Source organism: Pseudophryne corroboree, chromosome 4, assembly GCF_028390025.1.
Source record: "Pseudophryne corroboree isolate aPseCor3 chromosome 4, aPseCor3.hap2, whole genome shotgun sequence".
Taxonomy (NCBI): Eukaryota; Metazoa; Chordata; class Amphibia; order Anura; family Myobatrachidae; genus Pseudophryne; species Pseudophryne corroboree.
In genome coordinates this window covers 217,942,103-218,086,281 of record NC_086447.1, presented here as the reverse complement: position 1 = coordinate 218,086,281, position 144,179 = coordinate 217,942,103, and the positions used below count along the sequence as shown (strand labels likewise).

Below are 144,179 nucleotides of genomic sequence, written 5' to 3'. Positions count from 1 at the left end.
CTGCCAGCGCAGCCGCTCTGCAGTTGACTTTAAATTGATGCATTCGTAATTAAATTGAGGTTGCATTCTGGGGTGGCTCCAAACACGCTGGATGGCCCCCACCATGTGCATAGATGGATGCAGATTGTGCTGTGGGAAGCAAGATCTGCTTCCATCTCTGAATAACCCTTAAAGATTGCAGACCATGTTACAGCAATAGCTCCCCCTGCAGGTGTGCTGCTAAAGTTACCACAACAGGTATATCAGAGATCATGGATGACGCATGGAAGACTTCCAGCAGTGGATTGTACAAAGTGGGAAAATCCCACGGCAGTGGATTTCCATGTGACCCGTTTGGTAAAAAAGCTCTACCTTACCCATCTCTACTGTATCCTCACTGAAGGAGACGACAGGTGGATGTATGTCTCAAATCAAACTCCTGGCTGCTCAGCTTCATCTTCAGGGGATTATACCCCCTTATCTGAATGACCTGATTCTGGCACACTATCTGGAGGTCCTCAGCTGCCATCTTCAGGTAACCATAACAGAGACATGGCTAATTATCTGGACAAAGTCTTCCGTAATCCCCTCTCAGGGGTTGGTACAGCTGGGAGCTCTTCTGGATACTCACGTACAGAGAATATTCCTTCCTACATACAGACAAGATCGCAGCACTGCACATACGGGTGCGCAGGGTGTCCATTTACTCCGCTATGCAAACCTTGGGGATCCATGGTATCCACCTTTCGACGTGGAGTACGCTAATTTCCACTCAGTCCTCAGCAGCATCTGAATCCTATCCAGGTGAAATGGCCAACCCAAGCAGATTAAATCACAGATGATGATCAGCTCTCCAGAATTTCAGAGGTTCTTCTCCTGGTGGTTGCAAACCTCCCACCTGGACAAGAGTTGTCCATTCTGGGTTCCGATTGGGTCCTTCTTACCACAGACGCCAGTCTCCGCAGTTGGCGAGTAGTCACTGGAAGTCTCGCCTTTCAAAGCTATTGGACTCCTGTCGTAAAGGGGCTTACCAATCAACTTTCTGGAGCTGCAAGCTGTTTACAGGGCTCTCTGGCTCAGGACATTCTTCGAGATTGTCCAAGTCAAGTCAGACAACGCCACAGCAATGACCTGTCTCAATCACCAGGGAGGCACTAGCAGTGTCTTGGCAATGACGGAAGTTGCACAAATTCTCACATGGGCAGAATGCCATCTCTGCGGTCTTCATACCGAGAGTCCTCAACTGGGAAGCAGACTTCCTCAGTTGCCAAAATGTGGTCTCTACATCCAGAAGTCTTCCAGCTTCTGGTGGACAAATGGGGTCTTCTGGAAGTAGACCTCATGGCCTCATGAAAGAACTATAAGCTGCCCCCTATACAGATCCAGGACAAGGGATCCAGACGCAGCCTTCAAGGACACATTGGCAGTCTAATGGCCTTTCCATCTACTGTACCTCTTCCCTCCAGTCTCCCTCCTTCCTAGGGTGCTTCAGAAATTCAAGCAGGAAGGCGGCACCATGATCTTGAAAGCTCCAGTTTGGTCCAGGTGCCATTGTACGGATGGTATAATAGTTAGCATTACTGCCTCACAGCACTGAGGTCATGAGTTTAATTCCCACCATGGCTCTAACTGTGTGGAGTTTGTATATTCTCCCTGTACTTGTGTGGTGTTCCCCCATGTACTCTAATATACTGGTAGGTTAATTAGATCCAAACAAAAAGTAACCCTAGTGTGAATGTTTGTGTGTGTGTGTGTACATGTAGTAGGGAATATATACATTGTAAGCTTCATTGGGGGCAGGGACTGATGTGAATAGCCAAATATTCTTTCTGTAAAGCGCTGCGGAATATGAGTGCGCTATATAAATAAATTGGTGTTCGGATTTCCACAGTCTATCCATAGACGGACATTCCCTTTTGACTTCCTCTACTACCAGACTTCTTGTCTCAGGGTCCCTACACTCAGACCTAGCTTGCCTGTTTTTGCCTGGTTGGCTCTTGAGTCATCCCTCCTTAAGGTCTAAAGGTTTCTCCCGTTCTGTTGTTCAGGCAATGCTTCGGCCCGGAAGCTTGCTTCAGCCTGTATCAACTGGCGAGTGAGGTATACTTCCAGTTGTGTGCTCACTATGGTCCTCTGGTTTTTTTTAGATTTCTAGGATACTTTCTTTATGTGGGTTTCGATCTCTGACTCTGCCTTGCTTCTTTTAACCGAAGTAAGCTCTGTCCGTTTGGTTCAAGAAGTGGGTTACACTGCTGCCGCATGTGCGTACCTTTCTTCAGGGGGTACTGTGGAGTTAACCTCCCTTTTGTCTTTCCGGTGGCTCTGTGGGATTGGTTTCTGGTCATCTGTGCTTTACTAAAAGTCACCATTTGAGCCACTGGACTCTGGACCCTAAATGGTTAATGGCAAAGACTTTCTTTTGGCTATTGCTTCAGCAAGAAGGGTATCCGATTTGGGAGCGCTGTCCTGTTGCTCCCCATTCTTGATTTTTCATCCGGACAGCATGGCTACGAATCACACGGGTGTCATTTGATATACCGGCTGTCGCGATTCCGGCACTCAGGATACCGCCGCCGGAATCCCGACAACTATTTTTCCCTCTTGGGGTGTCCACAACACACCTGGAGGGAGAATAAATAGCTTGCTGCGCCACCATGCCCGCAGCGAGCCCGCAAGGGTCTCTTTTGCGCTCGTTCCGTTTTCGGTTTACTGGCAGTTAGGATCCCCGTGCCGGTATGCTGGATCTTGTAGTACACCAGACCACACGGTTACCTACCCAAGGTGGTGTCCAGCTACCATCTTAATACAGACATAGTAGTTCCGGCCTTCCAATCCCCTGATTTCTCTGTGGGTGAGGTTTCCTTGGATGTGATCCGTGCTCTTTGAATCGACGTGAACCATACTAGATCCATCAGGAAAACGGATTACCTATTTGTCCTATATGGATTCCACAAGCGGGGCTGGCCAGCTAACAAACGGACTCTGGCAAGATGGCTTTTGCATGACTATCTCACAGGCCTACACGCAAGCTGACTTTCCGGTGCTGGATACTGTCTCTGCTTACTCTCTCTCTCTGTAGGACATTCGTGAGCAATCCGCCGTGGCCCGTCTGCTGAACAACTATGCAAGGTAGCCATGTGGTCTTCTGTCCACACGTTTCTATGCCTTTGATACTTTTGCCTCTCAAGATGCTTCATTTAGCTGTAACGTTCTCCTCTCAGCTTAGGAGCGTTCTCTCCCTGGTACAACTGCTTTGGGACATCTCCAAGGTCATCCCTGTGGATGCCTATGGAACCTGAAGAAGAAAATATCAGTTATGGTAAGACTTAAAGGTAACTCTATCATCGAGGTCCATAAGCTCCACAGAGCACCCACCCTGACGTACCTAGCTTTAATGGGTTACTCTTTCTGGTCACTTGTTTCCGTCTCCTTAGTGTGTTTCGTGTGTGTACTGTTCTACCTTCTTTCCCCTCCAGCTCCTGCCTTGTGCTTGTTAACAAAAAACTGAGGAGTCTGAACTGTGGCCGGGGTATGAGGGAGAAGGACCGATGCATCTTGGGAGCAAAAAGCTTAGCTGTTTGGTGCCTATTCGTGGTCTCCACCTTCATACCCCAAAGTCACCTGTGGATCCTATGGACCTTGAAAAAAAAGATGATAAAGGTATGTTTTACCTTAACTCTTCTTAATTCTTCTTCAGGGTCTATAGGCATCCTCAGGGATGACAGTGGGGTTTAGGTGGTAGGATAGGACTGGGTACCAAACAGTTAAGCTTTTGATATCCAAAGATCCATCCTCAGGGTTCTAGAAGGACAATTACTGACCTTAAAAGCTACAGGATCCCTATTGGCACGGGCCAATTGCACCACATCCGTTACCTCGTGTTCTGCAGCCTGGAACATCAATTACAGTTTATATGACTATCTCATCAGTACATAGAAACTTCTCATCAGTACATAGAAACTTTACAAAGATACTGGAAATCCTGATGGTGGACCTCTAGTACCAAAGTGCTGGCTGGCCTTATCTGGATAGTTCTCTAGTAAACTGATAGACACTTTGGGGTATATGCAATTGCGGTCGAATTCGCGGCAATTATCGCCGTTTTTTAATTCGACCAAATTCGCCAGGTGAATCCCGGCAGGTGCCTGCCGGGATTCACCATATTCAATGAAAAACGGATTCGCCAGAATCGCGGGCGAAAATCGGCCGATTTGGCGGATTTTGCCGCGATTTTAAAAAACGGGATAAAAACGTGAAAAACCCGGAAAAAAATGGCGTGGGGTCCCCCCTCCAAAGCATAACCAGCCTCGGGCTCTTTGAGCTGGTCCTGGTTCTAAAAATGCAGGGGAAAAATTGGCCAGGGATCCCCCGTATTTTTAAAACCAGCACCGGGCTCTGCGCCTGATGCTGGTGCCAAAAATACGGGGGACAAAAAGAGTAGGGGTCCCCCGTATTTTTAACACCAGCATCGGGCTCCACTAGCTGGACAGATAATGCCACAGCCGGGGGTCACTTTTATGCCGTGCCCTGCGGCCGTGGCATCAAATATCCAACTAGTCACCCCTGGCCGGGGTACCCTGGGGGAGTGGGGACCCCTTCAATCAAGGGGTCCCCCCCCCAGCCACCCAAGGGCCAGGGGTGAAGCCCGAGGCTGTCCCCCCCCCATCCAATGGGCTGCGGATGGGGGGGGCTGATAGCCTTTGTGATAATAAAAAGATATTGTTTTTTCCATTAGTACTACAAGTCCCAGCAAGCCTCCCCCGCAAGCTGGTACTTGGAGAACCACAAGTACCAGCATGCGGGAGAAAAACGGGCCCGCTGGTACCTGTAGTACTACTGGAAAAAAAATACCCAAATAAAAACAGGACACAGACACCGTGACTTGTACAACTTTATTACATACTGCCGACACACACATACTTACCTATGTTGACACGCCGACTGCCACGGTCGCCGACGATCCGAGGGTACCTGTGAAAAAATTATACTCACCTTCCAGCGTCCAGAGGTACATCCACGTCCAGAGGTAAATCCACGTTCTTGGCAAAAAAACAAACCGAACACCGATCCATACCGGACTAGAAAGGGGTCCAATGTTTTCACATCAGACCCCTTTCTCCCGAATGCCGGGACATCACGTGACTCCTGTCACTGACGTCCCTTCAGCCAATCAGGAAGCGCTACTTCCGTGGCGCTCACCTGATTGGCTGTCTGTACTGTGACAGCGCATCGCAAAGCCGCTCCATTACTTTCAATGGTGGGAACTTTGCGGGTAGCGGTGGGGTCACCCGCCGGTCAGCCGCTGACCGGCGGGTGACCTCACCGCTAGCCGCTAAGTTCCCACCATTGAATATAATGGAGGGAGCTGTGCGATGCGCTGTCACAGTGCAGACAGCGCTCAGCCAATCAGGTGAGCGCAACGAAGTTGCGCTTCCTGATTGGCTTAGAGACCTGTCAGTGACAGCTGTCACTGACAGGTCTCATTCGTGGAAAGGTGTCCCATGTGTCAGCATGGGACCCCTTTCAGTCCGTTTTTGGTGCGGGTATTTGCGTTTTCTTATTTTGCCAAGTCCGTGGATTTATCTCTGGACCATGGTTGAGGTGAGTATTTTGAACTTTTCTTTACAGGTATCCGTGGATTCTACATGGAGAAGAGGACCGATGTCGGCGTGTGAACATAGGTAAGTATGTGTGTGTCGACGTATGAAATAAAGTTTTACTGTCGACGGTGTGTGTGTCCTGTTTTTATTTGGGTATTTTTTCCCCAGTAGTACTACAGGTACGAGCGGGCCCGTTTTTCTCCCGCATGCTGGTACTTGTGGTTCTCCAAGTACCAGCTTGCGGGGGAGGCTTGCTGGGACTTGTAGTACTATTGGAAAAAACAATATCTTTTTATTATCACAAAGGCTATCAGCCCCCCCATCCGCAGCCCATTGGATGGGGGGGGACAGCCTCGGGCTTCACCCCTGGCCCTTGGGTGGCTGGGGGGGGGGGACCCCTTGATTGAAGGGGTCCCCACTCCCCCAGGGTACCCCGGCCAGGGGTGACTAGTTGGATATTTGATGCCACGGCCGCAGGGCACGGCATAAAAGTGACCCCCGGCTGTGGCATTATCTGTCCAGCTAGTGGAGCCCGATGCTGGTGTTAAAAATACGGGGGACCCCTACTCTTTTTGTCCCCCGTATTTTTGGCACCAGCACCAGGCGCAGAGCCCGGTGCTGGTTTTAAAAATACGGGGGATCCCCTGTCAATTTTTTCCCCGCATTTTTAGAACCAGGACCAGCTCAATGAGCCCGAGGCTGGTTATGCTTTGGAGGGGGGACCCCACGCCATTTTTTTTTATGATTCTACCCTTCCAGCATAAAAAAAAAAAAAAATAATATTTTAAAAAATATATAAATAATATTTGTGCCTCCCAAAAAAAAAAAAAAGTACCTAATCCCTTCTAATATAAATAGATCTGCTATTCCCAAAAAAAAAAACACCAAAAAAAACATGTTTAAAATTTTTTTATTTGTTTTCACCCTCCAAAGTGTGGCGGATTGAAAATGACGAATTTGCTGTCTAAAAGCACTGCTGTCGAATTTCAAAACTTGAATTGAATATGCTTTGGTCGAATTGCAGCACTTGTATCATTGCAGAAAAGTCGAATTTGCAAAAATTCGAATTTCAAAAAGTCGAATTTTGAAAGTCCGTTTTTTGGTCGGAAAGCACTGGATTGCATAGGGGAATTTTTTTTTTTGGTCGAAAATGACCCGAAATTCGACAATTTCGGGAATTCGACCACAATTGCATATACCCCTTTGTCTCTACCTGGGTCTATGTCTTAAGATAGGATACAAAAGATTCAGAACAGTCTTAACAGATCAAATCTTGGGCAAGTTGGCATATGAAATCTGCAACTATAGGTATGCAAAAAAATGGAGTTACAATCCAGAATCTCAAGCAAATCCTAAAATCGATGCAGAACACCCGAAAGTGTCTGTCTGAATTGGTGTCAAGATCAAACATTAGCAGAAAGGGGTGTACCCTTATGAAAACTAATGGACTGCTAACAGATTTAGCGCTATATTTACGAAGCTGCAGCTTGGAGCTGAAAATTTAAAGCGGCACTTACAATTTGTGTGAAGCACACAATGCGATTGCTGACTTAAAGTTTCTGCTCCAACCTGCTGAGAAACGGTGTCTTCTAAAATATGTCCCCTTATCTCCCAACAGTTGGAGTGCTCATCTGCATAACAAAGTAATACATGGAGGTATATGTGATAGGGTCCAAGTTTGCCGGCAATGCGAAATGTTGGCGAGAAAGGCACTTTTTTTTAAAGCGTCAATCATTTACAAGACAAAACCAACCTGGTACGTCTTAAAGATTATCCAAGGTGTCCTTTATAAAATATTTGGGTGAGGAGCATCGTTTGCCTTTTACTTCTATAGGATATCTTGGTTAAACGCCTTTATTTATTACTACAAGCAAGGAAGATTTTTTCAAAACTGCTCAAAAGTATGTGGAAACCATGTTGATAAAGATGTCTGATGCTATCTCAATTACTAGACTTCTAGAAAGGCTGCAGCCTTTTAGTATATTGAATGTTTAAGCACTGAGTATTTTATTGGATACAAAATTATTTTAAAATAATCCAATGTAGACACTACTGGGAATATGTCTTATGGTCTAAGTTGCCTTCATTTGGACTGTATAACTTATTTTGTGTAGCTCCAGCACTTAAGAAATTGCATATTTTTGTAATACTTTAAGAAATAACTAGTAATGAGTTTTCCATGAGTTTCTTTTTTTTAAATCCTTGATCTGTGTAATTTATTTTGTGGACTGGTTACTTCAAGAACAAGAGTCAAGGTTAAGTGTATGTCTGGTAAAGTGACCTAAATGGGTCTTAAACAAAAATTTTCTGAAAGATAAAAATGATCTAATTTTCCACCAATTTCCTGGAATCCAATTAGTAAATTGGTTTGGTAACCTTGGGGATACTGATGTAAGATCAATGTAATGCATTTTATAGATTAGATTGTATTGTCCAGTGAGTGTGCATCTTATGTCTGACTTATCACTGCTTCAAAAGCATCTGCATTTCAGAGCTGCCACCTGTTTGCGTTGTTGATGCCATGCTTCGCTACTGCATGCTATTTGGGGCTAACTCCACAAATTTGATCCATATGCTTCAACATTTCCTGTTCCATAGAACGATTCCTGTGATCTGATGCTCCAAACCGGACCCATTTATTATAAGAATCACTGATCCTTATTTCCGCACTGCCTGGGCACCCAACAGAAGCTCCTGTTGCCATGCCCTTCTAACATGCACCAGTGTCAACTTTTTACTTTTGTTGCAAACTAATGACTTGATTCAGAGGTAGGCGCAAATGCCGCTGCGTCCTGCAGCTCTGCAAATATTCCAGGAGGCATTGTGTAAAAAGACATCCAGTGATTCTGGTCGGTTGTCTCTGTCTGAAGATGGAGCATTGGAACAACTTTGTGACCAGCAGCCACAGCATTCGACCTCGGTGCAACCCTAGCGTTACTCAGAATGGCTGACAACTATGCTGCCAAGGCTCTGAAAATGGAGTTGACACTTTAACATCTTTCAACTATTTTCCCCTCATCACTCTCACACATGCAGCCTGTCAGTCAGGCTGTGGCAAACAAGGCACTGCAGCTGGAGCCACAACTCATGCACGTGTGTAGTCCCAAAATAATCGGTCAATAGCAATCAATCTGGGATCAGGGCTGATTCAGAGCCTTAATCTGCTGCATCATTAACGACTTCTACTTTAATGAGGAACCCCCTTCTAACCAGGCTCTGTAACCTGCATCATCATCATCATTATGAGCTTATAGTTCTGTTGCTGCTCATTTTATTAACTTTTGCTATAATCCTTAAGGCCTTTCTTCTGCTTTGTACCAGTCCTTAGCAAGTACCTGAGAGCTCTCTGCCGCATATCTTCATTATCACTTTCTACTTACCCCTTCTAGAACTTCTTTTCTGCTTTCTCCTTATTGCCTTCTTCTACCATTCTGCTGGTTCAGCTACCTCAATCAAACCCCATCATTATTCTCCCCCATCACCCTCCATACTGCAAACTATACTGGCTTACCTCTACCTCCCGTCTCCAACCTCTTCCATCTGTATTTCACTTGCCCAAATCTGCTTCCCTCACCATGACTGCCAAGCCTATGCTATAATCCCCATCCACTCTGTGTGCTCCACCTTTGTCCTTTCTGCAATAAGGGTACACTGGTGTTCCACAGGGAATAACATCAGGGTGTAGAGTTGGATCTTGAGCTGAGGCACCAACAGGCTAAAAGCTTTGACTGTTCCCAAGATGCACAGTGCCGCCTCCTCTATAACCCCGCCTCCGTGCACAGGAGCTCAAAGTGTAAGTTAGTGTCCTGCAGGCAGGACACTAACAGGCTGAAAAGAGCTTTTATAAGAAGATAGAAGACTTCAAGGGCTGCAGCATAGGCACTCCTAGTGCTAGATATCATTTTGACATCTCATGCTGCAGCTCCATCACCTCCCCCGGTGGCGCTGTATACTCCCGCACCCTGGTTGCCGGGTACTTACAGTGGAGGGCTCCAGTTTTTCTCCTCAGGCACACACACTCACCGCAGCTCTCTGGGATTGCGTGGCCGCATCAAGGGAGGAGGTAAGAGGGTCCCCCAGGCGGGACCTGCTGCAAATCGCGATCCGGCACGGCCATTAGGAGATGGGCCACGCTCTCTGGTATGGACAAGTGTTGGTACAGGGACCCTAGTAGACCACCAGGGCAGGGGCACAGGTCGGATTCTCCTATAATCCATTTTGAGGCCCGCAGTACCCGGTGGTGACGTCTAGCAAGGGGATAAGGCTCTGACCTGTAGCCCCTTCCCCAGCCCCTGTGCTCCATTTACAGTAAATGCTCCCACCCTGGAGCTACATCTGTCTCCCTCACTCCCTGTCAGCGTTTGGCGCCATCACAACATGCTGAGCTGATTCTGGGGCTGCTGAGCAATGTCTCCTCTGTAAAGCCGCCTGCATCATCAGCGCTGTGCATTAACAGGACACTTAAGTATTCTACATGTCATTTAGACAGTGTTAAGAACAAGTGCATTACTACAGGGATCTTTAGTACAAGTACCCTGTGATATACATCCAGTCTTTACTATGCATTGTTATATCTATATAGCTTTACTTGGTGGTACAGTTGTACTTAGTATTGCTAGTCCAGTGCAGTTTTATTGTTGGTAATAATTTCTGTATTGTATATGCGAGTGTGTGCCAATAGTGCTGTGTGATCTCTATTTTGTGTATCCCACACATATTGCAATCCCTGTATTCTGTACCCTGAGGGGGCTAAGTGCGTCGGGGTCCTCATAGAGATAGTGTTTCACAGGAAATACTACTTTGGTATTTTTCTCTGTGTGTTTCAGTCACCATATACCTCTTAAATCCTCTGTTTGTGTTCTGCTTGTAGTCACACTATACAGGGGGGTTTTGTCAGTTAATTTGTCTGCTTATATTGTACTATTACACCCTAAGGTTACGCTTACATATAATGTCGGCTAAACAGGGTGGTCGATCTATAAAAAACACAAATGAGATTTCTGCGCACTGATCGAGGGTACAAGGCACTTAAAAATTAATAAAATAAATAACCCTTCCGGGTATTGACGTTTAAAATAAATCTGGTGAACAAAAGAGTCTCAATAAAGTCAATTGTCAAAAAATACTGTGGTTAGTCTTTGTGCTGATCTCTCTTAATGATAGTAGATCAGACCAAAAATTAGAAATAATGTCCCAATAAGATGATTTTTCCAACAAAGTCAGACATAAAGTCTTTTATCTGGTCTCGTTCTTGGTCCTCCAGTTATTTAAAAACTTGAACGTGATAAAACTTGGATTCAGTCAGCCCCACCGTTATTCAATTCTTTGTCTCTGTCCTCAAGCAATGGTACATGAAAGACAAATAACGGGGGATCATAGTGCAGACTTATAAAAAGTTTATTTAAACACGTATACAATTAAAAAAGACTTAGCATGCGTACCCTCAGTGACCTTCGGTGGAAGGCACAATTTTAGGCGTACAGGGGTAATAAAGAAGCTTCCCCTATTAAGCTTTACCTTCACCGAGTCCTGGGCCGCAGGAAACACCTCGATCTATGGCTGATCCTGCACCATGCAGTGCAGATGCCACGGATTACACGGAGGAAAACATAGCAGCTGAGGGTTTAGGTACTGGGGGTTCTATACCCCCTGGTCAGTCTGCAGCAACGGGGGCAAATCAAGACCCACCTTGGGCTGCTTTCTCTAATTTACTGACTACGCTAGTAACTAGACTTGCGCCCCCTATGGGACCTCCTGTGCCATTACAGCCACATATTATCCCTGCAGTTAATCCGCCATGGGCAGATACTCTGTCTTCTCAGTTACAGCAATTAAATCAGTCTCTGGCTAAGCAAAATCCCGACTCTCGCCCATCTAAGACCAAGGGGTCATCTAAACGGGCCATTACTTCCTCACTTCCTTACTTTGTCCTTGATTCTTCAAAGACGAAGAGCCTCCAGCTACCTCTAAGAAACCAGATAAGTTTAGATGTCAGAAGGTTACTAAATTAGTTTTACCTCATTCTGACCGCTTGGTTGACATTTGTCAGCAATCCAGGAAAGAAATTTGCTCTGTCTAAAAAGATGCAAAGTTACTTAACTTTGCAGCGTTATCCCCTCACTGCAAAGTTAAGTAAAAATTGGGAAACGCCTCCGCCGGTGGATTCACAAGTCGCATGTCTGGTGGTGTCCTCTGCACTGCCTGTCACTACCGTCACCTCGCTAAAGGAACAGATGGATAAGCATGTGGAGGGTTGCTTGAATCCATTTACACTTTTGCTGGAGCTGTACATAGGACCACTATTGCGGCCTCCTGGGCTGCTAAGGCTATAGCGGCCTGGGTTCAGAAAGTGGAAGCGGAACTAGTGTCTGATTTTCCTGATAATGCCAGACAGTGTCTTTCATACATTATTACAGCCTCTCATTATATGCAGGAGGCGGCATCTGATGCTAGTATCCTGGCGGCCAAAGGGTCTACTACGTCTATTCTGGCTCGCCGGATCCTCTGGTTGCGGTCCTGGTCCATAGATCTAGACCAGGGCTGGCCAAACCGGTCCTTGAGATCTATCAACAGTTCATGTTTTCCAGGCCTCCTGCAGATCTGTAGAATTGTCAGTTAGGAATGAATGCATCACATCTTAATTAGTAATGACTACACCTGTGCACCAGCTAGGTGGTCTGGAAAATGTGAACTGTTGGTAGATCTCGAGGACTGGTTTGGCCAGCCCTGATCTAGACTCTAAAAAGACCTTGGAGGTGGTCCCTTTTATGGGAAACATTCTTTTTGGGGAAGAGCTCAACAAGATTGTTACTGACTTAGCTTCAGCTAAGACGGCATGTCTGCCTAGTACTTCTCCTTCGGCTCAGAAGCCTAAGAGTACTTCCTTTCGTTCCTTTCGACCTCCAGGTAAAGCAAAGGGTCAGGCGTACCCGAAACAGGCTCGCACTTCCAAAACCTCTAAGCCCAAACCTAAACATGCCTGGGCTGCCCGTCAGCCTGCTTCCAAAACAGACAAGCCTGCTGCATGACTGGGCAGGCCTCCCCCTGGGGGATTCCAAGGCAGGAGGCCGACTTCTACGGTTTGCTCAGGCATGGTTACAGACCACTTTGGATGCCTGGGTAAGGGCAGTCCTCACTCACGGATATGCAATCTTTCAATAAACATCCCCCTCGCCAGTTTTGCTCACCAAACATCCCTTTGGATCAGGTAAAAGCAAACTCCATTTGGTGGTGCAATCTCACCTGGATACAGGAGTGATAGTACCGGTGCCTCTGGCTCAGAGAGGCAGGGGGGCACTATTCCATGCTGTTCCTAGTCCCAAAATCGAATGGGTCCTCTCTGCCTATTCTCAATCTCAAGCCTTTGAACAAATATGTGAAAGTTTCCAAATTCCGTATGGAAATGCTTCGCTCTATTGATCTGGCTTTGGAGCCCAAGGACTATATGATATCCCTGGACATACAGGATGCTTACCTGCATATTCCTATTGTAGTGTCGCATCAGCAATACCTGCGGTTTGCTATTTGCAACCTACATTTTCAATTCCAGGCCTTACCTTTTGGTCTGACTCCGCCGTCAGGGTATCAGGATACCGCCGTATCTGCACGACTTGTTGATCCTGGCGAACTCTCAAGAGGTTCTCCTATGTCATCTGTAACTGACAAGCCACCCGTGGGCTTGCAGGAATTGGACTGTCAACTGGAAGAAATCTTCCCTGGTCCCTGCTCAGAGCATGGTGCACCTGGGAGCACTTTTGGACACCCACAACCAGCGGGTGTTTTTGTCCCCGGAAAAGATCCTGAAACTTCAGGAAAAGATTTGATGCTTCCTCTCTCGCCCAAGTGTGTCGATACATTCGGCAATGCAAGTACTAGGCCTCATGGTGTCGACTTTCGACATGGTAGAGTACGCTCAATTTCATTATCGCCCCCTGCAGAGTTCGATACTCTCCAAGTGGTACGGCCTGCTTCACCGGATCAGGACCCACATGATCTCCTTGTCTCCAGAGGTCTGCTTGTCACTGAGCTGCTGGCTATAGGACCACCAACTGAGCAGGGGTCGTCCCTTCTGGATCTCCAACTGGGTACTTCTGACGAAAGATGCCAGTCTGCGGAACTGGGGTGCGGTGTTGGAGCAACACTCTCCTTAGAGTCGGTGGAACAGGGAGGAATCTCTCCTCCCAATAAACATTCTGGAATTGTTGGCAGTGTTCAATGCGTTGACACTAGCCCTGCATCTAGTACAGAACCGTAGAAGCCTGTTCAAGTACATTCAGACAACGCCACCATGGGGGCGTACATAAATCATCAAGGCGGCACTCGAAGCCGCATGGCAATGAAGGAAGTATCAAAAATCCTTTGTTGGGTGGAACGCCATCTGCCAGCCATATCGGCAGTGTTCATTCTGGGGATCCTCAACTGGGAAGCGGACTTCTTCAGTCGCCAGGACGTACACGCCGGAGAATGGAGTCTTCATCCGGTAGTCTTCCAACTCCTAGTGGACAAGTGGGGCCTACCAGACGTAGACCTGATGGCATCTCGACACAATCGCAAGGTTCCGGTCGTCGGAGCAAGGACAAGGGATCCTCAAGCAGCGTTTGTGGACGCACTGGCAATTCCATGGAACTTTCGGATGCCATAGGTGTTCTCTCCGGTGTCACTTCTATCCAGGGTGATAAGGAAGTTCAAGCAAGAAGGAGGAATACTACTTCTGATCGCTCCAGCGTGGCCCAGACGGCATTGGTTCTCAGACCTGCAGGGTCTCTCGATAGAGCGTCCTCTTCTACTTCTACAACGCCCAGACCTCCTCGTTCAGGGTCCTTGTGTATACCATGATTTGGCCCGGCTGGCTTTGACAGCGTGGCTCTTGAAGCTTCAGTTCTGAGGGCCAAAGGATTATCGGAGGCGGTCATTCAAACTATGTTGAAGACCCGTAAACCGACCTCGGCTATATTATAGGGTCTGGAATTCTTATTTCGCCTGGTGTGCGACTAACCATTATGACGCATATAAGTTCAGTACTGCCAAGCTTTTGGCTTTCCTGCAACAGGGCCTGGACAGGCCTTCGTCTGGCCTCCCTCGAGGTTCATATTTCTGCCTTGTCGATTTGGTTTCAGAGGAAAATTGCGGCTCTGCCTGATGTTCATACATTCACTCAGGGTGTTTTACGGATTCAACCCACCTGTGGCTCCTATGGTTTTTTTAGTTTGTTCTGGACGTCTTACAAGAGTCTCCATTTGAACCTCTTGAGTCTGTGGACCTTAAGTGGCTTACTCTTAAGGTCCCATTCTTGCTGGCTATTGCCTCTGCTAGACTGGTTTCAGACTTTGGTGCCTTGTTCTGTCGGTCACCCTTTCTGATTTTTCATTGTGACCGGGCGGTTCTTTGAACTTGCCCTGGTTATCTAAGGTGGTGTCATCTTTCCACCTTAACCAAGAGATTGTGGTTCCGGCCTTTACCTCTCCTGGTTTATCCTCCAAAGAGCGGTCTTTGGATGTGGTACGGGCTCTCTGTATTTATGTAAAGAGAAAAGCCTCTCTTAGGAGATCTGATTCCCTCTTTGTCCTTTTTGGTTCTCACTAACGTGGCTGGCCTGCTAATACGCAGACCTTGGCCAGATGGATTAGAATGGTGACTGCACATGCTTATGTACAGGCTGGTCTTCCAGCTCCTGCTACCATCAAAGCCCATTCTACTCGGTCTGTTGGACCTTCTTGGGCAGCCCGACGTGGTGCAACCCGTGAACAATTATGCAAGGTGGCTACGTGGTCCTCAGTGAACACGTTCATAAGGTTCTATGCCTTCGATACTTCCGCCTCCCAGGAGGCCTCCTTTGGACGCCGGATTCTTGTGCCCGCTACAGTGCGTCCCCTCCCATAAGGAACTGCTGTAGGACCCCCCCCCCCCCCCGTGCTATTCCCTGTGGAACCCCAGTGTACACCGCTGCAGAAAAGTAGATTTATGGTAAGAACTTACCTCTTGTTAAATCTTTCTGCCAGGGTACACTCGGTTACACAGAGCTCCCACCCTGACGCATTAAGCTTCTTTGTGTTTGTATGGCATTAGCCGCTGGTACCTTCTCCTGTCGTGCGAATGTGGTATGTGGCTACTAATGAATGTCGTCTATTTTACCTGCTACTGCATTGGACTGGTTAACAAAACTGAGCTCCTGTGCACGGAGACGGGGTTATAGAGGAGGTGGTGGTGCTGTGCATCTTGGGAACAGTCAAAGCTTTTAGCCTGTTGGTGCCTCGCATCAAGATCCAACTCTACACCCTGATGTTATTCCCTGTGGAACCCCAGTGTACCTCGCAGAAAGAGATTTAACAAAGGTAAGTTCTTACCATAAATCTCCTTTGCTCTTCTCCCACTGGTGCCATATTCCTCACCTCTGGTTCTCCTTGGTAAACCCTATCAAAGCTAAATATTTATCTTATTAAAAACACGTTAAAGGTTAAAGAACACAGTACGCAATTGGCGCAAAAAGTACCGCAAGGGTACTCCCTTAACTATACCTTAAGGAATGTACTTATACTGTAAACCTCTGTGTAGTGGTAGAGTGTAAATGCAACACAGTATAACCTTATTACCTTTAAAGCTGTTCTAGCGTCACCGACGCTCTGAGAATACTTAACACTATAAGAAATACACAGATACCGTGCTCAGGGTCCAACGCCTAATATATATATTATGAATGATATACTTGCAAAAGAATTAATACAAATACAAATCATACACTACAATATAACATAGATTACCTAACCAGATAACTACACAGGAAATATAATACAATTACTATTTAAGAGAAAATAAGAGAGAAAGAGGAGAAGAGAGAGAGAGAGAGATTGGCTCACAATAACAAGAAGATCAATATGGTTGCAGTGAAGCTTACACATGTGAGGAACAATCGCTGCGCAGTTATTCAATGCTGAGAATCTTTGTGGAGAAAATACTTGACCTTACCCATACTGGCAGTCCCTAACCCTACAATACCGCATGGGACAGAAGCTAGACTCCATTTTATTAAAGCTCCCATGATTCCAAAGACTGCACCACATGGTTGAAAGGGGGAGGGGAAAATACCCGGCAACAGCCATCCTAGATTTGCAAAACACATGGCACTCTCTGCTACCCCACAATCACATAGCAGAAGACACAAGACTCCATTTTATTCCAAACTGTCCAAGCCTCAGAACAATGCATATGTTCTGATTTTACAATTCCAAACCATCTAAATCACCTTTCACAATTTCAATCCAACTTCCTAGAGCCATCTTATTCACTTTCACATTCCAAACAACTTCAGTATCTCAATAACCAGAGCATATTCATCACAAGACCAGATCACAATGTAACCACACATCTCAGCCTGCCATTGCTACCAGCACATGTTCAAACGTAACTGCATGGTGGTATTTATGATTAACAAGATATATTATAACTAACCAGCACAATCTATTTTAAATCACCATAGGCAAACAAATACCACAAATGCTATGCTACAGGTTGTCTAATGTCCCAGCTACCATCACAGATTCCCAGATCTATCACACAAACACCCAACAATCACACAACCAAGTTACAATATCCTATTTAAACCAGAAAGCAATCTGTCTATATTTCCTTATCTAGCCATGTGAATTCAATACTTAGCCTTTGGTGCCTGGTGATGATCCAGCCATGCTTCTGGGAGCTTTGTTCTGAGTGTAGCTTCATTACATCTGTTCTCTGAGGCCACCTGCAAAAACTGACCCCCAACCCCCCCAGACAGGAACTATCCTCCTGTGTGTCTGTTCCTAGGGGAGGGGTCTCTCTCTCTCCTTTTGTATATGTTAATCAGGTTCAGCCCTGAAAATCTTAGTAAAAGGTTGGCTTGATCATCCATTGTTCTCAACAAAGTGATCTCAGCTTTTATACATATAATCCTATCTATCCGCTGCAATGTCCCACAACTTCACAACCAACATCAAACTAACCCACACATCATTCTGCTTGCTTCAATACCAAACATGATGGGCGCATCTGGTTCTGTTCAGATAATACATATTCATGACATCAATTCATCAGCCAATTCTAAATCTCCATGATGTCTGGTGCTTGACATTATTATAACCATGTACTGTATGAAACAAGCGCCGAATCCATCTCCGTGCCATGTCCGAGCAAATGCGTGTGTTTCCATATATTGCTGTGCTCGCTGCGCATATTTGCAAGTATATCGACTTAAATGTGTGTGTGGTTTGTATGTTCTCTCTATGTAATATTTTTGACTTTGACAGTCCACCCTTTGGCAGTCACCAATAACTGCCACTTCCTAAAACATTTCAAAAAGAGAAAAATATATGTCAGGGGTTAATACATTTACATGGTTGGGTAGGGGAGGAGAGGAGAAGGTAGAAAAAGGGTATGACCTAGTGAGATAGCAGAAGCATGTGTGTATGAATCCGTGCTTGGGGGTCATGTATCATCGTGCCGTACGTGTTTTAAATCAAGCTTCGAGGTATTGCGAAGTATACATTTGAATTCCTTCTTATCCCGTGGTACGGGTCTGTGGATGGGCTGTCAAACTTTACCGAGCTCTTTTCGGCTTTGGTTGTAACAAAATGGGGGAGCACATTTTAGTTGATGATACATGAATGGGGGTGATATGTGATTGCTGATATCTGTGCCTGTATTCCCTATCGACTATGTGTGTCATTACCTGAGGGTTGTAGAAATGAAGAAAAGACATAATTACGGTAAATGCGGTGGTATTCTATGTCAGGTAAATGAACATTCGTCGATTGAGGTCTTGTTTGGTGTCTGTTGAATGCAGTCTTCTTTGTGCTTTTGCCCATAAGGTGCGAGCAAAAGCTGTCAATGTCCATAGATTTACAAAAGTGTTGGGCTAGCGTAATTTTAAAATTTCTAGGGAAACTGGGGATCCATGGCATAGTTCATCAAAAATCTGTGTATCAGGTTGTCAAAACTTCTTCTTTAATCCATCTGTTGTCTGTATATCGGCTCATCAAACTCCTCGTCCAAGTGGGTCTTTTTACCTTGGAGAAAACGGAAAAACAGGTGAAAGAAACGGACCGTAGAAATCGCATTTTCATCACATCATTGTTTCTACCGTTGGGTCATAAATCAAGTCCATTGGAATTACAGTTTCCTCACTCCTTAGACTCATTACCTCAGGTAGTACTTTTCCAATATAACACAATCCTTCAGAGTTTGGAGCAAGCCGCTCATACGCCTTTCTCCCGCATATGAAATATGCATCATCGGGGAGAACATATGGGACGGAGTAGGACATAACCATATTACACACCTTCCATGTGAAATCTCCTAACCCTAATTCTTCCATCTGCTTAGTACACGTATCAGGTTGTACGATATGTGCACAGTATCCTGGTGATACCTCTCCAACTCTCGTAATCCTATTTCCTAAGGTATACCTATACCGGAAAGATTTTCCTCTACTGGCTATGTGGCGTACAAGCTCTGTATCTGTCGGCATTCTATCTGCTCTATATGAAAAGGTCATGGTTTGGTTACTCCATGACACTTCCCAATTTCCCGGCTTTCGGGGATTGGAGATGTTAAAACATAATAGGGACCTATCCACATGATATTGGTGGAGCTTCAAACTAGGAGGACTAGAGATATTAAACCTCCTGTCCACCGGTCTCCCACCCTTTAGCTCAAGTACCTCCCCTACCGTTAAAGGAAATGGTACTAGCCCTGATTTGCTATGACCTTGAGGTACTTGAGAGCATACCCAACAATCTGTCTTATTTAACACACTACCCACTAAGGAGTGATAGTCACTCAATGGATGCCGGTCCATGTGGATATTAAAACTGGATTGGCATTTCTTAATGCACCCATCCTCAACTACATTGTTACAGAGCCTACAGATACAGTTTTCTTTTCAGCTAACAATGTTTACAAATAACATGGCTGTTAGATCGTTTCCGGTACTCGCCTTTGCTCGGTGCTTGTGTTGCTATTGGAAATTTACACCTCCGTCTTAGTCATTGGAACCTTTCTGGATCCTTTCTCGACCTCACTGGTACTCTCACCGAAACAGACTGCTCGGGTCAACGTCATGGTCAACAGGAAAATCCATATCACAGTCTCTCGGGGCAAGTCCATCTTACAGGAGGAGAAAAGAAGAAATTTGTAATGGGGTACAGAAAATCAGTTTGAGGGGGGAGAGAAACTTGTTACGATAATTAGTTCTCTCGTCTTGTTGTTCTTCGTGTTCTGCTGTCTTCTCAAAGGTGCTGTCTCTCAGTCTTCCAAACGAACATTCTGGTGATGCAATATTCCCTCCAAACCAGCGATCTTTCTGTAAGGAGCAAAAATCTTGCATTACCATTTGTCTAACTGATGGGTGACATACCATCTTTAAAACATGAAAGCATGAGTGAGAAGAGAGAGAAAACAACAACAGCAAAAAAAAACAAAGAGAGAGAACAATTTATATGCATGTGTATATTACTTAAATCAACAATAGCCATCAATAGGAAAAGAGAAAAAAAACATTTTTCAAACATTTTAAAACATTGTCAGATCATCAGGCTGTCATATCTACATGTCTAATGGTTTCCTTGCGCAGTCCCTCCCCCCCAGCACTTCCATATTCCATTGTCTGTATCTGGCCAGAATACATTGATGCGGATTGGTCATGCTGGGGTTTGGTAGACTTCTGCAAAGACCAAGTATATATGCAATGTTTGAATCCTACCAATATTCGTCAGAGATGGGGAGAGAGAAAAAGAAACATTTCACAGATACATTTACAACGTTTCACCTGGTCATTCCTGTGTCTTCAGGGAATGACCTCCCAATTTATTAACCGTTACCTCAGGCTTACCATCAGTTCTAATGATCACCTTTCCTGACCACATATCATGGGTGTGGCCCAAAATTCTTCCTATATGGTCCCTGTTTATAATTGTGTGTGTTTTAATTTTGCTCATTTCTGGGTCTAGGGGGTCTGACTTTATGTGGGTTATTACAGCTGCTGGCATAATGCCCTTCTCCTTTACAAAGATAACAAACCCGGGGCTTCTTCCAAGTGTCAGTGACCTGAGGTTTTGGTTGATTTGCTGCCTCCTCAAACGCTCGGGTGCTCATCACCATCAACCGCTTTCCCTGTACCTCCCTGATTCCTTGGATACCATGATTATGTCGTTGTCTAGGGCGTTGATATACCTTCTGTGAATCTTTGATCATACACTTAGATCTTTCCTAGGATCTGGGAAATCAGACATGATTGATCTCAATTCTGTCCGGGACCAGGGATGGCGCATTGCACTGTCCTTGACGGGAATGATTCCCTGATCGTCAGTCTTCCCATTGGGGACTGTGATCACCCTGACAGGACTAAACTCAATTACATCACCTTGTTTTGGTCTTACAATATGGGGTACATTTGTTTGTGCGTGATATAAAACTTTGTACGTACCTGTGGACACGACCTCACCTGACCCTCCGTTAGGGGGTTTGATTATTGCCTTTACCAATTTGGTCGCGTCCACCTGGATGTCTTGTAGGATGGCTGCTGGAAGTGGTGCCGACATCGTGTTGAGTTCACTTTCTTGCTCGTATTCCTGAGGGAAGTTTGACATGGGGTGCAACTTGCACGGGTTAATAGTTGTACATTTAACAGCATTACAATTATCATTGTTATGTTTATTACACTTATTCTTATCATCTATACTACAGTTGCTAAGTGCGTTTTTATTGTTCAACATTGTGCCTTTTCTCTGCAACCATAATCCTCTCCATTGCCATGTCTCTCCTCTCAAGATGAAAGTTAGGTATGTAAGTTACATTTCTTTGCATTTCACTTTCCTGTTGCCATAACTGCAAACAATCATAATGCTTGATTCGTCTCTTTGCTGATTTAATGAGACATATCCTTCTCCTTAAATTCGTTAACACTTCTGTGCTGAAGCTACCTACTCTTGGGAATTTCTCCCCGTCATGTACTGTCATTCTCTCCCATTCATCACATAAATCTTCTGTGTGACTTCCGTATTTCTCACACATTACATACCTTGCCGACCCGACTGGTCGGTTCACTGAATCAACCCGAACCGAGGTTGATCGCCCCCTACCTGAACAAGTGGCCCCCATAGTTCGAAGGTGTTGCTTTATTCAGCCAACCCTTACGCAAACCAAAATGTTCAAAATAGGCTGACGGTGGCGGTTTACCGAGTACCCCACTCACTCGCCCACGCCGACCAATACGACCTGATCACACCGATATGGTGCTGGCGTACTCGACCCAGGGCCCCTGCAACCTGAACCTCTATTTACTGGAACCTGTGAGGGTGATCCGAAGAACACTTACTCTTTCCAGTAACTATTGGTTGTTGGATAGTTCCTGAGTGAGCAGCGAACCTCCCTTAAAATAAAAAAAATTACACAAATCATGTTAGAATGTACAAATAGCGTTTATGACCTTCGTACACAAATAGTACCGGTCAGGTTTACTAATGTACACAATTACGTGCGGTCCAATCGTTCAGCACATAAGCAACTAATCTTATGTACGGAGCGACCAGTGGAATCGAAAATTACGGCTGCGAATTCCTTCAGCCAGAGCTTGTATGGCCTATATGGGTGTTGCACCAAGCCTTTCTTGGTGTTGTGCCTGTGGACTGTATAGCGGACTTCCTTGTCTGCTGTACCTAAACCTGCTGGTCTGCTATGACCTCCTGGTCTGTTACAGTATGACCTCCTGGTCTGCTACACTCTAATGCTCAAATTGTATGTTTTAACCAGGGATGCCTCCCTAGCCACCATGTACGTCACTTACACGCATGTACCTCACGAGAACTCGACTTTTCTTGTGGTTCAACCTCAAAAATTGTAAAAACAAACACTCACTCACCACATATACACTTTTGTTTCTATTTCTATTTCTGCGCAGAAATTTCTCTTTAGACCAGATGTGTTACCAATTAGGAGAAGGATCTGTTAATTTAAATTTCGAATGTTAGAATAGATTTGCGCGATTTATCGCCTTGCGTTATTTACCGCGTTGCGCTATTTATCGCGTTGAAAAAAATTAACACTTGTGATTTGAGTTACGTGGGCGTACCCGTACGCTCCGTTGCGTAATATACGCTGCGTGCGTCGGCCTTTGTGTTGCGTTCGCGAGTCTCAGTCTTTTGTTAGAGACACGTGTACACTGGCCACAAAAATACAATTAGCACGTTTATCAATGTAGATGATCTTTAACTGTAATCATCTACCAAGCACCACACAGGTCTTTCCTTGTATCTCAGGTAAAGCTGTGCGTGTGTCTTACAATTTACCCCTTAATGTATTACTTTTACACTTTAACTATTTAAATAGCGACAAATCTCTCTTAGCACGTTTATCAATTCAAATGGCAAACAGGAAGGTGAGATATGTGAAAGTACACAGATGAAAATGCAATTCTAAATTTAATCTAATAACATACATTGATGTAAGCACACGCATATAGATTTTACATATAAGTACCAATCACTATTACTTATGATTGACTATGATATAGATTAAATAAATGCATTAAAAAACTCATTAAATGATGATTTCTTTTTGACAATGGATGGCTGATTATTTCCTGAGTCAACTGAAAATCAGCCGTTCAAAAAAAATTAAAAATAAAAATTTGACCTTCCCAAAATGGCCGCTGCTCCTCCCCCTTCCACCTCCATGAGGGTCACACAAAATGGTGGACAGACCATGCGGCCTCTCCTGCCATAAAGAAAATCACCATGCTAGCTCCCAAAGTAACTTTTAAATGTACTTTTAAACCTACTTAAACAGATAAACAATCTAATCTTAATCAAACACGATATGATCCATTTGAACCTGGTTTTGCGACAATAAAAATACATTTTAGCATCTTAAATATTATGAGAAACGCCTTGTCCCTTAAAATTTCCTATCAGCGTCTTACTGATACCACAATACATTAACGTGGATGTTTTTTTTTTTCTTTCAGCATTTTGCGAGATGTCCATCATTAGCCGGTCAATTACAGCCGCGTTTGTAATGTACAGTGCATCATTAAGATCGTGATATCCCGGACCAGAGCCCCCATCTATCAAAGCTAAATATTTATCTTATTAAAAACACGTTAAAGGTTAAAGAACACAGTACGCAATTGGCGCAAAAAGTACCGCAAGGGTACTCCCTTAACTATACCTTAAGGAATGTACTTATACTGTAAACCTCTGTGTAGTGGTAGAGTGTAAATGCAACACAGTATAACCTTATTACCTTTAAAGCTGTTCTAGCGTCACCGACGCTCTGAGAATACTTAACACTATAAGAAATACACAGATACCGTGCTCAGGGTCCAACGCCTAATATATATATTATGAATGATATACTTGCAAAAGAATTAATACAAATACAAATCATACACTACAATATAACATAGACTACCTAACCAGATAACTACACAGGAAATATAATACAATTACTATTTAAGAGAAAATAAGAGAGAAAGAGGAGAAGAGAGAGAGAGAGAGATTGGCTCACAATAACAAGAAGATCAATATGGTTGCAGTGAAGCTTACACATGTGAGGAACAATCGCTGCGCAGTTATTCAATGCTGAGAATCTTTGTGGAGAAAATACTTGACCTTACCCATACTGGCAGTCCCTAACCCTACAATACCGCATGGGACAGAAGCTAGACTCCATTTTATTAAAGCTCCCATGATTCCAAAGACTGCACCACATGGTTGAAAGGGGGAGGGGAAAATACCCGGCAGCAGCCATCCTAGATTTGCAGGTCCAAACACATGGCACTCTCTGCTACCCCACAATCACATAGCAGAAGACACAAGACTCCATTTTATTCCAAACTGTCCAAGCCTCAGAACAATGCATATGTTCTGATTTTACAATTCCAAACCATCTAAATCACCTTTCACAATTTCAATCCAACTTCCTAGAACCATCTTATTCACTTTCACATTCCAAACAACTTCAGTATCTCAATAACCAGAGCATATTCATCACAAGACCAGATCACAATGTAACCACACATCTCAGCCTGCCATTGCTACCAGCACATGTTCAAACGTAACTGCATGGTGGTATTTATGATTAACAAGATATATTATAACTAACCAGCACAATCTATTTTAAATCACCATAGGCAAACAAATACCACAAATGCTATGCTACAGGTTGTCTAATGTCCCAGCTACCATCACAGATTCCCAGATCTATCACACAAACACCCAACAATCACACAACCAAGTTACAATATCCTATTTAAACCAGAAAGCAATCTGTCTATATGTCCTTATCTAGCCATGTGAATTCAATACTTAGCCTTTGGTGCCTGGTGATGATCCAGCCATGCTTCTGGGAGCTTTGTTCTGAGTGTAGCTTCATTACATCTGTTCTCTGAGGCCACCTGCAAAAACTGACCCCCAACCCCCCCAGACAGGAACTATCCTCCTGTGTGTCTGTTCCTAGGGGAGGGGTCTCTCTCTCTCCTTTGTATATGTTAATCAGGTTCAGCCCTGAAAATCTTAGTAAAAGGTTGGCTTGATCATCCATTGTTCTCAACAAAGTGATCTCAGCTTTTATACATATAATCATATCTATCCGCTGCAATGTCCCACAACTTCACAACCAGCATCAAACTAACCCACACATCATTCTGCTTGCTTCAATACCAAACATGATGGGCGCATCTGGTTCTGTTCAGATAATACATATTCATGACATCAATTCATCAGCCAATTCTAAATCTCCATGATGTCTGGTGCTTGACATTATTATAACCATGTACTGTATGAAACAAGCGCCGAATCCATCTCCGTGCCATGTCCGAGCAAATGCGTGTGTTTCCATATATTGCTGTGCTCGCTGCGCATATTTGCAAGTATATCGACTTAAATGTGTGTGTGGTTTGTATGTTCTCTCTATGTAATATTTTTGACTTTGACAACCCCTGTGTTCCACTTTCTATATATACAGATGTGTCCACATCCACCTATTCTCAAATAGCCCCGTTTAATGTGACACAGACTTAGCGGCACCATGTGACTTTATTAAAATATGCATAATGATCTGTTGCTTTATACTGATTCTTTTACTGCATAAATACTAGTCCTACGTATTTAGTATACTGTTGGCGAATAAAGACTCAAAACTCAAGAAAAAGTATACTACCTGGGTAAACAAAAACAATATAGAGTTCTGATATGAGTGACTTGTGCCATGCTTAATCTGCTACTTTCTACCAAGTACTAATACTAAATATTTAGTACACCATTAGGGAATTAAGATGCAAAATTTAAGAAAAAGTACACAAGCACTGGAATCTCCAACAGTAGCGGAGCACCTAAATAGCTACATTTGTCTTGCTCCGTCTGGTGCAAAAAGGATAGGTGTATGCGGGTACATCTGAGTGTTTCGGTCTCAACGTGTAGCTATCTGTGCGCACACTTTTATTTTTGACCAGTCATTCACTAGGGAGATACTGCAGGCTTTTTTATTTTTTTTCTCCTTTCACCTCGAGAGTAAAGCTTTGCTCACACTAAACAAATATTGGGGCAATTTGACAACAATTGGGTGATTGGCCTGTGTTATTGTGTAGTCATGATCGTTTTGGCTATAAAACAATAGCCCACTGTAACCACACCTAGCAGTCACAGGAATTTTTTGGGGTAGTTGGCTGTCACAAGCCATGACCAGATACAAGTTCTGTGTACAGGTATGCTCAGGTGCTTGGTGATGATCTAGTCCAGTGGTTCTCAATCTGGGTCTTAAATGAGCACAAACTGTCCAGGTTTTAAGTATATCCATGCTTGGCCACAGTTCACTTAATTAGTGTCTCAGTCTATGATTTAACCATCTGTGCTGATCCATGCATATACTTAAAACCTGGACTGTTAGTGCTCCTTGAGGACGGTGCAAAATTACTTTGCGATTTTGACTATACAGTATAGTCGAAGTTGCAAGGAAAGTTAGTACAAATCGCAAGGTGTTAGCCACCTTGTGATCCCGATGAGCTGTCCCACGGGGTCGGTATCGCAAGGTTAGATAGAATGCAGGAAAGTCCATTTTAACTAGTACTAAAGTATAGTCAAAACTGGCACTTAGTCAAAATCGCACATAGCCAATAATGCAAGCACGCAAGTCCATATCGCATAGTCAAAATTGAAGATAGCCACAATCTCACCGTGTGTATGCACCTTAAGTTTGGGAACCACTGGTCTAGCAGGTCTATTACTCTTTGTGTGTGTGTGTGTGTGTGTGTGTGTGTATATATGTGTATGTATATATATTTCTCTTACGTCCTAGAGGATGCAGGGGACTCCATGGAGTATAGACGGATCCGCAGGAGCTTGGGCACACTATAAAGACTTAAACTGGGTGTGAACTGGCTCCTCCCTCTATGCCCCTCCTCCAGACCTCAGTTAGACTTTGTGCCCAGGAGTGAAGGGACACACACTAGGGGAGCTCTCCTGAGTTTCTCTAAAAGACTTTGTTAGGTTTTTTATTTTCAGGGAGACCTGCTGGCTACAGGCTCCCTGCAATCTGGGACTGAGGGGAGAGAAGTCAGACCTACTTCTTCTTAGTTTAAGGGCTCTGCTTCTCAGGCTACTGGACACCATTAGCTCCAGAGGGTTCGATCACTTGGTGCGCCTAGCTGCTTGTTCCCGGAGCCGCGCCGTCACCGCCCTCACAGAAGACAGAAGCCGGGTGCGTATTAGAAGAACAGAAGACTTCAGTGACGGCAGAAGACTTCAGTAACGGAGGTAACATACGGAGGTCGTGCTACGCTCCATGCTCCCACACACTAACGCACTCACGGTGCAGGGCGCTGGGGGGGAAGGGGGGCAGGGGAGCGCCCTGGGCAGCAATGTTACTGAGGCTCTTTTTTTACACATAATACGCTGGCTTGTCTTGATATTTGGGGCCCGGGCACCGTGGCCGCTACCCCCGCCAGCATGACGCAGCGGTCCCGCTGCGCGCCGATGCTCCCACACACCAACGGCTGGTATCGGTTGCAGGGTGCAGGGGAGGAGCGCCCTGGGCAGAATGTTTACATTGATTCACAATCCCAGGGAACATATACAGTGGGTAGCCACTGTATATGGTCCCCTACCTGCATAAAATGTTTTTAACATAGTGGGCTACCGCGCGCCGATAAGGGGCGGGGCTTAGCCCTCAGCAAGAGACAGCGCCATTTTCTGCAATGTCCCCGCCAAAATCTGTGTATAGCACAAACAAGGGGGGGCACATTTTGTTAGTGTTGTGTAGGAAGGTATAACACTATTTAATTGGAAATGGGCATGTACTCAGGGTTGTGTTTACTCTCGGTGTCCTCCATGTCAGATATACACTTGTGTCGACATGTGTGAATGTTCTGTCACTAACGCCTCTGGGGCTCATTGTCGGCATCGCCGACGCCTGTTTGGTACTTGATACAGAGTCAACAGGTCAGTTGTGTTATACTTGTTCATGGTAACACGGTATGGGAGACACAGTAGTAGGTGGGTGACCCTGTCGGCACCACCTGTTATTACCGGGTGTAAATTGACATGCTGTAACTGACTTATACCTGAAAATAAATTCATATGTATTTATATGGTTCGGTGCAGGGAGTCTGGGGCTCGAGCACAGACATGTTTCTATTTGTGGGGGAATGTTTTAAAAATTATTTATGTATAACTCCCTCGGACCCCTCGGGGTCACAAGTATGTTATTTTGCCTGGTTACTGCTCCCTGCTGTAGACGATTACTAAGTTTTCTGTCAACTATATTGTTTCCTGGTAGAGCCACAACTGCGGATTCAGTACATGGTCATACATATTCAGAACACATTAATGTCACTTGGGTCCCGAAGGTGCCGGCCAATCCGCATATATATATATATATATATATATATATATATATAAATAAACTGGAGGGTATAGGCGGCACTCAGAGTCTGACACACAGAGTTTAAAGACAAGCCATGTGTGTTTAATATCGAAGTTTCGGGGGTCGAACCCCCTTCTTCAGGACACAGCAAACAAGTGAATAAAACAAATAAAACAACTTAAATACCTTACCAGCCTGGGCCCCGTCATCCCCCGCCTCGTCCGCGTTGTCCGGCACCTGGAGTTCGCGCTTCCGGTCACGTGTAGCGCCCGTCTGCCGGAAGTCACGTCATCCCGCGACACGGACCCGCTTCTGACGTGGCTGTGGACAGCAGGGAGCAGGTTGCCATGGGAACGGCACGTAACCACGGCTGTACGCCGTGCTCCGTCACCTGGCAACAATAAACAAATGTATAATGACAAAAAACCTCTATTGCCCAGTGTTATAAAAGCACAAACATTTAAGACACACTAGAAATATAGTGTGATAAACTTCTAAGTGAATCTAAAAATCATGTGTTAAAATTTCACATACAAGTTAAACCTTACAACCTAGTGAACAGTGCAATCAATACAAAGCATACATCGACTCTCGCCTAATGTGTTAAAAGATCATTATTAATCAATGATATAAATCATTATTGTGATTTATTATACTTATATTGGGAGGGCCATATGTCAATGAAATTTTTTTTCTAAATATCCTATATTTATGGCTGATGCAGCCCTAATGCTGGGTCATAGAATTGAAATCTCAATGAATATGTATGCCCAGGTATTAGATATAGCTAGCTTTGGGGATCATACTTAGACCAATATTATCTACTTAGTGAGAGTGATGGGTACATGGACCTCTGTTCCTGTGTTGAATTTACAAAAAACATTGTAAGTTTAGCTGTTCATTTAGGCCTCTGGGATGGATAGTATCTAGTTTATAAATCCATCTAGCCTCTAATTGTAATAATCTGGATGCTCGATCTCCTCCTCTAGGTGTTTCCTGGATTTGATCGACTATTTTGTACCTAACCGATGCCAAACTGTGTTTTTTTTGCACGAAGTGTCGTGCAACTGGTTGGTCACTTTTACCAGTGTTCAGGGCAGCCCGGATTGCTGATCTATGCTGGGCCATCCTTTCCTTAAAATGACATTGGGTCTTACCTACATAATATAGGCTACATGGGCAGATTAACACATAGATGACAAAAGAAGAACTACAGGTAAGGGGCCATGCGATCTTGATTTTTTTACCTGTGTGTGGGTGCGTGATGAACTCTCCTGTAAGCATATAACTACAGGTGGTGCACCCTAAACATTTAAAGCATCCGGCTCTGCGACTCAAAAAATGGGTAGCCACCGGTCTGGTGTTAAAGCTAGTGACATCATTTTTGACGACAAGGTCCTTAATATTAGCGCTTCGTGTATAGCACGGCATAATACTGCTAAGTTTAAGGGAAGGCAAATTAGGGTCAGTGGTGATGATAGGCCACATTTGTTTAATGCGTTTGCTGTTTTTTTCACTGGTGGTGTTAAATTCATTAACCCATGTGACCTTCTCTTTTGTGGGTTTAATCCTGTCGTTAAAGAGTAATTAAGATCTGTCTAAGGCCATGAGTGTTGCGGTCCGTTGGTTTGCTATATAGCGAGGTTTGTATCTCACCCTGTTGGAAATTAATCTTAATATCTAAGAAACAGATTTCATGAGGATGTACAGTGAGGGTGAGCTTAACAGGGCTGTCTGTGTGGTTGTGTTCTTCAATAAGGGTAATGAGAGCCTGGGGTTCATGGGTCCAGAACAACAATAGATCGTCTATATAACGATAATATAGCAGAATGTGTTCTGTAATGGATACTTTTGTAAAAAATAAATTCCGTTCAATCTCCCACATATAGGCATTAGCTAATGATGGAGCTACAGCCGACCCCATCGCACACCCTGTTCTTTGGTTAAAAAACCGGCCATTAAACAAAAAATAATTGTGCGTTAACGTGAATTCCAATAATGATATAAACAAATCAATATCTGGTCCTGTGTATAATGTGTTATGCGTGATGAGACGCCTAACGGCAACTAAACCAGCTTGGTGCGGGATACAGGTATATAAGCTGGCTACATCTAGTGTAGCCAACGAGGTACCCTCTGGTACAGACCGCATTGACATTAATTTTTTTATTAGCATATTGGAATCTTTAAGATGCGTAAACGTGGCCTGTATACAAGGCTGAAGGTAGACATCTAAAAAGATGGCCACTGCTTCACACAGCGAGCCTCTGGCAGAAATTATAGGCCTGCCCGGAGGTTGTTGTGCGTTTTTGTGTAACTTAGGTGTAATGTAAAAAATAGGTATGACTGGATGTGTGCATGTGAGCTTCTGGTATATTTCTTGTGTGATGAGCCCATCTAGGTGTGCTGTGCTCAAAATCTCATCCAATTCAGCCTTGTATTCCATGGTGGGGTCAGACTTCAGCAGACTATATGTGTCAGTGTCTGACAAAAGCCGATCGCATTCTACTATATATTTGTCAGTGTCCATGACCACAATCCCTCCCCCTTTGTCCGCTCCCCTGATGATTATGTCCTGTCGTTTCTGTAGAGATTTGAGCGCTGTCACTTCATCAGTGGTGAGATTTTTATGGACCGGGGGGGGGGGGGCGGATCATCTTGCAATTTATCCATCATACGTGTAAAGGTTTTGATAGATGGGTTTGCTGATATTGGGTCAAATTTGGAAGAGGTACCCAACTTGCGGATCTGAGGTGGTAAACTCGTGCTGGCTGCTGACGGAAGAGGTTTATGAAAGTGTTCTCTGAGCTTTAATGTTCTATTAAATTTGTAAGTCTCCACTTTCCATTTAAATTTGTCCGGGGTTTTGGTAGGGACATAGGATAGTCCTTTAGATAGCACTGCCATTTCTGCTGTAGTTAATGTGGCAGTTGATAAATTGAATATTAGGTCCGAGTCGATTTGGGGGGTCTGCCGCCCCGTTTGCCGCCTCGACTGGCCGCCCCTGCGGGTTGGTGTTTTTTTCGTCCGGACGTGATTGCCCGGGTCATGGCCCCTAAAGGGACTCCTTGTGTTGAACTCTTATTAATTGAAGCTGTGGTTTCTTCCGTCTCGCTAGCTGACGTGCTGTATTGGATGGTCTGTGTCCGCTGTCGGCGTGGCACCATCGTTCTCCTTTGTGGAGTGGCCTGTGTTTGGTTGGACAACCATGTATATACGCGGTGTTGTTCGTAATCCGCTTGAACTTTCTTGAGCTTATCTTTTTTTAAATTTGATGAGTTCAATTCTATAGGCCTCTGTTTGGTTTTTCAACTTATCCAGCCAATTTGTTGAGGTATCTCCAGAGAGGGTGTTGAGATGTTGTTCCTCAAAAGATTTTAGTTTATCCCTCGTGACATTTACTTCCCGGGTGGACTCCTCGATGACTAGAAGCATCAAATCCATCGCACACTTGTTAAGGACCGAAATCCATCGTTTACAAAAATTAGTATTGTGGCGTCCGATGGTGGGGGAATTTTGTACACGAAACCCCCTAGGGATTTGTTTGTTTCTGTAGTAGTCAGAAAGAGTCCGGCCGTGGTAGGTGAAATCTATTTCTCTTTTTTTCAATTTGTACAATTCTCTGTATAATTCTTCATTAGTGGAGCCTGGCCCATCTTCAAAAGCAGGTTCTTTAAGCAAAATATTTTCAGCCTCTAAGTCAGAAAAGCTTAGGGTCTCATATGTATCGCATTGTAAAACATAGGACAAAGCGTCTCCTGGATCAACATCCGTTGTAGACATGATGGAGGGAGTATATTGTGTGCTGGCCCCCACTGGTTGGAGCCGAGGTACGTATGCAAAACAACTTACTGGTGCTGTCAGGGAAAGTGCCAGTGCTCAACTGTGCTTCAGTGTAAAGTGCAGTTAGTGCAAAAAAGTGCAAAGGTTCCCCGCTGTGCTCAGGAAATAGCTGAAGTCCTGGATGGACAAGGTAAATGTTGCAGGTGCCTTGGATGAGAATGGGTCCACTGGCTTCAACTTGGGACCCACTGTATAGATTCCATGGATGCAACCCGGCACTCTGCTATCCCCGTTGGGGTATTCGCTGCGGTGCCCTCCTCGGGGTGTGCAGCCCCAATACAAACTGGAGGGTATAGGCGGCACTCAGAGTCTGACACACAGAGTTTAAAGACAAGCCATGTGTGTTTAATATCGACGTTTCGGGGGTCGAACCCCCTTCTTCAGGACACAGCAAACAAGTGAATAAAACAACTTAAATACCTTACCAGCCTGGGCCCCGTCATCCCCCGCCTCGTCCGCGTTGTCCGGCACCTGGAGTTCGCGCTTCCGGTCACGTGTAGCGCCCGTCTGCCGGAAGTCACGTCATCCCGCGACACGGACCCGCTTCTGACGTGGCTGTGGACAGCAGGGAGCAGGTTGCCATGGGAACGGCACCTAACCACGGCTGTACGCCGTGCTCCGTCACCTGGCAACAATAAACAAATGTATAATGACAAAAAACCTCTATTGCCCAGTGTTATAAAAGCACAAACATTTAAGACACACTAGAAATATAGTGTGATAAACTTCTAAGTGAATCTAAAAATCTAAAAATCATGTGTTAAAATTTCACATACAAGTTAAACCTTACAACCTAGTGAACAGTGCAATCAATACAAAGCATACATCGACTCTCGCCTAATGTGTTAAAAGATCATTATTAATCAATGATATAAATCATTATTGTGATTTATTATACTTATATTGGGAGGGCCATATGTCAATGGAATGTGTGAAGCAGTGGCCATCTTTTTAGATGTCTACCTTCAGCCTTGTATACAGGCCACGTTTACGCATCTTAAAGATTCCAATATGCTAATAAAAAAATTAATGTCAATGCGGTCTGTACCAGAGGGTACCTCGTTGGCTACACTAGATGTAGCCAGCTTATATACCTGTATCCCGCACCAAGCTGGTTTAGTTGCCGTTAGGCGTCTCATCACGCATAACACATTATACACAGGACCAGATATTGATTTGTTTATATCATTATTGGAATTCACGTTAACGCACAATTATTTTTTGTTTAATGGCCGGTTTTTTAACCAAAGAACAGGGTGTGCGATGGGGTCGGCTGTAGCTCCATCATTAGCTAATGCCTATATGTGGGAGATTGAACGGAATTTATTTTTTACAAAAGTATCCATTACAGAACACATTCTGCTATATTATCGTTATATAGACGATCTATTGTTGTTCTGGACCCATGAACCCCAGGCTCTCATTACCCTTATTGAAGAACACAACCACACAGACAGCCCTGTTAAGCTCACCCTCACTGCACATCCTCATGAAATCTGTTTCTTAGATATTAAGATTAATTTCCAACAGGGTGAGATACAAACCTCGCTATATAGCAAACCAACGGACCGCAACACTCTGTTGCGGTACGACAGCTTTCACCCTAAATCTCTGGTTAGAGGTCTCCCATTCTCCCAATTTCTTCGGGTGCGGAGAATTACCAGCGACCCCAGTGACTTGATTGGTCAGTTAGATAAAATGTCAGAAAAGTTCTCCCAGAGGGGATATCCCAAGAATATTCTGCAACAGGCCCGTGATAAGGTCATGGCCTTAGACAGAACTGAATTACTCTTTAACGACAGGATTAAACCCACAAAAGAGAAGGTCACATGGGTTAATGAATTTAACACCACCAGTGAAAAAAACAGCAAACGCATTAAACAAATGTGGCCTATCATCACCACTGACCCTAATTTGCCTTCCCTTAAACTTAGCAGTATTATGCCGTGCTATACACGAAGCGCTAATATTAAGGACCTTGTCGTCAAAAATGATGTCACTAGCTTTAACACCAGACCGGTGGCTACCCATTTTTTGAGTCGCAGAGCCGGATGCTTTAAATGTTTAGGGTGCACCACCTGTAGTTATATGCTTACAGGAGAGTTCATCACGCACCCACACACAGGTAATAAAATCAAGATCGCATGGCCCCTTACCTGTAGTTCTTCTTTTGTCATCTATGTGTTAATCTGCCCATGTAGTCTATATTATGTAGGTAAGACCCAATGTCATTTTAAGGAAAGGATGGCCCAGCATAGATCAGCAATCCGGGCTGCCCTGAACACTGGTAAAAGTGACCAACCAGTTGCACGACACTTCGTGCAAAAAAAACACAGTTTGGCATCGGTTAGGTACAAAATAGTCGATCAAATCCAGGAAACACCTAGAGGAGGAGATCGAGCATCCAGATTATTACAATTAGAGGCTAGATGGATTTATAAACTAGATACTATCCATCCCAGAGGCCTAAATGAACAGCTAAACTTACAATGTTTTTTGTAAATTCAACACAGGAACAGAGGTCCATGTACCCATCACTCTCACTAAGTAGATAATATTGGTCTAAGTATGATCCCCAAAGCTAGCTATATCTAATACCTGGGCATACATATTCATTGAGATTTCAATTCTATGACCCAGCATTAGGGCTGCATCAGCCATAAATATAGGATATTTAGAAAAAAAATTTCATTGACATATGGCCCTCCCAATATAAGTATAATAAATCACAATAATGATTTATATCATTGATTAATAATGATCTTTTAACACATTAGGCGAGAGTCGATGTATGCTTTGTATTGATTGCACTGTTCACTAGGTTGTAAGGTTTAACTTGTATGTGAAATTTTAACACATGATTTTTAGATTTTTAGATTCACTTAGAAGTTTATCACACTATATTTCTAGTGTGTCTTAAATGTTTGTGCTTTTATAACACTGGGCAATAGAGGTTTTTTGTCATTATACATTTGTTTATTGTTGCCAGGTGACGGAGCACGGCGTACAGCCGTGGTTAGGTGCCGTTCCCATGGCAACCTGCTCCCTGCTGTCCACAGCCACGTCAGAAGCGGGTCCGTGTCGCGGGATGACGTGACTTCCGGCAGACGGGCGCTACACGTGACCGGAAGCGCGAACTCCAGGTGCCGGACAACGCGGACGAGGCGGGGGATGACGGGGCCCAGGCTGGTAAGGTATTTAAGTTGTTTTATTCACTTGTTTGCTGTGTCCTGAAGAAGGGGGTTCGACCCCCGAAACGTCGATATTAAACACACATGGCTTGTCTTTAAACTCTGTGTGTCAGACTCTGAGTGCCGCCTATACCCTCCAGTTTGTATTGGGGCTGCACACCCCGAGGAGGGCACCGCAGCGAATACCCCAACGGGGATAGCAGAGTGCCGGGTTGCATCCATGGAATATATATATATATATATATATATAATATATATATATATATATATATTGGTAGGACATGTGTGTTTGTGTATTGCAATATGTATATTCATCTTATGATTATAATAAATGCTAAAGTAATAGTGTTCTTTCTCATGTGCTGGTCGCTCTGTTGATAAAGCTCTAGGTCGGCCGTGACGAGTGGGTCTCCCGCCCTCTCAAGGAGTCCGAATGTTTATTCTTTTCCTGCGGCGGAGAAGATACTGTGAAAGTCAACGCCTGGTCGACACGGCGTCCTGTCATAAAGGATCGAATACAGGAAGCTAAGTGATATTTTCATTCTATTCTTTGGATTTATTTGCATTACATGCACATGAGGGAGTGTTTATATCCGGAAGGACAGCCGATGAAATTATCCTGCAGAGATAGGGGGTTTTCCTTATGTTGGGTTGTCTCTATATATCGCGGCAGGCTACAGTGCGTATACAGGAGGTAGCCGGGGAAATACTGTGGCTGACTCCGAGTGATACTGGAGTTTTCTCTGACGTCCTAAGTGGATGCTGGGACTCCGTAAGGACCATGGGAATAGCGGCTCCGCAGGAAACTGGGCACAACTATAAAGAAAGCTTTAGACTACTGGTGTGCACTGGCTCCTCCCACTATGACCCTCCTCCAGACTTCAGTTAGAATCTTGTGCCCGGCTGAGCTGGATGCACACTAGGGGCTCTCCTGAACTCCTAGAAAGAAAGTATATTTAGGTTTTTTATTTTACAGTGAGATCTGCTGGCAACAGACTCACTGCAGCGAGGGACTAAGGGGAGAAGAAGCGAACCTACCCAACAGGTGGTAGTTTGGGCTTCTTAGGCTACTGGACACCATTAGCTTCAGAGGGATCGACCGCAGGACCCGACCTTGGTGTTCGTTCCCGGAGCCGCGCCGCCGGCCCCCTTACAGAGCCAGAAGCAAGAAGTGTTCCGGAAAATCGGCGGCAGAAGACTTCAGTCTTCAACAAGGTAGCGCACAGCACTGCAGCTGTGCGCCATTGCTCCTCATGCACACCTCACACTCCGGTCACTGATGGGTGCAGGGCGCTGGGGGGGGGCGCCCTGAGGGCAATATAAGACACCTTGGCTGGCAAATCTACATCATATATAGTCCTAGAGGCTATATAGATGTAAAAATACCCCTGCCAGTATTCCAGAAAAAGCGGGACAAGTCAGCCGGAAAAGGGGCGGGGCCATCTCCCACAGCACACTGGTGCCATTTTTCCCTCACAGCTCCGCTGGAAGGAAGCTCCCTGGCTCTCCCCTGCAGTCTGCAAGCTACAGAAGGGTAAAAAAGAGAGGGGGGGCACTAAATTTAGGCGCAGTATGTGTATATATATATATATATATGTATATATATAAAAAGCAGCTATAAGGGAAAACACTCATTTATAGTGGGATCCCTGTGTTATATAGCGCTCTGGTGTGTGCTGGCATACTCTCTCTCTGTCTCCCCAAAGGGCTTTGTGGGGTCCTGTCCTCTGTCAGAGCATTCCCTGTGTGTATGCGGTGTGTCGGTACGGCTGTGTCGACATGTTTTAATGAGGAGGCTTATGTGGAGGCGGAGCAGATGCCTGTAAATGTGATGTCACCCCCTGCGGGGTCGACACCTGAGTGGATGGTGCTGTGGAAGGAATTACGCGACAGTGTCGACTCCTTGCATAAAAGGTTTGACGACATACCAAATGTGGGACAGCCGGCTTCTCAGCCTGTGCCTGCCCAGGCATCTCAAAAGCCATCAGGGGCTCTAAAACGCCCGCTACCTCAGATGGCAGACACAGATGTCGACACGGATACTGACTCCAGTGTCGACGACGATGAGACTAATGTAACTTCCAGTAGGGCCACACGTTACATGATTGAGGCAATGAAAAATGTGTTGCACATTTCTGATGTTACCCCCGGTACCACAAAAAAGGGTATTATGTTTGGAGAGAAAAAACTACCAGTAGCTTTTCCTCCATCTGAGGAGTTAAATGAAGTGTGTGAAGAAGCGTGGGCTTCCCCTGATAAGAAACTGGTAATTTCTCTAACGTCCTAAGTGGATGCTGGGGACTCCGTAAGGACCATGGGGATTAGCGGCTCCGCAGGAGACTGGGCACAACTATAAAGAAAGCTTTTAGACTACTGGTGTGCACTGGCTCCTCCCACTAAGACCCTCCTCCAGACTTCAGTTAGATTTCTGTGCCCGGCCGAGCTGGATGCACACTAGGGGCTCTCCTAAACTCCTAGAAATAAAGTTTATTTTAGGTTTTTTATTTTACAGTGAGACCTGCTGGCAACAGGCTCACTGCATCAAGGGACTAAGGGGAGAAGAAGCGAACCTACCTGCTTGCAGCTAGCTTGGGCTTCTTAGGCTACTGGACACCATTAGCACCAGAGGGATCGACCGCATGGAACTGGCCTTGGTGTTCGTTCCCGGAGCCGCGCCGCCGTCCCCCTTACAGAGCCAAAAGCAAGATATGGTCCGGAAAATCGGCGGCAGAAGACATCAGTCTTCACCAAGGTAGCGCACAGCACTGCAGCTGTGCGCCATTGCTCCTCATACACACTTCACACTCCGGTCACTGAGGGTGCAGGGCGCTGGGGGGGGGGGCGCCCTGAGCAGCAATAAAAACACCTTGGCTGGCAAATATATCACAATATATAGCCCCAGAGGCTATATATGTGATAAATACCCCTGCCAGAATCCATAAAAAAGCGGGAGAAAAGTCTGCGAAAAAGGGGCGGAGCTATCTCCCTCAGCACACTGGCGCCATTTTCTCTTCACAGTGCAGCTGGAAGACAGCTCCCCAGGCTCTCCCCTGTAGTTTGCAGGCTCAAAGGGTTAAAAAGAGAGGGGGAGCACTAAATTTAGGCGCAATATTGTATATACAAGCAACTATTGGGAAAAATTCACTCAATATAGTGTTAATCCCTAAATTATATAGCGCTCTGGTGTGTGCTGGCATACTCTCTCTCTGTCTCCCCAAAGGGCTGTGTGGGGTCCTGTCCTCAGTCAGAGCATTCCCTGTGTGTGTGCGGTGTGTCGGTACGGCTGTGTCGACACGTTTGATGAGGAGGCTTATGTGGTGGCAGAGCAGATGCCGATAAATGTGATGTCGCCCCCTGTGGGGCCGACACCAGAGTGGATGGATAGGTGGAAGGTATAAACCGACAGTGTCAACTCCTTACATAAAAGGCTGGATGACGTAACAGCTGTGGGACAGCCGGCTTCTCAGCCGCACCTGCCCAGGCGTCTCAAAGGCCATCAGGGGCTCAAAAACGCCCGCTCCCTCAGATGGCAGACACAGATGTCGACACGGAGTCTGACTCCAGTGTCGACGAGGTTGAGACATATACACAATCCACTAGGAACATCCGTTACATGATCCCGGCAATAAAAAATGTGTTACACATTTCTGACATTAACCCAAGTACCACTAAAAAAAGGGTTTTATGTGTGGGGAGAAAAAGCAGGCAGTGTTTTGTTCCCCCATCAAATGAATGAATGAAGTGTGAAAAAGCGTGGGTTCCCCCGATAAGAAACTGGTAATTTCTAAAAAGTTACTGATGGCGTACCCTTTCCCGCCAGAGGATAAGTTACACTGGGAGATATCCCCTAGGCTGGATAAGGCGCTCACACGTTTGTCAAAAAAGGTGGCACTGCCGTCTTAGGATACGGCCACTTTGAAGGTACCTGCTGATAAAAAGCAGGAGGCTATCCTGAAGTCTGTATTTACACACTCAGGTACTAGACTGAGACCTGCAGATAGTGCTGCTGCAGCGTGGTCTGTGACCCTGTCAAACAGGGATACTATTTTGCGAACATAAGAGCATACGTCGTCTTATATATGAGGGATGCACAGAGGGATATTTTGCCGGCTGGCATCCAGAATTAATGCAATGTCCATTCAGTCAGGAGGGTATTAGAGACCCGACACTGGACAGGTGATGCTGACTTTAAAAGGCATAGAGCCTTATAAGGGTGAGGAATTGTTTGGGGATGGTCTCTGGGACCTCGTATCCACAGCAACAGCTGGGAAGAAAATTTTTTACCTCCGGTTTCCTCACAGCTTAAGAAAGCACTGTATTATCAGGTACGGTCCTTTCGGCTTCAGAAAAGCAAGCGGGTCAAAGGCGCTTCCTTTCTGCACAGAGACGAGGGAAGAGGGAAAAAGCTGCACCAGTCAGCCAGTTCCCAGAATCAAAATTCTTCCCCCGCTTCCTCTGAGTCCACCGCATGACGCGGGGGCTCCACAGGCGTAGCCAGTTACGGTGGGGGGCCGCCTCAAAAATTTCAGCGATCAGTGGGCTCGCTCACAGGTGGATCCCTGGATCCTTCAAGTAGTATCTCAGGGGTACAAGCTGGAATTTGAGGCGTCTCCCCCCCGCCGTTTCCTCAAATCTGCCTTGCCGACAACTCCCTCAGGCAGGGAGGCTGTGCTAGAGGCAATTCACAAGCTGTATTCCCAGCAGGTGATAGTCAAGGTGCCTCTACTTCAACAAGGACGGGGTTACTATTCCACACTGTTTGTGGTACCGAAACCGGACGGTTCGGTGAGACCCATGTTAAATTTGAAATCCTTGAACATATACATAAAAAAATTCAAGTTCAAGATGGAATCGCTCAGGGCGGTTATTGCAAGCCTGGAGGAGGGGGGATTACATGGTATCCCTGGACATCAAGGATGATTACCTACATGTCCCCATTTACCATCCTCACCAGGAGTACCTCAGATTTGTGGTACAGGATTGCCATTACCAATTCCAAACACTGCCGTTTGGACTGTCCACGGCACCGAGGGTCTTTACCAAGGTAATGGCAGAAATGATGATACTCCTTCGGAAAAAGGGAGTTTTAATTATCCCGTACTTGGACGATCTTCTTATAAAGGCGAGGTCCAAGGAGCAGTTGTTGGTCGGAGTAGCACTATCTCGGGAAGTGCTACAACAGCACGGATGGATTCTATACATTCCAAAGTCACAGCTGGTTCCTACCACACGCCTACTGTTCCTGGGGATGGTTCTGGACACAGAACAGAAAAAAGTATTTCTCCCGCAGGAGAAAGCCAAGGAGCTGTCATCTCTAGTCAGGGACCTCCTGAAACCAAAACAGGTATCGGTGCATCACTGCACACGAGTCTTGGGAAAAATGATAGCTTCTTACGAAGCAGAATTCCATTCGGCAGGTTCCATGCAAGAACCTTTCAGTGGGACCTCTTGGACAAGTGGTCGGGATCGCATCTTCAGATGCATCGGCTGATAACCCTGTCTCCAAGGACCAGGGTATCTCTACTGTGGTGGCTGCAGAGTGCTCATCTTCAAGAGGGCCGCAGATTCGGCATACAGGACTGGGTCCTGGTAACCACGGATGCCAGCCTTCGAGGCTGGGGGGCAGTCACACAGGGAAGAAATTTCCAAGGACTTTGGTCAAGTCAGGAGTCGTCCTTACACATAAATATTCTGGAACTGAGGGCCATTTACAATGCCCTAAGTCTGGCAAGGCCTCTGCTTCAAAACCAGCCGGTACTGATCCAATCAGACAACATCACGGCAGTCGCCCATGTAAACTGACAGGGCGGCACAAGAAGCAGGATGGCGATGGCAGAAGCCACAAGGATTCTCCGATGGGCGGAAAATCACGTCTTAGCACTGTCAGCAGTGTTCATTCCGGGAGTGGTCAACTGGGAAGCAGACTAACTCAGCAGACACGACCTGCACCCGGGAGAGTGGGGACTTCATCCAGAAGTCTTCCAACTGTTGGTAAACTGTTGGGAAAGACCACAGGTGGACATGATGGCGTCCCGCCTAAACAAAAAACTAGATATTGCGCCAGGTCAAGGGACCCTCAGGCGATAGCTGTGGACGCTCTAGTGACACCGTGGGTGTACCAGTCGGTTTATGTATTCCCTCCTCTGCCTCTCATACCAAAGGTACTGAGAATAATAAGAAGACGAGGAGTAAGAACGATACTCGTGGTTCCGGATGGGCCAAGAAGAGCTTGGTACCCAGAACTTCAAGAAATGATATCAGAGGACCCATGGCCTCTACCGCTCAGACAAGACCTGCTGCAGCAGGGGCCCTGTCTGTTCCAAGACTTACCGCGGCTGCGTTTGACGGCATGGCGGTTGAACACCGGATCCTGAAGGAAAAGGGCATTCCGGAGGAAGTCATTCCTACGCTGATTAAAGCTAGGAAAGAAGTAACCGCAAACCATTATCACCGCATATGGCGAAAATATGTTGCGTGGTGTGAGGCCAGGAAGGCCCCAACGGAGGAATTTCAGCTGGGCCGTTTCCTGCACTTCCTACAGTCAGGGGTGACTATGGGCCTTAAATTGGGTTCCATTAAGGTCCAGATTTCGGCTCTATCGATTTTCTTCCAGAGAGAACTGGCTTCACTACCTGAAGTTCAGACTTTTGTTAAGGGAGTGCTGCATATTCAGCCCCCTTTTGTGCCTCCAGTGGCACCTTGGGATCTCAACGTGGTGTTGGATTTCCTAAAGTGACATTGGTTTGAGCCACTGAAAACCGTGGATTTGAAATATCTCACGTGGAAAGTGGTCATGTTGTTGGCCTTGGCTTCGGCTAGGCGTGTATCAGAATTGGCGGCTTTGTCATGTAAAAGCCCTTATCTGATTTTCCATATGGATAGGGCAGAATTGAGGACTCGTCCCCAGTTTCTCCCAAAAGTGGTATCAGCTTTTCATCTGAACCAACCTATCGTGGTGCCTGCGGCTACAAATGACTTGGAGGCTTCCAAGTTGTTGGATGTAGTCAGGGCCCTAAAAATCTATGTTTCCAGGACAGCTGGAGTCAGAAAGACTGACTCGCTCTTTATCCTGTATGCGCCCAACAAGTTGGGTGCACCTGCTTCAAAGCAGACTATTGCTCGCTGGATCTGTAGTACGATTCAGCTTGCACATTCTGCGGCTGGACTGCCGCATCCTAAATCAGTAAAAGCCCATTCCACGAGGAAGGTGGGCTCTTCTTGGGCGGCTGCCCGAGGGGTCTCGGCTCTTCAACTTTGCCGAGCAGCTACTTGGTCGGGGTCAAACACGTTTGCTAAATTCTACAAGTTTGACACCCTGGCTGAGGAGGACCTTGAGTTTGCTCATTCGGTGCTGCAGAGTCATCCGCACTCTCCCGCCCGTTTGGGAGCTTTGGTATAATCCCCATGGTCCTTACGGAGTCCCCAGCATCCACTAGGACGTCAGAGAAAATAAGAATTTACTCACCGGTAATTCTATTTCTCATAGTCTGTAGTGGATGCTGGGCGCCCATCCCAAGTGCGGATTGTCTGCAATACTTGTATATAGTTATTGCTTAACTAAAGGGTTATTGTTGAGCCATCTGTTGAGAGGCTCAGTTGTTATCATACTGTTAACTGGGTATTGTATCACGAGTTATACGGTGTGATTGGTGTGGCTGGTATGAGTCTTACCCGGGATTCAAAATCCTTCCTTATTGTGTCAGCTCTTCCGGGCACAGTATCCTAACTGAAGTCTGGAGGAGGGTCTTAGTGGGAGGAGCCAGTGCACACCAGTAGTCTAAAAGCTTTCTTTATAGTTGTGCCCAGTCTCCTGCGGAGCCGCTAATCCCCATGGTCCTTACGGAGTCCCCAGCATCCACTACGGACTATGAGAAATAGAATTACCGGTGAGTAAATTCTTATTTTCTAAGCGGTTACTAATGGCGTACCCTTTCCCGCCAGAGGATAGGGCACTTTGGGAAACATCCCCTAGAGTGGATAAAGCGTTCACACGCTTGTCAAAGAAGGTGGCACTACCGTCTCCGGATACGGCCGCCCTGAAGGAATCTGCTGATAGAAAGCAGGAGGCTATCCTGAAGTCTATATATACACACACAGGTGTTATACTGAGACCAGCTATTGCTTCAGCATGGATGTGCAGTGCTGCAGCTGCATGGTCAGATTCCCTGTCAGAAAATATTGATACCCTAGACAGGGACACTATATTGCTAATCGTAGAGCATATTAAAGACGCACTTTTATACATGAGGGATGCACAGAGGGATATTTGCCGGCTGGCATCCAAAATTAGTGCAATGTCCATTTCTCCCAGGAGAGGGTTATGGACTCGGCAGTGGACAGGAGATGCAGATTCCAAAAGGCACATGGAAGTTCTGCCTTATAAGGGTGAGGAGTTGTTCGGGGATGGTCTCTCGGACCTCGTTTCCACAGCAACAGCTGGGAAGTCTACATTTTTACCCCATGTTCCCTCACAGCCAAAGAAAGCACCGTATTATCAGGTACAGTCCTTTCGACCCAATAGGGGCAAGCGGGTTAAGGGCGCGTCCTTTCTGCCCAGAGGCAGAGGTAGGGGAAAAAAGCTGCACCATACAGCCAGTTCCCAGGAGCAAAAGTCCTCCCCCGCTTCCTCTAAGTCCACAGCATGACGCTGGGGCTCCACAGGCGGAGCCAGGTACGGTGGGTGCCCGTCTCAAATATTTCAGCAATCAGTGGGCTCGCTCACGGGTGGATCCCTGGATCTTTCAAATAGTATCTCAGGGGTACAAGCTGGAATTCGAGACGTCTCCCCCCCCGCCGTTTCCTCAAATCTGCCTTACCAACCACTCCCTCAGGCAGGGAGGCAGTGTTACAGGCAATTCACAAGCTGTATTCACAACAGGTGATAGTAAAGGTACCCCTACTTCAACAAGGATGGGGTTACTATTCCACAATATTTGTGGTACCGAAACCAGACGGTTCGGTGAGACCCATTTTAAATTTGAAATCCTTAAACACATATATAAAAAAATTCAAGTTCAAGATGGAATCGCTCAGGGCGGTTATTGCAAGCCTGGACGAGGGGGATTACATGGTATCACTGGACATCAAGGATGCTTACCTGCATGTCCCCATTTACCATCCTCACCAGGAGTACCTCAGATTTGTGGTACAGGATTGTCATTACCAATTCCAGACGTTGCCGTTCGGTCTATCCACGGCTCCGAGGGTCTTTACCAAGGTAATGGCCGAAATGATGATACTCCTTCGAAAGAAGGGAGTTTTAGTTATCCCGTACTTGGACGATCTCCTGATAAAGGCGAGGTCCAGGGAGCAGTTGTTGGTCGGGGTAGCACTATCTCGGGAGGTGCTACAACAGCACGGCTGGATTCTAAACATTCCAAAGTCACAGCTGGTCCCTACGACACATCTACTGTTCCTGGGGATGGTTCTGGACACAGAACAGAAAAAAGTGTTTCTCCCGGAGGAGAAGGCCAAGGAGCTGTCAGCTCTAGTCAGAGGCCTTCTAAAACCAAAACAGGTATCGGTGCATCACTGCACGCGGATCCTGGGAAAGATGATAGCTTCCTACGAAGCAATTCCATTCGGCAGGTTTCATGCAAAAACCTTTCAGTGGGACCTGTTGGACAAGTGGTCCGGATCGCATCTTCAGATGCATCGGCTGATAACCCTGTCTCCAAGGACAAGGGTGTCTCTGCTGTGGTGGCTGCAGAGTGCTCATCTTCAAGAGGGCCGCAGATTCGGCATACAGGACTGGGTCCTGGTGACCACGGATGCCAGCCTTCGAGGCTGGGGGGCAGTCACACAGGGAAGAAACTTCCAAGGACTATGGTCAAGTCAGGAGACTTCCCTGCACATAAATATTCTGGAACTAAGGGCCATTTACAATGCCCTAAGTCAGGCAAAACCCCTGCTTCAAAACCAGCCGGTACTGATCCAGTCAGACAACATCACGGCGGTCGCCCATGTAAACCGACAGGGCGGCACGAGAAGCAGGACGGCAATGGCAGAAGCCACAAGGATTCTCTGATGGGCGGAAAATCACGTGTTAGCACTGTCAGCAGTGTTCATTCCGGGAGTGGACAACTGGGAAGCAGACTTCCTCAGCAGGCACGACCTCCACCCGGGAGAGTGGGGACTTCATCCAGAAGTCTTTCAAATGATTGTAAACCGTTGGGAAAGGCCACAGGTGGACATGATGTCGTCCCGCCTCAACAAAAAGCTAGAAAAGTATTGCGCCAGGTCAAGAGACCCGCAGGCGATAGCTGTGGACGCTCTAGTGACACCGTGGGTGTACCGGTCGGTTTATGTGTTCCCTCCTCTTCCTCTCATACCATAGGTACTGAGGATAATAAGGAGAAGAGGAGTAAGAACTATACTCATTGTTCCGGATTGGCCAAGAAGAGCTTGGTACCCGGAACTTCAAGAAATGATCTCAGAGGACCCATGGCCTCTACCGCTCAGACAAGACCTGCTGCAGCAGGGGCCCTGTCTGTTCCAAGACTTACCGTGGCTGCGTTTGACGGCATGGCGGTTGAACACCGGATCCTGAAGGAAAAGGGCATTCCGGAGGAAGTCATTCCTACGCTGATTAAAGCTAGGAAAGAAGTAACCGCAAACCATTATCACCGCATATGGCGAAAATATGTTGCGTGGTGTGAGGCCAGGAAGGCCCCAACGGAGGAATTTCAGCTGGGCCGTTTCCTGCACTTCCTACAGTCAGGGGTGACTATGGACCTTTAATTGGGTTCCATTAAGGTCCAGATTTCGGCTCTATCGATTTTCTTCCAGAGAGAACTGGCTTCACTACCTGAAGTTCAGACTTTTGTTAAGGGAGTGCTGCATATTCAGCCCCCTTTTGTGCCTCCAGTGGCACCTTGGGATCTCAACGTGGTGGTGGATTTCCTAAAGTCACATTAGTTTGAGCCACTGAAAAGCGTGGATTTGAAATATCTCACGTGGAAAGTGGTCATGTTGTTGGCCTTGGCTTCGGCCAGGCGTGTATCAGAATTGGCGGCTTTGTCATGTAAAAGCCTTTATCTGATTTTCCATATGGATAGGGCAGAATTGAGGACTCGTCCCCAGTTTCTCCCTAAAGTGGTATCAGCTTTTCATCTGAACCAACCTATCGTGGTGCCTGCGGCTACAAAAGACTTGGAGGCTTCCAAGTTGTTGGACGTAGTCAGGGCCCTGAAAATCTATGTTTCCAGGACAGCTGGAGTCAGAAAGACTGACTCGCTATTTATCCTCTATGCGCCCAACAAGTTGGTTGCACCTGCTTCAAAGCAGACTATTGCTCGCTGGATCTGTAGTACGATTCAGCTTGCACATTCTGCGGCTGGACTGCCGCATCCTAAAGCAGTGAAAGCCCATTCCACGAGGAAAGTGGGCTCTTCTTGGGCGGCTGCCCGAGGGGTCTCGGCTCTTCAACTTTGCCGAGCAGCTACTTGGTCGGGGTCAAACACGTTTGCTAAATTCTACAAGTTTGACACCCTGGCTGAGGAGGACCTAGAGTTTGCCCATTCGGTGCTGCAGAGTCATCCGCACTCTCCCGCCCGTTTGGGAGCTTTGATATAATCCCCATGGTCCTTACGGAGTCCCAGGATCCACTTAGGACGTCAGAGAAAATAAGAATTTACTCACCGGTAATTCTATTTCTCGTAGTCCGTAGTGGATGCTGGGCGCCCATCCCAAGTGCGGATTGTCTGCAATACTTGTATATAGTTATTGCCTAACTAAAGGGTTATTGTTGAGCCATCTGTTGAGAGGCTCAGTTGTTATCATACTGTTAACTGGGTATTGTATCACGAGTTATATGGTGTGATTGGTGTGGCTGGTATGAGTCTTACCCGGGATTCAAAATCCTTCCTTATTGTGTCAGCTCTTCCGGGCACAGTATCCTAACTGAAGTCTGGAGGAGGGTCATAGTGGGAGGAGCCAGTGCACACCAGTAGTCTAAAGCTTTCTTTATAGTTGTGCCCAGTCTCCTGCGGAGCCGCTATTCCCATGGTCCTTACGGAGTCCCAGCATCCACTACGGACTACGAGAAATAGAATTACCGGTGAGTAAATTCTTATTTTTTCCCTGGGCCGGTGTACCGCTGTTTGGGGATGCCTTACTTCAGTCAATCTCAGCGAATGCTGCTAATAAATCTAACTTGGTGGGTTAGATTCCCTCACAACGGTTGGTGACGCATTCTTTTGTGGGATGCAGTCGATTTAACTAGTTTGATGCCGTTCTTTTTTCCTTTCTGTGCAGATGGAGTGTGAAAAGGTAAGTATTCTGCAGCCTTGTTAGGTTCGCAGAAGCGGAGGTCGTTTTCTGTTTCTCACACATCCACCACATGGTGCTGAGTCTATCTGCCTGGACCCCACTCCGGTGGGGACTAGTCTACCACCTTTCAGTTGGTCCGGGAATAGACCAGGACCCGTGAGTTAATTGTAGAATCCAGAGGGGGAATGTCTGGAGTTAGATGTTTCCTAATGGATCTTACCGTTTCCCCTCTGGAAGGGGAGGTAATACGCGATGCCATATCAGAGGTGCGTCAGGTTTACGTGCGTTGTTTTACGCATTCAGATTACCTGGAGGGATAGCCAGAATGGTCTTTGCCATTTCACTGGAGTGATGGTAGTATGATGGTTTTCTTTCAATAGTAAGAGCCATTGTTATTCTGTAATGAAAGGTTCGCCTGATTGAGGCGAAGTCAAGAAACAAGTGGTACAAATCGTTTTCTTTCTCTGACTGTTCTTCAACACAGGTAAGGGCTGTTGTTCCCGACGACGCAGATGTCGGAGCTGGTATCAGGGTAGATACTGAACGGTTGAGGTTCTGTGTTTTCCTGTGGAAAGAGGTCTGAGGATCCTGAGTCGGATCAGATTTGCAGAGCCAATCCCTCTATATGTTCCGTTGATGAAGAAGTTGAGTGCGGCCTAAGAAGCCTTTTCAGTGCGCAGGTCAAAGGCCAGAAGTGGTTTTCATGGGACCTGTTGGGAATGTGGTCCGGGTCTCACCGGCACATACACCGGAGATATCGCTCCTGTGGCGTCTGCTCAGTTCTCGCCTCCTAGAGGGACGAAGGTTTGGGATCCAGGATTAGATCCTGGTGTCCATGTATGCGGATCTCCGAGGCTGGGGAGCAGTCCTTGCATGGGAAGTATTTCCAGAGGAAAAGGTCAAGCTGCGAAGCTGGTCTACAATGAGCTTTCTTGAAGTAAGAGCTATTTTCAACGAACATATTCTTCGTGATCTGCCTGGTTTCTTTCTGTCGGACGACTTGACAGCAGTGGCGGAAGTACGCCGCTAGGGCGGAACAAGGAGCAAAGCGGCAATGGCAGAAGCGGAAATTGTTTTTCGCTAGGTGGAAAGACTGGTAAACGTTATATTAGCAGTCTTAGTTACGGACGTAAACGACGGAGAAATAGATTTCCTCTGCAGACCAGATCTCCATCCGGGAGAAATACTGTCGTCATCGAGAAGTTTTACAGAAGTGACAAGTCTTTGAGGAGTGCCTCAATTGGGCATGTTGGCATCTCGCCTCAACGAGAGACCTTAGGAATATGGTTCCAGGTCAAGGGACACTCAAACTATAGCAGTGGACACCCTCGTGACACCTTGGGAGTTTTCAGTCGGTCTATGTGTCCCCTCCCCTTTCACTCTGCTGAAGGTGATAAACGTAAGGAGAACAGAGGTTCTGGCGATCCTCATTGTTCCTGTTTAACCAAGGAGGGCTTGGTATCCAGTTCTTCAAGATTTATTCATCGAAGATCCCTGGCCTCTTCCTCTACGGGAGGAACTGTTACAGCAAGATCCGGACGTGTATCAGGACTTACCGCGGCTGCATTTGACGGCGTGGCGGTTGAACGCCATATCCTAGTCCGATCGGGTATTCCCAGTAAGCTCATTTCCGCACTTTTTCAGGCTAAAAAAAAATGAAGTAACGGAGAAGCCTTAACACCGTATTTGGTGTAAATATGTGTCTTGGTGAAAATCTAAGATGCTTTCTACGGAGGATTTTCAGCTGAGTCGATCTTCTCCATTCTTGTAAAGAAGGTGTGGATGCAGGCCTACAGTTGGGCTCTGTTTCAGGGCAATTTTGGCCTTGTACATTTTCCCCAAAAAATAAAAAAATAAATGAAGAGTTTGCCACCTTTCCGGAAGTTCAGGCTTTCGTGAAAGGAGTAATGCACATCCAACCTCCATTTGTGCCCCATTGGCATAGTGGGCTCTTGACGTGGTGTTGCGTTTTTTTGTGTCTCACTGATTGGGACCTTTATTAAAGGTTGGGTTAAGATTTCTCTCTTGGAGAGTGGTCATGCTTTTGCTTTTTGGGCAACCGCAATGCGGTTGTCGGAAGTAGCGGCTTTGTTTCACAAGAGCCCCTGTTTGATCTTCCAAGTGGATAGAACTGAGAACTCGGTTAGTAGTTCTGACGAAACGGGTTTTCGGGGTTTGATGCCTGTGGTAACTTCAGCATTGGCTGATTCAATGTTTCTCGAGGTAGTCAGGGCTTTGAAGATTTATGTCGCCAATTGGGCTCAGTTTGGGAAAACAGGGGTTCTGTTTGTCCGGTATGCTCTCAGCGTGCTTGGGGCGCCTGCGTCTCTGTAGTCTGTTACACGCTGGATCTGGGATACGATTCGGTGTGCTAGTGCTACGGCTGGATTGCAGTTGCCGGAGTAGGGGGAGACCCATTCTACTAGGAAGATGGGTTCTTCTTGGGCGGATGCCCGAGGTGTCTCGGCGGGTTAACTTTGCCGAGCGGCTACTTGGTCGGGTTTCAAACTCTTCTGCTAAGCTCTACAAGTTTGATACTCTGGATGATGGGGACCTCATGTTTGCTCAATCGGTGCTGCAGAGTCGTCCGCACTCTCCCGCCCGTTCTGGAGCTTTGGTATAGACCCCATGGTCGTTTTGGAGTCCCCAGCATCCTCTAGGACGTAAGAGAAAATAGGATTTTAGTACCTACCGGTAAATCCTTTTCTTCTAGTCCGTAGAGGATGCTGGGCGCCCGTCCCAGTGCGTACTGTGTCAGCAGTTATTGATTTTGGTTGCACTTTGTGGGGGGGGGGTTTCTGTCAGGTTATCGCTGACGTTGTTCAGGCCATGGCATGTGGTTTTTTTATTGTTGGTAGGCTGACACACAGGTTGTTACATATTCTCTCAGCATATGGCTGTATGGTTTTCAGACCGTGGGCTGGTTTTCTGTAGAAGGCCATGTCTTGCGGTATGTTTGTGGTGTGAGCTGGTATAACACTCACTGTGTTTAAATTATAAATTCTTTCCTCGAAATGTCCGTCTCTCCTGGGCACGGTTTTCTAACTGAGGTCTGGAGGAGGGGCATAGAGGGAGGAGCCAGTTCACACCCACTTTAAGTCTTTATAGTGTGCCCAAGCTCCTGCGGATTCGACTATACCCCATGGTCCTTTTGGAGTCACTAGCATCCTCTACGGACTAGGAGAAAAGGATTTACCAGTAGGTACTAAAATCCTATTTTCGCTTATGTCCGAGAGGATGCTTGGGTCCACATTAGTACCATGGGGTATAGACTGGTCCACTAGGAGCCCTTGGCACTTTAAGAGTTTGAAAGTGTGGGCTGGCTCCTCCCTCTATGCCCCTCCTACCAGACTCAGTTTAGAAAATGTGACTGGAGGAGCCGGTCACAGCTCGGGGAGTTCTACAGAGCTTTTTTAGTAAAAGTTTATTTTAGAGTTTATTATTTTTTCCAGGGAGGCTGCTGGCAACAGCCTACCTGCATCGTGGGACTAAGGGGGGGAAGGGGGGGGGGGGGCGGAGGGAGGAGGAGAGTCCACCCTGTGGGGACTGAGCCACTATCTCCACTGACTGGACACTGAGCTCCTGAGGGGATAGTGCGTTCCCCCCCACAGGGGATTGAGCACCCCGACAGCCACCATGCAGCCACCCCCTCACAGAGCCAGAAGATCAGTGGCGAGTGAGTCACCGGCCCCACTAGCAAGCGGGGAGCCTGTATGAAGATGGCAGCAACAGAGTATGGAGCGCAGCACTAACTGCGCTCTGGGGCTCAGCGGTACATAATGCGGTGCTGTAAGGGGCACCCTGAGCCAGCGCCTGCACCCTACACTTACCTCTAAAGCCTGTCAGGGTCCCGGGATCGCTGCCAGCATGAATCCTCAGGCCAGTATAATCTTCTGAAGAGCGGGAAGATAGTGCCATTATGGGGCGGAGCTTCTCAGCGGACCCAGCAGCGTTCAGCGCCATTTTCCTGCCTGCAGAAACGCTGTCAGTGAAGAGCAGCACCTCCAGAGCAACTCGGTACCAGGGGGTTGTAGAAGGGGGGGGGCTGTGTAAAGACTGTGTAACCTATTAAGGCGCACAGTCAGCGCTGGTTGGGGTCTCCCTATACCTTGAAAGCGCTGCTTGTGGGTTGGCTCAAATCTGTGTCTGTCTTCCTATTCTTGGGGGTGAAACACTCTATCCTCGTGTGTGTGTGTGTGTGTGTGTGTGTGTGTGTGTGTGTGTAGTGTTTGGGGTCTCCTTTTAGCTATGTCCAGGGTCTCTGTGTCATATGCTGCAGAGGATATGTCCTCTCAGGATGATCTCATTCCATGTAATCAGGATTGCACTGTCTTAGTCAGTGCCGAAACTAGGGAGGGGCTAGGGGGGCATGTGACCCAGGCGCTGGATTGGATAGGGCGCTGGGATCAGCTGCATCTTACACAGCAGAAAAGGTAGTGTAGAAAAATGGGATTTGTAGTCATGTGTGCTACTGCTTAAACGTTATGCAGTAACATAGAGACTACAAATCCCATGATGCATTGCACCGCTGCTGTAGCTGCAGTAATAAGGACAGCGTGTGTAGCTTCCCTTCCGCAGTAGGGATGGACATCGAAAGCAAACCATCATATGATGGCAATGTTCCACCATTGAAACTTTCGATGCAATGGTTACTAACCATCACATCAAAAGTATTCGATGGTGAAAACTATTTATATGACTAGTTCATGCGCAAAAGCCTGCATTTTCGTTTACAATGTGGGAATTGGGATCGGGGGCAGGGCCAGACTCTGAGCAACATATTACTTTATCACTGGACATTGTGTGTATAAATAAGAATTTACTTACCGATAATTCTATTTCTCGGAGTCCGTAGTGGATGCTGGGGTTCCTGAAAGGACCATGGGGAATAGCGGCTCCGCAGGAGACAGGGCACAAAAAAGTAAAGCTTTACTAGGTCAGGTGGTGTGCACTGGCTCCTCCCCCTATGACCCTCCTCCAGACTCCAGTTAGGTACTGTGCCCGGACGAGCATACACAATAAGGGAGGCATTTTGAATCCCGGGTAAGACTCATACCAGCCACACCAATCACACCGTACAACTTGTGATCTAAACCCAGTTAACAGTATGACAACAGAAAGGGCCTCTTAAAGATGGCTCCTTAACAATAACCCGAATTAGTTAACAATAACTATGTACAAGTATTGCAGATAATCCGCACTTGGGATGGGCGCCCAGCATCCACTACGGACTCCGAGAAATAGAATTATCGGTAAGTAAATTCTTATTTTCTCTATCGTCCTAAGTGGATGCTGGGGTTCCTGAAAGGACCATGGGGATTATACCAAAGCTCCCAAACGGGCGGGAGAGTGCGGATGACTCTGCAGCACCGAATGAGAGAACTCCAGGTCCTCCTTTGCCAGGGTATCAAATTTGTAAAATTTTACAAACGTGTTCTCCCCCGACCACGTAGCTGCTCGGCAGAGTTGTAATGCCGAGACCCCTCGGGCAGCCGCCCAAGATGAGCCCACCTTCCTTGTGGAGTGGGCTTTTACAGTTTTAGGCTGTGGCAGGCCTGCCACAGAATGTGCAAGTTGAATTGTGTTACAAATCCAACGAGCAATCGACTGCTTAGAAGCAGGTGCGCCCAACTTGTTGGGTGCATACAATATAAACAGCGAGTCAGATTTTCTGACTCCAGCCGTCCTTGCAATGTATATTTTTAAGGCTCTGACAACGTCCAACAACTTGGAGTCCTCCAAGTCGCTAGTGGCCGCAGGCACCACAATAGGTTGGTTCAGATGAAATGCTGATACCACTTTAGGGAGAAAATGCGGACGAGTCCGCAGTTCTGCCCTATCCGAATGGAAGATTAGATAAGGACTTTTATAAGATAAAGCCGCCAATTCAGATACTCTCCTGGCAGAGGCCAGGGCTAGTAACATAGTCACTTTCAATGTGAGATATTTCAAATCCACCTTTTTCAATGGTTCAAACCAATGGGATTTGAGGAAATCTAAAACTACATTTAGATCCCACGGTGCCACCGGAGGCACCACAGGAGGCTGTATATGCAGTACTCCCTTGACAAAAGTCTGGACCTCAGGGACAGAGGCCAATTCTTTTTGGAAGAATATTGACAGGGCCGAAATTTGAACCTTAATGGATCCCAATTTGAGACCCATAGATAATCCTGATTGCAGGAAATGTAGGAAACGACCCAGTTGGAATTCCTCCGTCGGAACCCTCCGATCCTCGCACCACGCTACATATTTTCGCCAAATGCGGTGATAATGTTTCACGGTGACTTCCTTCCGTGCCTTAATCAAGGTAGGAATGACTTCTTCTGGAATGCCTTTCCCTTTTAGGATCTGGCGTTCAACCGCCATGCCGTCAAACGCAGCCGCGGTAAGTCTTGAAAAAGACAGGGACCCTGCTGTAGCAGGTCCCTTCTCAGAGGTAGAGGCCACGGTTCGTCCGTGAGCATCTCTTGAAGTTCCGGATACCAAGTCCTTCTCGGCCAATCCGGAACCACTAGTATTGTTCTTACTCTTCTTTGCCGTATGATCTTCAATACCTTTGGTATGAGCGGCAGAGGAGGAAACACATACACTGACTGGTACACCCAAGGAGTTACCAGTGCGTCCACAGCTATTGCCTGTGGATCTCTTGACCTGGCGCAATATTTGTCCAGTTTCTTGTTGAGGCGAGACGCCATCATGTCTACAATTGGTCTTTCCCAACGGTCTATTAACATGTTGAAGACTTCTGGATGTAGACCCCACTCTCCCGGATGAAGATCGTGTCTGCTGAGGAAGTCTGCTTCCCAGTTGTCCACGCCCGGGATGAACACTGCTGACAGTGCTATCACGTGATTCTCCGCCCAGCGAAGAATCTTGGCAGCTTCTGCCATTGCACTCCTGCTTCTTGTGCCGCCCTGCCTGTTTACATGGGCGACCGCCGTGATGTTGTCCGACTGAATCAACACCGGCTTTCCTTGCAGGAGAAGTTCCGCCTGGCTTAGAGCATTGTAGATTGCTCTTAGTTCCAGAATGTTTATGTGAAGAGACTTTTCCAGACTCGTCCATACTCCCTGGAAGTTTCTTCCTTGTGTGACTGCTCCCCAGCCTCTCAGGCTGGCGTCCGTGGTCACCAGGATCCAATCCTGAATGCCGAATCTGCGGCCTTCTAATAGGTGAGCCTTCTGCAACCACCACAGAAGTGACACCCTTGTCTTTGGTGACAGGGTTATTCGCAGGTGCATCTGCAGATGCGACCCTGACCATTTGTCCAACAGATCCCTTTGGAATATTCTTGTACTGACACTTTTCCTGGTTTTAGGAGGTTCCTGACCAGATCGGATAACTCCTTGGCTCTTTCCTCTGGAAGGAAAACCTTTTTCTGAACCGTGTCCAGAATCATTCCTAGGAACAGCAGACGAGTTGTCGGGATTAAATGGGATTTTGGAATATTCAGAATCCACCCGTGTTGTCTTAGCACCTCTTGAGATAGTGCTAAAGCTGTCTCCAGCTGTTCTCTGGACCTTGCCCTTATTAGGAGATCGTCCAAGTATGGGATAACTAATACGCCTTTTCTCCGAAGAAGAATCATCATCTCGGCCATTACCTTGGTAAAGACCCGAGGCGCCGTGGACAATCCGAACGGCAGCGTCTGAAACTGATAGTGACAGTTTTGAACAATGAACCTGAGGTACCCCTGGTGTGCGGGGTAAATCGGAACGTGTAGATACGCATCCTTGATGTCCAAGGATACCATAAAGTCCCCTTCTTCCAGGTTCGCTATCACTGCTCTGAGTGACTCCATCTTGAACTTGAACTTTTTTATGTAGAGGTTCAAGGACTTCAGATTTAGAATAGGCCTTACCGAGCCATCCGGCTTCGGTACCACAAATAGAGTGGAATAATACCCCTTTCCTTGTTGTAATAGGGGTACTTTGACTATCACCTGCTGAGCGTACAGCTTGTGAATGGCTTCCAACACCCTCTCCCTTTCGGAAGAGACGGTTGGTAAGGCAGACTTCAGGAAACGATGAGGAGGATCCGTCTCTAATTCCAACCTGTACCCCTGAGATATTATCTGCAGGATCCAGGGGTCTACCTGCGAGTGAGCCCACTGCGCGCTGTAATTTTTGAGACGGCCCCCCACTGTCCCCGAGTCCGCTTGAGAGGCCCCAGCGTCATGCTGAGGTTTTTGCAGGAGCCGGGGAGGGCTTCTGTTCCTGGGAAGGAGCTGCCTGTTGGTGTCTCTTCCCTCTTCCTCTGCCTCGTGGCAGGTACGACAAGCCCTTTGCTCTCTTATTTTTGTAGGAGCGAAAAGGCTGCGGTTGAAAGGTCGGTGCCTTTCTCTGTTGGGGAGTGACTTGAGGTAAAAAAGTGGATTTCCCGGCAGTAGCCGTGGCCACCAAGTCTGATAGACCAACTCCAAATAACTCCTCCCCTTTATACGGCAAAACCTCCATGTGACGTTTTGAATCCGCATCGCCTGTCCACTGTCGTGTCCATAAGGCTCTTCTGGCTGAAATGGACATAGCACTCACCCGAGATGCCAGTGTGCAAATATCCCTCTGTGCATCACGCATATAGATAAATGCATCCTTTATTTGTTCTAACGACAGTAAAACATTGTCCCTATCTAGGGTATCAATATTTTCAATCAGGGATTCTGACCAAACTACTCCAGCACTGCACATCCAGGCAGTTGCTATAGCTGGTCGTAGTATAACACCTGCATGTGTTTTGAATAACTTCCATCTTTCTATCTGATGGATCCTTAAGTGCGGCCGTCTCAGGAGAGGGTAACGCCACTTGTTTGGATAAGCGTGTGAGCGCCTTGTCCACCTTAGGGGGTGTTTCCCAGCGCGCCCTAACCTCTGGCGGGAAAGGGTATAATGCCAATAACTTTTTTGAAATTATCAACTTTTTATCAGGAGCAACCCACGCTTCATCACACACGTCATTTAATTCTTCTGATTCAGGAAAAACTGTTTGTAGTTTTTTCACACCATACATAATACCCTGTTTTACGGTATCTGTAGTATCAGCTAAATGTAACGTCTCCTTCATTGCCAAAATCATATAACGTGTGGCCCTACTGGAAAATACGTTTGAATTTCTACCGTCGTCACTGGAATCAGTGCCCGTGTCTGGGTCTGTGTCGACCGACTGAGGCAAAGGGCGTTTTACAGCCCCTGACGGTGTTTGAGGCGCCTGGACAGGCATTAATTGATTGTCCGGCCGCCTCATGTCCTCAACTGACTGTTTAAGGGAAGATAAACCATCACGTAATTCCACAAATAAAGGCATCCATTCTGGTGTCGACCCCCTGGGGGGTGACATCTGCATATTTGGCAATTGCTCCGCCTCCACACCAATATCGTCCTCATACATGTCGACACCACGTACCGACACACACCGCAAACTCACAGGGAATGCTCTAATGAAGACAGGACCCACTAGCCCTTTTGGGGAGACAGAGGGAGAGTCTGCCAGCACACACCACAAAGCGCTATATATACAAGGGATATCCTTATATTAAGTGCTCCCTTATAGCTGCTTTAATATATATATATATATAGCCATTAATGTGCCCCCCCTCTCTGTTTTACCCTGTTTCTGTAGTGCAGTGCAGGGGAGAGACCTGGGAGCCGTTCTGACCAGCGGAGCTGTGACAGAAAATGGCGCCGTGTGCTGAGGAGATAGGCCCCGCCCCTTTTTCGGCGGGTTCTTCTCCCGCTATTTTTCCAGTCAGGCAGGGGTTAAATATCTCCATATAGCCCCTATGGGCTATATGTGAGGTATTTTTAGCCTTGTATAAGGTTTATATTTGCCTCTCAGAGCGCCCCCCCCCAGCGCTCTGCACCCTCAGTGACTGCCCAGTGAAGTGTGCTGAGAGGAAAATGGCGCACAGCTGCAGTGCTGTGCGCTACCTTATGAAGACTGAGGAGTCTTCAGCCGCCGGTTTCCGGACCTCTTCACGCTTCAGCATCTGCAAGGGGGTCGGCGGCGCGGCTCCGGGACCGGACTCCACGGCTGGGCCTGTGTTCGATCCCTCTGGAGCTAATGGTGTCCAGTAGCCAAGCAGCAAATCCACTCTGCATGCAGGTGAGTTTACTACTTTCCCCCTAAGTCCCACGTTGCAGTGATCCTGTTGCCAGCAGGACTCACTGTAAAGAAAAAAACCTAAACTAAACTTTCTCTAAGCAGCTCTTTAGGAGAGCCACCTAGATTGCACCCTTCTCGTTCGGGCACAAAATCTAACTGGAGTCTGGAGGAGGGTCATAGGGGGAGGAGCCAGTGCACACCACCTGACCTAGTAAAGCTTTACTTTTTTGTGCCCTGTCTCCTGCGGAGCCGCTATTCCCCATGGTCCTTTCAGGAACCCCAGCATCCACTTAGGACGATAGAGAAATATACATATATAATATACATACACAATGCCCAATGATGAAGTAACATTGCCCCCTCAGTGCCAAATATACAATGCTCCCACTGTGCCAGATATACAATGCCCCCACAGTGCCAGAGATGCATTGCCCCCACTGTGCCAGATATGCAATGCCCCCACTGTGCCAGATATACATTGCCCCCACTGTGCCAGATATACAATGCCCCCACAGTGCCAGATATACAATGCCCCCACAGTGCCAGATATACAATGCCCCCAAAGTGCCAGCTATACAATGCCCCCACAGTGCCAGATATACAATGCCCCCACAGTGCCAGATATACAATGCCCCCACAGTGCCAGATATACAATGCCCCCACAGTGCCAGATATACAATGCCCCCACTGTGCCAGATATACAATGCTCCCCTGTGGCAGATATACATTGTCCCACTGTGCGCTCATTGCCCCCCACCCCTTACCGCTGGCTCTGTTTCTTCTATGTGAGGGGAGGAGAGCGTAGCATAGCGTCTCTCTTGCCCCTCAATTCTCTTTGATGCCCGGTCTCACTCTCCAACGGCGGCGGGGTCAATCTGAAATGATGCGCCGGTTCGTTAGCCAATCAGAGCTCGCGGACCGGCAGCCAATCAGGAGCCGCGGCTGCCGGTCCATGAGCTCTGATTGGCTAGTAAACCGGTGCCTTATTCAGATTGACCGCGCCGCCGCCGATGGAGAGTGAGACTGGGCATCCAAGAGAATTGAGGGGCAGGAGAGGCACTGCGCTGCGCTGTCCTCCCCTCACACAGAACGAAGCCAGCGGAATGCAGTATTGTGGACGACCGGGCGGTACGGCGTACTGGCTGGGAATTTCTTACAATAATGTGGATGGCAACTTGCTCAGTGCACGGTTTGCTTTGCTGTCTCACATGGGACCAATTCCGATGATTATGGTGTGGAGTTTGTATGTTCTTTCCATGGTGTTTGTGTTTTCTCTTGGGTTTTTCCCACAGTCCAATAAGCAAAGACTTTGTCCATAGCCCTCCTAAATGATTCCCCCTGATCAGTGGTGGTGTATAGCTGGAGTGATATAAATATCAGTGAGGCCACTCTGTCTCCTCTGAATCCTCCTGAGCTCCGAGTGTCTGTGGCTTCTGCTGCTGCAGGGTAAGGTCTGGGATCTGATTGGCTCTCTGAGTCAGTGAGAGCCAATCAGAGTTTGCAGTGGGCCCTGTTGCCTAGCAGCAGCCTAGAGAGGGGAGGGGGTGAGGGGACTGGCTGAGCACTGGCTCATGTCTGAAACAGACAGCCTCCAACGGACTTAAGAAGTTTCCCTGATAGACACAGCAGCAAGGGGAGGCATAGCTATTTGGAATTAGAAAAAAACAAGCCACCATCGGAAGACCATCGAATGACTATCATTCGATGGTGAAAAACATCGGGAGGGCACCATTAAATGCTAAAAACACTACCATCGAAACGAAAACATCGATGGTTAGGAAACATCGACCATCGATGTCCATCCCTATTCCGCAGTGGCAAGCCGAAAAAGTATACCTGCCGCCCGCCCTAGCTATAAATGTGTTCATGCTGCTGACCTTTCTCTGGCCCCACACAGAGCTGCAGTGTATTCAGCGCTGAGTCGCTGACAGCACAGTGATGGATGTAAGGAGGACGGCAGCCTTCACCTCCACGTTAGTAAAGAGAGAGAGGACTGGAGGTAAAGCACTCTCTCTCTCACTGTGACTGGTGTTAAAACTACAGTATAAATGAACTGCAGGGGTTCTTAAGTTTATATGCAGTATATTGACCTAAGCTTTAATGCTGAGACTGCCTATTTTCACCACAGTGACAGCTACAGATTATATATATATATATATATATATATGTGTGTGTGTGTGTATGTATGTATGTATGTGTATATATATATATATGTATATATGTATATATATATGTATGTGTGTGTATATATATATATATATATATATATATGTGTGTGTGTATATATATATATATAACCATGTGTGTATTACCGGGGACTGCTGGTCTGAGGGATATCTGTTTTGAATATTGTTGTTCGTTGCTTACTTAATTTTTTTTTTATATATTTTATTTTTCTATGTAATTTTTTTTAAATTTAATATATTTCCTTTTTTTTTTTTTTTTTTTTTTTTTTGGAGGGTGGGTGAGGGCGCTAAATTACTGTCTTGCCCCGGGTGCCGTTAGTCCTAGTTTCGGCCCTGTTTTAGTGCTGATACCAGCAAGGGAGCCAGAATGGTGATCCTCTATCAAATCTATGATTTCTCAGATTTCTACTAGGGTTGCACAAAATGAGTCTGCAACTCAGGTTTTACAGACCTCTATGGTAGTTTGGTCTGGTTCTGTTACCTCAGGGCTCCCCTCTCTAGGTTCCCACAAACGTGCGCTTGCCAAAATTATGCAAGATGACACGGATACCGTTTCTGACACGGCAGACGGTGATGGGGATGTGCTCAGGGGGGCTGCATCTCTTGCTAAAGAGGTGCAATTGATGATAGAGGCTATCAGGAATGTGTTGAATATTGCTGATACAACACCTAAGCAGGTTGAGGAGGCTTACTTCACTGATAATAAGAAAGCCTCGCTAACCTTCCCTGCGTCCAAAGAATTAAATGCTATTTTTGAAAAAGCATGGGAAACCCAGAGAAAAAAATTCCAGATCCCTAGAAGAGTTCTGGTTGCTTTCTCCTTCCCTGAGGAGGATAGAAATAAATGGGCAAACCCATCCATAGTGGACGCGTCTGTATCCAGACTCTTGAAAAAGTTGGTTTTACCTGTCCCAGGGTCTACCACTTTAAAGGAGCCGGCTGATCGCAAAATTGATACTACGCTTAAATCCATATACGCGGCTTCAGGGGCTATACTACGTCCTACTATTGCCTGTGCATGGATTTCCAAAGCTATAGTAAAGTGGTCAGGCACATTGGATACAATGGATAAAAGTGACGTTGAACTGTTTTTACGCAACATTCAAGATTCTACAGATTTATGGTGGAATCCATGAAAGACCTGGGTTCAATGGCTGCAGGAATATCTTCCATGTCTGTCTCAGCTCACCAAGGCTTATGGCTGCGCCAGTGGTCTGCCGACACGGAATTCAGGAGAGGTGTGGAGACCCTACCCTACACAGGTCAGGCTCTCTTTGGGGAAGCGTTGGATGCATGGATCTCCACGGCTACAGCGGCTAAGTCACCTTTTCTCCCCTCAGCTGCACCTGCTACGAATAAACCACCTTCTTCGGCTACATCAGTCCTTTCGGGTTGCTAAAACAAGAAAGGCCAAACCGTCCAACACCTTCTTTAGAGGAGGTCGACCAAAATCCAAGAAACATGCTGCTGCATGTCTCCAGGAACAGACGCCTGCTTCAGGTACGCCAAAGACCTCAGCATGACAGGGAAACCACGCGCGCGTGGAGGTAGGGCCGGTGGAGGCGAGACTCAGACATTTCAGTCACGTCTGGGTCTCGTCCGGCCTGGATCCCTGGGTTCAAGATATTGTGTCCCGGGGTACCGGCTGGAGTTTCAAGATCTCCCTCCTCACCAGTTCTTCAAATCAGGCTTGATAGCATTGCCGGCAGACAAGGCTACCCTACAGGGTGCCATTCAGAAGTTGGTGGAGGCACAGGTTATTGTACCAGTTCCTTCCCAGATGCAAAACAAGGATTACTATTCAAACCTTTTCGTAGTACCGAAACCGGATGGTTCGGTCAGGCCCATTCTGAACTTAAAATCGCTAATCCCCTTTCTGAGTGAGTTCAAGTTCAAAATTGAGTCTCTAAGGGTGGTGATATCAGGTCTGGAGGAGGGGGAATTTCTGGTATCCCTGGATATCGAGGATGCGTACCTCCACATTCCGATTTGGCTGCTGCATCAAGCTTACCTCCGATTTGCACTGGTGGACTGTCATTTTCAATTCCAGGCCCTGCCATTTGGCCTCTCCACAGCACCGAGGGTATTCAACAAGGTGATGGCGGAAATGATGGTTCTACTCCGCAGACAGGGGGTGAACCTAATTCCATATCTGGACGATCTGCTGATAAAGGCATCGTCCAAGGAGAAGCTGTTACAGGCCATAGCTCTCACGACCCAGCTTCTAAGGGAACATGGTTGGATCCTGATTCTTCCAAAATCACATTTGGAACATACCAGGAGGTTGTTATTTCTGGGAATGATCCTCGACACGGAAGTGCAGAGGGTGTTTCTTCCAGAGGAAAAAGCATTGGTGATACAAACAATGGTCCAGGATGTCCTGAAGCCAGCCCGAGTGTCTTTTCATCAGTGCATTCACCTTCTGAGAAAGATGGTGGCCTCGGGATTCAGGACTGGATCCTTCTAACCATGGATGCAAGTCTCTGGGGCAGGGGCACAGTCACTCAATGAGAATCCTGCCAAGGAAGGTGGTCAAGTCTGGAAGCCGGCCTGCCGATAAACATTCTGGAACTAAGAGCCGTCTACAACAGTCTTCTCCAAGCGGCCCATCTTCTGAGAAATTGGGCCATTCAAGTGCAGTCGGACAATGTAACAACAGTGGCTTACGTAAACTGACAGGGCGAAACGAAGAGCAGAGCTGCAATGTCAGAGGTAACAAAGATCATCCTCTGGGCAGAAAAACACGCGTTGGCGCTATCAGCAATCTTCATTCTGGGAGTAGACAACTGGGAAGCGGAATTCCTCAGCAGACACGTTCTCCATCCAGGGGAGTGGGGACTCCATCCGGAGGTGTTCATGGAGGTAACAGATCTTTGGGGTGTTCTTCAAATAGACATGATGATTTCTCGTCTCAACAAGAAGCTTTGGCGGTATTATTCCAGGTCGACGGACCCACAAGCCGTGACTGTGGACGCCCTAGTGACTCTGTGGGTGTTCCAGTTGGTGTACATGTTTCCTCCACTTCCACTCATTCCAAGAGTACTAAAACTCATAAGGAGAACAAAAGTTCAGGCAATCCTCATTGCTCCGGACTGGCCAAGAAGGACTTGGTACGCGGATCTTCGGTATCTACTGCTAGAAGAGCCGAGGCCTTTTCCTCTTCGGGAGGGCCTGCTGCAGCAGGGGCCGTTCGCAATATCAAGACTTAGCATGGTTACGTTTGACGGCATGGAGGTTGACCGCCAGATACTAGCTCAGAAGGGCATTCCGAACAAAGTCATTCCTACCCTGATACAGGCTAGGAAAGGAGTAATGTCTAAACATTACCATCGCATTCGGAAAAAATGTGTCTTGGTGTGAATCCAAGAGGTTTCCTACGGTGGAGTTTCAACTTGGGCGGTTTTTCATCTTCCTCCAAGCAGGTGTGGATATGGGCCTGAGATTAGGTTCCGTATAGGCCCAGATTTCGTCACATTCCATTTTCTTCCAGAAACAGTTGGCTGCCCTCCCTGAGGTTCAGTCCTTTTTGAAGGGAGTTCTGCACATCCAGCCTGCCTTCGTGCCGCCTACGGCGCCCTGGGATCTTAACGTGGTGTTGCAGTTCCTCCAGTCGGACTGGTTTGAACCTCTACAGGCGGTTGAGGTCAAGTTTCTCACGTGGAAGGCTGTCACTTTGTTGGCCTTGGCTTCTGCTAGACATGTGTCAAAGTTGGGGGCTTTGTCATATAAAAGCCCATACTTGATCTTCCATGAAGATCAGTGGCGTGCGGTGAGGTCATTGGCTGGTGAGGCACTGCAACCATAATGATCTGCAAAGTCCAGCGATGAACCTTACCGCCACTTGTGATGTCATGGAAGTAGGCTGACAGTGCCTGCCTACTTCTATTTTTTTATTTAAACATTTATTTATTTTTTTGAAAATGTGTTTTAGGTAGCCCTTGAGTTGAAATAGTTGGGGCATTGGGATCAGAGGTACCCCTTTTTTACACATTACGGCCGACAGCGTCCCCTTTTTTACACATTACAGCAGACAGCGTCCCCCTTTGTTACACATTACGGCAGACAGTCCCCCTTTTTTACACATTACGGCAGAGAGCGACCCCCTTTTTTACACATTACAGCAGACAGCGTCCCCCTTTGTTACACGCTACGGCAGACAGCGTCCCCCTTTGTTACACGCTACGGCAGACAGCGTCCCCCTTTGTTACACGCTACGGCAGACAGCGTCCCCTTTGTTACACGCTACGGCAGACAGTGTCCCCTTTGTTACACGCTACGGCAGAAAGCGTCCCCTTTGTTACACGCTACGGCAGAAAGCGTCCCCTTTGTTACACGCTACGGCAGACAGCGTCCCCTTTGTTACACATTACGGCAGACAGCGTCCCCTTTGTTACACATTACGGCAGACAACGACCCTTTGTTACACGTTACGGCAGAAAGTGTCCCCTTTGTTACACATTACGGCAGACAGCGTCCCCTTTGTTACACATTACGGCAGACAACGTCCCCTTTGTTACACGTTACGGCAGAAAGTGTCCCCTTTGTTACACATTGTGGCAGACAGCGTCCCCTTTTTTATTTTTTTTACACAATACATCAGCAGACGAGAGAAAGAGAGAGTGAGAGTGAGTGTGTGAGTGTGTTGTTGGTACTCGCCTTGGGGAAGGGGAGGGTCACGATCCACCATCCACAGACACTCTCCTCGGGTCCTGGCAGCTGCGGCGACGCTCCGGACCAGACAGCCGGCGGCAGCAGGAAGCAGGCCTCAGGGGCTGTGTTAGGGACGGCGGCGGCGGGACTCAGGTACGACGGCGGCGGTGGGACAAGGCAAGGGGAAGGCGCGCTGCACAGTCATAACGGCAGCAGGACAGAGACTTGGGCAGAGACCGGGACTCGCAGCTCCCCTCCTACTCTGCGGATTCCGGCCTGACAGAGGCAGCCGGCAAGTTCCCGCTCCACCGCTGCTGCTGTTGTGGTCAGTCTTAGCGACAGGGGCGTGCTATGGGTTTAAAGCATGCCCCTGTCACTCCCCTGTCAAAGCGGCACATCCACTAAGTGCTGCTTCAGCTTCATTTTTTAATGGGCTTTTACTGCCCAATTCTTGGTCCTGCCTCCCCGCCCTCTGCACTGACAGCGGGAGGCACCGACAGCGGTGCCTCCTAACCTCACTTAAACAAGTATTTTACACACTAGGAATCATTAAAATAATATAAAGTCTAACGCACATACTTATGACACAGAATATGTGTCATAAGTATTTTCTTTATATTATTTTAATGATTATGATAGGGGAGGTACTGCCTCCCCTGACTGCACGTCCCTGATGAAGATAGAGCTGAGCTCAGCACACGGCCGCAGTTCATTCCGAAGGTTGTGTCTGCATTTCATATCAACCAATCTATTGTGGTGCCAGTTGCTACTGACTCCTCAATTTCATCAAAGTCCTTGAATGTTGTATGGGCTCTGAAAATCTATGTGAAGAGGACTGCTCGTCACAGAAAATCGGACTCTCTGTTTGTCCTGTATGATACCAAGAAAATTGGGTGTCCTGCTTCTAAGCAGACGATCTCTCGCTGGATCAGGTTCACTATCCAGCATGCATATTCTACTGCAGGCCTGCTGTGTCCTACGTCTGTTAAGGCTCACTCTACTCGTAAGGTGGGGTCTTCCTGGGCGGCTGCCCGGGGTGTCTCGGCTTTAGAACTACGCCGAGCGGCTACTTCGTCGGGGTCGAACACGTTTGTAAGGTTCTACAAGTTCAATACTTTGACCAAACTTCAGGTCCTCAGAGGACAATCCGTTCTGCAGGAGCCTCCGCGCTCTCCCTCCCGTTCTGGGAGTTTTGGTGCATCCCCATGGTACTAATGTGAACCCCAGCATCCTCTAGGACGTAAGAGAAAATAGGATTTTAATTACCTACCGGTAAATCCTTTTCTTGTAGTCCATACAGGATGCTGGGTGCCTGCCCATCGCTTCGTGATCCTGCAGTGGTTACTTAGTTCAGTACTGCTTTGTTCTTGGTAAGTACTGTTTCGTTACTTGGTAAGTAATATTGTTCAACTGTTGCTGATGTTTCAAGCTAGTTAGCTTGGTTTGCCTTGTGTGTGAGCTGGTGTGAATCTCGCCACTATCTGTGTAAAATCCTTCTCTCGAAGATGTCCGTCTCCTCGGGTACAGTTTCTAGACTGAGTCTGGTAGGAGGGGCATAGAGGGAGGAGTCAGCCCACACTCTCAAACTCTTAAAGTGCGCTCTGTGCGCCCCGGGCGGCAATAGGGGGTGTGGCTTCATACAGGGGGCGTGGTTATTTACGCCCCCTGTACGGACTGAAATGATGTGCGGTGCGCGATGACATCATCGCGCACCGCACAGCAAAGGTCCTCTCCACGAAGAGAAACTAGACGCGTACGCGTCTAGTTTCCCTTCACAGGGGCAGCGGCCAGCGGCAGCGGGGGGCACACAGCAGCAGCAGATCTTGCCCTGGTGCGGCGCCCTCCGGGCAAAAGTCCTGCTTGCCCGTGGCAAGATCCGCTACTGGTACTAATGTGGATCCCAACATCCTCTACGGAGTACGAGAAAAGGATTTGCCGGTAGGTAATTAAAATCCTAAAATATATATACTGCTCAAAAAAATAAAGGGAACATTTAAACTACACATCCTAGATTTGAATGAATGAAATATTCTTATTAAATACTTTGTTCTTTACATAGTTGAATGTGCTGACAACAAAATCACACAAAAATTATCAATGGAAATCAAATTTATTAACCCATGGAGATCTGGATTTGGAGTCACACTCAAAATTAAAGTGGAAAAACACACTACAGGCTGATCCAACTTTGATGTAATGTCCTTAAAACAAGTCAAAATGAGGCTCAGTAGCGTGTGGCCTCCACGTGCCTGTATGACCTCCCTACAACGCCTGGGCATGCTCCTGATGAGGTGGCCGATGGTCTCCTGAGGTATCTCCTCCCAGACCTGGACTAAAGCATCTGCCAACTCCTGGACAGTCTGTGGTGCAATGTGGTGTTGGTGGATAGAGCGAGACATGATGTCCCAGATGTGCTCAATTGGATTCAGGTCTGGGGAACTGGCGGGCCAGTCCATAGCATCAATGCCTTCGTCTTGCAGGAACTGCTGACACACTCCAGCCACATGAGGTCTAGCATTGTCTTGCATTAGGAGGAACCCAAGGCCAACCGCACCAGCATATGGTCTCAGAAGGGGTCTTAGGATCTCATCTCGGTACCTAATGGCAGTCAGGCTACCTCTGGTGAGCACATGGAGGGCTGTGCGGCCCCCCAAAGAAATGCCACCCCACACCATTACTGACCCACTGCCAAACCGGTCATGCTGGAGGATGTTGCAGGCAGCAGAACGTTCTCCTTGGCGTCTCCGGACTCTGTCACGTCTGTCACGTGCTCAGTGAGAACCAGCTTTCATCTGTGAAGAGCACAGGGCGCCAGTGGCGAATTTGCCAATCTTGGCGTTCTCTGGCAAATGCCAAACATCCTGTACGGTGTTGGGCTGTAAGCACAACCCCCACCTGTGGACGTCGGGCCCTCATACCACCCTCATGGAGTCTGTTTCTGATCGTTTGAGTAGACACATGCACATTTGTGGCTTGCTGGAGGTCATTTTGCAGGGCTCTGGCAGTGCTCCTCCTGTTCCTCCTTGCACAAAGGCAGAGGTGATTGACTTGGAGTTACATTGTGTTGTTTAAGTGTTCCCTTTATTTTTTTGAGCAGTATATATATATTTCTCTGGCTGGGTCCACAGGATTATCCACAGGATAACATTGGGATATTGTCGAGCGACAGCCAAAATGGCACCAACACGGTCACGAGCTTTCTGGCCTCCCAGGATGCATTGGGGCCTCCACTATATAGTCCCGCCCACTGACTCAGTCAGATCAGTTTTTTGCTTGGTGCGGCAGGAAGCCGCATGGTCACAGGGCTGCTGTGAAAGCAGCCTCAAGTTTTCATTACTTTATTTTTATAGACTTACTATATTTTCAGAGCAACTTCTCTTAACAGCGTCTTAAACGCATATTAGAAAGAGTCACTCCAACAACTCCCCACCGGGTCGCAACAACGCTTACCTCCGCGGTACAGTGCTGTCTCGACGGGCGTCTGTGTCGGACTCGGATGTTCTAGCAGGTCCAGCAGACGTTGCCAGGCTGTGGCCGGAGCATGGGGAGACGGTGAGTCTATGGACTTCCTCTTACTAGAGGGGTCAGGACACAGCTACACTGATTTGGTGGAGACTACAAACAGTGTGTTGATGCGCCGAACATCCCGGTGTGACAGTGCTACGCTCTGGGGATCATAGGCGCCAGGACTAGGTGAGGCCGCGATCCTGGGAGTTTAAGTCAACAGGGGGTTTCAGACGCTCTCCTGGCCGTCCCTCCTCCGAGTTCATGGCCAGTTCCCGCGTGTCTCTCGTTTCATGAACTGAATGGCCTCACTTCCGGCTCAGACGCTACCACGAGGGTACTCGGTCGCAGCTTAGACGCTGCGGTTGTGTACACTGGATATAAACCCACCCAGACCGAGTCGCAGGCCTTTAGCGTCTGTTTGCACGTGGAGTCGCTCAGCGTCCGTGTCCGTTGGTGAGCGTCCGTGTCTGATATCAGTTACCAAGAGCGGTAGTGTACACCAGTAGCGTCTGAATCCACTCAGCGTCTTATGAGCGTCTTTGCTTGGATATGGAAGTGTGGTGAGTCTCCCTGTATCCCGCTCTCTCGAGGCAGGGTATACAGTACTAAAAATTCCTTTCTACTCCTTAGTATGCATTGTTAATTTTTAGTACCTATTGCATATGAGACCTGTATATTACTGTGTTTTCTGCATGTTATGTTGAAAAAAAGAACCAGTTTAACAGAAGTACAATTTTCCTACTTATGTTTAAGTTATTATGGAGGTTGTATTCTCATATGACAATGTCTAATGCTTTAACATGTGACTGACTGCTAGTATGCGTGCTGACTTTTCTGTGTAATGTCAGTCCTGTTCTGACCCTCAAATCAGGTGCACTGTGGTCAGATTGATTTCACCTCTATATACTGATTATAGGGTGTTTTTCAGTCACAAAATTGTGTAGTCAATATCAGATAAAATGTCTGTGAGCGGCAAAAGTGATGAGGAGAATTTGTCAAGCACTCCCATAGCCCTAACATGCTTATCTTGTAAGTCAGGGGTAATTGATATAAATCAATTGGTCACTTTTGAGGGTTTGTGTGCAAACTGTTTCGCTTTTCAGCGAAGTAAAAAACAGGAGTTAGTTCAGCCTCCAGTAGAGCCACCATGGAATATGTTCGCAAAGACTCTGTCTTCAATAGCGGACAGGTTAGCTCCGGTAGCACCACCTCAAGGGTTAGGTTACACTATGAACCCATACATGCAGCTCCCTTCCTATGGTTTCGTTCCAGTAGCTTTTACAAGCAACCAAGGGGCAGGTAAGACTAAGACAGATACGTCTGTATGGCAGACTACACAAGATGATACATCGGATGATGATGCGGAAACAATAGAGTCAACTCCGTATGATGATCAGTTGCAGAGCTTTAGTTCAGATGATGTAGCTGAACTCATTAATGCAGTGAAGGCTGTGCTTTCTCTGGAAGAACCAGCCAAGACAGCGTTAAAAGCAAAAGCACCTGTATTCAAATGAACAAAGTCAGTGAAGGCTGAATTTCCAGCGTCAGATGAGTTGACGGAAATGATGGATGAGTCTTGGGCAGCGCCCAGTAAAAAGTATAAGATTCCTAAGAGATGGGATTCTTATTATCCATTTCCTGCTGGAGATTGTTCGAAGAGAGAAGTTCCTCCAAAAGTAGATGCACATGTTCTGCGACTCGTGCATAAATCTGCTTTACCACTGTCATCTACCTCTTTGAATGATGTCACAGACAGAAGGGTAGAGAGCCTATTGAAAAATATTTTTTCTCTTGTAGGTGCAGTGGTAAGACCTGCTATGGCTTCGGCCTGGGTAGCAAAGGCAATGGGCGAATGGATAGAGGAACTAGAGAATGACATCCCCTCTCCTACTAGGGAGCAAAAGGATCGTCTTTGCCGTTTAAGACAATCTGCCCAGTATTTAGAAGAAGCAGCTATTGATGTTGGCACTGTTGCTTCTAAAGCTTCAGCCCTGGCAGTAGTCGCTCGCAGAGCAGTTTGGCTACGGACCTGGAAGGCAGATGCGGAGTCCAAGAAAGAATCGGAAGCATTGCCGTTCGTGGGTAATATATTATTTGGAAAACCCTTATCGGATATCCTAGAGTCAGAGGCTGAATCAAAAAAGGTCAGATTTCCGGCTACCTATAACCCTAAGTCCAAGGGTTTAAAATTTCGCTCATTTCGCTGGCAAAGCAAAGCGAAAGCTAAAGAGGAGCCTAAACAACCCCAGTTTAAATCCAGGGGTAGGAAGCAGTGGGCTAGCAAAAAGCCAGCTTCCAAACCTGAACAGAAACCCTCAGCCTGAAGAGACGGGCCTCCTCCTGGAGGATTCCAGGGTTGGGGGCCGACTCCTGCAATTTGCACACATATGGCAACAGTCAACAACAGATGCCTGGGTGCAGAAGGTAGTATCTCAGAGGTATGGGTTCCCATTCAGGAGGCAGCCTCCTCAAAGATTTTTTTTGCACCAGCCCGTCGCGTATAGCGTCGAAGGCCAATGCCCTGCAAGAAGCAGTCCAAAAATTACTGCAGTCAGGGGTGATTGTCCCAGTACCTCCATCACAAAAGGGACAGGGGTATTACACCAATCTGTTTCTAATCCAGAAACCAAATGGGTCATATCGACCAATTCTAAATCTGAAGATGTTGAACAACTACATATGGATCCCGAAGTTCCACATGGAGACGTTACGCTCCATAATGTTGGCTATGGAACCGGGGGACTATATGGTATCTCTGGATGTACGGGATGCTTACCTGCATGTACCTATAGCACTATCACATCAGTGTTACCTCAGGTTTGCCATCCTCAAGGAACACCTCCAGTTCCAAGCTCTGCCCTTCGGGCTAGCTACAGCACCCAGGGTGTTTACCAAGATCATGGTGGTTATGGCAGCTTGTCTGCGCAAGCAAGGGATACGAATATTCCCATACCTAGACGACCTATTAATCTTAGCACAGTCGCAAGATTTACTGTTGAGCCATCTCCAACAGACGATAGTTTGTTTACAGAGACACGGGTGGCTCATAAATTGGGAGAAGTCGTCCCTGAATCTGTCACAGCGGATGGTTCATTTGGGAGCCATATTGGATTCAGACCTACAGAGAGTTCTCTTACCAGAGAGAAAAATAGTCAAGGTGCAGGTCATGGCTCAGGAAGCGTTGCAAGCCCAGACAATGTCAGTCCATGCAGCAATGCGACTGTTGGGTCTGATGGTATCAACGTTCGACATGGTGGAATATGCGCAATTCCACTCCAGACCGTTGCAGCATCTCATTTTGATTAAATGGAACGGAAATCATCAAACGATAAAAAAGCAGATGATAAAGATTCCAGTAAATGTAAAAAGGTCTCTAGCATGGTGGCTACAGACAGACCATTTAAACAAGGGGAGACCCTTTTGGATAAAAGAGTGGCAAGTCCTGACGACAGATGCCAGCCTGCAAGGCTGGGGGGCGGTACTCGGAAGCCTATGGTTCCAGGGAAAATGGACCGTAAGGGAAAATCGCCTGCCGATAAATCTGTTAGAAATAAGAGCCATTTACTTGGCCCTAGTTCAGGCAAAGGACAATCTACAAGGAAGACCTGTCCAGATCCGCTCAGACAATGCGACGGCAGTAGCATACCTCAATCATCAAGGAGGAACTCACAGCAAGAGTCTGATGGAGGAAGTAACTCCCATTCTAAAATGGTCGGAACTCCATCTCCCGGCATTGTCAGCAGTGTTTGTCCCAGGTGTACTAAATTGGGAAGCGGATTTTCTCAGTCGGCACATCATTCAGGAAACCGAATGGGCACTATACCCAGGAGTGTTTCAGACACTGGTGAACAGATGGGGTCTACCGGAGATAGACCTTATGGCGTCTCGTCTAAACAACAAAGTTCCGAGGTACGGATCAAGAACAAGGGACCCAGGAGCGGTCCTGGTAGACGCACTGTCAGTAAAATGGAGGTTTCAGCTGGCATATCTGTTCCCTCCAATATCTCTGTTACCCAGAGTAGTGAGAAAGATAAAACAGACAAAGGGAGCAATCATTCTAATAGCTCCAGCTTGGCCAAGAAGGCATTGGTACACAGATCTGTTGAGCATGTCCGTGGAAGCACCAATACTGCTCCCTCAACGTCCGGATCTGTTAATGCAGGGTCCTTGTTGTCACAGTCATCTGGATCGCCTGTCTTTGACGGCGTGGCTGTTGAAACCTCTATCTTAGAGGCTAAAGGATTTTCAAAGCAAGTAATCCAAACCATGCTTAGAGCAAGAAAGCCTTCTTCGGCCCGTGTGTATCATAGAATATGGCAAGCCTATATTCATTGGTGTTCTGGGAAAAATTACAATCCGAGATCCTTTAAAGTAGCTAAAATTTTGGATTTCCTGCAGGCAGGATTGGATAAAGGGTTGAAGGTTGCTTCCTTGAGGGTGCAAGTCTCAGCATTGACTGTATGGTTTCAGCAGAAGATTGCTGACCTACAGGATGTACGTACGTTTTTCCAAGGAGTAGTACATATTCAACCTCCATTTGTTCCTCCTGCAGCTCCCTGGGATTTAAATTTAGGGGGTCATTCCGAGTTGTTCGCTCGTTATTTTTTTTCTCGCAACGGGGCGATTAGTCGCTAATGCGCATGCGCAATGTCCGCAGTGCGACTGCGCCAAGTAAATTTGTTATGCAGTTAGGTTTTTTACTCACGGCATTACAAGGTTTTTTCTTCGTTCTGGTGATCGTAATGTGATTGACAGGAAGTGGGTGTTTCTGGGTGGAAACTGGCCGTTTTATGGGTGTGTGTGAAAAAACGCTACCGTTTCTGGGAAAAACGCGGGAGTGGCTGGAGAAACGGAGGAGTGTCTGGGCGAACGCTGGGTGTGTTTGTGACGTCAAACCAGGAACGACAAGCACTGAACTGATCGCAGATGCCGAGTAAGTGTGGAGCTACTCAGAAACTGCTAAGAAGTGTCTATTCGCAATTCTGCTAATCTTTCGTTCGCAATTTTGATAAGCTAAGATTCACTCCCAGTAGGCGGCGGCTTAGCGTGTGCAAAGCTGCTAAAAGCAGCTTGCGAGCGAACAACTCGGAATGACCCCCTTAGTTCTTAAATTTCTCCAGGGTCCTTTGTTTGAACCACTTGAGAGAGCAGATCTTAAATGGTTAACGGTTAAAGTTCTTTTTTTACTGTCAATGGCGTCAGCCAGAAGAGTGTCAGATTTGGGAGCATTATCCCAAATCTGACACTCTTCTGGCTGACGCCATTGACAGTAAAAAAAGAACTTTAACCGTTAACCACTTAAGATCTGTAAGTCTCCTTTCCGAAGTTTTTTTCCAGACAGAGCAGTTCTCAGAACGAGATCTAGCTATCTTCCAAAGGTGGTATCAAAATTTCACCTGAATGAAGAGATTATAGTCTCCGCTTTTCAGATATCGGGACTATCTAAGGGAGAAGCGTCGCTGGACTTGGTCCGGGCTTTAAAAATCTACATAGATCGTACTAGTGCCATCAAGAAAACAGATTCCCTCTTCATCCTCTACGGATTCCATAGAAGAGGATGGCCTGCTAGTAAACAGACACTGGCGAGATGGCTCCAAATGGTAATATCAGAAGCTTATTCTCATGCAGATCTCCCTATTCCGGCTAATGTCTCTGCACACTCTACACGTAAGGTAGGTCCTTCTTGGGCAGCACAACAGGGTGCATCAGCAGAACAGATATGTAGGGCAGACACATGGTCTTCCATAAACACATTCATCAGACATTATGCCTTGGATACTTTTGCCTCTCATGACGCAGACTTCGGGCGAAAGGTCCTCCTGTGCAATCAGGAGTGTGCCCACCACTAAAATGGCTTTGGGAATCCCAATGTTATCCTGTGGATAATCCTGTGGACCCAGCCAGAGAAATGAACGTTATGGTAAGAACTTACCGTTGATAACGTGATTTCTCTTATGTCCACAGGTATCCACAGGGATCCCACCCTGACGCATCTGATTTGAGGATCTAGACAATCACTAAACCTCTTCCCTCTTGTATGGAAGGGTGTGCATGTGTGTTCTTATCGCCTGTACAGGTCTCTACCTAATGTTCCTGCCTAAAATCGCTGTGGAAAGAACTGATCTGACTGAGTCAGTGGGCGGGACTATATAGTGGAGGCCCCAATGCATCCTGGGAGGCCAGAAAGCTCGTGACCGTGTTGGTGCCATTTTCGCTGTCGCTCGACAATATCCCAATGTTATCCTGTGGATACCTGTGGACATAAGAGAAATCACGTTATCAACGGTAAGTTCTTACCATAACGTCCATATATATATATTTAGAGATGTGCACCGGAAATTTTTCGGGTTTTGGATTCAGTTCCGCGGTCGAGTTTTGGATTCAGACGCGTTTTGGCAAAACCTCCCTGAAATTTTTTTGTCGGATTCGGGTGTGTTTTAGATTCGGGTGTTTTTTTTTCAAAAACAGCTTAAATCATAGAATTTGGTGGTAATTTTGATCCTTTAGTATTAGTTACCTCAATAGCCACAATTTCCACTCATTTCCAGTCTATTCTGAACACCTCACAATACTATTTTTAGTCCTAAAATTTGCACCGATGTTGCTGGATGACTAAGCTAAGCGACCCAAGAGGGCGGCACAAACACCTGGCCCATCTAGGAGTGGCACTGCAGTGTCAGACAGGATGGCTCTTAAAAAAATTGGCCCCAAACAGCACATGATGCAAAGAAAAGAGAAAAAGAGGTGCACTGTGGTCGCTGGACGGCTAAGCTACGCGACACAAACACCTCAACATCACAGGAATTATTAGTTCTAATCAATGGTATTATTGGTCCAAATCACTGGAAGAAAATGACAAAATCACTGTAATTATTCGTTATAATCAATGGTATTATTGATCCAAATCACTGGAAAAAAATGACAAAATCACTGGAATTATTTGGCAAGATCGCTGTAATTAATAGTTATAAATCACTGATATTGGTAAAATCTCGCTTTCGCCTGCCTAGTGCAGTGGAATCTAGATGGGATTTTGTACCGGGGGCACAATAACTTCATCAATTGTCTAAATCCCACTGCACTAATGGCGGAAAACGGGCACACGTTTAACAGCGCACTGATTATACTGAGAACTGATTATACTGATCACTGATGATACTACGGAGAACTGACACTGAGCAGCGAGAACAGCACTGGACTATTGTACTGTAGTATACTGGTCACCACAATGCAGCACTGACACTGAGCACAGATATTAAGCACTGATCAGGATACTAGAAGTGACACAGCGCTGCAAGATACAGCAATGGCCTACTATACTGTACTATATGTATACTGCTGGTCACCAAAATGCTGCACTGTCCTACTATATACTGCTCACAATAATGCAGCACAGAGATAGTATACTTGACACAGAGCTGCAAGATACAGCAATGGCCTACTGTACTGTACTACTATAATTATATACTGGTGGTCCCCAGTCACCACAATGCAGCACACTGAGCACAGATATGGAGCGTTTTCAGGCAGAGAACATAGATATTTTCAGCACACTGAGCACAGATATTTGCAGCACACTGAGCACAGATTACGGAGCTGTTCATGGAGAGAACGCAGCTACGTCCTCTCCGTTCAATCTCCAATGCACAAGTGAAAATGGCGGCAACGCGCGGCTCTTCATATAGAATACGAATCTCGCGAGAATCAGACAGCGGGATGATGACGTTTGGGCGCGTTCGGGTTAACCGAGTAAGGCGGGAAGATCCGAGGCTGCCTCGGAACCGTGTAAAATAGGTGAAGTTCGGGGGGGTTCGGATTTCGGAGAACCGAACCCGCTCATCTCTAAAATTTATATATATATATATATATATATATATATATACTGTGGTTATTCCGGCGGCACTCAAGCAGTCTGGACAAATAGATGAATGCTGAGATCTTTATTAGACCATCCAACGGCGTTTCGGGGTATTACCCCGTCGTCAGGGACAAAGTGTTCACAATAAGCACAATACAAAATACACTTATATACACAAACCAACATCTGAAACAAATTACAATTGAAATCAACATATAGCGGAGCTCACCTGTCCGACGCATGCAGCGTCAGCCGCCTCCGTGCACACCAAACGAGGGGCGCTTGAAGGTGATGTTGGCAAGCATCGCCAGTCACGTGAGGCCCGCAGCAAGAGCTTGTTGCTAAGTGAACATAAACAAATCACGTACCACTACTATAAAACGGACATATTATAGTCACCACTGTTGAACAATAAACATTTAACGTAACAAGCCCATATCACAATACACAAGTTACTTTAAAATGCGGGCCACTAAACTTAACCTGATCATATAAATTTGCTGATAACTGGAATACATATTAATAACATCTTATATTAGTGTCATCAAATAATGTAATACTTTCCCATGAGGAGTAATGTATTAGTCGACTGAACTTCTGAAGCATTATATACTCATATTTAACCTGTCAATGTAATCACCAATATCACAGGAAGGATTGTAATCCAAGATGCTATGGTATTCAGTGTGAATATCCACCTACTTTCTCTTTGTAGTAGTGTCTTCCCTCTATTACCCCCTCTGTGGGAGGGCGGCACATGATCTATGATGATGGCTCGAATACTAGCTACATTACCAGCACGAGTGATTCTGATACAGGCACACAATCAGCTGCCTCAGTTAGTGGCACGGCCCCTTTAGGGGTACAAACCATATCAGCCCGACGCCCAGGACCCGGTCGAGGACGCGGAGGGCGGGGCAAAACCAAAGAGGCCAGCAGCAACAAAAAGCCACCGCGCCGTTGAATGATATTGTCTTTAACCTGTCATCGGCTCCATTGACATCTGATGAAATCCAGGTTCTCTCTAAAGGGTTATCATTTGTACCAACTACCCGGCCTGACCCTTTTCAATGGAAGACCGATGTCTTTAAATTGCACAGGACACTGAAGTTAAAAGAACACTTTGGTTCCCATCAAGCTACACCCACAGCTGATAAGGTTCCCCCACAATTAAGAAAAGTCATGCCCCGTTCACGCTTTGACCCTGTGTCGTATAACACCTCTATAAAGACATTTACCCGTCTGTTGGAAGGATCGGTACCTGCTAGTGATGGGGGTAGGACATATTCCAATTTGACTAGAACTGAATGGGAAGCTCTTAATGATCTGGCACAAAAAACTGATTTGGTGATCCGCAATGCGGATAAAGGGGGAGCAGTTGTCGTACAAGATCTTAATGATTATCTCCTTGAATGTAATCGACAATTAGCTGATGTTGATACTTATGAATTATTAACCTTTGATCCCACAGCTAAATTTAAGACTGAATTGGATGATGTATTGCACCATGCTCTTAATACTGGTATTATAACAACTGATATTTTGAATGCACTGCTGGTTGAGTTTCCCCGGGTACCGTTGTTTTATACGGTCCCTAAAATTCACAAATCAACAGTGAATCCCCCCGGGGAGACCCATAGTATCAGCTAGGGATTCACTCTATCACCCTATTGCTATTTATTTGGATTCTTACTTAAATCCCTGCATACAGGGTACATTGTCCTATTTAAAAGACACTACTACTTTACTAATAGAGTTACAACAATTGGGCACTGTACCAGAGAATCTTGTGATGTGTGGTGCAGACGTCACCAGTTTGTACACCTGCATACCGCACTCTGCAGGCGTATAGGCGGTGAGAGCATTGATTTCTGATAATCCACTTTATAGGGGTCCTCCCATTTCGTTTTTTCTGCAGATTTTGTATTTGGTACTAACTCACAATTATTTTTCCTTTAATGGTAAAATATACTTACAGAGAGCGGGTTGTGCGATGGGGTCCCCAGTGGCCCCATCGTACGCAAACGCTTCCATGCTTCAAATAGAAAATGATCTCTTTCTTAACAATCAGCAGATCAATTCTAGATTATTGTATTACAGGCGCTATATTGACCTGCTTATTTTTTGGCTTGACTCTGGAGATATGTTACAGTGTTTGTTGGATACACATAATGACACGGATAGTGTCATTAAATTCACTTATGAAATGAGCAAAGTATCCGTTCATTTTCTGGATGTAGTGATTTCGATACAGGATGGCACCATTAAGACATCAAGCCTACGGATAGAAATTCGTTACTCAGCCATGATAGCTTTCATCCTTTAGCTTTACGCAAAGGTCTCCCATATTCCCAGTTTTTAAGGGTCAGACGTATCACGTCTGATCCGGTTGAGTGTGAACAGGCCATAGACTCCATGATGACCAAGTTTATTGACAGAGGATACTCTAGAAAAGATCTGCTTACTCTTAGGCAAAAGGTCCTTAATATGCCTAGAGAGCATACACTAAGGGACCGAACGGTGACAGCATCACACTATGATAAGGATAATAGGGCAGTGATCCCTTGAGTTAACAAGTACACAGTAGACTCTGTGTGTACCACCTAAAAAGCCAAAGCAATTTGGCTTATAATTAATACAAATAAAGATTTGCCAGCTTTGTACAATAGTCGCTTGTTACCTAGTTACAAAAGAGGTACTAACTTAGCAGATAAAGTAGTGAAGCTTGATATTTTCCCCCTAACAAAGAAGCGACAGTCTCACTTTCTTAGACCAAAATTAGGTTGCTTTAAGTGCCTGGGGTGCTCAACATGTAACACCCTATTCACTGGTTCTACCTTTCAGCATCCCACATCTGGGAAAACCTTTAAAATTAATCATAGCGTTACATGCACTACCACGCATGTTGTTTATATGCTTAAGTGCCCCTGCGGACTGGCATATGTGGTTAAAACACAGCGTCCGTTTCGTGAACGCATGGCTGGTCATCGGAGCTCCATAAAACAAGCATTAGAGATAGGGTCCAGTGACCAGCCGGTGGCACGACATTGCCTACAAGCTCGTCATAATGTAGCTAGTATTTGAGCCATTATCATAGATCATGTGCCGCCCTCCCACAGAGGGGGCAATAGAGGGAAGACACTACTACAAAGAGAAAGTAGGTGGATATTCACACTGAATACCATAGCACCGGGGGGTCTTAATGAACATCTTGGATTACAATCCTTCCTGTGATATTGGTGATTACATTGACAGGTTAAATATGAGTATATAATGCTTCAGAAGTTCAGTCGACTAATACATTACTCCTCATGGGAACGTATTACATTATTTGATGACACTAATATAAGATGTTATTAATATGTATTCCAGTTATCAGCAAATTTATATGATCAGGTTAAGTTTAGTGGCCCGCATTTTAAAGTAACTTGTGTATTGTGATATGGGCTTGTTACGTTAAATGTTTATTGTTCCACAGTGGTGACTATAATATGTCCGTTTTATAGTAGTGGTACGTGATTTGTTTATGTTCACTTAGCAACAAGCTCTTGCTGCGGGCCTCACGTGACAGGCGATGCTTGCCGACGTCACCTTCAAGCGCCCCTCGTTTGGTGTGCACGGAGGCGGCTGACGCTGCATGCGTCGGACAGGTGAGCTCCGCTATATGTTGATTTTAATTGTAATTTGTTTCAGATGTTGGTTTGTGTATATAAGTGTATTTTGTATTGTGCTTATTGTGAACACTTTGTCCCTGACGACGGGGTAATACCCCGAAACGCCGTTGGATGGTCTAATAAAGATCTCGGCATTCATCTATTTGTCCAGACTGCTTGAGTGCCGCCGGAATAACCACAGCATATTGAGTGGCTGCAATTACCACTCATGGAGGGCACCGCAGCAATTACAACTTATTATCCTCACTGGAGTGCCGGGTGAACAGCTCTGTATATATGTGTGTATGTATATATATATATATATATATATATATATGTATATATGTATATATATATATATATATATATATATATATATATATATATATATATATATATATATATATATATACACACACACACACACACACACACACACACACACACACACACACTATAATATCCCTTTAAACTGGGACAGCCATGAATTACACAGGTTCTGTGGCTGATTAAAACCAAGTGAAATAGGCTTGAATTCAGCCAGGCGCAGAACCTGTGTAATTCATGAGTGTCCCGGTTTAAAGGAATAGTATGGTAGGCTTAGATATATGTAGAGTATAGCCTCCATTGCTCTGTCATCATAGGCTGATGCAACGCAACTGCTGTGGGCTTAATTTTGTTTGGATGGTGGGTCATTTTCTATACACCTGAGGCTATTGTTATAGGTGAAAACTTCTGGCCCGTGGGGTCTTCTTTGGCTACCATGTTGCTTTTAAATTAACTATTATGTCAATTTTCACTTTGACATTGTGATATGGTTGCATATGTCGCACGATAGTACTGTCTGTACATATGATCGTCTGTTGACATTGCGCAATCATTCTACATAAGAAGGACAGGAGTAAATTATGACTTGGCTTCTGCTTATCATTGCTGAGGGATCATTATCTCCTATGGGCTGTAGGGAAAATAAATACTGTATAAATTCTTCCACATATTTACATCACTACTTAGCTTTGTCTTATAAACAGTTCTCTACAAATATTCATACAGTCTTATTATTTACTCTGTTGTTCTTACTATGTAATTTTGGGATTCCCATGACCTTTGAGTACATCATTCTGTACTAGGGACTTATATATCCAGACTTTTAGCTGTACCTGGAACCAGCGAGCAGCATGAGTAGCTCTCAGAGCTGTGTTGCCAAGCAGTGTGATGTCACTCTCTCTCTCTCTCTCTCTCTCTCTCTCTCTCTCTCTCTCTCTGCTCTGTGTTACATTATACACTAGTCTGACCCACACATGTAAGGAAGGAGGAAAGTACAGTACATCACATCAGGCAGCAAGTGTGCTTGGAACAAGGCAAACGGGATGCAAACATACTGTGACAAGGTAAAGTGCTACCAATCTGTAAATGTGCTATATTCCATAAAGCAGTGTATAATGCATAGAATATTAATTATATCAACATGAGTCTGTGGGGCACATTCAATGGCTCTGGTGCACGCAGTAGCGCAGCTGTTCCTAACCTGTGAATATTTATTAGGGATGAACATGTATCTGTATCAAGGGTCCAATCTTGGTCCGATTTTCAGTCTATTCAGCCCGTGTAATATATCAGCCAAACCTATACTATGCATTACTGGATCCATAGGTGTTCTGCAGTGTTCTGTGTATGAAGAGGGTCTCCAGTGTGCATGTATGAATTGGCTATTTGCTAAAGATTTATTGTCTGCCATCAACAATTATGCAGTATCAATTCACAAGATCAATACACAAGATATATAGACAAAATCACAAGAATACATTGCACCGTGTGTATGTACCTTAAGAGTCAGTGCCTCAGTAAAGAAGTCATCCTCATTATGATGCCACTGGGTTTCCACAGCAGCTCCAAGGTGGACCCAGCGCCCTTCTTCTGCACTCTGTGGGCAGATTTTGAGAAGGGAGATGGGTGCATCCTAGCTAAATTGCAATATTAAAGTGGTGCAAATATGTCTGTGCTACATGCAGGGCCGTAACTAGGTGTGTGCTGATGGTGCCTTGCCCACAGCGCAAGTGCAGTGAATGCGCACCATCTGGCAGCACACCCCTACCTACGACTGTTTTAGTCAGTGATGGAGTAGTGAAATTTCCGCTGTCCGCCGGCGCCTGCATCTGTAAGGGACGGGGAGCGCGCCATTTGGTGTTACCCGTCGTGCGGTAATTCTGGTTGTGAGCTCCGCCACCACCTCTGAAGTGGAGAGGGAGCGCTCCTTCAGCCATCTGGTCCCGTATGGGAGCCGCCGCTGCCTCTATTGATGCCGCCAGGGAGACCCGCCACCTCTGAAGTGGAGAGAGTGCTCTCCTTCAGCAGCCTGGTCCCGTATAGGAGCAGCCGCTGCCTCTACTGTAACACCCGCCGCAGCCTGAGCACTGGAGAGGGGACTGTGGGCGCCAGCAAATGAGTGTCTGCGCCTGGTAGTCCTGGATGCCGCATCGCCCTAACAGGTGACTTGAGACACATACACACACTCACTCACTCTCTCTGTTGCTGTGATATGTAACAAAGGGTGATTCTGCTGCTACAATGTGTAAAACGGGACTCTGCTGCTGTAATGTGTAAAACGGGACTCTGCTGCTGTAATGTGTAAAATGGAATTCTACGTGCTGTACTGTGTAAAATACTTGCCTAATGTGCAAAAGGGGACTCTACCTGCTGTACTGTGTAAAAGGGAGCTATGTGGACATGCCCCCTTCCCCATAAAGCCGCGCGCATTGGCCCAGTTTTATATTTATGGGGAGGGGGCGCCAATGCTGTTTTATGCACACAGCGCTAAAATGTCTAGTTACGATACTGGCTACATGCAAAAGCAGGCAGTATTGGGGGTAATTCACAGTTGATCGCAGCATCAAATTTGTTAGCAGTTGGGCAAAACCATGGGCACTGCAGGTGTGGCAGATATAACATTTGCCGAGAGTTAGATTTGGGTGGGTTATTTTGTTTCTGTGCAGGGTAAATACTGGCCGCTTTATTTTTACACTGCAATTTAGATTTCAATTTGAACACACCACACCCAAATCTTACTCTCTCTGCACATGTTATATCTACCCCCCTGCAGTGCACATGGTTTTGCCCAATTGCTAACAAATTTGCTGCTGTGATCAACTCTGAATTAGGCCCATTGTCCCTGCATGCAACAAAAAATGCATTGGCATTCCTCACATCACGTTTCACTGGGTGCAAATTTGAACTCCGACTAGCTTTGTGCCTATTTGTTGTCCAGTCAGCTGCCTTGTAGTACTTTGGCTTTAGGGGGTATTTAATTAGGGCCGGCACTTTTTGCTATTTTTAAGTGCGAATGGGGATTCACCCTTTTCAATAGCAGGAGCGTTTTTTTCGCCCAGGCGGAAAACATTTGGTAGGAGTGAAAAACTTGTGGATCAGTGAATTCATAATGGGTGTGTGGAGATGTGTCCGGTCCCCCGAGACACATCCCATCAGCAGCACGCAGGGGATCTGTGTCCCCTGCGGAAGTGTGTGCGGGGCAGCGCTGGGGCAGTTGGTCTGCCCCCAGCGTTTGTCCGCGGGCAGGAGCGGCGGGTGTCCGGTGCAGGGGTTACCCTCTTCCCTGCACCGGACCGGAGGCTGCGGGGTAGCTTAAATGTTGGCGCCCTCCGGGAGCCAATCGCGGCTCCCGGAGCGGCAGCCAATCAGAGAGGGACGCGGTGAGCCAATCGGCGCTCGCCGCGTCATAGGCCCCGCCCCCGGCGTCTGACGTCAGACGCCGGGCGGGAGCCTGAAGACAGGACGGCGCGCAGGAGCGCGAGGAGAAGATACGCCGGGCGGGAGCCGAAGACAGCGCACGCGCGGAAGAGCGCGAAGAAGAGGAAAGCGGTCGGGCTCCTGAAGGAAGATGTTCAGCGGCGGCTGGACGCGGAGCAGCGGAGGCGACGCCGCTGGCCAGGACGGGTCAGCGGCAGAAGAGGACGCTGGAGTTCCCTGGAGCAGGTGAGGCCTCGGTGAGGCAACATTCACCCCCTCCCCTTTTCCTCCCTCGACCACCAGGGACGGGCACTAGGCACGGGGCACAATTCAGGCACTAGGCCTGTTGCGCAGATAGGAGTTTGGGGGTCACCATTGGAGTAGGTGGTTTGGGCATTAGGCCCAAGCCACCACAAAGCGGCACAGTTAGGCGGGCGTTAGGCCCGGGGGCATATCAGGCAATAGGCCTGCGGGGCATTAGAGGGCGTTAGGCCCTAGTGTATTTTGGCCAATTAGGGAATATTAAGGTGACCCTGGGCACAAGGCCCAGGTCACCCAACGGGCAACAAGTTAGGCGGGCGCTAGGCCCGTGGGTGAAGTCAGGCCTCCGGCCTGTGTGCAGCTAGGGGGCGCTAGGCCCAGTGAATAAGACCCCCGAGGTGAATAAAGGTGGCACTGGGCACTAGGCCCAGGCCACCCTGAGGTGTTAGGTAGGCAGGCCCGCTCAGCCTGAGCCCCCAAGAAGAGAGTACGGTAGGTGGGTGAGCTGTGCGGCCCCCACCACTGGGTGTTCTGAGTCGGGTAACTAAAGGGACCGTACCGTCGCTTGCATTGTGTATCGTGATGTATGTTACCGTGCGGGGCAAAGTGTGAGCTCGTTAAGTGTGTTTAGTTTTGTTGCACCACACCCACAGAGCTAGTTCGAGGGCTCTGTCGTTGTAGTTAGTATAGGGTGTGACACTAGGTTAGAGTTAGGCCCTGCACGGCTGTTTGCTCGTTTGTTTACCTCCTTACAGGGACCTGTAAGAGAAGAAGACGTTCGCAGTGCGAAACTGACGGTGAGTAACATCTGTGTGCGTTTGTCCCTTGTCTGTCCCTGAGCGCCGGAATCGGGATTGCTCACGGACGTGAGAATCCTTTTCATCACACTACGTGCGAGAGCGCGAGTGTGTGAAATCTGGGTGGCTGAGGCTTTGTGCCGGTGATGACCTTTCACCCAACCGGTGAAGGTCGCGGTCACCCCTGGGGTATCCCCTGTTCCAGTGGAAGAAGGGTCGATACCCCCTTTAAGGTAACCTATTCTTTCCTCAGCTCGGTCGCCGGGCAGCTCCGAGAGGGAATCGCCGTGTCCGGATCCGATTGAAGATTTCCAGGTCCGTTGAGGGTTCCGGTACCTGAAGGTGGGAGAGAGCGGCGCCTGGTGAGTACCGAGTCTACACCTGCACGGCAGCAGGCACCACACGCACCGCAGTCGCACCTCTCACACTTGGCGTAGTCGGCAGGATCAGAGAGACCGGATCACGGACACGATGTGGAATGCCACCAAGAAGACCTCCCTGCGGATGGCTCCGGAACAGACTCACCCACGGACGCGTGCGGACCAGAGCGACTGGGTGACGGTGTCTGGGGCAGACCTCCTGAAGATAGTGCAGCGGTCGGTCCAGCGTGGAAAAGAAGAGCGCCGGGAGAAGGGGCGCAAGAAGGCCGCTGTGACGCCCTGCAAGAGATGTCGGCAAACAGGGCACTTTGCCGACGAGTGTACGTGGCGAGAGACGTCCCCAAAGAAGGTGGTCCAGGAAGCGGACCGAAGACGTCAGCAGGGCCAAGTGAAGAAGGAGTCCTGGTGTTTGGTCTGCGGAAACTACGGGCATGAGCACAACCGTTGTCCCTGGGACGAAGAGTTGAGCGAAGACGAGGTTGATCCCCGGTGTGAAAGCTGTGGAGATCCCCGACATCGGCTCCTGGAATGCCCATGGACGGAAGACAGGACGGACTACGAGGCCACGGTGAAGCAGCTGACGGAGTCTCGTCAGCAACTTTGGGACCGGATGGCTGCAGAGCCTGTATGTGCGCTCTGCGAGGCGAGAGGACATGCGCTTCCCGATTGTCCGTGGAATGAAGACCGGATGATTGCGGATGGTCGTGCCCAGAGATGGGAGGAGGAAACCAGGGAAATGGAGCGGAAGACCCTGCTTGAAGTTAGTTCGCAGGTGCCCATTTCCTCTGAGCCGGAACCAACGGGTGGAGATTCCTCAGCGAAGGAGGTGGACCAGGAACCCGTCTTGGTGGCAGTGGCCCTCCCTTGTTGGAAGTGTCGGCGACCAGGACATGCGGCCAGTGAGTGCCCCTGGGAAGATGCCGCGGACCTACTCTGTCCCAAGAAAGTGACCCCAGTAAGGCAGAATCCTTTCCCGCATCAGACGGAGGTGGACGACTGGGAGGTGAAGAGATCACGCTGCGAAGAAAAGCGTGAAGACCCAGTGACGGAGATGTCCGGAATCTCCCCGTGATGGAACCGTCCACGACCAGGACGTGTGGAACAGGAGTGTCCTGGGTACCAAGAGATGCCAGCGGAAACTAAGGAGTACGCTGAGGAAGTAAAGAATCCAGCGGAAGCGAAGGAGTACGCTGAGGAAACAGAGGTGCCAGCGGAAAGGACTAAGTACGCTGAGGAGGAAAATAGTCCCCTAGTCCAGGTATCGGTGGAGGAGGACTCGGACTACGGTGAGCTGTCCGCCGACGAATCCCTCCCAGAACAGATGGAGGACGACTCTGGCATCGGAAGCGCCGACGAGAGTAACTGGCAGGATCGGGTGGAGTCATGCTCCCAGTTGAATGCCCTCCGTGAAGAGGAGGAGATAGTCCTGGAGCAAGAGTACCTGCCGGGAGTGCCGAAATGGACGGACGTACGGGGACAGGATCGTGATGCCGTGGGAGGACCCGTTCCAGAGGAAGACACAGGACCTTTGGAGATGCCCCACGAGGAAATTCGACATATGATGGCTGTTGCCCGGGAGGAAATGGATGCCCCGGAGGATTCCGCTGTTGGGTGGTGGTCGGTACCACGCCCTGAAGACAGGGACGATGTCCCAGACGATCTGGAAGGCCAAGAGTGGGGGACTGCTGTCCCCGTGGAGGAAGATTCCCCTTGGTGGCCCACGTTGAGCGACCGTGGGGAGATGCCACTTCCCCAGAGGATCCACCGATGGAGGTCAGGAGGAACGAAGAAGAGGAACCCGGAGCTGGAGGTGGAAGGATGTGGGGTCACAGCCTGTCCGGGCTGGACCCTTGAACACAACCTCGCCGGAGGGACCTCGGAATTCCCTGACCCGCGGACAATGGACGGCGTGGAGATCTTTGTAGGGACTACAAAGGAAAAAGGGGGGGGAAATGTGGAGATGTGTCCGATCCCCCGAGACACATCCCATCAGCAGCACGCAGGGGATCTGTGACCCCTGCGGAAGTGTGTGCGGGGCAGCGCTGGGGCAGTTGGTCTGCCCCCAGCGTTTGTCCGTGGGCAGGAGCGGCGGGTGTCCGGTGCAGGGGTTACCCTCTTCCCTGCACCGGACCGGAGGCTGCGGGGTAGCTTAAATGTTGGCGCCCTCCGGGAGCCAATCGCGGCTCCCGGAGCGGCAGCCAATCAGAGAGGGACGCGGCGAGCCAATCGGCGCTCGCCGCGTCATAGGCCCCGCCCCCGGCATCTGACGTCAGACGCCGGGCAGGAGCCTGAAGACAGGACGGCGCGCAGGAGCGCGAGGAGAAGATACGCCGGGCGGGAGCCGAAGACAGCGCACGCGCGGAAGAGCGCGAAGAAGAGGAAAGCGGTCGGGCTCCTGAAGGAAGATGTTCAGCGGCGGCTGGACGCGGAGCTGCGGAGGCGACGCCGCTGGCCAGGACGGGACAGCGGCAGAAGAGGACGATGGAGTTCCCTGGAGCAGGTGAGGCCTCGGTGAGGCAACATTCACCTCCTCCCCTTTTCCTCCCTCGACCACCAGGGACGGGCACTAGGCCCGGGGCACAATTCAGGCACTAGGCCTGTTGCGCAGATAGGAGTTTGGGGGTCACCATTGGAGTAGGTGGTTTGGGCATTAGGCCCAAGCCACCACAAAGCGGCACAGTTAGGCGGGCGTTAGGCCCGGGGGCATATCAGGCACTAGGCCTGCGGGGCATTAGAGGGCGTTAGGCCCTAGTGTATTTTGGCCAATTAGGGAATATTAAGGTGACCCTGGGCACAAGGCCCAGGTCACCCAACGGGCAACAAGTTAGGCGGGCGCTAGGCCCGTGGGTGAAGTCAGGCCTCCGGCCTGTGTGCAGCTAGGGGGCGCTAGGCCCAGTGAATAAGACCCCCGAGGTGAATAAAGGTGGCACTGGACACTAGGCCCAGGCCACCCTGAGGTGTTAGGTAGGCAGGCCCGCTCAGCCTGAGCCCCCAAGAAGAGAGTACGGTAGGTGGGTGAGCTGTGCGGCCCCCACTACTGGGTGTTCTGAGTCGGGTAACTAAAGGGACCGTACCGTCGCTTGCATTGTGTATCGTGATGTCTGTTACCGTGCGGGGCAAAGTGTGAGCTCGTTAAGTGTGTTTAGTTTTGTTGCACCACACCCACAGAGCTAGTTCGAGGGCTCTGTCGTTGTAGTTAGTATAGGGTGTGACACTAGGTTAGAGTTAGGCCCTGCACGGCTGTTTGCTTGTTTGTTTACCTCCTTACAGGGACCTGTAAGAGAAGAAGACGTTCGCAGTGCGAAACTGACGGTGAGTAACATCTGTGTGCGTTTGTCCCTTGTCTGTCCCCGAGTGCCGGAATCGGGATTGCTCACGGACGTGAGAATCCTTTTCATCACACTACGTGCGAGAGCGCGAGTGTGTGAAATCTGGGTGGCTGAGGCTTTGTGCCGGTGATGACCTTTCACCCAACCGGTGAAGGTCGCGGTCACCCCTGGGGTATCCCCTGTTCCAGTGGAAGAAGGGTCGGTACCCCCTTTAAGGTAACCTATTCTTTCCTCAGCTCGGTCGCCGGTCAGCTCCGAGAGGGAATCGCCGTGTCCGGATCCGATTGAAGATTTCCAGGTCCGTTGAGGGTTCCGGTACCTGAAGGTGAGAGAGAGCGGCGCCTGGTGAGTACCGAGTCTACACCTGCACGGCAGCAGGCACCACACGCACCGCAGTCGCACCTCTCACAGGTGGAGGGTGTGCTGTGCATTTAGTATACTCCCCTTGCCAGAGTCCCACATACGCAGTAGACTGGCACAGCGGTAAAGTCTACGTGTTACCGAAAAGAGAGGAGGAGGCTGCCCGGAGGCTGTACACGAGCCCCCTCCTCTCTTATACTGCCCCTGATCTGCACAACTCGCATAGAAAACAGTTACTAGGGGGGGTCATTCTAACCGAATTGCACGCTGCAGTTCGCAGCAGTGCGATCGGGTCAGAACTGCGCTGGCGCATGGCAGACTGCCAGAGGCCGTTGTTGCCTAGCAATCACCTCCGCCTGATTGACGGGCAGAGGCAGTCGCTGGGCGGGAGGGGGCGGCACGGCAGCGTTTGGCCACCATTTTAGGGGCACGGTCTGCCCAACGTAGGCGTGGCTGGACCCGTACGGGGAGCGGGCCGCAGCAGCTGTGTGACGTGACACGCAGCCGCTGCGACGAGTAACTCCCACCCAGCCTCAGGAGCTGCGCTGGCTGGGAGTCACTCTACAAGTACAAAAGCATCGCCGCTGTGCGATGCTTTTGTACTTGTACTTGTGCGGGAGGCGGGGCGGACTAGCCCTGTGCTGGGCATCCCCTCCGCATGTCAGTGTAAGTGATCGTAGCTGTGCTACATTTAGCACAGCTACGATCAGGTTGGAATGACCCCCTAGGTCCGATGTTCTCCAACCAGAGAGTATGGCTGTAAGCAGATGCAGCCAACATGAATGCTTCCCCATAAAGGCAATGTATCAGCTATTCATATAAGGTGAACACTGGGGATTCATAATGTCCACACCAGAATGTCACATGATTTAAATGTCGATATATGCATTAGGCTTAGGGTTACCGTTAGGGTTAGAGTCTGCTTTACGAACATTAAAAACAGTGTTGACATGCTATGTATCGACATAATGGCTGTGTTGACATTATGACTGTCTACAAAATATACAGAATCTCTACACTGAGAATCTTGAACAAGAAGCAAATACCTTGAACCAATGAAACAATTGTTGCTAAATCAAAAATATTGTTTTCACCATATGACATCAATCTTACAGATTTCTTATAGAGGTTTATTATGATGATGATGATGATGATGATGATGATGTCTGGCCTGTTTTTACATCTTACATCTCCTGTCTGCAATATGCATGTCCTGTTTATTTAAATGTGTATCTGGCTTTGTGATTGACAGCCGAATGGAAAGATCCAAAACTAATTATAATTTATAAGCGTTTATCTATATTAGTCTCTCCAATTACAACTCAAAGTACACCGGCATCTGTGTAAGGAAACATAATCTATTCTTAAGTGCCATGGCACCCACAGCCGGCGATGTGCTGTGATATACTGTATGTGACTCAGATCGTGTTTCTTGCCAGGTAATTCACTTGTACTGTAAATGTTTCTACAGAAAGAGAAACTAGCCAGTATACCGGGTCACGCTCTTGCCTCTGAATGGGGTTGTATACAGAGATGTGTTTGCATGAAATTGGCATCTTGTGCTGGTAACCCTGTTACACTGAAATTGTTTTTGGTGTACACAGCTTGCGATACCGATGCGCAGCCCAGCGGGATCGGGATCGCAAGAAAAAATAGACTGTGCAGGCAAGGCGATTTTGACTATATTGTGTACGATCTAGTACAAAGTATAGTAAAAAAAAAACGTCCTTAGCCAAAATCGCACCATGTGTATGGACCATATCGGTGCTTCTGGGCTCCGGGGGAGTTCAGGGGAAATTGCATAGTCAAAATTGGGCATAGACAATATCTCACCGTGTGTATGCACCTTTAGTCACAAGATACAGTATGCTCTGTATAAATATATGGTAATGTGTGTTTTATGTATCACTGGCATTGTGGATCATTCACTCACAGGCTACCTCTGTTTGCCTTAGACGCACCAATCTGAGAAGAGAAAAACAGGTGCCCTCAGCGGGGGATTGGGACGCCGGACCAGATTCCGTTTGGCTGGTCCGGGCGTCCCTTCAGTGGCCGCCGTCACCCCCCACGCTGGCCGGCAGCCGCGATCGGAGCTTGGCTCCGATCGCAGCAACGTTAGCCCAGCAGCACAGCTCCCTCTCTAGCAGCCGTGGAGGCAGCGGCGGATCCCTCCCCTTCTTTCCTCCCAGCCCCTACCCCCTGCCGCGATGTCCTGTAGCTCAGCTTACCGTCCCTCCCTCCGTGTCCTGTCACTCAGCCAGCACACAGCCAGTCACTGTGCCTCCCACAGGCTCCGCCCCACCCACTCTCCCTCCCATGGACCTCCGTTCCGCCCACTCTCCATAGGCCACAGCCCGTACTCTCTCTCTAATTGTCCGTAGCACAGTCGTCGTTGTCGTCACCCCCCGTCACTGTATACATCATTATCTTCTGCTCACACAGACTAAGCCAACATTGCGGCGCCCATAGGGAGCCAGCAACATGGCGCCTGTCCCATCCTGATGCCGTCCTGTGTTTGAGGTGTGTACAGGGGCAGGAGGTGCTGATGTGGGGGGAGGGGAAGTAATAATATGATTGTGCTAATGCCCAGTGACAAGGGAGGAGGACAAGGGTAACAGTGATCTCCTCACCTGGGTACATGCCCCTCACCTCACTGCCTGCTAGGGATGGCCATCGCTGCATTACCTGTGTAATTCCCCCACCCTGTCTCCCCCCTCTCACAGCCCACCTGGGTACGTGCCCCTCACTCACTAGGGATGGCTATCGCTGCATTACCTGCGTAATGTCCCCGCTCTGTCTCCCTGGCTCTACCTGGTGCAATGTGTATAATGTGCTTTACCTGGTGCAATGTGCATAATGTGCTCTGCCTGGCGCAAAGTGTATAACGTGCTTTACCTGATGCAATATGTAAAAAAAGTGCTTTAGCTGGTGCAATGTGTATAATAAGCTCTGCCTGGCGCAAAGTGTATAATGTGCTTTACCTGGTGCAATGTGCATAATGTGCTCTGCCTGGCGCAAAGTGTACAACGTGCTTTACCTGGTGCAATATGTAAAAAAAGTGCTTTACCTGGTGCAATGTGTATAATGTGCTCTGCCTGGCGCAAAGTGTATAATGTGCTTTACCTGGTGCAATGTGTATAATGTGCTCTGCCTGGCGCAAAGTGTATAATGTGCTTTACCTGGTACAATGTGTATAATGTGCTCTGCCTGGCGCAAAGTGTATACCGTGCTCTACCTGCCACAAGGTGTAGAACGTGCTCTATCTGGCGCAATATGTATAATATGCTCTACCTGGCGCATTGTGTATAGGAGATTTTACCTGGTGCAATGTGTATAAGCGGCACTACTGTGTGGTGTAATGTGAATTGGCACTATTATGTGGCCACGCCCCTTCCCCACTAAGCCACACCCCTAAAATATTGCTGCGTGCCTGTGGCGCACACTTTGCTTCCGTACTTATGGTCACGTGTGCTCAGGCCTTCTGAGCAGTAATCCAGCCCACTTGACAGACTCCACCCCCTCAACAGACCCCTCCTCCTATTAGTTCTTCTTCCATAAATTTCCCCGCCTGTTTTTCGATCCCAATCCGCCCCTGGGTGCCCTGACCCATGTAGGGTTAACAATTTGGGTGAATTCTCTGGGGTGTGAGGCTCCCTGTACCTGCCGTGGCTGGGTGTCCCTGGGGCATCGCAATTTAACACTATTTTATCACTCCATGGCACTTATAGTTTGTTTTATATATATGTAACACCTTCACATAATTTCCTTTACTCCTCACATTATTCACACATGCAGCAACAGCTGCTCCTACCTCTTTAACCCTATATTTTTATCACTCCTGCGATGCCCTGGGGTTGTCTGGCTGGGTGGCTCTGGGGTGTCCTGCCCCCCGGACCTGAACCCCTATAGTTAGTGTTAGGGACTTACCCAATGAGAGGCTACCTTGATGCGGTGGGTAAGCTCATAGCCCTGGCCAGGAATATGCTAAGTGCCTCTGGTTACTACAGGTTGAGCTAGTGTGAGACAGTGCACCTGCTACCTTTTCCCTCTGTACACTTTACTAAGTCTCAAGCAGAGTAGCACCTCACTACCTAATTAAGGTGTGCAAATTAGGGCCCTTTTCCCTCTGTAACTGATGTATTCATACATTTTTGAAGGTAGGAGACACCTTCACCCTAATTTAGCACCCTGCCCCACCCACCCCTCTGATTTTAAATAGTCCAACACTCTAGCCTTTACATTTGGAATGAGCACACTGAGGTAAGACTCCTACATTTTGTTTAATATGGCAGTCCATAATGGGGGGAATTCTCTGGGGTGCGGGGCTCCCTGTGCCTGCCGTGGCTGGGTGTCCCTGGGGCATCGCAATTTAACACTATTTTATCACTCCATGGCACTTATAGTTTGTTTTATATATATGTAACACCTTCACATAATTTCCTTTACTCCTCACATTATTCACACATGCAGCAACAGCTGCTCCTACCTCTTTAACCCTATATTTGTATCACTCCTGCGATGCCCTGGGGTTGTCTGGCTGGGTGGCTCTGGGGTGTCCTGTCCCCCGGACCTGAACCCCTATAGTTAGTGTTAGGGACTTACCCAATGAGAGGCTACCTTGATGCGGTGGGTAAGCTCATAGCCCTGGCCAGGAATATGCTAAGTACCTCTGGTTACTACAGGTTGAGCTAGTGTGAGATAGTGCACCTGCTACCTTTTCCCTCTGTAGGGTTAACAAGTTAGATGATGAGCAATGACATGACTGGTAGTGCAGCACGAAACACTGTTGTTACAGGGTATTGGCACCAGACCATTTCTTTTGATCATAATAATAAAACGACTGATCGGATCACAGATTACATGTTGGCTCTCCTTCTTTGTTACATTCACCCCTTGATTTCTAATGTTTATGCTGCCAGTCTGGCAGCTTTTCCAGCAGCCACTCTCCGGTATATCAGGGCAGGCTCCATTCACAACAATCTCCTTCAGGCTTACTCTGGCATTGCTTACTAGTCTGGCCTGGTCTCTTATATTGATCTCTCATGCCCTTAGCATTTCTCATGCTCTTCATACGGGGGATGTGGTTACATTGCCGGCAGCCCAGTAGCATTCACTATGTTTCGGAGATTCCCTCTTGGAGCGCAGAATCACTTTACATTGGGCTTTCTGCTAACATGGTAACAAGTAGCCTCGCTGCCAGAGAATCGGATTTTGCAGCATCTTAATACTCTGGTAGAGTCATAGCCAGGGCAATATGTAAGTGCATTCCAACTAATAACTAGCACCCTGACTTGCATTACTAATGGGCATTAAGCCAGGTTTGTTGTTGTTGTTGTTGTTTTGTTTTTGTTTTGTTACCCCTCAAATTTATCCACACTGTATGTCGTGTCTTTGAGACTGGTACATCCCATCAGGACAACACACAGCCACATGCAATGCTGAAGCTGGTACAAGTTTCGATGGTGCGACCTATGGTTGCCTCTAATGATGCTAAAAGTGGGCGTCTCAGTCCTTGCAGTCAGACACATGCTTGCACACCAGGGGGAAGGGCTGATACTAGAATTGGTATAATGTCACAGCCGCAACTATACCAAAAGGTGCTAGAGCTGTCTTAGCGGCATCCCACTCAGAAACAGGCCCACACTTTCCCCACCCTCTCTCTCCTCATACCGCCCTCTCTCTGCCTCACCCCCTCTCTCACCCATCCCCTTCCTCACCCTCTCTCTCTGCTCTTTCCCATTCTTTCCCCCATCCCCTCTCCCTTGTAATCACCTTTTCTGCTGGTCAGAGGAGAAGGCAGAATTACTACCTATGCTGTCCTCTAATAAATGTAAAATAGTGTCATCTATTTTCAAGATAGCATCTAGTACACGGTGCGTTTTGTCTAGATGATGTCAAACTAGTATGTGGCTTTATTTCCTTGAATCTTAGACCCAGGCTTTATGCCTACACTTATTATACCAGGCATTCCCAACTTCGGTCCTCAAGGCACACTAACATTGAAGGTTTTAGTGACTTCCAGGCTACAGCACAGATGGTTAAATAAAAAAACTGAGGTATTAATTGTCACCTGTGCACAACCATGGATATTGCTAGAACCTGGACTGTTGTTGAGCTTTGAGAACCGAGGTTGGGAATGCCTTATACGGCAGCAGGCAAAACATAATTTTCTGCGTTCTGTGAAAAGGTTGCACTGACGAAATGCTCATTGCCAGTGTCTAAATGGCTACAATTAAATATCAAGTGACTGCTATTTGTTGGTTTCTTCCTTTTCTCATATCTGCGTTCAGGCTTCCTCTATTTGGCGAGACCAGCACTTCTGCGCATGCGTGCACACCGGTGCGCGCATGTGCATGGTTCTAAACTGCGATCACAAGCAATCGAAGTCTAAAACCTGGAAGAGGGCGGGAACGGGGCGTCAACTCTCCCTTTTAAGAGGAAATGATCCGGACAACGCAGGCGTGTCCAGACCATTTGCGGGGCAGGCCGTGTCACACGCAGCCGCTGCAAACCAAAAGATGGCTGGTTGCCGTCTGCCTTAGCAGCTACACTGTATAGGCAGGCATAGGGCTACCCTAAACATGCGAAAGCATCGCCGTCGTTCAATACATTTGCATGTGTGCGAGGGGAGGGACGGACCTGTGCTGGGCTTCCCCCCACATGTCAGTGTAATGGATTGTAGATGTGCAATTTTTCACACATCTATGATCCATGCTGAATTAGTCCCTCAGTTGTATATTCATCTCAGGATCAGCCCCTAAGTACACACAATTTGCCTGCATACAAAAATGATGGAAAACAAGCTAAAAAAAAAACAAGTTTCATTGCACCAGGTTACCTTTGCTGCATGCAGATGCAGTGTATTTATTTTAGTTGATGAAATGTAAATCTGTATAAAATTTTAATGAAAAATTTATTCATAGATAATCCTGCATCAGTGATGTTATAAAGAAGTAAATACCATAAATCTACAAATAGCCGGCAAGTAATGTCAAACCATCCAGCAGAGAGGACTTTCCTTATTGCATTAGGAATTCCAGGAATGCAACCTCCTAGTGAGGTTCAAATTAAAAAGAAACTCAATTACATCTCCAAGTCAATGTATTATTTTGACATACAAACTTTTTTGATTTTTTTAAGTACATTTAAATTCTTCCAAAAGTAGGCCCAGTTAGGGTTGTATTTGTTCCCATATGACAGTCACAGAATTCATACTTGCCAACTCTCCCGGATTCTGTGAGAGACACCCATTTTCTCGGGTAGTCCCCCGCTGCCCTGGAAGAGTGGGCACCCCTCCAGCATTCTCCCCACTTGCTAGTGAAGTGGGCAGAACAGGGAGATATATACAGAGAAACTGTGGTCTCTGTGGAGGGGGAGGGGTTTAATTATGAGATTATATGCTAAAAGTAGATTTATGGTAACGTACCTTTGTTAAATCTCTTTCTGCGAGGTACACTGGGTTCCACAGGGATAACATCGGGGTGTAGAGTAGGATCTAGATCCGAGGCACCAACAGGCTAAAAGCTTTGAACGTTCCCAAGATGCTCAGTGCTGCCTCCTCTATAACCCTGCCTCTGTGCACAGGAGCTCAGTTTTGTTAAACAGCCCAATGCAGTAGCAGGTAAAAGAGACGACAACCGTTAGTAGCCACATACACCACATTCTCACGACAGGAGAAGGTACCAGCGGCTAATGCCATACAAACCCAAAGAAGCTAAGTGTGACAGGGTGGGTGCCCTATGGAATCCAGTGTACCTCGCAGAAAGAGATTTAACAAAGGTAAGTTCTTACCATAAATCTAATTTTCTGCAGCGGGGTACATTGGGTTCCACAGGGATAACATTGGGGATGTTCTAAAGCAGTTCCTCATGGGAGGGGATGCACTGTAGCGGGCACAAGAACCTGGCGTCCAAATGAGGCATCCTGGGAGGCAGAAGTATCGAAGGCATAGAACCTTATGAACGTGTTCACTGAGGACCACGTAGCCGCATTGCACAATTGTTCAAGGGTCGCACCACGGCGGGCCGCCCAAGAAGGTCCACCCGACCGAGTAGAATGGGCTTTGATGGTAGCAGGAGCTGGAAGACCAGCCTGTACATAAGCTTGTGCAATCACCATTCTAATCCATCTGGCCAGGGTCTGCTTATTCGCAGGCCAGCCTTGTTTGTGAAAACCAAAAAGTATGAAAAGGGAATCAGACTTCCTAATGGAGGCTGTCCTCTTCACATAGATACGGAGAGCCTGTACCACATCCAAAGACCGCTCTTTGGAGGACAATTCAGGAGAGAGAAGGGCTAGAACCACAATCTATTGGTTAAGGTGGAAAGAAGACACCACCTTAGGTAGATAACCAAGGCGTGTCCGAAGAACCACACAGTCACGGTGAAAAATCAGAAAAGGTGACCGACAGGATAAGGCACCCAAGTCTGAAACCCGTATAGTAAGGGCAATAGCCAGCAGAAACAAGACCTTAAGAGTAAGCCACTTAAGGTCTACAGATTCAAGAGATTCAAACGGAGACTCTTGCAAGGCCTCCAGAACCACCGACAAATCCCAAGGAGCCACGGGCGGGACATAGGGAGGTTGAATCCATAAAACATCCTGAGTGAATGCATGAACATCAGGCAGAGTTGCAATTTTTCTCTGAAACCATACCGACAAGGTAGATATATGAACCTTGAGGGAGGCCAGCGAAGGCCTAAGTCCAGGCCCTGTTGAAGGAAAGCCAAAAGTTTGGCCGTACTAAACTTGTAAGCGTCATGATTGTTAGATGCGCACCAAGCAAAATAAGAATTCCAGACCCTGTGATAAATCTGAGCCGAAGCCGGCTTACGGGCCTTCAACATAGTTTGAATGACTGCCTCAGAAAATCCTTTGGCCCTCAGAACTGAAGCTTCAAGAGCCACACCGTCAAAGCCAGCCAGGCCAAATCCTGGTATACACAAGGGCTCTGGACGAGGAGGTCTGGGCTTTGCAGAAGTAGAAGAGGACGCTCTAATGAGAGACCCTTGAGGTCTGAGAACCAATGCCGTCTGGGCCACGCTGGAGTGAACAGAAGTAGGATTCCTCCTTCTTGTTTGAACTTCCTTATTACTCTGGGCAGGAGTGATACTGGAGGGAACACGTACAACATATGAAAGTTCCACGGAATTGCCAGTGCGTCCACGAACACCGCTTAAGGATCCCTTGTCCTTGCTCGGAAGACTGGAACCTTGTGATTGTGTCGAGACGCTATCAGGTCTACGTCTGGTAGGCCCCACTTGTCCACTTGGAGTTGAAATACTTCTGGATGGAGGCTCCACTCTCCGACGCATATGTCCTGACGACTGAGGAAGTCCGCTTGCCAGTTGAGGACCCCCAGAATGAACACCGCCGATATGGCTGGCAGATGGCGTTCCGCCCACTGAAGAATCCTTGACACTTCCATCATTGCCATCCAGCTTCGAGTGCCGCCTTGATGATTTATGTACGCCACCATGGTAGCGTTGTCCGACTGTACTTGAACAGGCCTGTTCTGTATCAGATGCTGGGCCAGGTTCAGAGCATTGAACACCGCCCGCAATAACAGAATGTTTATCGGGAGGAGAGACTCCTCCCTGGTCCACCGACTCTGAAGAGAGTGTTGCTCCAACACCACGCCCCAACCCTGCAGACTGGCATCCATTGTCAGGAGGACCCAGTTGGAGATTCAGAAGAGACGACAGCTGCTCAATTGTAAGTCATGTAGCAACCAGCTCATTGACAGACGAACCCCCGGAGACGAGGAGATCATGTGAGACCTGATACGGTGAAGCAGGCCGTCCCACTTGGCAAGAATCATCTTCTGCAGAGGGCGGGAATGAAATTGAGCGTACTCTACCATGTCGAAAGCCAACATCATGAGGCCTAGTACTTACATTGCCGAGTGTATCGACACTCGAGGGCGAGCGAGCAAGCATCGAATCTTGTCCTGAAGGTTCAGGACCTTCTCCTGTGACAAGAACAACCACTGGTTGTGAGTGTCCAACAATGCTCCTAGGTGCACCATGCTCTGAGCAGGGACCAGCGAAGATTTTTTTCCAGTTGATAAGCCACCCGTGGGCTTGCAGAAAATGGACTGTCAGATCCATATGACAGAGGAGAACTTATAGTGAATTCGCCAGGACTAGCAAGTCGTCCAGATTCAGTAGGATCCTGACACCCTGACGGTGGAGCAGGGCCATCATCACCGCCATGACCTTGTTGAAGACTGGCGGAGCTGTGGTCAATCCAAAAGGTAAGGCCTGGAATTGATAATGGAGGTTGCCAATAGCAAACCGCAGATATTGCTGATGCAACATGGCAATAGGAATATGGAGGTAAGCATCTGTATGTCCATGGACACTATATAGTTCCCGGGCTCCAAAGCCCGAACAATAGAGCAAAGAGTTTCCATACGTAACTTGGAGACCCTCACAAATTTGTTCAGACTTGAGGTTGAGAATAGGCCGGGAGGAACCATTCGGTTTCGAAACTAGGAACAGCGGCGAATAGTACCCCTTGCCTCTCTGAGCCAGAGGCACCGGCACTACCACTCCTGTGTCCAGGAGGGACTGTACCACGAAATGAAGAGATTTTGCCTTCACCTGATCCGAAGGGATGTTTGTCAGGCAAAATTGATGAGGGGGACGTTTCTTGAAGGATATGGCATATCCGTGAGTGACGACTTCCCTTACCCAGGCCTCCCACCCTGGGATCCCCCAGGGGGAGGCCCGCCCCATCATGCAGTAGGCTTGTCTGATTTGGAAGCAGGCTGACGGGCAGCCCAGGCACGTTTAGGTTTGGGCTTAGTGGTTTTGGAAGTGCGAGCCTGTTTCGGGTACGCCTGACCCTTTGCTTTACCTGGAGGTCAAAAGGAACGAAAGGAAGTACTCTTAACCTTCGGAGCCGAAGGAGCAGTACTAGGTAGGCATGCCATCTTAGCGGAAGCTAAGTCAGCAACAATCTTGTTGAGATCCTCACCAAAAAGGATGTTCCTCTTAAAAGGGAGCACCTCCAGGGTTTTCATAGAGTCCAGATCCACAGACCAGGACCGCAACCAGAGAATCCGGCGAGCCAGAATGGATATAGTAGAGGCCTTGGTCGCCAGAACACTGGCATCAGAAGCCGCCTCCTTAATGTAATGAGGGGCTGTGACAATATACGAAAGACTTTGTCTAGCATTATCAGGAAAATTGGACGGCAGCTCTGCTTCCATCTCCTGAGCCCACGCTTCAATAGCTTCTGCAGCCCAAGAAGCCGCATTAGTGGGCCGATGCACAGCTCTCGCAAGGGTATAAATAGACTTTAAGCAACCCTCCACACGCTTATCCGTCGGTTCCTTCAGAGAGGTGACAGTAGTGACAGGCAGAGCAGAGGACGCCACCACCCAAGCGACTTGCAAGTCCACCGGCGGTGGCATTTCCCAATTTTTACTTAACTTCGTAGCGAGGGGGTAGCGAGCTAGCATCTTCTTGTGAGGTGTGAATTCCTTTCCTGGATTCTCCCAGGATTCCTGACGTATATCAACTAAGTGGTCAGAATGAGGCAAAATTAATTTGGTAACCTTCTGACGTTTGAATCTATCAGGTTTCTTAGAGGCAACAACAGGTTCTGGGTCATCATCAATTTGAAGAATCAGCCTGATAGCCTCTAGTAGGTCAGGAACATCCACCTCTGAAACAGACTCCCCATCAGAGGCATCTGGATCAGTGTCTGAGTGGTCAGTATACACTCCATCCTCATCGGACGAAGTATCTGAAACATGAGTGGATTGTGAGGAAGTAATGGCCTGCTTAGAGGACCCCTTGGTCTTAGGCGGGCGAGGGTTAGGTTTCTGTTTAGTCAGTGAATGAGTCAATTGCTGTAACTGAGTGGACAGGAGATCTGCCCATGGCGGTTTAACTGCAGGGACGATATGTGGCTGTGAAGGCACATGAGGTCCCATAGGGGGCGTAAGTCTAGTTACCACCATAGTCCGTAAATTAGAGAAAGTAGCCCAAGGCGGGTCCTGATGTGCCCCCGTCGCTACAGACTGGCTGGGGGGTAGGAACCCCCAGAACCTGAACCCTCCGCTGCTATGTTTTCCTCAGATGCATCTGCAGCATCACCACCGTGTATTGCGGGATCAGCCACAGAACTATCAGCCCTTGTAGCTGACATGATATGAAAGCGTAAACCACGGGCGACACAGTACAATATCAGCAGATATAATACCTAACCAAGAACCCCCTGTGCAATGTGACAGCTCAAACAGAGGATTCAGGAGGTATATGGTGACTGAAAATCACAGAGAAAAATACAAAATAAGTATATCCTGTGAAATACCTATATCAAATAATAACCCTGATGCATTTAGCCCCCCTCAGGGTACAGAATATAGGGATAGCAGTATGAGTGAGATACACGAAGTAGATATCACACAGCAGCTATATGCACACACACACAGTCACATGTACAATGCAGAAATTATGACAAACCATAAAATTGCACTGGACTAGCAATACTAAGTAGTACTTAAGTAAAGCTATATAGACTTATAGATATATCAATGCACAGTAAAGACTGGATGTATATCACAGGGTACTTGTACTAAATAGCCCTGTAGTAATGCACTGTTTCTTAAGTATTCTACATGTCTTTTGACAGTGTTAGTTAAGTGTCCTGTAAAATTCACAGCGCTGATGATGCAGGCGGCTTTACAGAGGAGACTTTGCCCATGCAGTCCCAAAATCAGCTCAGCATGTAGTGATGGCGCCAAACGCTGACAGGGAGTGAGGGAGAGAGAGAGATGCAGCTCCAGGGCGGGAACATTTACTGTAAATGTTGCCATGGGGCTGGGGGAGGGACTACAGGTCAGAGCCTTATCCCCTTACTGGACTTCACCGCCGGGTACTGTAGGCCTTAGACAAACGGATTATAGGAGAATCCGACCTGCCCCCTGCCCTGGTGGTACAGGAACCCCACTAGACCAACACAGTGTCCATGCCAGCGCGCGCGGCCCATCTCCTAATGGCCGTGCCGGATCGCAATTTGCAGCGGGTCCCGCCTGGGGGACCCTCTTACCTCCTCCCTTGATGGGCCACGTGATCCTGGAGAGCTGCAGCGAGTGTGTGTGCCTGATGAGAGACCGGAGCCCTCCGCTGTAAGTACCCGGCAACCAGGGCGCAGGAGTATACAGGCCGCCAGGGGAGGTAATGGAGCTGCAGCATGAGATATCATATTGTCATATTGTCAAAATGATATCTAGCACTAAGAGTGCCTAGGCTGCAGCCCTTGAAGTCTTCTATCTTCTTTTAAAAGCTATTTTCAGGGCTACCTACCTGTTAGTGTCCTGCACTGCAGGCACCAACTTACAAACTGAGCTCCTGTGCACGGAGGCGGAGTTATAGATGAGGCGGCGCTGAGCATCTTGGGAACAGTCAAAGCTTTTAGCCTGATGGTGCCTCGGATCAAGATCCTACTCTACACCCCGATGTTATCCCTGTGGAACCCAGTGTACCCCGCTGCAGAAATCGCATTGTTTTAGCCCCTCCCCTATGCAAATACAAACCAATCGCAACATTCTCCCCACGAGGGGGTGGGGCCTAATGACATGTTAAACCCTGTCCCGTCCGACACTCACCTGCTTCTCCTCTTTGGGCATTGGCCCTCATTCCGAGTTGTTCGCTCGCAAGCTGCTTTTAGCAGCATTGCACACGCTAAGCCGCCGCCTACTGGGAGTGAATCTTAGCTTAGCAAAATTGCGAACGAAAGATTCTCAAAATTGCGATTAGAAATTTCTAAGCAGTTTCTGAGTAGCTCGACACTTACTCTGCCACTGCGATCAGTTCAGTCAGTTTCGTTCCTGGTTTGACGTCACAAACACACCCAGCGTTCGCCCAGGCACTCCCTCGTTTCTCCAGCCACTCCCGCGTTTTTCCCAGAAACGGCAGCGTTTTTTTTTCACACACTCCCATAAAACGTCAAGTTTCCGCCCAGAAACACCCACTTCCTGTCAATCACATTACGATCACCAGAACGAAGAAAAAACCTCGTAATGCCGTGAGTAAAATACCAAACTTCTTAGCAAATTGACTTGGCGCAGTCGCAGTGTGAACATTACGCATGCGCAATTAGCGGAAAATCGCTGCGATGCGAAGAAAATTACCGAGTGAACAACTCGGAATGAGGGCCATTATCCGGTAAGGAGATTATTTTAGAGATGAGCGCCTGAAATTTTTCGGGTTTTGTGTTTTGGTTTTGGGTTCGGTTCCGCGGCCGTGTTTTGGGTTCGACCGCGTTTTGGCAAAACCTCACCGAATTTTTTTTGTCGGATTCGGGTGTGTTTTGGATTCGGGTGTTTTTTTCAAAAAACCCTAAAAAACAGCTTAAATCATAGAATTTGGGGGTAATTTTGATCCCAAAGTATTATTAACCTCAAAAAACATAATTTACACTCATTTTCAGCCTATTCTGAACACATCACACCTCACAATATTATTTTTAGTCCTAAAATTTGCACCGAGGTCGCTGTGTGAGTAAGATAAGCGACCCTAGTGGCCGACACAAACACCGGGCCCATCTAGGAGTGGCACTGCAGTGTCACGCAGGATGTCCCTTCCAAAAAACCCTCCCCAAACAGCACATGACGCAAAGAAAAAAAGAGGCGCAATGAGGTAGCTGACTGTGTGAGAAAGATAAGCGACCCTAGTGGCCGACACAAACACCGGGCCCATCTAGGAGTGGCACTGCAGTGTCACGCAGGATGTCCCTTCCAAAAAACCCTCCCCAATCAGCACATGATGCAAAGAAAAAGAAAAGAAAAAAGAGGTGCAAGATGGAATTATCCTTGGGCCCTCCCACCCACCCTTATGTTGTATAAACAAAACAGGACATGCACACTTTAACCAACCCATCATTTCAGTGACAGGGTCTGCCACACGACTGTGACTGATATGACGGGTTGGTTTGGACCCCCCCCAAAAAAGAAGCAATTAATCTCTCCTTGCACAAACTGGCTCTACAGAGGCAAGATGTCCACCTCATCTTCACCCTCCGATATATCACCGTGTACATCCCCCTCCTCACAGATTATCAATTCGTCCCCACTGGAATCCACCATCTCAGCTCCCTGTGTACTTTGTGGAGGCAATTGCTGCTGGTCAATGTCTCCGCGGAGGAATTGATTATAATTCATTTTAATGAACATCATCTTCTCCACATTTTCTGGATGTAACCTCGTACGCCGATTGCTGACAAGGTGAGCGGCGGCACTAAACACTCTTTCGGAGTACACACTTGTGGGAGGGCAACTTAGGTAGAATAAAGCCAGTTTGTGCAAGGGCCTCCAAATTGCCTCTTTTTCCTGCCAGTATAAGTACGGACTGTGTGACGTGCCTACTTGGATGCGGTCACTCATATAATCCTCCACCATTCTATCAATGTTGAGAGAATCATATGCAGTGACAGTAGACGACATGTCCGTAATCGTTGTCAGGTCCTTCAGTCCGGACCAGATGTCAGCATCAGCAGTCGCTCCAGACTGCCCTGCATCACCGCCAGCGGGTGGGCTCGGAATTCTGAGCCTTTTCCTCGCACCCCCAGTTGCGGGAGAATGTGAAGGAGGAGATGTTGACAGGTCGCGTTCCGCTTGACTTGACAATTTTGTCACCAGCAGGTCTTTCAACCCCAGCAGACCTGTGTCTGCCGGAAAGAGAGATCCAAGGTAGGCTTTAAATCTAGGATCGAGCACGGTGGCCAAAATGTAGTGCTCTGATTTCAACAGATTGACCACCCGTGAATCCTTGTTAAGCGAATTAAGGGCTGCATCCACAAGTCCCACATGCCTAGCGGAATCGCTCCGTGTTAGCTCCTTCTTCAATGCCTCCAGCTTCTTCTGCAAAAGCCTGATGAGGGGAATGACCTGACTCAGGCTGGCAGTGTCTGAACTGACTTCACGTGTGGCAAGTTCAAAGGGCATCAGAACCTTGCACAACGTTGAAATCATTCTCCACTGCACTTGAGACAGGTGCATTCCATCTCCTATATCGTGCTCAATTGTATAGGCTTGAATGGCCTTTTGCTGCTCCTCCAACCTCTGAAGCATATAGAGGGTTGAATTCCACCTCGTTACCACTTCTTGCTTCAGATGATGGCAGGGCAGGTTCAGTAGTTTTTGGTGGTGCTCCAGTCTTCTGTACGTGGTGCCTGTACGCCGAAAGTGTCCCGCAATTTTTCTGGCCACCGACAGCATCTCTTGCACGCCCCTGTCGTTTTTTAAAAAATTCTGCACCACCAAATTCAAGGTATGTGCAAAACATGGGACGTGCTGGAATTTGCCCATATTTAATGCACACACAATATTGCTGGCGTTGTCCGATGCCACAAATCCACAGGAGAGTCCAATTGGGGTAAGCCATTCCGCGATGATCTTCCTCAGTTGCCGTAAGAGGTTTTCAGCTGTGTGCGTATTCTGGAAAGCGGTGATACAAAGCGTAGCCTGCCTAGGAAAGAGTTGGCGTTTGCGAGATGCTGCTACTGGTGCCGCCGCTGCTGTTCTTGCGGCGGGAGTCCATACATCTACCCAGTGGGCTGTCACAGTCATATAGTCCTGACCCTGCCCTGCTCCACTTGTCCACATGTCCGTGGTTAAGTGGACATTGGGTACAACTGCATTTTTTAGGACACTGGTGAGTCTTTTTCTGACGTCCGTGTACATTCTCGGTATCGCCTGCCTAGAGAAGTGGAACCTAGATGGTATTTGGTAACGGGGGCACACTGCCTCAATAAATTGTCTAGTTCCCTGTGAACTAACGGCGGATACCGGACGCACGTCTAACACCAACATAGTTGTCAAGGACTCAGTTATCCGCTTTGCAGTAGGATGACTGCTGTGATATTTCATCTTCCTCGCAAAGGACTGTTGAACAGTCAATTGCTTACTGGAAGTAGTACAAGTGGGCTTACGACTTCCCCTCTGGGATGACCATCGACTCCCAGCGGCAACAACAGCAGCGCCAGCAGCAGTAGGCGTTACACGCAAGGATGCATCGGAGGAATCACAGGCAGGAGAGGACTCGTCAGACTTGCCAGTGACATGGCCTGCAGGACTATTGGCATTCCTGGGGAAGGAGGAAATTGACACTGAGGGAGTTGGTGGGGTGGTTTGCGTGAGCTTGGTTACAAGAGGAAGGGATTTACTGGTCAGTGGACTGCTTCCGCTGTCACCCAAAGTTTTTGAACTTGTCACTGACTTATTATGAATGCGCTGCAGGTGACGTATAAGGGAGGATGTTCCGAGGTGGTTAACGTCCTTACCCCTACTTATTACAGCTTGACAAAGGGAACACACGGCTTGACACCTGTTGTCCGCATTTCTGGTGAAATACCTCCACACCGAAGAGCTGATTTTTTTGGTATTTTCACCTGGCATGTCAACGGCCATATTCCTCCCACGGACAACAGGTGTCTCCCCGGGTGCCTGACTTAAACAAACCACCTCACCATCAGAATCCTCCTGGTCAATTTCCTCCCCAGCGCCAGCAACACCCATATCCTCCTCATCCTGGTGTACTTCAACACTGACATCTTCAATCTGACTATCAGGAACTGGACTGCGGGTGCTCCTTCCAGCACTTGCAGGGGGCATGCAAATAGTGGAAGGCGCATGCTCTTCACGTCCAGTGTTGGGAAGGTCAGGCATCGCAAACGACACAATTGGACTCTCCTTGTGGATTTGGGATTTCAAAGAACGCACAGTTCTTTGCGGTGCTTTTGCCAGCTTGAGTCTTTTCAGTTTTCTAGCGAGAGGCTGAGTGCTTCCATCCTCATGTGAAGCTGAACCACTAGCCATGAACATAGGCCAGGGCCTCAGCCGTTCCTTGCCACTCCGTGTGGTAAATGGCATATTGGCAAGTTTACGCTTCTCCTCCGACAATTTTATTTTAGGTTTTGGAGTCCTTTTTTTTCTGATATTTGGTGTTTTGGATTTGACATGCTCTGTACTATGACATTGGGCATCGGCCTTGGCAGACGACGTTGCTGGCATTTCATCGTCTCGGCCATGACTAGTGGCAGCAGCTTCAGCACGAGGTGGAAGTGGATCTTGATCTTTCCCTAATTTTGGAACCTCAACTTTTTTGTTCTCCATATTTTATAGGCAGAACTAAAAGGCACCTCAGGTAAACAATGGAGATGGATGGATTGGATACTAGTATACAATTATGGACGGACTGCCACGGTTAGGTGGTATAAAAAAACCACGGTTAGGTGGTATATATTATAATAATAATACAATTATGGATGGACGGACTGCCTGCCGACTGCCGACACAGAGGTAGCCACAGCCGTGAACTACCGCACTGTACACTGGTTGATAAAGAGATAGTAGTATACTCGTAACAACTAGTATGACACTATGACGACGGTATAAAGAAAGAAAAAAAATACCACAGTTAGGTGGTATATATTATAATAATAATACAATTATGGATGGACGGACTGCCTGCCGACTGCCGACACAGAGGTAGCCACAGCCGTGAACTACCGCACTGTACACTGGTTGATAAAGAGATAGTAGTATACTCGTAACAACTAGTATGACACTATGACGACGGTATAAAGAATGAAAAAAAAACCACGGTTAGGTGGTATATATTATAATAATAATACAATTATGGATGGACGGACTGCCTGCCGAGTGCCGACACAGAGGTAGCCACAGCCGTGAACTACCGCACTGTACACTGGTTGATAAAGAGAGAGTAGTATACTCGTAACAACTAGTATGACACTATGACGACGGTATAAAGAATGAAAAAAAAACCACGGTTAGGTGGTATATATTATAATAATAATACAATTATGGATGGACGGACTGCCTGCCGACTGCCGACACAGAGGTAGCCACAGCCGTGAACTACCGCACTGTACACTGGTTGATAAAGAGATAGTAGTATACTCGTAACAACTAGTATGACACTATGACGGTATAAAGAATGAAAAAAAAACCACGGTTAGGTGGTATATATTATAATAATAATACAATTATGGATGGACGGACTGCCTGCCGACTGCCGACACAGAGGTAGCCACAGCCGTGAACTACCGCACTGTACACTGGTTGATAAAGAGATAGTAGTATACTCGTAACAACTAGTATGACACTATGACGACGGTATAAAGAATGAAAAAAAAACCACGGTTAGGTGGTATATATTATAATAATAATACAATTATGGATGGACGGACTGCCTGCCGACTGCCGACACAGAGGTAGCCACAGCCGTGAACTACCGCACTGTACACTGGTTGATAAAGAGATAGTAGTATACTCGTAACAACTAGTATGACACTATGACGACGGTATAAAGAAAGAAAAAAAAATACCACAGTTAGGTGGTATATATTATAATAATAATACAATTATGGATGGACGGACTGCCTGCCGACTGCCGACACAGAGGTAGCCACAGCCGTGAACTACCGCACTGTACACTGGTTGATAAAGAGATAGTAGTATACTCGTAACAACTAGTATGACACTATGACGACGGTATAAAGAAAGAAAAAAAAATACCACAGTTAGGTGGTATATATTATAATAATAATACAATTATGGATGGACGGACTGCCTGCCGACTGCCGACACAGAGGTAGCCACAGCCGTGAACTACCGCACTGTACACTGGTTGATAAAGAGATAGTAGTATACTCGTAACAACTAGTATGACACTATGACGACGGTATAAAGAAAGAAAAAAAAATACCACGGTTAGGTGGTATATATTGTAATACAATTATGGATGGACGGACTGCCTGCCGAGTTCCGACTGCCGACACAGAGGTAGCCACAGCCGTGAACTACCGCACTGTACTGTGTCTGCTGCTAATATAGACTGGTTGATAAAGAGATAGTATACAATACATACAACAATATACTACTATACTGGTGGTCAGGCACTGGTCACCACTAGTCACACTGGCAGTGGCACTCCTGCAGCAAAAGTGTGCACTGTTTAATTTTAAATTAATATAATATTATGTACTCCTGGGGGCTCCTGCTATAACAACCTGCAGTGCTCCCCAGTCTCCCCCACAATTATTATAAGCTTTGCCTTTTATACATTGATGTGCAGCACACTGGGCTGAGCTGAGTGCACACAGACTGAGTCACACTGTGTGACTGGCTGCTGCTGTGTATCGTTTTTTTTCAGGCAGAGAACGGATATAGCAGAGAACGGATATATTATATTAAAATAAATAAAAGTTAACTAACAACAACTGCACTGGTCACTGTGGTAAACTCTGTCTGACTCTGCACAATCTCTCTCTCTCTTCTAATCTAATTTCTAATGGAGAGGACGCCAGCCACGTCCTCTCCCTATCAATCTCAATGCACGTGTGAAAATGGCGGCGACGCGCGGCTCCTTATATAGAATCCGAGTCTCGCGAGAATCCGACAGCGTCATGATGACGTTCGGGCGCGCTCGGGTTAACCGAGCAAGGCGGGAGGATCCGAGTCTGCTCGGACCCGTAAAAAAAACATGAAGTTCGTGCGGGTTCGGTTTCAGAGAAACCGAACCCGCTCATCTCTAGATTATTTAAGTTGGTAAGTATGTCACAGATATAGTTGATTTTGGCCTCTCAAGAATATATTAACAATTATCCATATATTCCACATGCTTTACAGAGAATATTTAGTCATTCACTTCAGTCCCTTCCACAATCTAGTTTATACGAGTTAGTTACCCACCCTATCAAGAAATAACGGCACAACAGAACAGTAATATCAACGCCGGCAGCTGTGTGTACCCGAACGGAGTAGTTTGAAAGAAAGCCCTACATACCTCCTCAGTCCCGCTGTCTTGGGGAGGGCACTGGCTTACCTTCCCACTTTCAGGCAGGACAGTCCCGCTTTTCATAGCATTGATTGAACAGATCTACGCAGTGCGGGGAGTGTCTCTGGGGACAGCGAGTTTGACAGCATTTGTGGTGAGATGCATCTTTGTGACTGCTTATTTCAATGCTTATGATTGTAGGTGTAATTAGTAGGTCTGTAGGATTTTAGTATAGTACAGTAAATGTGTACAGTCCGCTAAGTCTATTTATAGTGATATATTGTGAAGGGTTAATAATACTGTATGTGAATTTAATATTGTTATATTTAAAGCTAAAGTCTGAATCATTCACGTACTCCTTGCCAGTTAGTCATTTAGTTAAGCTGACCTACAGTACACCAGCATTATCATTAGTAATAAATACAAAATACTTGCATATGTGAGAAGATTGATTCACTATTAGAGGTAACTCCAGCTTACGCTCTCAACACTGTCTCTGTGGGATGCAGTCAGTTTACCGTCTGTCGGGATTCCAGCGTCAGTCTCCTGAATCCTGACAACGGCCTGATATTTCCACTCGGTTGGTGGATCCACGCCACCAACCAAGTGGGTATAGAAACTGTGGTGAATAGTGAATACAGCAAGCCTGTGAGTGGACTCACTGCCGGGATTCCGCTGTCATCCTGTCTGCTGGGATATTGTATGTATCCCATCTCTGTATCCTCACCTCTACAGAGTATTATACAAGGATGTAACTAAATAAATGACCCCAGTATGTTTAAAGTTTAAATGTCCTTCCTGTGTTTCCGAGGGTTGCCTCTGGGTCATCCAGGTTTCTCCTAATCCAAAAGGATACTGGTAAGCTAATCAGCTGTAAACAAAAATGGATCCAAGTGTGTTTTTACAGAAGTTCAACTAATATCTAATGGGCCAAAGGCAGATCAGATGTTTTTTTGCTGCTCTTTTGTTTTTGTATATTTTTTTATTTTATTTATGTAACCATTTGAAGGCTGAAAAGTATATGTGCTGTGTTCATGGAGAGGCTGAGAGTCCATCAGAACACAGCAGGAAACTGAGCTGGAAAAGTACATCAACTTCAGGGCAACATTGACCTCGATACTTGACCACTGATGGAAGGAAACCATCAAACATCAACACCCAATCACTGATGTTTGAATCAATGTCCAATGCCCATTCCTACTTTAATCATTAACAACAGTGATGAGAGGCTTCTTCTATGCTGGTGTGGGAAAATAGTGGTGACAAATATATATCATTGTGCATTAAATTAAATTCAGACATTGAACTTGTGCTTTATATCCTTACACAATGGCTACAGCCATGATCACTCTCCAAAATGACTCTAATTGCTTTCTTGAAATATAATCCACCAATAAATGTTATACAGTATTTAATCTGCGGCAAAGGGGAAACTAAATAATGTGTTTAGTATATTTCTAAAACAACTTCATACTTCAAAAAAATATTATTGTAAAGGTCGATGACAACATAATATTATACCAATAAAGCAATGCGGCATGTTTACTCTATTCCAAATAAAGTGTACGTTTTGTAGGTTTTATAATGTATCATAAACACAGTTTGTTAGTGATTATTTCTTTTGTCCTTATTAAACACTATTGTATATCCTTATACAGTATAGTGTAGCACAGAGGGAGGGAGCAAACCCTGGCAGCTTCAGTCATAAACAATGTTCTGACAATAGATGCACAGACGGAGCTCAGTACTGCTGATGCAGAAGGGTGGTCATTATCCCAGAATCAGAGGGGTCAGAGGAGGAAAGGCTGGGACTCTTCCCTTTCCAGCTCAGTATGTAAGAGAGGAGGAAGGCACAAGATCTGGACAGCATGTCAGAATGAGAACAGCTCTCTGCCACTGTATACAATGAACAACCCGCCATCGTGAAGAGCAGGTCAGTGAGGGTTTCCTTATGTCACTGCTATGAAATCATGGGACACAGAGCCTGTAATCTCTTTATAGCTAGGACATACTGAGTGTTGGGAGACTTATTGCTCCTCTGAATCTCCATCTGTTCCATTTTTTGGTAATAGAAGGGAGGCCAGTACACAAACACTAAGCTGGTAAGGATGTGCGTGTGTGTGTATGTATGTGTGTGTATATATATATATATATATATATATATATATATATATATACATACACACACAAAAATATGAGGAAGTGAGTAGGGGGAGATGCCTTACATTGAATACATATAATTAATGTGATTCAGTAGTAGATAATGGGGGTTCAGCTAAGATTCAGACGTTTATGTATAGTGGCTGCAGCTGCAATTTTTCACACGTCAGATGCATCCCAGTCTGTCCGAGGTGAACACCTGCAGATTTGCTTAGCCAGATCTCTGCTTGTGGCTAAATGAGTGTAACTGGACAGCAAAGGGGCATTCACAATTAGCATAAGCGTGCCACGGGTGTGTCGGGACAGTGGCCTAACAGGGCGGCGCTGCGCCCTCTATCCTCTGAGTGCATGACAATGTACTATGGTGACAGAGCTGCCAGCGCCAGGAAGTACGACACTGCCTGGAGTATCCTTATGGTGCTTTGCGCGGCTGTACAGGGTGCATGCTGCGTGCCCAGGCCATCCAAAGGACTCTCCAGGCGGCACTGCAGCAACAATACTGTCTGCATGGTGCCATTCTGGGAACCCTGCTTGCCAGATGCAGTGGCCATGGGCCAGCCGCAACAATGCCCCCAGGGCCCTGCACCTCGGGAAACGGCACCTTGTGCACACCCCTAGTTGCATCCCTGCAAGAACATTTAGACATTGTGGCCTATCTAATGATTAGTGCTGATAGTGGTGGCAGCTGCTCTCACAAGCGGATGTGTAGGGGCAGCACCGCCACATACTGTAAATACAGCCGCCTGAATATGGGGCTAAGTGTACTGGAGCCGGGACCATTTATTCGGATAGGTTGCGCTGGTTTATTTGTTTAAAACTTTTATTTGAACCTATTAAGGGTCTGACTCAGAGGCGCACACAAACCACATATTAGTTTGATTTTCACGTATTTACTACTGCACATATGTGGAAAAAAAAAAAAAAAAGGTTTTGGTGCAGAAAGTGGGCATCTCAGGGTTTAAAGTGTCAGACGCATGCTAGTGCACAAGGGGCAGGCTGAATCCAGCATCTGTTTATGTGACAGCCATGACTTCGGCAGCAGGCACTAGAGCGAACACAGCAGTATGAATCATGGCCTTAAAACGCCATGTACCATCATCAACAAGGTCATAATGAATGCTTTCTCATATATGCTGCTGCACTATTATTACTATCCTGATGCTCTTTTAATATATCTTCATGTGGATGCTTTATGCTTTAAAGTTTGAATTGCACGTGTGGTAAGATTTCTGCTCCACACACCTCACATCTGAGTCTTGGCCGCCAATGTGTAAAACTCTCAGTACAGAAGCAGAATTCGGTGACAGCCCAATAAGCAGGTGACAAAGAAGTAAAGACACTAATGCATTTCATTACTTCAGTGTGAGTCTGTGGAAGTTTCCCGTTACAGGCTTTCTTCCTACAATGCCTGGCAAACAGGGCACTTAAACTTTATCGACAGTAAAGAATCTTATACAGCGGAGACAATGGTAGGGATTCGTGTTGCAAGGGCTGTCTCACTGTTTCAGTGAACAGTCGGGCTTGGCAATATTTGTAAACTTGCTCTGTTTCGTCATAATGTGGAGGGGGAGTGGGGAGGGCTGCCTACTTCTGAAAAGCTAATGTAACCTGTAACTACGGTGACAAGGACTCGGCAATCTGAATTAAGAAGCAACAAGGATAGCTTAGTAAACTAGTTATGTGGGCAATTCCAGATTACACATACAAATATTTATGTTTATTTGCAGCACCAATCAGCTTTACCAGTGGATAAGAAGTGCCATTCATGTGCATAGAGAAACCCTGACAGAGATTCACTGCCCACTGCAAGAACACTAGCATGTGAACAAACCTATAAGGAACAGCCAAAGGAAATATCAAATCTCTGTAAAGAAGAGACATTGTGGACGAAAGATGCCATCAAGAATAAAAAAAGAAAGGTAACTACAGTATCGCTGATTATATTGTTTTTATATCTATGGACACACGATTGTTAACAATATCTTTCACAATTAAGTAATCATTACTGTAATTCGAGTTATAAGTTTCATTGAATAAATCATACTTTTTTTTCCATATTTTGCAATGCGATCGTAGCCTGTGTTAAGCTTTAAGTCAGTGTTTCTGACAGCTTATTTACTAATAGCAGAATATGTAGACATACAGGCCCTCATTCAGATGTGGTTGGAGGAGCTATCGCTGCTACTTACACAGACGCAGCAGCGATAGCACTAATACGGTAATACAGCAGGTGGTGTCTCGCGCTTTCTGCTGTATTACTGATCTGAACTGTGTCAAAGGACGCAGTATCGAATCTTCCCCACCTCCATTGGGCGGCTTGCGGCACTCATGGAGATGCACAAGCTGCCTGTCACAGAGGCCAGGAAATATCTGTGTAACAATGGAGATCCCTGGCCTCTTCCCTCCATCCCTCCCTCTAAATGACAGCAACACGCCTCCATTTCGTCAGTCGGAGCCTCCTCCCCGCCTCCAAATGGCATTAAACTGTCAATCACTGACCGTCTAATGTCGTCCCTGCATCTTCACGCACAGGATCCATTTACGTGTTTACAGAACGAGTTGGGCGCATGCACAATATACCAAATGTACTGCGCATCAGGGCACACCTCCAACCACATCTGAATGAGGGCTACAAAGCATTGTTACCCCACAGTCCAGACACTTTCATCAAAACTGGCTCCTATGCAAAGGTTAGACGCAGGCCATCATTATATGTACTGCATGGCCACAAGCTTTGCACTTTTTACAATATTTTTTAGAGGCACTTTCAAAGCTCTATTACTATGCTACATGCTACAGTGTATACAGCATTTCCACACTATGGGGGTCATTCCGAGTTGATCGCTCACTAACTGTTTTTAGCAGCCGTGCAAACGCTAAGCCGCCGCCCTCTGGGAGTGTATCTTAGCTTAGCAGAAGTGCGACCGAAAGGATCGCAGAGCGACTACAAAAAAAATTGTGCAGTTTCAGAGTAGCTCCAAACCTACTCCTAGCTTGTGATCACTTCAGACTGTTCAGTCCCGGATTTGACGTCACAAACACGCCCTGCGTTCGGGCAGCCACGCCTGCATTCTCCCAGACATGCCTGCGTTTTTCCTGGCATGCCTGCGTTTTTTCGAACACTCCCTGAAAACGGTCAGTTGACACCCAGAAACGCCCTTTTCCTGTCAATCATTCTGCGGCTGCCATTGCGACTGAAAAGCGTCGCTAGACCTTGTGTAAAATTACTTAGCCCGTTGTGAAAGTATGTTGCGCATGCGCAGAAGTGCCACTTTTTCTTTGATCGCTGCGCAGCAAACATTTTTAGCTAGCGATCAACTCGGAATCATCCCCTATATACACTCCTGTGCTCTCTGTGTGTCCAGATGACATCTATGTATAATAAAACAGCTTTTGATCATCCCATTCCATTGGCAAGAAAAACGTGGCATTCAGGAATGTCTGTTTACAGCCGTCCTACCCGATTTCTTGGATGCAAAGCAAACAAATCCTGCAGGTAGTTATTAAAATATTGACTAGGAAGGAAAAGAAATGAGATTAAAGTGAGAGTGTGTGAAACATATTGCTGCTCTGCATTTCAAGTCAGCCTAGCAATATTTACAGTGAGTACAGACACAATCATAGGAAGCTGCGCTTTTCCTGCTCATATCAAAGTATGTGCAGTTAGACAGGAAAGTTCTATTTCCATTCTTAATTAGAGTTTAATGGATTTGGGTTTGGTTAACAAAAATCTATCAGTCAGAAGCTTATTTAAAACTGAATATTGTCATGGACGGGATGTGGTCAGGAGACCGCCGTTCACAACACCTCCTCCTACATCCTGTCCCCTGAGAATCCCGCAGGTAGCCACCGAGCCCGCAGCAAGCCTGCCCCCAGTCCCTCTGTCTCTCATGAAGTTCAGCTCCAATATGAAAAATTAACAGTTAGGATCTGATTGGCTGGTGCCTTTATCACCTTGCACATATCACTGGTTTATCACTTCCTTATGCCTTCTCCAGGTTAATACATCTGCCCCCCTATTTGAAAAATGACAGTTAGGAGCCGATCAGCTGGTACTTTATCTATCTCCACCCAAGGCTTAGTAAATAGACCCCAAAGTACCAACCAACCAGGGACGTGCAGGCAGGGGAGGCAGTGCCTCCCCTGTCACTAATGATTAAAATAATATAAATAAGATACATAAGACACATATTCTGTGTCATATGTATCTTCTTAATATTATTCTAATAAATTTAGACTATGAAATTAGTTTGGGAGGCACTCATAACAAGTGCCTCCCATACACCGTGAAAACGGGGACAAAGCAGGGGGCGGGGCCAAACACTGGGCTTTAAAAGCCCATTAGAAAGAGAGGGGAAAGCGGCACTTATACAAGTGCCTCGCTGACAGCCTGGGATGGGCTTTCAGGCATGACAGCTGTGATTGGACAGCGGATCCAGTGGTGGATCCGCTGGTCCAATCACCCAGAGGCGGTGGGAGAAGCGGAGGTGGGACCCGGCAGTTACTCTGAGCTGTCCCGGGTCACTACAGTAAAGCAGCGGTGGCCCCGGGAAGCCTGGAACTGGAGAGTATGCGGCGGCGGTGGCCAACACTCTCCCGTCTAGTTCCTGCTCCTCCACCCTCCCAGCCAGCAGCAGCATCTCAGGTGAGAGAGGGGGCAGCTGGATGGGCGCATGGGGGGGGGGGGTGGGGGTGCCCTTACTAATAGCGGATTTACAACCCGCTGTGCAGCCAAATCAGCCAAATTAGAGCTGCATGAGTGCGAGGGGGCCCCGCGACATGATTTTAGTCTCAGTAGGAGCCGGCAGTGGCACTACAGTAATGAAACAGAAAAAAAACTACAGCTCCCAGCAGCCCTTGCTGCAGGAAGCTCCCGTTTATTTTCAGTTTCATCACTGTAGTGTGATGCACAGGGGCGGATTGGCCCGGTCCAAATGGCCACGTCCCTCGGTGTCCGTCCGGCCAGAGCATTGTATCCGCACCTCCCACCACCCTGGAGCTGTACCCGCACTGCCCACCCACCATTGTGCTGGCCTCATCGTCCACCGGCTCCTGGCTCCCAGAAGGTGAGGGCGGCTAAAGGAGACACAAACACATAGAAGGGGGAGGGCATACACACATGGAGAGACATAGAATGAAGGGGTGGGTGGGAGACACAGACTGAAGTGGGGGGATTTTTGACACAGAGTGAATTAAGATTCACTCTGAGATCCAGGCAGAACATGATTGCATAGAAGATAGACACAGTTGGGAGATGATGTTGTGCTGAGAAACGACACGGGGTGGGGGGGAGATGGTATTGCTGAGAGGCAACACAGGGAGGAGATAATGTGGAGACGCAAGGGGGAAACTCATACTGTGTAGCGTAATGTGAATTTTGTGTCAAACTGTGTGGGGTAATGTGAATTTCAGCTCATACTGTGTGGCATAATTTGAATTTTGTTTCAAACTGTGTGGGGTTTTGTGAATTTCATCTCATATTGTGTGTTGTAATGTGAATGTGGCTCATACTATGTGGTATAATCAAAATCAGGGTGCAGGTGCTGGGGGTTGCAAGGGGTGGGGAGTGTGTGGGGGGCAGGGGGAGGGGAATGCATTTGCACGTAGGCCCATCACTTGCTAGTTCCGCCACTGGGTCAGGAATAGGTCGGGAAAGTGCAAGCAGCGATAAGGTGTAGCGGCAGTTAGGACTCAGGGTTATGCCGTAGCAGACAGTCCGTACCAGCTGGCGGTCGCACCATTTTGTTTAATTTTTTTCCCTGGGGTGTATTATATCTACTTGTATTATTAGGAACTAGGGACAAATTAGATTAAGCCATGTGATTTTACTGAGAGAATGTAAAACAGTGCTAGACATGTCCCTGGGTGGTGCTAGACATGCACAAAAGACTGTGCTAGACACGCCTCTCTGGCAGTGCACCCCCTAATAAAATTAGCTGCGCACACCTACGATGGGCTGCAGGGAGGTGCAAAAATGGACTAAGATCTGATGTGAAGAAAAAAAATAATAATAAAAAAAATATATATATATATATATATATATATATATATATATATATACAAGCTAGCAACCGACACTGTCACTTCCAACATAACCTGCCGCGGTGCCCATTAAGTGTATGAACAGTTCAGCCGAATCATGGCACTCTGCGGTCTCATTCAATCAATAAAACACAGCTCCAAGAAGCTTGTAGCGACATTTCGGCTTTAATAGCCTTTGTCAAGCATAATAACCAACACAATTTAACAATCATAAGTGCTCAATTTAAATACCCTTACCTCTCTCCACGACGTCACGGACTCCCTCCCGTATCCGGCCGCGTCACTCCGACTTCCGGGTGCACCGCTCCGCTCACACCGCCTCCAATCGCTGCGCGTTGTCATGGTGACACACAAACGTTGCCGGAAACGCTGGCCCTCCTGTACTGTCCACAGCGATCGTGTCCATGTGTCACGGTACAGTACCCCAGAGTCGGCAGACGTCCCACTGATCAACGGGATCAGGATATCCATGGAGTCTGAAAAGAGCATACAACACCCATGAGTAATGTGTACCAAAAAACAAACATGTTAAAATCATTACAGAACATAAAAAACTAAGCTTAGTCGCTAATTACAATAAATCATTGATCAGAGCCCTACCAAGTTAACCAAACCAATTTGTGCATAATATCATAATTAAAAAAATTCTATCTTTTGAACCACATCAAAGAAACACACTTAGGTTTAATTGCTCGTTAAGCCCTCTTGGTTTCACTGTGTCTAGAAGGTGAATCCACTTCGTTTCACATTAGAGTAATTTTCTGTGTCTGTCACCCTGTCTTCCATCATCTGGAACATGATCAATGATCATGTGTCGAAGATTGGCCATATTGTGTTTGGCCTCTTTGAAGTGTCTGGCGATGGGTTGATCAGATCCCTTGCCACTAAGTGCCGCTCTGATGGCGGACCTGTGCAGGGCCATGCGTTCACGACATGTACGTATAGTCTTCCCCACATAACATAACCCGCAGGGGCATTTAATCAAATAAATAATATAAGAGCTAGTACATGTAAGAGCATGTCTAATTTCATAACTGCGGCCAGTATGTGGATGAAAGAAATATTTTCCCGCTGTCATGTGTCCACAAGTGGTGCATCCAGTGCACTTGTGGCAACCATTGCTGCGTCTACTAACACCATCTAGGGATTGTAATTGTTTAGTGATGTCGGCATGTACCGTCCAATCACGAATATTCTTCCCTCTTTGATAACAATGTCTAATGGTGGAGTGTTTAAGACTCTTGATGTCACTTTGAACTACTGGCCACAAATTAGTACTAGACTCTCTGATCTTATTGTGCGCTACAGTATATCTATGTACCCAATTCAGCGTTCTCTTAGAGTTATCCTTAATTTTTTTCTTCAAAGTACTTTCCCTCGACTGTAACCTGACTTTAGTTCTAGTAGAACTGATGGTATCATCTCTGTACCCACGTTCTCTAAATTTGGTGGTCATCTCAAGGTTCTGTTCAAACACAGTTTCATCACTAGTGATTCTTCTGGCTCTCAAAAATTGAGAGTATGGCAGGCTGTTAATGGTGGCCTGAGGGTGAAAGCTGTCAGCTCTCAATAATGTATTTCTGTCCGTTTCTTTTGAAAAAGTACTCGTGTGGATATTATCAATGTCTAACCTAATTTTAACATCAAGATATGTGATCTCTTCACGACTGATGGTATAGGTAAATTTGATGGGACAATCTAAACCATTGATATGCTCAATTAATTTCAGTAATTCTGCATAAGTACCATTCCAGAAGAGAATTACATCATCTATATAGCGTTTATAAAACACTATCAAATCTCTCACCTCTCAGTTGAAGAACAAAGATTTTTCCAATACTGACATGTAAGCATTGGCGTACACCGGGGCCACAGGAGACCCCATGGCACACCCAGAACATTGATTATAATACCGACCATTGAAATAAAAATAGTTCCGTTTAAGAACTAATTCCAGTAATTCAAGAAAAAAATCTAAATCCGGACCCTCATATAATGGATTATCCCTCAATAACAACTTCACTGCCTCAAGACCTCCAGAATGAGGGATGTTTGTATACAAACTATTGATATCTAAGGTACGCATCCATGTATTATGAGGTAGTTCTCCTAACTCTCCCAATTTGAGCAATAAATCCGTGGTATCTCTTAAGTATGTGTTCCCCGCCTGGACGCAAGGATGAAGATAATAATCTAAGTATTTCGATATATTGTTAAATAATGAATCCCTTGCAGACACAATGGGTCGTCCAGGTGGGTCACACATACTCTTGTGGATCTTAGGGAGCGTATAAAGGAGCGGCACCCTAGGTGTATCCACTCTCAAAAATTTGTGAGTGTCAGCATCAATGATGCCGACCTTATTTGCGCCATCCAAAATGGCATCAATCTCTGCTTTATATTGGTTGGTAGGATCAGCAGTTAGTGGAAGATAGACACTTTCTACAGATAACTGCCTATAAATCTCCTCACAATATTTGTCAACGTCCATCAATACCACCCCTCCCCCCTTATCTGCAGCTCTGATAACAATGTTGTTATTGCTGCTTAGTCCCTTTAGTGATGACCATTCTTCTTTGGTCAGATTGTTTCTATGGGGTTTGGGCGTTTTCTGATCATTCACCACTAATGAGTCCAAAGATTTCATGAATCTTTGTATGGCAATGTTATTGGATGTGGGATCAAACTGAGACTTCCTCTTGAATTTGTACCCTCTCTCAACATCTTCTGGATCATCCTTATCATTGAAGAATTCCCTCAATCTCAGTTGTCTACCCAGTCTAAACTGTTCCACCTTCCATTCAAGTGAATCAAAAGGGGTTGTGGGCACAAAACCCAATCCCTTGCTCAGTACAGATTTTTCAGCTTCAGATAATACATGCCTCGAGAGGTTGAAGACTACTTCTTCGACTTGTTGTACTTCTTTCCTTTTCCGCCTGCATTGCCCCCCCCCTCCTCGTGTGTTTCCTCTTCCCCGTGCCCAGCACGGGTTTTCACTCCCAAAGGGGGCTTCCCACCAGATGCTGTCGGCCCATCGATGTCAGTAGAGTCCTCACCTGAAGAGGAAGGTATGTCACTGAAGGTAGTGTGCTCTCTATATCCTTGTCCTCTTCTATTGTTTAACCATCTCTTTCCAGTATAATTTCCTTCTTGGCTTCCTGAAAGCCATCTGTATACACTCATTTCAGTATAGTCTTGGTTGACTCTTTCAAACTTTTGTTTTTTAAAGGCTACCAATTCCTTTTTGTAAGTCGTGACCTGCGAGTTAAGTTTGTCCAGCCAATTACAAGCATGATCTTGCGTTAATTGTTCCTTATACTCTTTCTCCACATCTTGGATTTTACTTCTCACTACTTGTAGTTCAGGGGCTGATTCCTCAACTACTAACGTCATTAAATCTAGGGAACACTTGTTTAGCACGGCTATCCACCGCCGCACGAACTACTTGTTGTAACGTCCGATGGTGGGCGTGTTCCGTACCCTAAACCCCCTGGGGATCTTCTTTTCTCTGATATACTCGGAGAGTGTAATTCCGTGAAGTAGATAATCAATTTCTTTCTTTCTGTGTTTCAGCAAAATATCATATGCATCATTATTAGTAATGGTGCCCTCGGCATCCACAAATCTCTCCTTAAATAATGCTGCCTCCATCTCATTCTCAGAAAATGAAAGAACTTCCCCTATGGGGACATCAGTCCATGAAAAACCACTTGTGTGATCCATATTGCTTGTAACTGTGGGGCAACCACAGTTAACACTGGACAGGACACACAAACAGTGCAAAAATCGTGGCTATTGAGCTCAGTCTCTCTTACACATGGTGTAAGCGAAGGGTATCAACAAACAGCGTGGGTGCTCCGGGTTTCACGGGTTATCCATCAGATAAATCTGAACAAACCCTATATGCAAGCTAGCAACCGGCACTCTCACTTCCAACATCACCTGCCGCGGTGCCCATTAAGTGTATGAACAGTTCAGCCGAATCATGGCACTCTGCGGTCTCATTCAATCAATAAAACACAGCTCCAAGAAGCTTGTAGCGACGTTTCGGCTTTAATAGCCTTTGTCAAGCATAATAACCAACACAATTTAACAATCATAAGTGCTCAATTTAAATACCCTTACCTCTCTCCACGACGCCACGGACTCCCTCCCGTATCCGGCCGCGTCACTCCGACTTCCGGGTGCACCGCTCCGCTCACACTGCCTCCAATCGCTGTGCGTTGTCATGGTGACACACAAACGTTTCCTGTACTGTCTACAGCGATCGTGTCCATGTGTCACGGTACAGTACCCCAGAGTCGGCAGACGTCCCACTCATCAACGAGATCAGGAGATCCATGGAGTCTGAAAAGAGCATACAACACCCATGAGTAATGTGTACCAAAAACAAACATGTTAAAATCATTACAGAACATAAAAAACTCAGCTTAGTCACTAATTACAATAAATCATTGATCAGAGCCCTACCAAGTAAACAGAACCAATTTGTGCATAATATCATAATTCAAAAAATTCTATCTTTTGAACCACATCAAAGAAACACACTTATTTAAATTGAGCACTTATGATTGTTAAATTGTGTTGGTTATTATGCTTGACAAAGGCTATTAAAGCCGAAACGTCGCTACAAGCTTCTTGGAGCTGTGTTGATTCAATGAGACCGCAGAGTGCCATGATTCGGCTGAACTGTTCATACACTTAATGGGCACCGCGGCAGGTGATGTTGGAAGTGAGAGTGCCGGTTGCTAGCTTGCATATAGGGTTTGTTCAGATTTATCTGATGGATAACCCGTGAAACCCGGAGCACCCACGCTGTTTGTTGATACCCTTCGCTTACACCATGTGTAAGAGAGACTGAGCTCAATAGCCACGATTTTTGCACTGTTTGTGTGTCCTGTCCAGTGTTAACTGTGGTTGCCCCACAGTTACAAGCAATATGGATCACACAAGTGGTTTTTCATGGACTGATGTCCCCATAGGGGAAGTTCTTTCATTTTCTGAGAATGAGATGGAGGCAGCATTATTTAAGGAGAGATTTGTGGATGCCGAGGGCACCATTACTAATAATGATGCATATGATATTTTGCTGAAACACAGAAAGAAAGAAATTGATTATCTACTTCACGGAATTACACTCTCCGAGTATATCAGAGAAAAGAAGATCCCCAGGGGGTTTAGGGTACGGAACACGCCCACCATCGGACGTTACAACAAGTAGTTCGTGCGGCGGTGGATAGCCGTGCTAAACAAGTGTTCCCTAGATTTAATGACGTTAGTAGTTGAGGAATCAGCCCCTGAACTACAAGTAGTGAGAAGTAAAATCCAAGATGTGGAGAAAGAGTATAAGGAACAATTAACGCAAGATCATGCTTGTAATTGGCTGGACAAACTTAACTCGCAGGTCACGACTTACAAAAAGGAATTGGTAGCCTTTAAAAAACGAAAGTTTGAAAGAGTCAACCAAGACTATACTGAAATGAGTGTATACAGATGGCTTTCAGGAAGCCAAGAAGGAAATTATACTGGAAAGAGATGGTTAAACAATAGAAGAGGACAAGGATATAGAGAGCACACTTCCTTCAGTGACATACCTTCCTCTTCAGGTGAGGACTCTACTGACATCGATGGGCCGACAGCATCTGGTGGGAAGCCCCCTCTAGGAGTGAAAACCCGTGCTGGGTACGGGGGAAGAGGAAACACACGAGGAGGGGGGGGGGGGGGGGGCAATGCAGGTGGAAAAGGAAAGAAGTACATCAAGTCGAAGAAGTAGTCTTCAACCTCTCGAGGCATGTATTATCTGAAGCTGAAAAATCTGTACTGAGCAAGGGATTGGGTTTTGTGCCCACAACCCCTTTTGATTCACTTGAATGGAAGGTGGAACAGTTTAGACTGGGTAGACAACTGAGATTGAGGGAATTCTTCAATGATAAGGATGATCCAGAAGATGTTGAGAGAGGGTTCATATTCAAGAGGAAGTCTCAGTATGATCCCACATCCAATAACATTGCCATACAAAGCTTCATGAAATCTTTGGACTCATTAGTGGTGAATGATCAGAAGACGCCCAAACCCCATAGAAACAATCTGACCAAAGAAGAATGGTCAGCACTAAAGGGACTAAGCAGCAATAACAACATTGTTATCAGAGCTGCAGATAAGGGGGGAGGGGTGGTATTGATGGACGTTGACAAATATTGTGAGGAGATTTATAGGCAGTTATCTGTAGAAAGTGTCTATCTTCCACTAACTGCTGATCCTACCAACCAATATAAAGCAGAGATTGATGCCATTTTAGATGGGGCGAATAAGGATGGCATCATTGATGCTGACACTCACAAATTTTTGAGAGTGGATACACCTATGTTGCCGCTCCTTTATACGCTCCATAAGATCCACAAGAGTATGTGTGACCCACCTGGACGACCCATTGTGTCTGCAAGGGATTCATTATTTAACAATATATCGAAATACTTAGATCATTATCTTCAGCCTTGCGTCCAGGTGGGAAACACATACTTAAGAGATACCACGGATTTATTGCTCAAATTGGGAGAGTTAGGAGAACTACCTCATAATACATGGATGTGTACCTTAGATATCAATAGTTTATATACAAACATCCCTCATTCTGGAGGTCTTGAGGCAGTGAAGTTGTTATTGAGGGATAATCCATTATATGAGGGTCCGGATTTAGATTTTTTTCTTGAATTACTGGAATTAGTTCTTAAACTGAACTATTTTTATTTCAATGGTCGGTATTATAATCAATGTTCTGGGTGTGCCATGGGGTCTCCTGTGGCCCCGGTGTACGCCAATGCTTACATGTCAGTATTGGAAAAATCTTTGTTCTTCAACCGAGAGGTGAGAGATTTGATAGTGTTTTATAAACACTATATAGATGATGTGATTCTCTTCTGGAATGGTACTTATGCAGAATTACTGAAATTAATTGAGCATATCAATGGTTTAGATTGTCCCATCAAATTTACCTATACCATCAGTCGTGAAGAGATCACATATCTTGATGTTAAAATTAGGTTAGACATTGATAATAATATCCACACGAGTATTTTTTCAAAAGAAACGGACAGAAATACATTATTGAGAGCTGACAGCTTTCACCCTCAGGCCACCATTAACAGCCTGCCATACTCTCAATTTTTGAGAGCCAGAAGAATCACTAGTGATGAAACTGTGTTTGAACAGAACCTTGAGATGATGACCACCAAATTTAGAGAACGTGGGTACAGAGATGATACCATCAGTTCTACTAGAACTAAAGCCAGGTTACAGTTGAGGGAAAGTACTTTGAAGAAAAAAATTAAGGATAACTCTAAGAGAACGCTGAATTGGGTACATAGATATACTGTAGCGCACAATAAGATCAGAGAGTCTAGTACTAATTTGTGGCCAGTAGTTCAAAGTGACATCAAGAGTCTTAAACACTCCACCATTAGACATTGTTATCAAAGAGGGAAGAATATTCGTGATTGGACGGTACATGCCGACATCACTAAACAATTACAATCCCTAGATGGTGTTAGTAGACGCAGCAATGGTTGCCACAAGTGCACTGGTTGCACCACTTGTGGACACATGACAGCGGGAAAATATTTCTTTCATCCACATACTGGCCGCAGATATGAAATTAGACATGCTCTTACATGTACTAGCTCTTATATTATTTATTTGATTAAATGCCCCTGCGGGTTATGTTATGTGGGGAAGACTATACGTACATGTCGTGAACGCATGGCCCTGCACAGATCCGCCATCAGAGCGGCACTTAGTGGCAAGGGATCTGATCAACCCATCGCCAGACACTTCAAAGAGGCCAAACACAATATGGCCAATCTTCGACACATGATCATTGATCATGTTCCAGATGATGGAAGACAGGGTAACAGACACAGAAAATTACTCCAATGTGAAACGAAGTGGATTCACCTTCTAGACACAGTGAAACCAAGAGGGCTTAACGAGCAATTAAACCTAAGTGTGTTTCTTTGATGTGGTTCAAAAGATAGAATTTTTTGAATTATGATATTATGCACAAATTGGTTCTGTTTACTTGGTAGGGCTCTGATCAATGATTTATTGTAATTAGTGACTAAGCTGAGTTTTTTATGTTCTGTAATGATTTTAACATGTTTGTTTTTTGGTACACATTACTCATGGGTGTTGTATGCTCTTTTCAGACTCCATGGATCTCCTGATCCCGTTGATGAGTGGGACGTCTGCCGACTCTGGGGTACTGTACCGTGACACATGGACACGATCGCTGTGGACTGTACAGGAGGGCCAGCGTTTCCGGCAATGTTTGTGTGTTACCATGACAACGCACAGCGATTGGAGGCGGTGTGAGCGGAGCGGTGCACCCGGAAGTCGAAGTGACGCGGCCGGATATGGGAGGGAGTCCGTGGCGTCGTGGAGAGGGGTAAGGGTATTTAAATTGAGCACTTATGATTGTTAAATTGTGTTGGTTATTATGCTTGACAAAGGCTATTAAAGCCGAAACGTCGCTACAAGCTTCTTGGAGCTGTGTTTTATTGATTGAATGAGACCGCAGAGTGCCATGATTCGGTTGATATATATATATATATATAATGCCTCCCCAACCAAAGACCTCACTGCACGTCACTGCAACCAACCAGTTTCTAACTGTAATTTAAAAAAAACAAACAGCCTGTAACATTACACTTAGGAGCAGATTGGCTGGAATGTTATGTCTTTCCAAGGCTTAGTACATGATATGCCCTTTAATTTAATAAAGTAGTGGTTCCTAAACATCGGTGCTCCAGGCACCCTAACAGTGCAGGGGCACAATGCATTATTATTCGTCACGATATTACAGCTCTACTCGCGGTGCTCTAGTCTCCTTTTATGCTGGTGTGTAGAAAGTGACACTCACCATAGCGGTTCCTGCGATAGCAAGCAGCCTCCGCGATGTATATGTGTCAGCATTTAGTGTAGTGCGCATGGCCTAAATTAGGGGCCAGATGTAATGACACACAAATTCAGCGGCCGTACGGGATGGTGGCTGAACCCGGACGATTTTTTTAAAGGGGCATACCAAGGCAAAACCAGTTTGGCTATATGTGTATATGTATATGTATATGTATATGTATATATATATATATATATATATATATATATATATATATATAATAGGAATCCCTGCACTCTCACGTAATACAGGCAATTACTGGGGTGCCAATCAAGGTCCAACCTAATGAAAGATGGGGCCCATAGTACAACATACAGTATCTTCACTATGTGGAAAAGACAGCACTCTCCAGATTAAAGTTTCAAAAAATCAAAAAGTTCGTATTTATTATAAAGTCTATCTCACAGTTTCCAGGAAGTGTCCAACGTTTCGGTCCACACCAGGACCTTTTTCAAGGTATACAGCAACAAAAACATCAGGTACAGCAATGCAGCATAAGTCAAATGAAGTAGGAAAACTGGAGTACAGAATGAGCCTCACAGGCCCCTATTTTATACCCTGAAAGGGAGCCATTCCCGCCTCCAGTGACGCCGGAGACGGGGTGGAACGCAAACATCACTTCGGGTAATACCGGAAGTGAGTCGCGCTATATTATCAAGTCATAACTAAACTTTAAGTGCCGCACTACATGACATTTAACACCTCTAATGTGGAACAGGAAGCGCAAAGTGAGCTGGAGCACAAAGGGGGAACCACTACAAGTTGCACCCTTCGCGCCCGAGCCAGGTGTGGTGCCTGGTGGAACGCATGCTGGCACGCAGGCGTCACTTCCGGTGTTTACCGGAAGTGAGCCGCGCTACACAATTGAATAGTGAGGCATACAATAGCGTACATAGAAGGTGGGGCACCATAGGAGAGCATGTATTAGGCACAAAGACGGGGCAATTCACATTATTTGAATGGTGCCATTTACGTCGGAGCCAAATGGAATACATAATGGAACGCAGACGTAATTTCCGGTGATACCGGAAGTGGGCCGCGTCACAGTGATAGGTAGCAGGAATAAATGTCTATAATGTACCTACATCATGTAGGTAACTATTGGCCGATAAACTTGGAGATCCATATGAGTTAACCCATTGATAATGGGTATCACAGTGGGATCAACATAAATAGGGTATATATAGAGACCTGTGAGGTCACTATGAGGAAAAACATACGTGTAAAGCACTGTAACAGAAAAATGCAAAATATTACAAGAGTGGTGTCAAACTAATCACACTGAAAAAACATAACGTGTATCTACAAGGGTACGTAGGATGGGGTGATGATGTACATATAAGTTTCAAAAGTTATTTCAAGAAAATTGACAACGGGTTGTTTTCATTCATGCCCCTAGGGGCAATAGTGTCCAATCTGTAAATCCATGAACTCTCTCTCTTACTGAGCAGCAGGGTACAATCTCCCCCTCGAGGTGGTGGGGGGATCCAGTCAATAAGCTTCGATCTGAGGTCCAATACCTGATGTCGGGATGTCATGAAATGCCGGGCTACTGGCAATGTAGCTGTCCCGGTTGTGATTGCTTGGTGGATAGAAGTTCTGTGGTTGGCCAACCTGTCTCGGAATCGCCTGGAGGTCATCCCGACATAGTAGAGTCCACATGGGCTAGTTAGAATATAGATAAGGTGGTCCATCAAACAATGCAATCTGTATTTAATCGCTATCGGTCGTCCAGAGTGGGGATGTGGAAAAGATGATCCTGTGAGCATACCTCTGCAGGTAGTGCAGCCTGTACACTTAAAACAACCTGGGCGTTGTTCATGGAGCCATGTATGTGTCGTGGAGGGACTGTGCTCAATCAGGGGTCTCATCAGCAGCTGTTTAAGGTTTGATGCTCTACGATAGGCCATCATCGGGGGAGTACTTTTTTCAGTTTAAGGTGGTCATCTGTTGTAAGGATCGGCCAATGTTTACGGATTGATCTGGTGATCTTGTTGGATTGATTACTGTATGTGGTGGTAAACACCATCCGATTTGTGGTTGATGTGCCCTGAGTATTGATGGTCGGCTCAGCAAACTTCTTCCTGGCTTTCAGCAAACACCTTGCAATTATCTCCTTCTTGTAGCCTCGTTGTACAAACCGCGTGGTCATCTCTGATAGTTGGCTCTCCATGGTGTCCTTTTCTGAATTGTTCCGCATCACCCTGAGGAATTGCGAAACTGGGAGGTTGTATTTTAAGGCCGGTGGATGTTGACTACTAGAGAGTAGCAGAGTGTTTCTGTCTGTGGGCTTTCTATACAAACTCGTGATGATACGGCCCTCTTCCTGCTTTACACGTATGTTTTTCCTCATAGTGACCTCACAGGTCTCTATCTATACCCTATTTATGTTGATCCCACTGTGATACCCATTATCAATGGGTTAACTCATATGGATCTCCAAGTTTATCGGCCAATAGTTACCTACATGATGTAGGTACATTATAGACATTTATTCCTGCTACCTATCACTGTGACGCGGCCCACTTCCGGTATCACCGGAAATTACGTCTGCGTTCCATTATGTATTCCACTTGGCTCCGACGTAAATGGCACCATTCAAATAATGTGAATTGCCCCGTCTTTGTGCCTAATACATGCTCTCCTATGGTGCCCCACCTTCTATGTACGCTAGTGTATGCCTCACTATTCAGTTGTGTAGCGCGGCTCACTTCCGGTAAACACCGGAAGTGACGCCTGCGTGCCAGCATGCGTTCCACCAGGCACCTCACCTGGCTTGGGCGTGAAGGGCGCAACTTGTAGTGGTTCCCCCTTTGTGCTCCAGCTCACTTTGAGCTTCCTGTTCCACATTAGAGGTGTTAAATGTCATGTAGTGCGGCACTTAAAGTTTAGTTATGACTTGTTAATATAGCGCGACTCACTTCCGGTATTACCCGAAGTGATGTTTGCGTTCCACCTTGCGTTCCACCCCGTCTCCGGCGTCACTGGAGGCGGGAATGGCGCCCTTTCAGGGTATAAAATAGGGGCCTGTGAGGCTCATTCGGTACTCCAGTTTTCCTACTTCATTTGACTTATGCTGCATTGCTGTACCTGATGTTTTTGTTGCTGTAAAAAAGGTCCTGGTGTGGACCGAAACGTTGGACACTTCCTGGAAACTGTGAGATAGACTTTATAATAAATACGAACTTTTTGATTTTTTGAAACTTTAATCTGGAGAGTGCTGTCTTTTCCACATAGTGAAGATACTGTATGATATATATATATATATATATATATATATATATATGTATATATATATAGCTTCAAGTTATATGAATCAAGTGAAGAGACTTAAAGGATATTAGTCCAAATATTAAGAATTGCTATCATCATATTTTTATGTATTTTACTAAATCTTTGTATTAAGTGTAGCCTTTTTATATATCTGAATATTTGATTGTGAATAATATATTCCATCTAGAAGGTGGCTGAGACTGATGGATCTAATGGTCTAGGACAGGGGTGGCCAAACCAGTCCTCGGGATCTACCAACAGTTCATGTTTTCCAGACCTCCTGGAGATCTGTAGAATTGTCAGTTAGTAAATGAATGCAGCACATCTTAATTAGTAATGACTACACCTGTGCACCAGCTAGGTGGTCTGGAAAATGTGAACTGTTGGTAGATCTCGAGGACTGGTTTGGCCAGCCCTGGTCTAGGACTATAACCAAATAGAGGCACCAATTACACTACTGTTGTGTGTGTGTGTGTGTGTATATATATATATATATATATATATATATATGCACACATATACACATAAACACACACACACAAACACACACATACAGTGCATCCGGAAAATATTCACAGCGCTTCACTTTTTCCACATTTTGTTATGTTACAGCCTTATTCCAAAATGGACTAAATTCATTTTTCCCCCTCAAAATTCCACACACAATACCCCATAATGACAAAATGAAAAAAGTTTGCAAATTTATTAAAAATAAAAAACTAAGAATTCCCATGTATATAAGTGTTCACAGCCTTTGCCATGAAGCTCAAAATTGAGCTCAGGTGCATCCTGTTTCCACTGATCAACCTTGAGATGTTCGTACAGCTTAATTGGAGTCCACCTGTGGTAAATTCAGTTGATTGGACATGATTTGGAAAGGCACACACCTGTCTATATAAGGTCCCACACTTGACGGCGCATGTCAGAGCACAAACCAAGCATGAAGTCAAAGGAATTGTCTGTAGACCTCTGAGACAGGACTGTCTCCAGGCACAAATCTGGGGAAGGGTAGAGAAAAATATCTGCTGCTTTGAAGGTCCCAATGAGCACAGTGGCCTCTATCATCTGTAAATGTAAGAAGTCCGGAACCACCAGGACTCTTCCTAGAGCTGGCCGTCCGTCTAAACTGAGCAATCGGGGGAGAAGGGTCCTAGTCAGGGAGGTGACCAAGAACCCGATGGGCACTCTGTCAGAGCTACAACATTCCTCTGTGGAGAGAGGAGAACCTTCTAGAAGGACAACCATCTCTGCAGCAATCCACCATTCTGGCCTCCTAAGTAAAAAGCACATTGCAGCCCGTCTGGAGTTTCCCAAAATGCACCTAAAGCACTCTCAGACCATGAGAAACAAAATTCTCTGGTCTGATGAGACTCTTTGGCGTCAATGCCAGGCGTCATGTTTGGAGGAAACCAGGCACCGCTCATCACCAGGCTAATACCATCCCTACAGTGAAGCATGGTGGTGGCAGCATCATGCTGTGGGGATATTTTTCAGCGGCAGGAACTGGGAGACTAGTCAGGATAGAGGGAAAGATGAATGGAGCAATGTATAGAGACATCATGGATGAAAATCTGCTCCCGAGCACTCGACTTCAGACTGGGGCGATGGTTCATCTTTCAGCAAAAGACCCTAAGCACACAGTCAAGATATCAAAGGAGTGGCTTTGTGAATGTCCTTGAGTGGCCCAGCCAGAGCCCAGACTTGAATCCGATTGAACATCTCTGGAGAGATCTGAAAATGGCTATGCACCGATGCTACCCATCCAACCTGATTAAGGTTGAGAGGTGCTGCAAAGAGGTATAGGTAAAGATAGGTGTGCCAAGCTTGTGGCGTCATATTCAAAAAGACTTGAGGCTGTAATTGCTGCCAAAGGTGCATCAACAAAGTATTGAGCAAAGGCTGTGAATACTTATGTACATGTGATTTCTTAGTTTTTTATTTTTAATAAATTTGCTAAAATCTCAAAAAAACTTTTTCACGTTGTCATTGTGGGGTATTGTGTGTAGAATTTTTATGGAAAAAATGAATTTATTCCATTTTAGAATAATGCTGTAACATAACAAAATGTGGAAAAAGTGAAGCGCTGTGAATACTATCCTGATGCACTGTGCGTATATGTATAACTGGAAGAAGGGCGTGTCATAGAGGTCTATGAGGGAGAGCCGTGAAGCCACTGGGGTGCGAGACAGACCGGTATGCGGGAGACCAAGACAACGCAAGTGCTTTAAAAGGACGTGATGCATAAGCAATGAACACAATTACCGGTAAAAACATACCTAGCACGGCGCTAGGAGATTGATGCATTCTGCCCCAGGTTTTAAGAATATCCTTATTTGTGCATAGGTTACTTTAATTAGTAGAGTACATTCAAGTTGATTAAACCATCTGTATTGAACCATTGATATCCTTCAAACCTGAGCTATTAGCATGCTTTGAGAACCGAGTTTAGGAACCACTGTTACATCATACATCCCCTGCTGCCTCTTTTACTAAATATACAGCTTTATTTTTTAGATTATTAGTGTTTCTTTTGTTACTATATAGGTTATGCACAATTATTTTTGTTACCAGATACAGGATAAAAGTGTTCAATGAAAAAAATTAAATCCAATAAATAGTGCATAGCTGTGTTGGGTCGTATCCAAGGTCAATAAGCAATCAGTCAATGGGGATATAAAGGTATTTGTATAAACACAGGAGAAAGCTAGATAATATAGCAATGTATATAGTAAAACTTACATGAAGTCATGTACAAACCAATGTATAAAAGTTGTCTGGAAGCGGAAATTCACTTTAATTAAAAAGTAAGTTTTATCTATTTCATTCCAGAAATAACATCTTCTGCTAAACGGCCTTTAGATGAGCAGCAGACACATTGTTCTGCCTGTCACCATTCACTTGCTTGCCAGCTCTGGTCACTCTGTGGTGTTCCAGCAAGCAATCAATCGGCTTATCCATGGATTGGGCCTTGATACTCAACTCTTTCTGGTGTCTGAGCGGGCAGCTCCAGTACAGCGCTACGTGGAGCGCCGGAGAAAACGGGAATTTCCAGGGATCTCTGTGACACTCTTCCTTCGTGAAGACCTAGGTGAAGAAAGGATATCTCTCCTGCAAAGCTTTTTCCAGCTACCACCATGGGATCACATCAACCCCGAACATAACCAAGGTCCATCCTCCTCAATCAGTCAAACATGTGATGATTTTTACTGTCTGGATGCCCACATGCCAGTGTGGGGAATAAGACGGGTGCATTATGGCGCAGAGATCCTAAGAGTTACCTTATACTGTAGCTATGATAACTATGAGGATGCAGTGAGACTTTATGAAATGATTCTGAGGATGGAGGCAACCAGCCAGATGGCCAGATTCTGCTCCTTTGTATTGCAGTCTACCAGACACACATCCATACAGTTCTCCTTAAAACAGCTGCCCCCAGGAGTGTCTGTACAAGTGAAAGATTCCTGTGCTCTTCAGTTCATCATACAAGCCATAGGACAACTGGTTCCCTTGCTACCTTACCCTTGTATGCCAATCAGTGACACACGCTGGCAAACCCAAGATTATGATGGCAACAAAATCTTACTTCTGGTAATGATCCTTGGTAAAAAAAAAAGTTTTTCTATGTTTTTTAGTACATATACTTTGGTAAGGGAAGGGATAAGGGAAATTTGCAATCAAAACATTATTTTAATATGCTGTATAAAATAATATACTGTATTTGCATTTCATAAAAAGAGTTTGGCTTATATTGCTTTATTTTAATTGTATTCTCCCGCTAGAGATCACGGATGTTCTCTGCCATATACTCTATCTATTATTTATTTATTTATTTATTTATTAACAGTTTCTTATATAGCGCAGTATATTCCATTGCGCTTTACACTTGGAACAACAGTAATAAAACAAAACTGGGTAATAATAGAGAGACATAGAGGTAGGAAGGCCCTGCTCGCAAACTTACAATCTATGGGAAATAGCCATTGATACACAAGGATAGGTTCTATCTATTGCATAATGGTCCGGCCAGGTTCTTCTTGGGCTGTATGATATGGTCACATGGCAATGTTGGCTTGGGGTCAGGAAGATGTGAAAGTAAAGGACAAAACATGTGAGGTTATGTGAGGACTGTATAGAGGGGATGTAATTGGTAGGATTGCTTATGGAAGTTATGGTGGTGGTTATAGAATCTGATAAATTTGTCTGAAGAGGTGAGTTTTCAGGGAATGCTTGAAAGTTTTGAGACTAGATGAGAGTCTTATTGTTCATGGGAGAGCGTTCCACAAAGTGGGTGCAGCCTGTAATCATAAGTGGGAGCGTGTAATGCATGTGGATGAGAGACGCAGAGCTTGTGCAGAGCAGATAGGTCAGGTAGCGAGATATTTTAAAATAAGCGAAGCTGTTGTTGGTGTTATTTTGGTGTTATTATTGTTAACCTTTATTTGGTGGCACAAGGGATCCGCAGCGCCCAATTACAAAGTACATAAGCAAAACAAGAAAACAGTGACTTACTGTTCAAGACCGTATAGGACAGGTTGGGGAAGTCAATATGCTGACACGGGATTCCGGCCGTCAGAATGCCGGCAGTGGGGTGAGCACTAGAAAGCCCCTTGTGGGCTCGATTCGCTCACAGGTTCTATTCCCACTTTATGAGTGTCGTGTACACCCACCAGTGGGAATAGCCCCCTGGCGCAGCTGTTGGCATTCTCGGCAGTTGGTATTCTGATTGCCGGGACCCTGACAGTCGTAGTATTAGCTACATCACTATAGGACAAGTACAGGGTATATTGCCATAGCTGCATCAGCAGATGGCACTGAAATAAGTATTAGAGTGGCAGAAAACTGAGGGATTTGGGTGGTCATTCAGAGTTGTTCGCTCGCTAGCTGCTTTTAGCAGCATTGCAAACGCTAGGCCGCCGCCCTCTGGGAGTGTATCTTAGCTTAGCAGAATAGCGAACAAAAGATTTGCAGAACTGCTACTAAAAATTTTCATGCAGTTTCTGAGTAGCTCCAGACCTACTCTAGATTGCGATCACCTCAGTCAGTTTAGTTCCTGGTTTAACGTCACAAACACATCCTGCGTTCGGCCAGCCACTCCCCCGTTTCTCCAGCCACTCCTGCGTTTTTACCTTGCACGCCTGCATTTTTTAGCACACTCCCTGAAAATGGGCAGTTACTTCCCAGAAACACCCACTTCCTGCCAATCACACTACGATCACTCGAGCAATAAAAAAACGTCGCTCGAGCTTCTGCAAATCTCCAAAGTTTTGTGTTAAATTACAGAACGCATGCGCGCTGCGTACCATGCGCATTTTCCACCTAATCGCTCCGTTGTGAAAAATGGCAACGAGTGAATAACTCGGAATGACCACCATGGTTCGGTCGAAGGGAGTATGGAGTAGAAGATAGTTTAAGTAAGAGAAGAAAAATCACATGAGGGAAGATGGCCATGGTCATGAGAGCTTACATTCTAAAGGGGAAGGGCAGACAGAGAGGAGTGACACAGATGGGGTAGACAGTGAGTATGGGACAGATGGCTTAGGATGAGAGTTTGCTTTAGCTTGGTGAAGAAATGGGTCTTGAGAGCCTGTTTGACGTTTTGTGGAGAGTCTGAGAGGGAGAGGTAGAGAATTCCAGAGAAAGGGAGCAGCAAGTGCAAAATCTTGGTGGTAGGAGTGAGAGGAGGTAAGCGTGCATTAGCGAAGTGAAGAGAATGGGTGGGAGTGTAAAGGGAGATAAGGTCAGAGTGGTTGAGGGTTTGTAAGTGAGTGTGAGAAGCTTGAATTGGATTCTGAAGGGCAAGGGGGAGTCTGTAGTGGGCTTGTAAGAGAGGGGAGGTGGACATGGTACATTTGGTGAGGAAGATGAGCCGTGCATCAGCACTGAGGATAGACTGGAGTGGAGAGAGGTGTTTTCAGGGATGCCAGATAGGAGAAGATTACAGTAGTCCAGTCTAGAGATGACCAGTGAGTTGATTATGGTCTTAGTCGCATACTGGGTAAGAAGGAGTCTGATCTTGGAAATATTTTTGAGATGGAAATGGTAGGACTGCGAGAGGTTCTGAATGTGTTGTTTGAAGGAGAGGACGGAGTCAAGGATTGCTTCAAGACAACACACTTGGGGGCTAGAGGAGATAGTAGTGCCATCAATAGATAATTAAATTGTGGGAGTTCAGGTTTTGTGGAAGGGTAGGAAGATGATCAGCTCAGTCTTAGACATGTTGAGTTTAAGAAAACGTTGGGACATCCAAGAAGAGGTATTAGAGAGACAGTTGGAGATACGAGTGAGGAGAGTGGGAGAGAGGTCAGGGGAGGAAAGGTAGATTAGAGTATCATCAGCATATAGATGATATTGTAAGTCAAAAGAGCGAATGAGCTCACCTGAAGAGGTGAAAAGCCTTATATCTTCTTTTTAGTTTGTAAACCTTTATTTTACCCTTCTAAATACACTCACCTAAGTTTTGTCATTTGCATAACACCCCATAATGCAGCCATCTGAGTACACAGTCCAAACCTGTAAACACAAGCACTGGATAACATCTACTTTATGTTCCTGATTTGCTTTTCAGGTGTTTAGATACATAAAGTTCAGGAAGGTGTACCTAAACCCTTAGGGGAACTAGCTGTAAGCTTTCAGTTTTTAAAACTGATGTTCATCAGAATAAATAACTAATTAAATTTTTTTTTATTGCTACACACTTAATGCAAACTAAGGTGAAAAGGAGAGAGAGAAAAGGAGAGGACTAAGAACAGAACCTTGAATTTATTAGAAAGGAGGTCATTGCAGTCTTTCATGAGGACAGTTTCAGTGGAGTGAAGATGATGGAAGCCAGACTAAAATGGCTTAAACAGTGAGCGTGAGGAAAGAAAGGCAGTAAGGCGGTTGTAGACACTACACTCAAAGAGTTTGGAGGCAAAAGGGAGGAGAGATGTGGGTCGGTAATTGGAGAGAGTGTGTGGATCAAGAGTAGGTTTTTTAAGAATAGGGAAGATTAGTGCATGCTTGAATGCAGATGGGCCAGTCCCTGACAAGAGGGAGATATTGAGGAGGTGGGCAAGATGGGAAAAGGCAGAAGGAGAGAGGGAGCTGAGGAGGCAGGAGAGGGGGAGATAAATGGATGAGGACCAGAACTTCCTCGCCAGATACATGTGAGAATGGAAGTGAAGTAAGTGGCAAAGTCAAGAGCAGAGAGTGAGGAAGTGAGTTGAGGTGGGAGTGGGCAGAGGAGAGAGTTGACAGTGGCAAAAAGGCGCCTGTGGTTTGAAGACAGGGAGGAGATGAGGTTCTTTAAGTACAACAATTTAGCGAAAGAAAGGGCAGCACTAAAGGTTGAGAGCACAAGTTTGTAATGGAGTAAGTCTGCTAGGAAGCCAGGAAGCAAAGTTGTCAAGGAACTTGATGGCAGGGAGATGGTAAGTTACATCTACTCGAAGATGAGCAGGTTGGAAGAGGTGTATAGCATGGACCTCAAATGTAGAGAATGTAAGGGATGGTTCTGGGAGTACGAGTTGGGGGGGGGGGGGGGGGGCGGCGTGTGTGTGAGAATGTGGGGACCCCAGCAGAGAGAGCAGCAGGAGAAGTGTTGTTAGAGGGGATTTTCCAGTTTTCCGTAATGGCTAGGAAATGCAGGGAGTTGAATATAAGAAGGTCATGGGTGGGGACTAGTTTGTTACATACAAATCTTGCATTCCAGAGGGCACAAGATAGTGGGTGTGAGTTTGTGGGAGAGATGAGAAAGTGGTTATCACGGTTGCTGTAGTGCTGAGGTGAGATTAATTTGGATGGCAGGGATAAAGCTGGTGTAGTGTTGGTGTGGGCTACTAAGCTAGGAGGGAAAACTGAAGGAGGAGGGCAGGGAGGGAGTACAGTGTGATGGGGATGGGAGTGAGGTGACAGAGAAAGAAGGGAGCAGGGCTGAGTGGCAGGGTGGTAAGCCAATGGCAAGGCAGAGGTGACTGAAAGTTGGGTAACAGGAGAGGAGGGGAAGGGACCTTTTGACCCTGTTGACTAGGTGAATGTTGACCATATGGGGTCGACCTAATGACTGTTGATCAAGACAGTGTGGAACTTCTATTCCACACCAGTTAAAAACAAATGAAAAAAATTGCTCAGTAAAAATAACAAATAAAAACATTGGAATGCTCTCCACAAAGGAGTAACACCCCTTGTACATATAAACTTATTTTTGCGGTTACTGATTTAGACTAAAAACATTTTGTATTTTGATTTTGGAATGATATTTAACATTTTGTTTTTGTAATTAGGTTGTGGACAGCAACACAGTGGCACAAGGAGGTGATCTATTTGCTCCTGAGTTACGATCAAATCTCTGCTCTGCTCAGTTATCTTCATGTACCAGGCCAACCAAAAGCACACACTCGGAGGAGCAGATTGGGCTAGGAAACCAGAAATTTAAAGAATTTTTTAAAACAACATGCGAAACGACAGATCAAAGACAAAACTTGCATGGTACTAATGATAGCGATTGTCTTAAACTGATGCCAAGGCACCCAGACGAGACAGAAATGAATGTGGACACTGGACATAGAGTTATGAGTCTGAGACGCCACATGCCTCCTATTTACAGTCTATCAAGGTGCCTGCGAAGCATGTCAGTTTATGAACACAGTCATGTTTCTGATCCAGTTTATAAAGACATCCAAGATCTACCCTCTGAACAAGGAGACCCTAATTTCCCTCTTACTGTTAAAGGGAACAAAGAACCTGACATCAGAACAAAAATATTTCTCCCGGAGAGATCTCAGAGGCACCATAGCAATAGCAAGAGGCTCGGAGAAGAATTTTTCATTTGATGTCAGCTAACGCTGAACTTATTCACCTTACATTTGCACAAGTAAACTGCTTTCACGACAGTAACCATTTAAGCTGGTTCAAAAATTCAGTTTGAATTTACATCTAAAAAAAAGTAATTCAAGATTTAAACAAAAAAACAAAAAAAAACCATAAAATTATCACTAAAAAGTACCTGTCAGCACTAAGTTATTTAATTAACTAGATAGTTATGGCAGTCTAGTGGAATACAAGTCTTCCCTAACATAGGCCCTCATTACGAGTTGATCGCATGCAACAACTTTTTGCTGCTCGTGCGATCAACTTGACGCCACCTATGGGGGAGTGTATTTTAGCATAGCAGGGCTGCGATCGCTTGTGCAGCTCTGCTATGCTAAACAAGTTTCCTGCAAAACAAGACCAGGATCAGACCTACTTACCCTGAGCGACGGAACCAGCGATGAAGGTTCCGGGATTGACGTCAGACATCCGCCCTCCAAACGCCTGGATCCGCCTCACCACAACGGCCCCGGAACGCCTCCCGCCTGTCAGTCTTCATGCGACCGCCGCTGCGATCACTTTCTGCGCTGGTGGCGTCGCAACGACGCACGGGCACCGCGCAGCCGCAGTCCTGACCCGAAGAAACGCTGCGTGCGAACGGGTCGGAGTGACCCCCAAAATCTTTCCACACGGAAGCATCTGATTAGCAGAGTGGCTGGGATGATATTCACATGCTAATCAGCAACTAGCATGGTCATGGCTGTCATGAGAAAGTTTGGGCACCGATACAGGGGGGAGGAAGAGTGTGTCCCGGCTTCTGGGGCAGGCATGGACCTCGTTATGTGACTATGGTTGGGAAGCAAGTGTATAATATCTAAACATTTCACTAATCTGCCACTTTAATAAGATGACAGTGATTTCTATTTAATTAAAGTAGCTCACGTTCCTTTCAACTTAAAAAATGGATTTCAGAGGTTGTGGAGAATGTGCAGTTCTGTATTTTTGCCTGCAGATCCATTGTGAATAACAAACGTCACCAGTAGATGTCTTTAAAACCTCCTGTTTTTCAATTTGTCAAGTCACCTTCCTTGTGAGTTTACTATTATTATTGTTATTATTATTATTATTATTATTATTATTATCATTGTTTATTTGGTTAGGAGGCACCACAAAAGTATCCAACCTGCCTTGAGATAAAAAAAAAGTTTGTAAAAAAAAAAAAAAAAATTCATATTGCAGCATTCTCGGTTACTGATTCTGGGCAATTAATAGAAATGACCGGACTGACCACACCTGGGGTTTTATTTACTAAGATTCGTGTTCCTGACGAATTGGTGGGAGTTTAAACTCAAATTTTATCGGCTGTCTGTTTCTGCAACTTTTTGAAATTATTTTCGGTAATTTACTAAGTTGCCAAGTTTGAGTTTTTCATATTTTCCAAGTCGATGTGATTCGTATTGTCGGGCAGTGTTTTACGGGAGTGATTAGTAAAACACTGCCCGACATAACACAATGAAGCCCGGCCGGATCAATGAGATCCGTGCAGGGCTTCATTGTGTACAGCATGAGAAGTATTTAAACAGTTAAAAATGTAAATAAAATTGCGTGGGGTCGCCCCTCCTAAGCATAACCAGCCTCGGGCTCTTTGACCCGGCCCTGGTTGTTTAAATACCGGGGGAAAAATGACTGGGTTCCCCCCGTATTTAGACAACCAGCACCGGGCTCTTGGGCCGGCCCTGGTTCCAAAAATAAGGGGGACAAAAGACGTGTATTGTTTTTATTTGGGTATTTATTTTGTTGTAGAACTACAGGTACCAGCAGACCGTTATTTCCCTGCATGCTGGTACTTGTGGTTTTCCAAGTACCAGCTTGTGGGTGAGGCTTGCTGGGACTTGTAGTTCTACAACAAAAGACAATATTCTTATTTTACACAAACAAAGGCTATCAGCCCCCCATCCACCACCCAGGGATGGGGGGACAGCCTTGGGCTTCACCCCTGGTCCTTGGGTGCCTGGAGGCGGGATCCCTTGATTTAACGGGTCCCCACTCCTCCAGGGAACCCCAGCCAGGGGTGACTAGTTGGGGGGGGGGGGGGGGGTAATGCCACGGCCGCAAGGACCTATATAAAAGTGTCCCCCGGCTGTGGCATTATCTTCACGGCTAGTGGAGACCGGTGCTGGTTTTGAAAATATGGGGGACCCCTACGTCTTTTGTCCTCCATATTTTTGGAACCAGGGCCGGCCCAAGATCTCGGTGCTGGTTGTCTAAATATGGGGAGACCCCATTCAATTTTTCCCCGGTATTTAAACAACCAGGGCCATCTCAAAGAGCCGGAGACTGGTTATGCTTAGGAGGGGGGACGCCACGCAATTTTTTTTTCTGATTTCTAACTCTTTCAGACCCCTTTCCACAGATAAACATGCACGGATCTCACTGATCCATGCATGACTATCTGAACACCACCAAAAAGCAGGTCTATTTAAAAACTTTTTTTTTTTTTACAATATCTAAACTTTCCCGGCAGTGTTTGGCAATTGTCGGCAGTGATTGAGAATACGAATTGTTAGTAAATTACCGAGTTGTATCAAAAAGCAGGCGTGTTTGACCGATGGTCTATTCATTCGTATTTGTGACCTCAGCCGGGAAAAAAAAAAAAAAAAAAAGAATAGCCCCAACACTGCAAAGATTTGTGTTTAGTAAATTCCCGAGATGACACTTAGAAAGAAAAAAAAAAAACTAGGACAAAATCGGGACCTTAGTAAATATACCCCCTGGTCTAATATATGCCAGTCAATAAATGTGTTCTGCATTGTCGACTGACATACTACTCTCCTGGGCATTTATTCTCATACGGTGCGGCACTCATGAATCCTTAATACAGTAATAAGCACTCACAACATCACAACGTTGTGTTTATATTACGTCACACTGTCATCAGGAGTACAAAGAATAAAACAACTTACTCACGTAAATACCATCACCCACTTGTGAATGCTGGCTTCTTTGCATGAGACCACTCTCCATGACAATTTCTCAGCTCAATGAGGTCATCACTGAGAGTAGTGATTCCAATCATTTGACCCTCCACCATACACACACTAATAAAAATACAATAAAAGTTACAAGTACTGACACAAATAGAAACGCTTGCTTATTAGCAGTTTGAACCCATAGATAGTTTTTTCTGGGAAGGAACCTAGGTGCTAGAGTGACATTATAGTGAAGTGCTGACCACTTTGTGGATATAGACATATGAAACAGACAGCATGCTTGTTCAGCTCCAAACAGCAAACATTCAAAATACCTGTAACCCTGTATTTCACTAGATATAAAACCAGCTAGCTATACCCTGGCCACTCATTGGCATCAGTCATCTCCACCCCCAAAATGAAGCACACTTAAATACCTCAGAGAGCGCATAGTTTCTTGAGAGGGCATCTGCATTTTTATGCAGAATCTTTGTGCTGTTCTTCACTGAGAACCGAAATGGCTGAAGAGCCACAAACCCTCGGGTCACCTTACCGCTGACCTTTCTATTGGTATACATCCAATGAAGGGGCATGTGATCTATTACCAGCATAAATCTCTCAGGCAAGTGGATGATAACGTGGGCTGCAATGGCCCATTTTGATAGCCAAGCACTCTTCTTCCACCGTGGTGTACTTTAGCTCCCTGGGCAATAGTTTTCTATTGAAACAGACAGAATGGGAAGAATTGGAGGAGGGGTAGCAATGTATGGGGGAAAAAAAGCATAAATACTACCATAATACACAGTATTGAAGAAAAATATGACGCCCTTTGGGTGACCATATAAACACACAGGGGAGAGGGCGATTCTTTGTATTGGGGTGATCTACAGATCACCAGGTCAGGAAGAGGAGCCGGACAAAAACCTATTGCAGGACATCACTAAAATCAGTGGTGGAAGTCTGGGAGGCAATGGAGTCGGATGCCGCCGGGCTCCAGCAGTGAACGGGGCACCTTTTCCATTGCCTCAGGTGACAGTACGGCTGCCTGGCTCCGGCTCCCACCTCCTGCATGACACCCTGGCTGCCAGGCTCCCGTCCCCTGACACATGCGGCTGGCCGGCTCCGGTTCCCGCATGATGAAAACACACTTTACCCACTCCTGCCCCCCGACAGCGTGCAGCTGTCCGGCTCCCACCTGATGACGGCATGGCTGGCTGGCTCTCACCCCTCTGAAGGTGCAGCTGCCGAGCTCCGGCTCCTGCATGCAGACACCCTGGCCGTCCCGCAACTTGCAAGAAGAGGGAACTGATGGAGGAAAGAGGTGTGTGTGTATACAGTGTGTGTGTGTATGTGGCTGTGAGTATGTAGATACGTGGCTATGTGTCTGTATATATGTGGATATGTGTTTATAAGTGGTATAATGTGTGAGTGTGCATATGGTTGTGTGTATTTTATTGTGTGTGTATTTGTATATATGTGTGAGTGTGTATGCGTGTATATGTGCTGTGTGTGTATACCTGAACTGGGCCGAGGGGGGGCAATTTAGTCTTTCTCTGACGTCCTAGTGGATGCTGGGGACTCCGTAAGGACCATGGGGAATAGACGGCTCCGCAGGAGACTGGGCACATCTAAAGAAAGCTTTAGGACTATCTGGTGTGCACTGGCTCCTCCCCCTATGACCCTCCGCCAAGCCTCAGTTAGATTTCTGTGCCCGGCTGAGCTGGATGCACACTAGGGGCTCTCCTGAGCTCCTAGGAAGAAAGTATATGTTAGGTTTTTTATTTTCAGTGAGACCTGCTGGCAACAGGCTCACTGCACCGAGGGACTAAGGGGAGAAGAAGCGAACCTACCTAAGTGGTGGTAGCTTGGGCTTCTTAGGCTACTGGACACCATTAGCTCCAGAGGGATCGAACACAGGACCCGACCTCGTCGTCCGTTCCCGGAGCCGCGCCGCCGTCCCCCTTACAGAGCCAGAAGCAAGAAGGTGGTCCGGAAAATCGGCGGCTGAAGACTTCTGTCTTCTCCAAGGTAGCGCACAGCACTGCAGCTGTGCGCCATTGCTCCTCATGCACACCACACACTGCGGTCACTGATGGGTGCAGGGCACTATGGGGGGGCGCCCTGAGCAGCAATATTAACACCTTGGCTGGCGAACTGACACCATATATAGCCCCAGGGGCTATATAGGTGTTTATTAACCCCTGCCAGAACTTTTACAATAGCGGGAGAAAGCCCACCGAAAAAGGGGCGGAGCCATCTCCCTCAGCACACTGGCGCCATTTTCCCTCACAGCTCTGCTGGAGGGATCGCTCCCTGACTCTCCCCTGCAGTCCTGCAGTACAGAAAAGGGTTAAAAAGAGAGGGGGGGGGGCTCAAATTAGGCGCAGTATATATATATATTATGCAGCTATAAGGGAAAACACTCTCTATAGGTGATATCCCTGTGATATATAGCGCTCTGGTGTGTGCTGGCATACTCTCCCTCTGTCTCCCCAAAGGGCTTTGTGGGGTCCTGTCCTCTGTCAGAGCATTCCCTGTGTGTGTGCTGTGTGTCGGTACTGCTGTGTCGACATGTATGATGAGGAT

At 46.6% G+C, this 144,179-nt stretch overlaps 1 protein-coding gene across 4 annotated transcripts; it reads left to right on the top strand.

Moving 5' to 3' along the window:
- Window positions 1–81,024: 81,024 nt before the first annotated feature.
- FAM124B (family with sequence similarity 124 member B) lies at window positions 81,025–140,286 on the top strand. Of its 4 annotated transcripts, XM_063915919.1 has the most exons (5): window positions 111,099–111,345; window positions 113,300–113,491; window positions 125,816–126,054; window positions 132,667–133,425; window positions 138,099–140,286. In XM_063915919.1, exons 4-5 carry the CDS (start codon window positions 132,697–132,699, stop codon window positions 138,645–138,647), a joined length of 1,278 nt encoding a protein of 425 aa, XP_063771989.1. In that variant the 5' UTR covers window positions 111,099–111,345; window positions 113,300–113,491; window positions 125,816–126,054; window positions 132,667–132,696; the 3' UTR covers window positions 138,648–140,286. The 4 variants fall into 4 exon arrangements, with proteins under 4 accessions (XP_063771991.1, XP_063771989.1, XP_063771988.1 ...); XM_063915921.1 differs by lacking the exons at window positions 111,099–111,345; window positions 125,816–126,054 and adding an exon at window positions 81,025–81,116; XM_063915918.1 differs by lacking the exon at window positions 125,816–126,054.
- The last annotated feature ends 3,893 nt before the right edge of the window (window positions 140,287–144,179 follow it).

Coding starts and splice junctions, on each gene's coding strand:
- FAM124B (XM_063915921.1), top strand. CDS start 132,697: ATGAGCAGCAGACACATTGTTCTGCCTGTCACCATTCACTTGCTTGCC. Junction 133,426..138,098: donor GCAACAAAATCTTACTTCTG/GTAATGATCCTT, acceptor TTTTGTAATTAG/GTTGTGGACAGCAACACAGT.